Here is a 123,335-nt window from a genome sequence, read left to right as displayed (position 1 = left end):
AGTAATTAGGAACAGTATTATAATTTTAAAATCATATATACGAAAAAAAAAATACAGAGTTATGTGCAAACCAAACAAGCCATCAGCAGTTGGGTCAAGGAAAATTATAGTAGTTTAAACTAAAAGGAAAGAGGAGGATTTCCAATCTTATTTGAGAATATCAGTATTTTCATAATTAAAGGAATGCAATAACAAAATTAATGGACAGACATAAAGTGGGAAAACAACAAATGTACCAAAACATAATGATGTACTAAAATGAGAAGAAGAGAGAAGGATACACATTTGAAAGTGATGTGTTAAAAATGCAGTTATCTAGCTGAAAACCACAGAAAACAGTTTAGTTAAAGGAGTCTGAATCCATCATGGGATAAATGAACTGTTAATGAGATGTTGTGGAAATGTATCAGGAAAAGGGATGCTAATAGATTAGAGCAGTATCAGTTACCAGGAAGAACTGGGAGAAACCACATTCTAAGTCATGTGTCCGTATCAGATAATGAATGTTCAAGAAAGATGAACTCCAGCTACATAAGTGAAAATAAAGGCTGCGAGGGGGACAGGAGGATAGAGAGCTTTTCTGCAAGAGGTCAGTGTCTACGTCTTCTAGGCTTATCTTAAGGTATCAAAAAAAGCATGTTTTGCACTTTCATCAAAGGATGCTAACACTTTCTAATGCTTATTAATAAGGCTGAATTAATTGCTCTCGAATGACCCTCTCAGAAAGCCCAGAGTTCTTCACACTGCCTGAAACAAGACAGAATTTCTCAGAGGCATTTACACAGGATTGCTCAGGATATTATTTACACAGATTGAACCCAGGACACGGGAGGACAGTCCAAATGTCACGTTCCTTCCTTTCAGAGTTTCCTTGGGAGACTTAATCTTATCCTGTGCTTCTCATAGGGCACTAGTAGACCCTGACAGACACTGCAAGTCACGCTCTCCCTGCTTTGCTCTTTACCACTGAATGTCTTCCCCTCAAGATGCATCAACTTTTCTCATTTGCCTTTCAGTATTGACTATCTTTCTGGCGGACAGAAGTAGTAATTTAGAAGAATGACATTAAAACTGAAGTTATTTGCTAAGCTATTCACAATCTTGCAGTTAATTGTGTAATTTGAAAGACTTTTTGCAAAGAAAAGGAATGATCTTTGCTGCATATGGATTTTGATTTGCAGGAATAAGTGAATAAAAATATAACACTGACTAAATTACTAAATGGCTAAATTACTGTCATCTGTTCAGCTTATTAAAAATAAACAATGAATATATTAAATAAAAAACTGAATAAAGCTGAATCAATGAATCAAAAATAATTTTCAACTGATTTTCGAAATTACCAAGTCACCAAATTAGTAGAGAATAAATCATGAGACTCACCAGCCGATTAGCAACACCAGAGGGCCCGGGTTCGAATCCCCCTTGTGGCGCAAGGGGTAAAACTGCCGCTCTGCTACACTAGAGGGCTCGAATCCCGGGAGTTGGACTCGATGATCTCTAAGGTCCCTTCCAACTCGCACGATACTATGATACTCACATTAAAAAGATAAAAAAAAAAAAAAAAAAAAAAAGGCTAATTTCTTCTTTTTTTATATACTTGTGCATATAGAGACAGACGAAAGATGTATTATATCCATTGCCTCCAACTGTACACACAGAAAAACCTATCTATCCATCACCTTCTTACCAATCTGCAGTCTGTCACTGTGGCCTTGATTTAACAGCTCAAAAACCAGAACGTCTGTTATTAATTTAGGTCTTCAACTCAGGAAGTTCACCTAAAAGAACAGTGCAATAAATGTTGCTAATTGCTGAGAAATAATATGTTTAAAGTACTTTCCCTTAATTCAAATCCTAAAATCTCATGATGAGAAAAAAAAAGCTAAAATGAGCTTTTCCTTGTGCTTCTCTTGCAGAAATTACAAAATGACTTAAGAATAGAGATAACTACCAAAAAATTAGTAACAGCTCCACCAACCACTGTCATAACTCATTTTTATTAAAAAAAACAACCCTACATTTGAAAATAGAAGAGAGAGGAGGAAGTCCAAGAGAAGTACGTTTCAGAGACCAGAAACCCTGCCTGATCAGTGTTGTTCTTGATGGGGGTCAGCAGGTCTATTTGTTAGACACAAACGACGGCTCTGAGACCATGAGAGAAGTAGATGCAGAAGAGGCAGTGAACACAGGAGCTGCACAGACAAGAACAAGGGAAGGCCAAGAAAATGAGAAAAGAAGGAAACAGACTCAAGAACAAGAGAACAGAGTATTCAGAGGCTGGGATGAAGACACAAACTTTCTACATGTGACCAGGAGACTGAAAAATAGACATGAGTGCTGGAATAGGACACACTGTGTAAAATTGTATCAGCAAGGCTTATAGCTATACTATGGGAAGTAAATTTATTGCAATTATTGCTCAGGGATGAGTACTGCAAAACTGCATTCAGACTGTCTTCCATCTGCCTATCAGAAGCATTGTTTCCATAAATCAGATTCAAGAAATACATTACTGGTTCATAGGGATCAATGTGCATGTGGTTCCACTGCAGTTGCAATTCAAGAGTAATTCAGTTTTTAATTTTACATGTTCTGTAAGAAGAAGCACAGTAGTGCATACGAACATGTGTATGCTGAACAACAATTCTGATATGCCTCTGAGTTGTTGCCTATATGTGCATTCATACTGTGTATGGCTCAAAACAGATCTCGGACTTATGCTGTACAAACCAGAAAGTGCAGGCTGAAACTTGCCAGCACTTATCGGCTACACATTGCACTGAGTTACTATATTGTTTGATAAACTGCAGTTGTGTGAAGGTAGCTGTCTGGTATCAGTAATGACAATGTAGCTGACTCCTCTTGTATCACTACTACCAACAGCTACCTACTCATAAAGGCAGAGCTTTTGCTGAAATCTAGTGAGTGTTTGGCACAGTCTCCAACCCTGTAGTCTCATTGGACCACAATACAACTCATTTATCCAGTTTAAGAATCTCTAGCAGGAGATAATAATACCTTCGGGTTTCCTAGTTGCCAGCAGAAACAACCTTGGAGACTGCTTCCCGTGGAGAAAAGCAAAGCCCTTTTGAAATTGCTAAAGAAGGATTCCAGCATCTTGATACAAAGTTTTCAATGGAACACAGGTAGACTAGCTCTCTGAATGAGATATATCTCATAAACTGCAGGGATCACATAAATATACACTCTCTGCAAAGACAGAGTACCTGCCATAGAACTCATTTTATTTTATTTTATTTTATTTTATTTTATTTTATTTTATTTTATTTTATTTTATTTTATTTTATTCTATTCTATTCTATTCTATTCTATTCTATTCTATTCTATTCTATTCTATTCTATTTTTTTTTGCTTTCCTGTTGATACCATCAAAACCAGAAAGATGTTTGAACAGCTTAAAGAGATGCAATGTTGACATTGCCAGGAGCTTGAGAAATGAGCTCTCAGAGATTCAGTTATCTCATGAAGAAGATTCCCAGAAAGGGAAAGATGATAAAGGCAAAGCAAACGTAATACAATTTGTTGCCATGAGTTCATAAACTGCTGGGAGCATGTAGAGAAGACTTTGCTAATAGGTTACACAGAGAAACTGAGGGAGGTAGGATCTCCCATGCAAGGTCACTGAGCAAATGAACTTTCAGGGGCTTTGAAGACTTGGGATCAGACAACTTTGATAGCACCTAAAGACACAATGCATTTCAGATACAGAGCTGAATAAAAGGCTTCCAGTCTCACTACTCAGGGATTAACTCTGGGACCTGCTTGTGCAGTAAGTTTTGGCAACGTTTAGCCACTGGATAGATAGTCATTAATGGTTGATGACAGAATAAATAAATAAACAAACAAATAAAAAGCTTGTATACTGACTATATATAAAATATCCCACTTATCTCAGGTGGCGGATGAGAAAAGGAAGAGAGAACTATCATACATTTTTGCATGATGCTTCACAGAGCGTCAAAAGCAGGAATGTTTGGGAAATAACCTACACATATTGCAAATGCAAACAAGCCTTCAGTCTGGAACTGTTTGTCATATGCATATCCAGAAATATAAAGCGTGTGGGAGTTTTACTCCGTAGAACTTAAAATCCCACCTTCTATGCTTTTAATACCAGAAAAATCCAAGATTTTTTTTTTTATTATTATTTTTTTTGAGTGGATTAATGGATTAATGGATTAATGTATCATAATTGTCCTCTGGACATTATCTTTAAAATCAAAGTTTAAAAATCTGCACATATAAGCTGCGTTGATGTTCTGGCAGATGCTGTTAAAATTATTCTTCTAATTCTGGCTTACTGCTGCATTCCATTGAATTTAGATTCATAATTATTTATGGCAGAAACCTATATTTTTATTATTTTGTAAATCCCGTGTTCACCTGTAGTGCAGTCTAGTAAGAGATGTCAATACAATTGAGAAGAACGTGTGGGTGCTCTGAACAACACTGTGTGAAAGTATTACCCAAGTTATTGACTACCTATCAATTTATCTGCAGAGCTTAAAGGAGGAAATGAACTGCCATGCCTCAGATAGAAAACACTATCAGCCGAAATAGTAGGCTTCAGCAAAGTAGCCTGCAAAGAGAAGTTAAATACACTTTCAGTGTAGATATCCAGAAAACCAGTACACTGCTGTAGAGAAGACTTCTATTTCTCTCCAGGAGCACAGATCAGAAGAAACAAAAACAAAAACAAAAGCCAAGAAGATCAATGACACAAATTTTAATGCTTTTAAACAGCCTGACAAGGAAACAGAGAAACTTACTCTTCCTTCAAGTAAACATAATCTTTTCTTCCTTCCTTCGCTTTTCCCCTAAAACACGAGGACACTTTACATGAACATATGATTTGGAAATTTTCTCTTACCTAAACAGACCTTATTCTCATTCGGTTTCTATCTCTTCCCAACAGAGGTTTAAACAGAATGTGCATCTCAACCTAATTTGTGGGTTTTTATTATTATTTTTATTTTATTATTATTATTTTGAATTTCAACTGAAAGCTCAAGTTTCTGACATAGAATGAAGTTTTCCATCAACTCTTTCTCAGCAGCAGTTCACAGAATCTCAGAATGGTTAAGGCTGGAAAGACCACTCGGGATCATCTAGTCCAAACCTGCTTCAAGCAGGGTCACATAGAGCACATTGCCCAGGATCACATCCAGGCAGGTTTCTAATATCCCCAGAGAAGGAGACTCCACAGTGTCTTTAGGCAGCTTGTTCCGATGCTCAGTCATCTTCACAGCATAGAATTTCTTAACCAAGTGCAAATGGAACTTCCCGTGTTTCAGTTTGAGCCTGTTGCCTCTTGCTGTGTTGCTAGGCACCACAGAAAACAGCTTGGCTCCAACCTGTTGATATTCTCCTGATGCACCTAGTTGTTTATTTGCAAAGCCCATCCACTCTTCCTTACATTACTCCCCCTCACAGGCAAGATTAATGAGAAAATGATCTGGACTCCCAGAGCCTTGAAATCCCATTTAATCTTTTTCAGTTTGCCCTCGGTATCATTAGTGCTCCCATGGAAGAAGAGCAGAGGGTAAAAGTCCGACACGTAGACAAGCCCTGGGAAATTTTCAGTGATTCAAGTCATTCAGTTTCTCTTCGAAGGTTTTCAGAACTTCATGGTACAACTCACAAAACAACCTGGTTCAATCTTCCAACTGACCCTGCGTTGAGCAGAAAGTTGAACTAGACATTCTGAAGCCTGAATTTTCCAGCCATCCTCAAAAACATACAGATGCCTTTTGGAGATTGACTAAACGTCTGAATGAACAGGACAATGTCAGAAAATGCTACTGAATACATAAGTTCAGTGTATGATACTTTTTTACTTAATTATAACTTGGTATCTTTAATTACTTATCCATGAATTTCCATTTAAAACTGTCAGTCAACAATTTGGACTTCAATAGATTTGCTGAGCTATAATTCCAGGAAAGAATACAAAACCAAAAGCTGAGCATACAAAAAGCTTCACTTACAAAGAACTCCTTGGACATCTTTTTTTGTCCCTTAATCTGCCCTTTATTGCTTGCAAGTTGCATTTTTCTTTACGTTTAACAAGCTCTACTTGCAAGGGTAAACAAGTTTCCTCCTAATGATGTTCTGATGGAAGAAACATAATTGCACACCATAAAACCTTAGTAGCTATTTTAATTGCTCCACAAATTATTTGTAAGTGCTGTGCTTGATTTATGGTAGCAAACTGCTCTCCTTTCCTCCTGCAACAGCACAACAAAGCTGACTAGGAACATTCTAGGAAGTACACATATATATTTTGGAGGGAAAAATATCCACCTGCTAAAGGAAAGCCTTTTTACAGGAAAGAAATAATTAAGGAAATAAATTTTACTTGGAAAGGTTTCTCAGGTTGAAGTAGAAATTTTGATAAGATTTAAAATACCAGTTTAATCAGATCTTAATCACAGTAAGAATATTAGTAACATGAGAGACTGAATGGTAAACTAAGGCACACAGCTTGATAGAAAGATGTTCAAGCTCATGCCTTATTCAGATTGCAGCAGAGCAAGGAGCCTGTACTTGGATCCAGGCAAGAGATCTATCCTGGTTCAAGCTTTCTTTTCTACTGCACTGAAAGGAAGTCAACGTAAAGGTCTTAAATAAATAATAATAATCACTAAGTAAAAATTTTGTTTCCCCAATTTTTCTTCCTGAGTTTTGTTTTCAGTCTTATTTTTAAATAATATGTAGACAGCTGAGAAACAAGTAAACACATATGCGTGCATAATCATGATTTTCACACCTCTCATCACCTCAGCACTTTGCAACCATAAATGAAATGGAAACTTCAATGAAGAACAGCATCACTTGTAGACAGACTATTGTTGAAAGTCCAAATATGGAACGATTGACATTTAAACAGTGAAAGCTGTTTCTCTGCAATGAAGCTCTACACTAATTGGAACATAATTTATTGAGTAGGAAATAGAAATCAGTGAGGCATTAGGAAAAGCTTTTAGAATGAGACAAACTTCAGAGCCGTTCCATCAGAGGATTACATTCCAATATAATTACAGTTTACTTATTCAACAAGTTGTATATTAATGGGCTCAAACTCATTAATGAGTAACATTTGTTTCCACAGAAATCATCATTGACATTTGTCTAAACAACTTTGAGGTGTTCCTAATAGAATCTGATCTGCTGAATGAAATCCTGAAATACGACTACTCTGTTGAGTCACTTGTTGTCTAAAGCTTTGTTTGAATACAAAACACTGAAACAATTTTGCTCTCTGTTTAAATTCCATATAATTTTATATGGGCATGTAGTGACATGACAAGAGGAAATGGTTTTGAACTGAAAGAGGGTAAGTTTAGACTAGATATTAGGAAGAAATTCCTTACTGTGAGGGTGGTGAGTCACTGGAACAGGTTGCCCAATGAGGTTGTGGATGCCCCCTCCTTGGAGGCATTCAAGACCAGGCTGGATGGGACTTTGAGCAACCTGGTCTAGAGGGAGGTGCCCCTGCCTATAGCAGGGGGTTGGAACTACATGACCTTAAAGGTCTCTTCCAACCCAAACCATTCTGTGATGCTATGATTCTATGACAATTATTAAGCCTTCAATGCATAACTGTTGGTACAGGGTATAACTGACCTCGTTTTTAGAAATTAAACTACAGGTTTCAAGATCTGCATATTTCTCATGTGGTTTCTGACAAAATAAATAAATAAATAAATTAGGAAAACAACACATGAAAATCAGAGAAGCAGTGACTGATTTTGACGTTCTAATGATAGTAGCAAATAAAATAGCTCAATGACAAGAGACTACTAACTCCAATTCATCAGCCTCAACTGTAAAATAAAAACAAAATTATTTCTCCTGACTTCATCTAGCAACACTGTAAAAAATGCTTAAAGTGCTATGAGCAGAAATCTCCAGTAACAAAATTCACTTTTAACACAGTCCCTAATCAGCTTATTAACGCTGAAGAAGTCAGTATCGTTTGCCACTGTTTACTCTAATTGTATTGTTTGTTTAGTTATCGAATTTCTTGCACACTACTCAGTGAATTTACTTTCACTGTTTTCCTTATGCAGTACTCCAGCTACAGCCATTTTAGGAGAAAGTCTTTCCTCAGAAGTTGATATTTGTTACTGCACTTTTTAGAATTATCACAGATTTTTGTACAAGTATTCCAGAGTAGAGTTGAAGGCTGTGTTTCTACTAAAGCTGTCCTTCTGAAGGTCAAAACAAGATCTTGTTCTCTTTTTTTCTGAGTGATTTCCCTTCCCCTGTGTCTTAATTCTTTCACTGCCAGCTGCTCCCACCTACTGTTACTATTTCCTTTAGGTTGATAAACACCAGAGTTGATGTAAGGATAAGACCGGTGTGGCTATCAAAGACTTAAGCAGGTGCTGAAGATGGAATCTGAATAAATAACAGGATCTCCAGCTTTGATCATCCCCTGTCCAAGTCTGGTTCATTCTCCTCTGCCTCAGAGGCCTTCTGCTGACTGTCACTCCAGTTTCCCCTTGGAAACTTCCCCTGGGCTACTATCTGTAACAACCTGAGTGAATTAAAAACTGGCCAAAGAAGCAATTAAAAAAAGTAATGATCACCAATGGTGAGCTGACTGCAGACAATTATCCTGCGGTGTGTTGAAGAAAATGGTGTTACAACTGACTGTGTCTGATGCTGTCATAAGTAATCTGCAAGAAGGAGTAAAGATTGTATTAGCGACCCTCTGAAACACTAGCATAGTACATGGAGAGAACTTACAAATCACAAACAAGACAAAGAAAGCAAAGGGGAAGATTAAATAAAGACATAAGTAAAACATAGAATATTTCAATTAACAGAAAAATTAAATGCCTCCAGGAGGAAAACAGTCTCAAATATAGCTGAGATTTTAGTCCAGGATAATCTCCCATATCAGACTGTTGAATTGTGATCCAGCTCTTCCTCTTTACAGGCACAGACATTAATTCTATCTTTCAGGAATCCCTTTTTCCTGAGTTTCTTTTCTTCTTCTTCCTGGGAGTTGAAACTTTGTGGCCTAAAGCTCTGTTTCCCTGCTTCTTATAGGGCCTCCTCTGGCAAGCCCTCCAGGCCTCCTGAGAACCTCTGCTGACATTTCCTTCTGGATAGGATGACATTTAAAGCAAAGGGCAGAAACCTTGCACTGGAATTTCTAAATACACACGTGACTAGACTCTAGGCAAAGCATATACACAAATTTCTGACAACAGGTACACTGGCAAAAAACAAACAAACAAAAACAACAACAACAAAAATCTGTATGACCCTGTATGACCTCAGAAACCCAAGGACTTTAATTCACATATACAGAGTGTTAGGGTAAATCATCCATCACAGTGCAATGCCAGAGCAGTCCCTGTTGTGCATTTGGTGCTCCTCATTAGCAAATCTCCAAGCAATTCCTTACAATTCAGCCCAGAGACTGCTCCTCCTGATTTGTACATGGCAGCTATGCTTAGAAGACCAAGAACACTCAACTGGCTGGTTGAGTTAGTTAACTAAGCTGGTTAGCAGGCAGGCTGGAGGAAGCCCCCAGCCACGTGTGATATGAACGTGGCTGTTGAATCTTGTAGGCCTCAAACAGTCTGCAGCACAGAGTGCAGTAAGCAAACAGCCACTTAATGACAACACACTTACCCAGGTCATGTTCTGGTCATAAGAGATTAATGAGAATGCATCTACAACGTAACCATTTACATTTTTATACTGACTTGGGAGCAACCGCTTTCATTTCCTGAAAATAGTTGTCTGCAACAAAGGTTGAGCAGGGAATCATTGATTTTCCACACAGCCATGAGTGACCTACCTGGATGCTCCATAAAAAGAAAGCACAAACATCTTTACTACTGCACTCAGGGAACAACCTTTAAAACAAGGTAGCCACAAACGCATTTTGTGGGAAGTCCTATAGATCATATTGTCTTACTCTGATCTATGCAGTGGGTAAAGCAAGCAATACAGGTATCTGTCACAAGAAGATGAAGAAAGGAAAGAGGCAGAGAGAGAGACGAATTAACAATACAAAGAGGAAAGGAGATGATGGTGGCTTAACGTCCAGCTGAACTGCTCTCCTTCTTACAGCCAGAACTCATCTCAGTTGAAAAGAGCTACACATACAAATGTAGGGTATGGTTCAGTCATACTAAAAAGAATCACGTTTCACTCACATTTAGTATTACTCTCCAAGCATCATAATATTATCAGAAAGATATTATCAAATCAGTCTTCAGAAAAGACTGAATAATAGGGAATAGGCAAGAGAGTAAATGAAAGCAAATGAAGAACCTGAGTCCTAACCAGAGGTACAGAATATTAAATGGATGTATTCTTGTTTATTAACACTTGGTAGCACATTGCAAAGACAAGTTAAACAACCCGCTGTTCATCAGCTTGGAAATTAGTCAGATGTTTTTTCGCTTATATATTCTAATTTTCAATTTATACTGTTGATGAAAAGAATTCTGCCATTGAGCCTAGAAGTGGATTTGATAGTTTGGTTACCATAAACAGTTTCCTTCAAAAAGTTTCTGAAAATTATCTAGAAGAAATGCATTAAAAATAAACAATAAAAAATAAAAAAAAAAATAAAAAAAAAAAGATGAAAAAGAAAAAATACACAGGCTTCAATATTAACATAATGCTTTTTTCTGCTCTTTAGGGCAGGAATTTTATGGGAGCACAGGGTTCGTGACAGTGCTCTTTCACTAATTCTTGCATCATGTATGCATTCTTAAGTTAAAATAGACTGTTTTAAAAATTAATGAGAAACTGAAGCAAAAAAACCCACAACAAAACAGAACAAACCCCACCAGCACTGAATTACCCCGAGTAAGGAATGTAAAGTCTAACAGCTTTGTTTTTGTGCTCGCAGCAACCAAAATAAAGGTGTAACATACTGCAAAAATAAAATAGGTAAGAAAACCTCCTGAATATTACATTTTATAACACACAATTATGATCACACAATTTCAATACTTTATCTTTCTCCTTAGCTGCCCAACAGGTGCCGATCAACTCTCACAGTACGGTCTGTTTAACCAAAGCTGAAGAAATGAGGGAAGGGTGTTAACAACAATGATAGATGTAATATTTGCATGAAGTCTAGTAACAGAATGCAACAAAGCACATCAATTGTCAATGTTTTCCCCTGTTGGACATGAAAAAAACACATTCATTTACATTAAAAAGATTTAAAAACAACTACAAAAAACATATAAAAGTACTTTGTCTGGCACAGGATCATTAACTTCACAGTGAAACGAACTAAAAGTAAGCTGCCTCCAGTACTCTTTCTAACTTTAAAATAAACTAGTAACTGAAAAAACAACAGGTGTCAAAAATAATTCCAATGATATACATGACTGACACATATTTCTTCAACTCACTTGTTTCAATTATTGCCTTCAGTTATTTTCATATGGTAACATAAACTATTTTAAGCAGATTTTCTTTCCCATTTGGAATAAAAAACTAGAAGTGCCAAACAGAATGCTGAAGTTCACAGTCTGTTTACTTCTTATGGTTTGGAATGTCAATTTTGTTTTATATAATCATTTGGACCAAAAAAAAAAAAAAAAAAGTAGAGCATGCTGCTCAAGAAACTTACATTAATATTACTCAGAAGTGCTTGTTACAATACCTTAGTGCCACAAGGAACGGGGATTCAAGTGGTATCCATGTGGAACAGGCTTCCTTTTGCTTCTATTAACTTCTAATATATGAATGTACTTTCTAAGGTACAAACAGTACAAAATGCTTTCTGAATGGCAGAGCAAATTGCTGCACCAAAAGCTTATAAAACAATCTATTCCATTATATTCTAATGTTTAAAATGTTGCATAATTTCTTAGAAATTCTCTCTGTTCAAAAGAGCCTTCAGACAAACACAAGAAAAGAAGAAGAACGTCTACTTTCAAGTTTAATTTTTTGCCTTAGAAAGTAAGTTATAATTAGCTGGAAAAATTAACTATGAATGGGATTTTTAGCAATTTAATTACCCACTTATGAGGGAATGCTGAACATTTTATTATTATTATTTTTCTTTAAAGGCAATGTATAAAAAAATTCAACCACATCTCTATTTAGAAAGGAAACGACATTTAATTTTATTAAGATGAGCTGTAGCAAACTGCTCTGCCAAAAGTGCCAGTGGCTCCCCTGGCAATACTCACCAGCCAGTGATGCACACCCCATGGTTGCACAGGACTTAGGACACAGCACTAGGTTGTGGGAATGCTAGCTCCAGCCTCATGGCAAGGACACAGTAAGGCTTCATCATATTGCTTCATCATGCAGCTTGGACACTGCTGAAAAAGATGACACTGCTGAAGGCAGTTTCACTGGAGTTTGCACTTTTTGGGAGGTCTAATAAGAGTTTGTCTCATTTCTTTGTTCCTCTCATCTGTCTCTTTTTTTTCCTTGTGTTCAGACGACAGGACAGCTGCAGGAAAGGTCAACATGGAATTAGATCAGCCTGTGGGACCTTTTGTTATGGATAGCTACTAAAACAAATTGAAAGAATATCTAACTCTCCATTATCGGTAAGGGCTGAGAAGCCTTGATCTTGATTGCAGGATGAGCAACAAACATCGGTGAGATATTCTGACACCCTATGAAAATCAGTCTTGAAAACAGTCTGCCTGTGGAAAGAGTTAATCCTCCTTCCCACCACTCTCCCCTCAAAAAAAGGTTCAAAGGAGCCAGTCACAAAGCAGAAAGATAGTGAACTACAAAATTTATCTTTCAGTCTTCCTTTTCTGACTTAAAACATATCCCTTTGTTTCTAATATCAAAACACAACTTTCCAGAGGAAGAAAGAGTGCTGGGTTGTAGAGGAGAAATCATGGTGAGAGCGCTCTTGGAGGACTCTGCTCGAGTCAAGGAGAAAGAGGTGATTGGAAATAGGCAGAGTGTAATTACTAAAGGTAAATCATACCACACCAACCTGATTACCTTTTAGGATAAAATGACTGGATTTGCATCAAACTGGGAGTCTCAGTACCCAGCTGAGAAGCAGACCTGGGGGGCCTAGTTGGCAGCAAGCTGAATGTCAGTAGGAACACAGCTCAAGGAAAGGGAATACTCACCTCTACTCAGCATTTCTTACCTCTCATCCAGGCAATTGTTGCCTACTGGGGGCTCCTCCAGTAAAAAGAGGATAAACTGATACAAGCTGTGTGCCTCCGGTGGCGCAGTGGTATAAGTTGCTGCTTGCAACACCAGAGGCCCAGCGTTCGAATTCCCCCTGTGGCGTAAGTGGCAGAAATGCTGCTCTGCTACACAGAGGGCTCGAATCCCAGGAGTTGGACTCGATGATCTCTAAGGTCCCTTCCAACTCGCACGATACTGTGATACTGTGATGCTCAGTGGAGGACCTCCTGGATGGTCAGGGTTGGAACACCTGCCCAGTGAGGTGGTTTAAGGAAGCTGGGCTTGTTTGGATTGGGGAAGAGATAGTTTCAGGTTGACCTAAAAGCAGCTTCCAGATCCTATGAGGAAGATACAAAGGGGACAAAGCCTATGTGGTGGGAAGACTAAAGACAAAGAAAATAAAACAGAGGTTTAGGCTGTTTCTAAGCAAAATCTTTTTCACCATGGAGACAGTCAAGCAGAAGAGGAGGTTATCCAGAGGGGCTGTACAGTCTCTGTCTTTGGAGTTTTCAGTATCAAACTGGATACTGAACTAGCAACAAACAACTCGGTCTAAATTAAAAACTAAATTGCTTGTTTGAGCAGGAGGTTTGACTGGACTTTTGAGGTCCCTTTCAACATAAATTCTCGTATGATCATATGAATGTAAGCTGAATGTTGTGTCACAGTAAACTATAAGTCAGGGACAGAGAGAAAACTGGAACAACGACACTACAAAGTTATTACAGGATTAAAATAGGTAAAATTTTATTTCTTCTACTACCAAAAAATATAAGCAATAACTATCTAAAATCAGAAAATCACACACATTTTTAAAAGGTTCCAAATTAAGCTTATAATAACATCTTCAAATCCTACCCACTACTGTCATTATTAGCAGACGTAAAATTTTTAAGTGAATGAAACAGTCAATGGGGAAGCAATAATAATAAACATTTATTTTCCTTGCATCGTAATTTTTCTACTCATAAAAGGCGACACATGAACATAAGGTTCTATTTAAAATAGATGCAGATGGTTAAAAAGCACAGTCACCTGGATAGCCACGAATGTGGCAAAGTAACAAACTACAAAATATTAACCAACTACTTGGCTACTAATGAATAAGCAATGCTAATTTGACCATATAAATATATAATAAATACGTAAAATATATACAAAAATATATATTAAATACATAATTTGACCAGATCGATATATATCTATATACATCTATATAAAAGCCTGAATACTTTGCATTTTCAGAACACTGGCATTTTGCTTATTTTTAAAGTACATACATTCATATAAAGAAAATCAGTATGATGAAATAAATGGCGAATTATTAATACTAAAACTGTACAGCTAACTCAGGTAGAACACTCCCAAGAAACAACAGGTCGGACCACTCTCTTCTTTCAGAGTTCCCTGTTCTTTGAGCCTAGGATAAGTTATGCTCAGCCCATGGGACTCCTAGACTGTTCTTTAGGGACATCCAATTCCGCAAAGACCATATGTACTTTTTCAGGATTTGGGATTCTCTGGAAGCCAAATGCTTAAAAGCTGGATGTTGACATACCTACATGGTAAGTACTTAAGACACTGAGTAAGTTCAAATCACAGAAGGGTTGCAACTGGGATGCAAAGCCTTGCCTCAGAATATGTATCTGTAAAATCTAAACACAGAACTGGCCCTGTCATCATGTTTTGTTTCAAATCTAAATACAGTGATGTTGCTGTAAGTCACACCTAACAATTGCTGGGCAAAAGCAGAAACTACCCAAAGAGCATGGACTTAAGCCTAGGCTTTTCTACTTACAAAACCAGGTATCTCAAGGGTCAGATTTAATTCCCATAGTAAGACATTGAAATGCATGTTGTTGTCATAGCTAGCTACATATCCATTACTGCTCAACATATTTTCCTAAACATGTTTAGTGAAAGTGCTACTAAAGATGCTCCAGGGTATTAAAGGCAACTACATGAAAACAGCATATGTGACACAGGACTTCTTTAAGAGCTGCATTCATTTGCTGTAGCAGCTGGAGACTCAGCACAAAATATTGCTCCATGTTGTAGATTTTTCACAGCTTAGACACCCCAAAGAAACGGAGACTTCTATATGTCTACATCTGTGCCATCTTCCTATTGAAGCAAGTCCCACATTAGTGAACTACTTCACTACTTCTTTGGGAAACTTAAGACAGTGATATAAACAACTATTCCAGTTGTAGAGGTTATTGCTCCCACCAAAGCTGAGATATGCCCACTAACATGAATTAACGAACTATTTAATTTTGCAATGAAAGACTAGCAGAGCTCAGGGGTAAACAGTACTTGCTAATAACTGTCTGAGCTGCTACAGACAATCAGCAGTTGTCTCACCCTGCCTGAATATATTCAGAACTCCAAAACAAACTGCTTCCCAACCTTATAAAATTTCATAAACAATGTCTCAAGCCAGAAGTTGATTCAAAACTTAGGAATGATGCATGTACTTCCCAAAATATCCACTGCTCCTCCACTGGCCTTGGAAGTTTGCTGATGAGAAAATGCGATGCTCTGCAAGGAAGGATGCCTTTCCGGATAGCAGTTGTGAAGCAATACACATTCTACTGTTTTTCAGATTCCATTACTCTCCTGTCTTTTTAATCATTTCTATGCAAGACATTTTTGAAGCTGTTTTGTTTTGTTTGTTTGTTTTTTTTGGTTATTTTTCAAATACAGAAATGACAAATGTTGCACAAATCACCATATCAAATAGATACCAGTTCCCTTTCATTTATTCTTTTCCTTGCTTTGTTTTCATAATCATGCCTTTATTACTATTACAGGAATGGTGTAAGGAGGTGGGAGAACCTTGTCCAAACAAAAATTAATGAGACAACTAAAAAGGCACGATAATTCCTGAGTTGCTGCCAATTTTATATCCTTATTTATTTTTATTTTCCTTAATTTGGTAAAACTCTGATTTTCTATTGTGGATATTCTTTTTTGCAAATACAACACATTTCTCTTGAAAGTTTGCTAATAGGAATAACTAAATGTTACAACAGAACACACTAAATACTAAGTTTAAGAAACATACCGATGCTGGACAGTATATGAACAATTTTAAGAACCTCTTTCAGATATCAATTCAACATCAAAGTAACTTGTTTCGCAAATGTTATTATCTTCTAACTATGAAGAAAAAAAAAGGTTTGTTATCTAAAATGAGCGCATTCAAACTAACAAGATAAATATAATTAAGATCAATTATTTACAGTAATAAAGCCACATTTCAGAGTACTTTTTTTTTTTTTTTTGGACATTAAAAATGGATTTGAAAAAGCATACTAAAGAAAGAATAAGGTAAATGTTAGAAATGTTTTATATTTCTGATGAATATGCCCTACTACAAGACACAACAAAACTAAAATGGTGTTTATTTTCTAGAAATACTGCTATCATTGTAGAACTCATACCCTCCTTCCCCAAATTTACCAAAGTTGTTCTGTATTGGTTAAGCTATTGTTGAATTAATTTTTACATGCCCAATGTATTTCCATTAATATGTGCATTTAATAATTCCTTTCAATACAACTCTGTTGTACAGAAATAATAAATAATAATAATAATAAAAAAATCAGTACATAAGTATACAGAGGAGATTTTATCACTATTCATTTATTTTGAACAAAAAGTTCAACAACTACAGAAGGAGTTAAATTTGATTTGAAATCAATAGTCAACTCAGAGTGAATTAGGCCTGATGCTCATGCATGCACAAGTAAAACCAAGCATAACAAAGCTGTAGAAACCAAGCATCAGATGTTATTTTGGTCAGATAACGACCATGATTAAACCAAAAACTAAGACTATCCTAGAAGAAAGGTGATGTTACCAAGTTTAAATATATTCTTTTTTGTTATTTCTCATTTCATCATCAGACAGTAATCTCTGCTGCATTACAGTGAGCATATCAACACACCTGCTTTCTGATGGTCAGTCCTTTATTTCATATTATCAATGTACCTAACCATCTAATGTCTCTAAAGTACAGAGAAGGCACAAAACTTAAAGTTTCCTAATACAAAAGCCTAGCTCTACGCTCTCATTATTTATAGTTCATAGTGCTTATAGTAAGCATCATCTGAAACTATTTTCTTTGTTACCATTTTCACCGTGTACACAAATACCAATAAACTGTTCTCTGTTACGAGAAATAGCATTTACTGAAAGCAATGAAACAACAACAACAAAACACAGAACAAAACAGGGCCTGTATTATTAAATTTAATTATCTCTGAAACAAAAGCATAGCATAGAAGTATAAAATAAATATTTTCCAATAACTACAGTTTTCCTGTCTGACTCAAACATTTTCCAATCTAGTCTTACAACAATGCACTGCTTAAAAGTAGGCTGCTTGTTTTAATCAATTTGTATTTGAGCTGAGTTCAAAAGAACACTCACTCTCCATAAATATAAAGAAAACAAAGGGAATTCATCTGAAAGATGAAGAATAATTTGATCAATATTCTTCAGAAATTTGATTTTCTCTTCTCCATCATAGCCTGAGTCTGAAGCCTTACTTTCTTCTCTCTCATTGTGAAGAAGTTGTTCCAGAATCATGAACAAAGAAAAAATATTCTCATACTGGGTAACATCATACATCGCCTGGATCTGGGAATAAAGAAAAATTGATGCATAAACATGGTGTGATAATACTTCTGAAGCTCATTATCTCAGACGAGTAATATTTCTATAATTACAATGGCTATATGTTCAAGACATGATTTCTAAGGAAAGATCTCTTTTTTGGGAAGCCAAGCAGCGAACACTCCATCAAACTATCAAATGAGAAGTCAACCTCTTGTCCAAGGCGCACAGAATACTTTCTCTAATTATCCACAGACTGTGACATATAATTATGATCTAAAGACTTACAACAACAACAAAAACCTTTCTTGTTTTAGACACATAATTAAATTTGTTTGTTTTTTGCTTCCAGAGAATTTAGGAAAAGTATAAAAATCTCTCTAATATGATGAACTGTTATTCAAATAATGCTTCTAGAGAACAAAAGAACCCAACACATTAGGATTCTCAATATCAATTGAAAATATCCAACTCAGTACTATACCTTTGAGTCAATTACAAAGGGAAGGAGTCAGTTTGTTAAGCTTAGAATTCATTCTTATGCACTTGTCCTGCATTTGGAAAGTGCAGTTTCAAACTGAAGTTTTTATAGCTGTACGCAAAGAACAACTGATAAGACAGAACCTTGTGTTCTAGGCACCCTGAAAATCAAGTTAATTACTGAAAATATTATCCCTAGCCTTGCACATTTCACTTCTGTCTCTCTGGATCTTGGTAAGAATAACCTGCAGCTCAAAACCCCATGACAATTCAATATTGACGTTGTTACCACAACAGATAGCAAAAAGATGAAAACATAGCATTAAATACTTAGAAACCTTTAAAGTCCAATTAAATACAATTGTATAATTAGAGAAAACATCTTTCTATAACTTCAAACTACGATTTGCATGATGGAAATGATTCTTTGCTGTCATATGCTAGAAGACATATGACATCACTGTACGACTAACATTCTGAAAATACACGTTCTTTCCTTCTGTAACAGAACATTCATGGCTTATTAAGCTATATTAATCTCTCATTAAATATTATTGGGAAAAAGGAAACAACTTACAGTGGAAAAGTATGATTCTGCACAGCAAAACAGAAATGAAGAAACAGATTGAAATTCTATGCTTTTAGTTCCTACAATTTGAATGTTGGAAGTACAATCTTACAAGCAAAAATCCATGTTTAAGTTTTATGTGCTGGCCTTGGAAATTCACTCCCTTTCATATGAGCGATCAACAGGAAATATGTTAAAAAAGAGAATTATGTCACTTCACTTATCCCCATGACCTTAGGCTTTTTGAAGCAGTTAAGCAATTGTGTTACTTTCAGTGGATCTCAAAAAGTGCAACTAATTGCAACTTAGTAAACTGTCTAATTGATTATATATAATAGAAACCACAAGGTAACTAATTACCTTTCATCTACAAATACTACTGCCCTAAAAGAAAATGATTTTAGCCACACAAAGGGTAATTCTGAGAGCAAGGAGAAAGCCTCCTTTTGAGGTAATTGCTTTGCAGGGAATGAATGCACTTCAAAATACTTTCATAATACCAGGGGGAAAAAAAATAATAAAGTCAATTTACAACAATTTCTGGTTCAAAGCTTACAAACCTCTCCAACCCATTTAATATAACCTGAACTTTCTTTTATTATTACTATTATTATTATTATTTTCTTTTTCTAAAAACTAATTGATGTAATTACTGCTAACTGGAACTTACGCCATAGAATTAGTAGACAGGAACATTTACAGCTACTGATGGTTAATAACAACCTTTTCTCCTTGCTCACCATTTATTTAAGTGAGTAGCAGCATACATACACGTACACAGACATAGACTTCATATATTGGTGCACGTGTATCTAGAAAGTTCAGAAGCTGGGTTCATAATGCAAACCTTTTATATGAATGATTATTTCAAAATATATTCATTCCAATGATATATTAGTCTTACAATGACCCTGCTTTTCAGAAAGAAAGAATACTTTTCACAGATCAAATTACAACATTTGGGCTTCTACCATGTAAAGATTTCCTCTTTTCTCGCTTACCTGTAGTCACTATCCTAGCCACAAGCATTTATTCCTCTTTCCAACATGGCTGTATATGTGTGTATATATATATATATACATATACATATATATTTATACATGCTTTTTTCCCCCAAGACTGTGCTAATTAAAATGATTAACATAGATAGTACTACGTTCTTCCCATACATTGCTTTCTACAGAATTGCAGGGTATTACTGAAGCAGCTGACGACAGTATTCCAATCAGCCCAGGAGTGCTTGAGCTCCATAGGCCAGTGAGCATGGCCCCAAGCTGCCTGAGTTCAAGATGTGTTTGGACAGTCTCTATGAGTTTCTACAAGCAGCAATTCAATTGAGTAGAACCAAGACATGCACTCTGAATAAAACATCTAGCTGAAATCTAACATTTATTCTATATCAGTGTAGCTTTCAACTAGGTCAGTTCCGTGTAGGAAACAAGATTTGGAAGGGGAAGGTAAGGACTGCAACTTTTTTATTCTGTATGCAACAGATGTTTGCATTCAGGAAATCAGTAGCTGAAGACACTGCTCCAGAAATTAGAGAAAAATGTCCTTGCAGAGGACAAGTGCCAGCATGCTGAGGCTGTTACTTGTAGTTCTCCAGGAGAATGACCACTCAGCCCTTTGCCTCAAGGCTACAGTAACAAAAACTGCCTTGAAAACTACGGGATATCATGTAAAAAATTGTGGGATATGACAGGTAACAATGGAAGAAACTGACACAAGTCATGGATGGTTGGTTTTAGGTAAAGATGTGAGATAAGAGCAGCCAACATCACAGCCGGCTGAAGGGGAACAGTGGGGACCTTGGGGAGAGAGGAATCCTGTAATAAGGACGAACAAAAAACTGTCTCAGCAATACAAGTGTTAACTACTTGGACAGTAGTATCAGCAACACCAAATTTGGGTGCAGATACAGCAAAACAGGCACCAGTGAGGAAAATATAATTAGGGGTGGGTTATTTGAGAGGAGATGGAAATGTAAAAAGACTGATACAAGACCAGCAAAAAGGAGGGTCAAAGCATGGGAGTGTTACATGGATCAGTGCTTAGCTGTCCTACAAGACAGACAGTATTCTCATGAAGTTCCAGCTAAATGAATGCTAGCAGCTAACCAAAGTAAGCATTCCACCGGTGACATTCTGGGGCTCTGGGGATTTTAAACCTTTATACCAGCATCACCAGACTGACACCACCCTCTGAGTGCAGGCAAGTAAATTCTACTCTCCTTTTATGCTTCAAAGGACCTACACAGGAAAGACAATACATACTTTACAAATATAAACATATTTTAAGGTGAAAAGACATGGAGACTAGTTTCATGGAAACTAGTATGGAAAGTGGGGTTTCTAGTCCTACAAAGACACCAAGTTCAAATGTATATTGCAATAAATAATTACATATTAATATAAAGTATATAAAATATGAACAGAAATTTCAAAAACTCTCATATAGATTTGAATCAAACTGGAAAGATGAGTGTTTATACAACAGTTTTGAAGTTTAAAAAGTGACATTTATATTAGATGGCTATTTTAACAGAAAATTATCCTGCCCAAACATTCTCAATCCTTCTCAATTGTAAGAGTTTTATTCTCTTATAACCATGACATTATCTTTTTCCCATATCTTGGAAAACTTTTACTATCCAGCAGTTGTAACAAACATGGCCTGCTAAAGCTATGCTAATGCTGCCTTACAGGTAAAGCAGAGGCAGTGCTTAACCGTAGCTGCAAATAATCACATCCATATTTAAGTAGTACCAAGGACAGAACAACCAAGTCTGCCCATCCATTCCCAGCAGTGACTTCTCCATGAACTTATCCACGAGCCTCAGCAAGACAAATGGAACCAATGCTCCTATAAATTCTTCAGAGCACTTTAGAACAGGCAAATAACACATATCTATCTAAAAACAGTCTATCACCAACCAACGCATCATCTCAGTGAATAGTTTCAATATCCCCCAGTTCCTTGCAAAAGGCTGCTGGCACGGGCAGGTACACGTGCAGCCTGAATTCTTGGCAGGAAAATAAAGATTTGTGGGCTAAGAGGCCACAGAACTTGTGTAAATTGACATCCCACATGGCACGGATAAAAATACCTCCTCTCTGAAGTGCAGCATGACTGTTAGAAAATGCTTGAGTATGATTTACATGTTTCCAGAGACAGAAAATCCTGGGACTGTTTGTTTTAGTAGTGAACTACTCCAGTGCTTTTGTTAGTGCTTTAATCTAGAAGATTTGTTTTGTTTGTAACAGAGATGAGAGAAAGTGCTAAGACTTTTTCCCTAAAGAAATCATAAAAATATGGTTAAAGGAAAAGCACAGTAACCTCCCAGCAGGATAATGAAGTACTCCTGTGATTCTGGTAAATGAACAGTAGAGTTTGACAGTTTTCTATCAAAATTCTTCGTAATTTCAGGGTTTTAAATTTCAGACCCACTGAGCTACAGCGAGAACAAAGTGAGAAGTGTGGAGATGAAAATAACATCCTTACCAAATACAGTCCAGCATCAAAAGAAATTTGCTGAAGTTCTTTGTGCTTTACTTCTGATGAAAATGTAATGGAAAACTTGGAAATATTTCAGTACAAGAAGACTTGGAAAAGAACATCTGCCTTAAGTGGTAATCAAAACAAAGCCATGCAATAACAGATTCAACTCACAAAACCTGGCATTTTATGGTTAGGTGACAGAATTGACCAACCGATGACAGAGGCAAGACCGTAAATAGCACCACATTCATACTTCCAGTATTTGCCATTTTCTATCCTAAAAAATATCTCAAAGTGCGCGACTTTTAAAATGTTCCCTGTTGCTTCACTGTCTCTTTACTCGCTGCATTTCAATGTGATCTACGATTTGTTGTCTTGAATTCTGGAAATGGAAGGGGCTGGTCCATGTAGAGCTAAGAGACTAAAGTATAAGGCAGCAGCAAACTCAATACAGACATACAAGTTCAAATAAACAAATAAATAAATAAATCATTATTTTTTGTGCTCACTTTGGCTAGATATAGAAGAAACATTACCCTGAAATTGTTTACAATATTTTAACAATATAGCAGTCCTAACAACTGTATTATCAAAATCAAATCATTAAAGTAAAAGCAATACTTCCCAGTAAAAGAATTTCTAAATTGACTCATTGGAAACTCTACCTTTCAAATAATCAGCATATAGTAAATTCTGTATGGTTGCTATGATGATGTTAACAAACCTTATTTTTCAGTGAATGAATTCACCATCATATCTGAAAATATTCTCTTCTTATACATCATCAGGAGTAAAACCAACATTTACCCAGCCTCTGAGCCAGAGCCTATAGCAAATATCTTTCAAGAATGACTGAACTGCTTCCACAGACAGCGATACTAGTTTTTTCTCACAATATGACGATCAGCTCTAACAGTGAGTTCTGTTCTTGATGTGCTGCTTTTCCTTCGAGAAATCCCTATTCAGTCTATTCATTGCTTCGTTCTTGTCCTAAGCACAACACAAAGTTTTTTTCAGAATGCTTCAGGTATATTTGGATATTAGGGCTTTTTACTTCGAAACAACAAAGACTTTTAACATGTTTGTTCTACAATGTGAATAACAATGTTCTACATGTGAATAACTACTATGTAGAACACCTAAGAATAAAAACAACAACAGTATCATATAAGAAGCACACTGTAGAATAACAGAGGGTATCTCTAATTGCTGTTTAGTGTTTCAGTAATGTGCTGACAAGCATCTCTAAAATATTTAAGGCAGGCACGCATGAAAGACTTTACAGGAAATATTTTTGTTCTGATTTTAATTCCACTGTCTTTTGTTAAAAGGTAATTATCTTACAAATTGCTGTGCCTCAGGATTCAGTCTTCAGATGATTAGCATTTCTCTTTAATTGCTTTTTGTTTTGTTTTTGAAATGCATATTTCCCTAACAGCATTCCCAGTAATCATAATCCCCATTAACCACATCAACCTGCCAAGAAAGTTCAAACTGATTTACATGCTCTTTGAGTGCAAAATTCACACCACCTACAATTCCTTATTTAAACTTGCAGTAAACAAAGCAACCTTTCAAGCATTTTTGAGCCTTCATTCAATGGGATTACAAATTCTGTTTTTCTCATTTCTTTACAGATGCTCTCTCTTTCACCTCATGTAGCTCTGTACGATTCAGACATCCACATAAAACACCAGCTTTCCACTGGAATTATATCACCAAAATACAAAACCTTCTCTAAACTTTCACAGTATACTGTTAAAGGAAAAATTTAACTAGAAGCCACAAAAGTCATGGTAGGGTTCTATAATCTCATGAACATTAGTGACAATAGACATGCAGTGCTACTTATTCAACATATACAAATTTTGTTGAACTTGCCCGTAGAATAAATATTTAAGAGACTACTAAAATTCAATCATATGAAAATTCTGTTACTTACTCAGCTTAAATTTTTGAGGAATCATAGAAACAAAATATTTACTTGACAGTCATGCACAACAAGAAATATCATGAAAGAGCACACCATATTACATCTAGAAGATTGTATACATGCTGCAAAGCTTCATTTTAAAAGCAACTACTCCCTTGCCTAGAGCATGGCAAAACAGAAAATTGAACAGATTATTTCCTACAATCTTTTTAGACTTTACAGTGACTAAATGGTATGACTGTGTGCAAATATGGTTTCTACTGTAAATTTACTCTCCTATTAATTTCATGTCATGTTCTCTTGGAAAATCCCAGACCAGTAATTTTCTAGAAACTTGCATGCATTTTATTTATTATTTTTTAAAATGCTATGGCAGTACAGAACTATAAAAAGAAGGATTTTAAAAGCTTCAGAGTAGCAGTTTTCAACCTGTGTCATAGCAGAACCTCTGCTGGAAAGGAACGACATGCAGTTCAAGACTGGCTCTATAAATTCAGGAGGGATATTCTAAGGACAGCTGCATTTAGAAACAGTTTGTTGAAAATGACAAACTTCTGCAGTGTTGTATGAAAATTGTAGCATTCTGACAGAACACCAGAAACCAACCAAACAAAAAAAACCCACAATAAAGAAAACTTGAAAGGGATTACACAACAATTTAGCTGTTAGAAACCAATTTTTTTCCTTCATATTTTGAAGCAGAAACTTTACAGATGCGATTATGTATTAAAAGCCAACCAAACAAAACACAACTCTACATTACGATATAATCTGAAACAATCATGAAAGGATTTAGAGGAAAGGTCTGTGGTTTAAACATTATTATTATTGAAATGTATTATACCAAGCTGAACTTAGTCTAAAGACTTCCTATACCCAACTCCAGGACAGTTAAGATCTCCATTTAATGTAGCCTAGGGAAAGATCTCTGCTGTGCAAGTAACAGGGCATGCATGGACAAATGTCTGATCTGAACAGTTCTGAAAATCTTATCTGTCAGTAGTTGGCAATGACAGAACTGGTCTTAAAAGGTTGTAGAAAATGCAGGTACATCAAAACTTGGATGTACAACAACAGCCTCAGCAAGTACACAGCCACTTACAGCAGAACCTATTCACTGTGCAAGCAGGATGTCATGAAATGATGAATCTGGGAATCTGAAATGACCTAGAAGAAAGTTGAAAATTTAGAAGATTTACATAAGGCAAGAGAAGCATGTGGCTTTTCATTCTTTGGCATCTTTTGTTTTTATGCCAAATCATCAGCACAGATCACTTACGCTACCTCAAACAGACAGAGAAGTACAGGCCACTGTGTCCTTTACAAGGACAAGGATTCTGTGAGGAACAACTCAGTGCTATTGAGCAGGGTGCCTAAGGGCTGAGTACCTTAACACAGAAGTACTACCAATTACATTGAGCACCCACAGTAAGCCAAAGATCTCAGAAAAATAACACTAAAAATGATGAACAGTGTACTACATTTCACGGAGTCCCTCAGAAATCAGATTCTTGCACCTAAACAGCAGAGATATAAGAGAAGCTTACAGTAATTAGATTTGAAGTAGAATCACCAATTCTGGTGTTCATTAGAAACAGTTATAGAATCACAGAATGTCTTGAGTTGGAACAGACCTTTACAATCATTCATCTCCAGCCCCTGCTATAGGCAGAGACTGCTCTCTCCAGGTTTCTCAAAGTCCCACCCAGCCTGGCCTTGTATGCTTCCAGGGAGGGGGCATCCGCAGCCTCTACGAGCAGCTTCTTCCAGCATCTCACCACCCTCACAGTAAATAATTTCTTCTAATATCTACTCTAAATCTCCCCTCTTCCAGTTCAAAACCATTTCCCCTCACTCATTTCCCCCCCCCTTACTACTCGCCTTTCTGAAAAATCCCTCCCCAGCTTTCCTGTAGGCCCCCTTCAGGTGCTGGTAGACTGCTATAAGGTCTCCTTGGAGCCTTTTCTTCTCCAGTGTGAAAAGCTCCATCTCTCTCAGCTTGTTCTCATAAATTGCCCAAACATAACTTAAGGAGTAACCAAATCAAAAAGATTTAAATGAAGACCGAATAACAAGTAGCATCACAGTAGAAGAACTAAGGTAACCTACAAGTTCCTTCTGACAGTGTCACAGTACTTGCCAAATACTAAATGAACACAAAGCAAACTAGATGCAACACGAGTGTCAGATTTATTGTGCATTAAGAATGTAATGTTAGATACGCCACAACATTTATTATGAATTTGCCATGTAAAGATTTGAAGATTTCCAGCACTTCAAAGGATAACTAACTTTCCAAAACAAAAGCTAAACTCCGGTTTGAGACAAGACACGTGTGCGTGTGTGTGTATGACATTAAATTATTCTGGAAGAAAAAATAAAGCATTGCTTCTTTCTAACTGTGGGCCAGATGTGCCAATTTAGAATACCTGATACTTTATTTTGCAAAAAAACAACAACAACAAAACCCTTTAATGGCTGATTCTGTTTAAAGTCTACCAGTAGGCAAATGCATACAGGAATGGAGCAATACTTCTCCAAGTGCTGTTAGCAGCCCAGTAACATTCCTCTTTCTTCAGCTATCAAATTTTGCTACTTTAAACAGATACAATGCTGCACACTTAATGCAGTTTAACATGAAAATTTATTAGCAAGCATTAAAGCTATTGTGCAAAATATTAAAATATAGCATTAACAAATTATACTAAATACATGGGATACAAATCTCTTCAAAACGATTTCAGATGACTGAAGGAATTACATTAAGAAAAATATGACAGGAAATCATTACAGACTGACTCATTAAAAGATGAGAAAAGAAACAAAATCAAATGCAATCAAAATTAAGGTGCACCGATCATCTTTGTTATGCTGAACCTAGCAAACTTAGTTGTTAGAAGATGTAGCCTACACAACCTAGTTATCAATCAATGAGAGACAACAGCTGAAGTATTAATAAAACTCTTGTTTTAATGGCTACAGTTTCTTCATTAGAATAAAATCACTACCTAAATCCAATTTTCTTTTAATTTTTTGTATTCAGTTTTTATTGCACTTATTCCCTGAAAGAGCACTAATCTAGCACAGAGAAAAATTCAGGGACAGAACAGCAATTTTCAGACCATGAACAAGAAAGAGAGTATTGCCACATTTTTGATGGCTTTAGAGTAGACATTAAATATATTCCTTGTGGATTCCCTGATGACACCACATTACCCAACAAGGAACTCAGGCTGTGGCTGTTTCTGCTATTGGACTGGATTCATTTAAATATAATTCAAGCCCTTCTATGCTACACTGGCATATAGCCATTAATTCTGAAATGTTTTTAAGCATTCTGGTATATAAATTCTCTAAAAAATTATATTTTGCCCCCCTTCCCACACACAGGTCTATCTCTTTACCTTACTACCATGTATTTTAGATTCCCTCCCATATATGGAGGGCTTAACATCAGGTGGTTCATCTAATACTCTTTTGGGTCCTCAGTCCTCTGGCCAATCAGATCTGAAAGACTATTAATTCCTTAATCCTAATGGGTTAATTAGTCCTTTCCCATCTATTGTTCCCTCAGTGGGATCTCTGTTCTCTGAGAGATCCCTTGTATCAGGGCAGCCTGAGGCCAATACCACTCTGTGGCTTTACCTTCCCATAAAGGGAACCATGAAGGTTCTTGATAGTTATCTCTAAGAATAAAATATGCCTCAAGACCTGTTCCCATCTCCCTAGTCCCTAGGTAAGACATTAGTTTATCAACAAACAAGAAAGCACTTCACGTGCATATTTTACCCTGACCGACCTTGAAAGTATCAACTCACATACAGACAAAGGAACTTAGTGACTGTGTTCTAGACCAATTTTCATCCTGTATCTTTTCAAGATAAGAGTCTATAAACTGCAAAGTTTTATTTCATTTTACAGGAAACTGCTTCCTGTCCTGGAAAGGAGGAAAAAACTCCAACCTGTCATAAAAGATTTTCACGAACAGTATCCTTGAAAAGTAGCAGGGTTAGTATGATTCAGAATGAACATATGGAAAACTAGCAGCTTCTAGCTGTGCTAATACAGTTTAAGCACATTTAAGCACAAAGATTTAAGCACAAGATACTGCATATAATAGTAAAAACTGCAAGAAGTAGAGAATTAGAAAAGGAATGCATCAGGCCCCTTGAGCATGTCTCCAATGTGAGGGTAGGTACCTTGTGAAACTCAAAGAGGTGTTCAACTGGGTGACTCTAACATCATTTCAGTGGAAAATACTGGTGGAACAACCAAGAAGTGTCACTAATGGCTCTTAATTTGCTTCTAAACTCTTTAACAAAAGACCTCATCCATTATGTCATCAGAAAGGACGAATAGGTAGTCATGACAAACTAAAACTAGGAGACGTGGCCTTTGTTTTAGAGGAGTATCAAGCACATCCATTGCTGTCTATAGCAATATCATGGTCAACAGAAATGGTCTTGGAAAGAAAACTGCTTGAATACAGTATAAGACAAAACAAAACAAAACAAAAATTAGGGGCAAGGAACAGTTTATGCAGAACCCTGAACTTTTATAGACAGCCCGATATCTAGCCAGGAGAAAATGATGATGTAAACAACTTCCCAATTCCATTGTTGTGCTTCTGGGTCTAACCTCTAGACTATCACTGTTTTATAATTACAATCTACCCATATAAACTCAGAAGTAACAACTCCCACCACCATGCAGCTAAACAAAATGAAAAGTGAAGCAATATATGTTGGGTCTTTTCTTTTTTAAATCTATCTGTTCATCAGATAGTTTGACACTAGAGACTTTTATGATGTCCTGCTATCCATCTAACGTAACAGCATGGAGAGACAGATAGTCAACCGTACCTTCTTCCTGAATCAATGCTATTTTCCACCTTGGAATCATATGTACCAGAAAAACAGCTCAACATACAAGCTGTACAGCACTTAAAAATATTTCTATGGACATAATCCACACACATTATTCCTGGAAGCATCTATTGCTTGAAGGTAGGAGACTCCTCTGAAAAGGAAGTAGTTCCACTTTGCATATGACCTTCCCGTGCTGGCCATCTGCCTAGGTGTCCCATTTTCCTTCTGAGAAGCTTATAAAAGCTTTAGAACCATCTTAAAACATCAGGGGCAGCTTTCTAAGAACATGATAAATGTTAGAAACATGTCTGATTTTCTTTCTCACCCTTTGAATCCATCAGACCTGGATCCTCAGAAAACCATAAAACACCGGACAAAAATTACTGCCTTAGAAAGAAACAAACCCAAAGTGATATCAATAGTCCAAAGATAAAATGTAAAGCAGAGAGGGGAAAAAGATTTCAGAGAATTAGCTCATATAGTGAGAATTTTAATGGAATTCCCATTTAGAGAAAGTAGCTAGAAATTTCTGGCATTGGATCTTTAGGCAGAGAAAGAAAATATAGTAAATATTAGCTTTGAACAAAGGTATCTTCTCTGCCTTCCACAGTTCATTCTTCTTTCCTCCTTAAAAAACAATTTCTTTCCAGTTTCAAGAGATGACCTTGCATGTTTCCTGATCTGCTGCTCTTATCTGAAGTCTTTCTATTACTTATGTATTTTCTAAGATGACAAGTTAACCAAGCTTGATGCAACTCAAAATCTACATCTCTATTAGTTCATCTCATAGTCCTAGTAGGTAGTTTATTAAGTAGTTAGTAAGGAAGTAATTAGTTTAAAACAGTTGCTCCACCTGGAAATAGCAGCTATATTTGTTTTCTGCAAATAATGTGAAATTCACAATTAACAGTGAAAGAAAATAATCATTCATTACAGTTAAAAATGAAAAATTACACTTACAGAAATCTTCCAAATTTAAATCTAAAATAGTAAGCACCATCTTGCTACACTAAACTATGAAAAAATGATAGAGTACCTGGAGTGTTTCTTAATTTGCTGTTCTTTATTGCAGTATGATTTATCTTACAATTTAAAACTGTGTTTAAGTGCATATTAAGAGACGGCTCTATGTGCAACAAGATTTTATTAATCCAGCTGCCTATCATATTTCATATTGAAAACAACCTACACTGGCTTACCTATGAAATGAGCTCATAATAAAGACCTACTACATGTAAAGTAGCACATTAATATTCTACACAGACTGTAACAGCCATTCTATTGGTTTTATAATATTCATATTTGTAAGCAGTTTTGAATAGCCTTCAATTACTTTTCTTTTAAAATGTCCCCTTTGCATTTATATTAAAAACCTTTGAGAAGGCAGTTACTAACTGGTGGGAATAACTTTACAGTAACACAAGTATATATCTTTTAGTTTATTTTGACTTTGTGCAAATCTTAGAGTATTTCTTAATTCTTTTTTTAATACTTGAATAATTCAAGTACAGTGATTATTCCAGAAGCTTCAGTGCTCACTAAAGAGACAGACAACTGAGTTCTAAACTGCTTTAGATAACTACAGCACAGAACTATTAGAACATAATGATACTAATACTTAAAAGACTGATGCACATACGACAATTACATGGGTCACTATGAAAGTAATGCCACTTACTTATGTCCATGGAAAATACAACAGATACAAAGAGCACAATAACACCATCTGATTGAGCAAATATTCAGCTGCAGAAATTCTCAGCTATTTTTCAATATAGTCACCCCCATTAGCTACGCATTTTCACCAGCGATGAACAAGCATGCACCCTTAAAAATCTGTGCCAGCAAGGGTGACCTGCTGTTACTGTTACCACTGCTGAAATACACCACTCACTACCTCACTGAGCTCATTTCCATTATTTAGTCTCCATAAACGTTCAGTGTCACTGAATGTCAATGGCTACCATTTTTACCACATGGAGGAATTCAATAACACACCTTGTTTTGTCAGACTGCACGTGTGCTGCCATCTGTTGCACAGTGACAAAATGTATTAGAATATTAGTGGGAATGTTCAGCTCCTACTGCCATATCAACATTACCTGCCTCCAACACTGCGGGCCATCACAAAATAGGAGGCATTACTTTTGGAGCATCCCTTGCATTTAAAGAAGGAACTCTGGATGTTAACAGGGCTTGTAACAAAACAAAAGGAAAGGAAAAAAACAAAAGAAAAAATGCAATACAAATATAGATTACCTATAAGATTAATAAGGTACTAACAGATATTTTTTGTCATGAAACTGAGTTAGCAAGATTGTAAAAATGTAACGTTTCTGGCAGGTGTATTCCTGATTCTACTAACTCTTCTGTGGTGTACAACTATTATGAAGAGTGACACAAAAAACGAGTATTTTGTATGAATTGCATTCCTTATTTAATACTGGGCTGGTTTTGCTTTGCTTCCTTATTTAATCTTGTGTGAGTATCAAGTAAGTGATATTTCATATCACCTGGTAGAAACTTAGTAAACTGAAAAGTAAACAGTGCAATCAGTCTAAATCAGAGATTAAACTGTACAAAGCTATCATTTCTGAAGAAAGTAACACTCTAGGAAAAAAGGACATTAGAAGCACTATTACCGAATGACCTCATTTTAAACAGTATATGGAAATTTTGTCCTTTCCATTTCTAACTTGAAAGAAAAGATTTTGGTTCAACTAAGAAAATCAATTTCAGTCTGTAAACCACAATTCTCAGGTGAGTTGCACAAAATAAACGCCCACAAAATTTAAGAAACTTCCATTTCTTTAACTTTCCTTGCTTCATAGAACAGCTTTTTCCCACTCATTGTACCTACTGCTGTCAAGCCTGTCCTTAAATACACTCTTCCCAAGCCTGTATCAGGAGCTTACTGAAAGATCTCACTGTGGGAACTAGGCACACACAGGCGGAAGCACTATTACCTCTTCAGTTACATTCCATTGTGATGGAACTTTTGCAGTCTTACAAGACAGCATTTTTGTGTTGTTTTTGTTTTCTTTAACCAAGAAATACAGAAGTTGCAAAAAGCTGTGAAAAAAGATGCAAAAACTGACAGCAAAAAGCCAAACAGTCGATAGTGATATGCTAGCCCAGTCTGAGAAGTGTACTCTAACAAGAAAATCACATATACTGCTTAAATGTTAGCCTCAAGCACTCACACAGATGAAGAACCAGAAGCAGTCAACTGCAATATGAAATCAGCATTTCAGAATTTACAATTAGTCTGCCCTTAGTTAGCTTTTCCTTAAGCTTGGGACGTTCTATTTTGTGTGTGTACATGGGAGTGTAGAAACCTGGAATTCTACACAGTCCATAGAACAAAACAAAAACACTCCTTTGCTGCTACTTTGTTTACTTCTAAGCTAATTCTCAGAATGTTTTTCTTTCTGTTGCTGTGTTATGACAGTTACTTTTCCCTTCCTAATCCTACACTCAGATGAATTCACTGGCATTTGTACAGCCTGGCTAGCCTGGAAGAGTGTGTAAAAACAAACTAAATAAACAAATCCAGATTCTTCTGAACAAATTCTCTCATTTAAAGTATTTACAGAAGGGAAACAGACAGAAACAGAAAAGTAATTCTACTCCTAAAAGATAATTTCATGTTCTTGGTGTTCACACATCTGAAAGAATACTAAATAATCATAGGAAAGAATCATAGAATTGTTTTAGTTCGAAGGGAGCATTAAAGGTCATATAGTCCAACTCTCCTGCAATGAACAGGAACATCTACAGCTAGACAAGGTTGCTCTGAGCCATGGCCAGCTTGACCTTGAATGTCCCCAAGCTTGAGATTTTTTGGGCAAGCTGTTCCAGTGACATCCATATCATAAAAAATAATAATTAAAAAAATCCTTATACGGACAACCTAAATCTCCCCTCTTTTAGTTTGAAACCATTTCTTCTTGTCTTATCACCACAGATCCTACTAAAGAGTCTGTCCCTCTTTATAGACTCCCTTAAGATACTGAAAGGCTGCTAAAAGATCTCCCTGTAGCCTTCTTTTTCACAGTCCTCTCACCACATCATCACAGGAGAGGCATCCAACTCCTTGGATCAATATTGCAGCCCTTCTCTGGATGCGCTCCAACAGGTCCACGTCTCTCCTGTACTGAGGACTCCACATCTGGACACAGTACTCCAGGAGGGGCCTCACCAGCACAGAGTGGAGGGGCAGGATCACCTCTCTTGACCTGCTGACCACACTAATTCTGATGCAGTCCAGGATATGGTTGGCTTTCTGAGCTGTGAGGGCACATTGCTAGCTCATGTCCAGCTTCCCATCCATCAGTACCCCCAAGTCCTTTTCAGCATGGGTTTGCTCATCCTTACACCCCCTAGTTTGTACTGATATAGCAGGGGCTTCAACAACCTATACAAGACCTTGCACTTGGCTTTGTTGAACCTCATGAGGTTCACCTGGACCCACTGCTCAAGCCTGTCTAGGTCTCTCTGAATGGCATGCTGTGTCTTGGGCATGCTGATTGCACCACATAGACTGGTGTAATCTACCAGCTTGCTGAGGGTGCACTGGTCACAAAGAATCATGGAATTGAAGTTGGAAGGTACCTCAAGAGGTCATCAAATCCAACTGCCCTGCTAAAGCAGGTACCCTACAATAGGTCATAGAATCATAGAATCACCAAGGTTGGAGAAGACCTAAAAGATCATCCAGTCCAACTGTTCACCTATTACCAATAACTCCCACTAAACCATGTCCCTCAACACAACATCCAGTCTTTCCTTGAACACTCCCAGGGTTGGTGACTCCACCACCTCCCTGGGCAGTCCATTCTTCATTTATGAAGATGTCAAAGAGAACAATAACGTAGTATGATATTACGTATCCTTCAATTTTAAATCTTGAAGGAACCACAAAGCTTGACACTGGAGGATGGTTGGACTAGATGATCTTGTAGTGCATGTAGACATGTTGGTCCTTTCCTACCTTGTGAGTCTATGATTCTATGATATTATTAAGGTTCTCCAGGATCAAACTATATATATATATTTTTTTTAAACTAGGAATTGCATTTTAATCATCTCTCAGAAAAATGCTTAGCTCTCTATTATAGATGATATGCTATGAGAGTCACCATTTTTCCTTATCATCTGTCAGTGGAATATGTATCTGTCAACATTACAGATGGAAAAAGTATACTAATGTAAAAACAAACCTATTAAAAGAAAACATGAAAGCACTGATAACACATTAAGTAATCCACACATAGAAGATGAAGCAATTAACAATACTGAAGATAAAGCAAAAATTCAGAATACAAGGGATTGATAAGAAAGCCTAAAGGGATTACATGAAATAAAAAGAACGTTAAAGCATATTAGAAATGATCTGTAAGATCTATATGATCTTATAGGTCCTTTCCAACCATGTGATTCTATGATTCTATGAAATAAAAAGCAATACCACAGAAAAACAAGGGTACTGAGCAGGCATGAAAACTACATAGTTAAGTGGAGAAGGCAACAATAGTCAAATTACTGCTACATTTTCAGAGTAGAACGAATGGCTATTTCCTGTGATATTCTGTGCAGAACTGAAAAGAAAAAGGACATATAAAACAGCATCTTCAACAGCTTGACACTTTAATAAGGGATGCTCTCAATGTTCTTTTCAAAGTGCCTTTCTAGTGTTTCTTTCACAACATCAAGACCCACGTTACAATATCAGATGTGTGTATATTAAGCCATAGACTACTGTATAGAGGATCTATTTCAATAGGATAAAGCATTTGCTAAGAAGACAGTGGGGCTTTTGCCTGCTAAGTAGATTTCCTTTATACTATATATATACTATGCATATATATATATATGCATACAAATAAACAGGTACAAGGTTGTGCTGCCTATGTTCACTGTAAATATTAAAAAACCACAAAACTTCCTGGGCAAGAAAGTGCAATGTACAATACAAACAGAACAGTCCACAGTTTGGACTGCAAATGAGGAGTATCAAAAGGCATAGATCTTTCTACTGCCTCAGAAAGACCCTCGTACAAGCAGATACTTGATTAAATCACAAAATCGTAATTTACTTTTATATCTTTAATTAATTTTAAAATAGCATGAAGAATTGGAAAAGTAAGATTTATTATTATGGCAAATCATTTCAGGGACTATAGTTAGTTTTCAAGTAGTATTTGTATGATGCCAATTTATCACAGTCCACCGCTTGTGTTTCTGGATACAACAGCAGACATACTAAAACCAGTCTATGTTTTATTTATTAACTAAGCAGAAGCACACTTATTAGATTTCACATTAATTGTTAGTATTCCACTGTAGCAACAAAGTCTTGAATGCTTTGTTAGAAATATGTCAGCTGAAACTGGATCACAGTTTGTTTTTCAGATCTAGTGCTTTTACATTAGGCATGCCAGGCTTTTCTCAATGATATAAACAGTTACAGATAACAGTGCCAGATAATGGCTCATCGCTTGTTGTGAAGACCCTTAATATACCACAAGGACAATTAAATCAATCTCCCTTAATTTATAAATAAATAAATAAAATCCTACAGGCTGTACCAATTTTACAACTACACTCAGTGAAGTTGCTCAAAATATTCCAGTCAAATATATTATGCAAAATAGTAACTCCTGGCTCTCTTTAAACTTACACTTAATGAAACAAGTTCCTTAGAAACAAGTTGGTCCTTAGCACAGGCTGATGCTTTACAGATAAGATACTGCAGACCAAACAATTACAAACATCTCACCTTTGTGAGTGAAATTCTGAAAATCTCCCTCCTGAGAAACCAAACACACACACACAAAAAAGTGTCCTACATATAAAATGACAATAAAACTTGCCATATATATATTAAACCAGTTCTGGTTTATGCAGAAATTCATTGGGAGCCGCTACTTCTGCACACATAAGTCACCCGCAGTCAATCACAGTCAAACCACATCTGAATGTTGATACCAATTAGGAGAGGAAAAAGAAGACATTTCCTTTCCTCTCCTAATATTATGTTGCTATAAGAACAATTAGGTGTGCATACCTGCAACAGTAACAGTTTCTTAGACTTTTTCTAAAGTCTCCTTACCAGTGCCAACAAGGATATGGAAAAGGCCCAGCTTTGGTTCCTCTGTCCTTACTTTCAGGTAGAAGATTTAACCAATTACCTGAAATTAATAGATGTGCTGTGGTGCTGAGGCAGCAATTGGCCCCACAGCTTTAAAGGGAGAACCCACTGCTCACCAGGCTGTCAGTGCTGGTTGCGCTGTGCCACAGTACCTGAGGCCAGTGGGGTGCCAAGGTCATTCAGTAAAGAAAGAGCCCTCTTAGATTCTTCGACTGTTACAAGAAAGAACAAATGCTGTGCCATGGCAACTATACTATGTATTTTTCATAGCCAAAATAATACAGCAAATATATATTTGAGGAAGGGGGATTGGGGGGAAGGAGGCTGAACTAAAATCTTAACATGTCCTCCTCATTTCTCACTGTTAAGAACAAATAAGACTGAACTGCTACAGCAATCTCAAATATCTTACTTTTTACGCCCCTACAGCCACTCAAAATCTCCAATTTCTTCCTTAATTATCTTGTACTGTACTTTAAAACTGTTCAAACAGAATATATGGATAGCATGGAAATGATCACAATCATGATGAGATTTACACTACTGTTTTCTCCCTAAACCTGATATTTGCATGTGCTACTGAATATAAATTGCTGTTACTCCTTCCACCTTACATGAATTGTAACAGCAGTGACTGATAAGAAGTTTCTGAACGTGAACAGAACACTTCAAGTTTGCTAAAACTGATACTCTCTGCAAAGAAGGGAGATAGAGAAACTTATGTCAGAGCACCTGGTAGGGCAGACAACCAAGGCAAACATCACTGATAAGTGCAGGCAGCATTAAAAGTGCTTTCATAAAGAACAAGAAATGATCAAATTATGCTTTACATGGGGCCAAAATAAGAATTACCAATGTGAATTATCTTCTAGCTGAAGAAAACTATGAACTCCTAGCTAAAAGGAAACCCATTCATGCTTCTGTAAAAATTGATTTTTTCTTTAATAAGCAACAAATACATAACAAAATGAGTCAATATCTAGTTAATACTATTGACTCAAGTTGATATAATGCTAATTGTGTAGATAACTGATTATGCTTTGCTCATAATTTATCTAGTTTTTTTTTACATAAATGATCACATATCCAGTAGTGTTTTCCCTCCCTCCCTTTGAATCTGCAACCAATTCAAATTTTGATCACACTTAGATATATTAATGGAATAAATAAATGTGAGCACAGTTCAGATTTACAGCTGAAAGAGTCCTCAGGTGATTAATTTCTAGCCCAAACTCTCAAGGTTCAAGTATACTGAAGTCTCCTCCAAAAGATGGATGTACTGGAAGACCATCATAAAAGAGAAGTCCTCTGTGTTCCCTGTTCCTGTGTACTCAATCCATCCACCCTATGATGCAGCCAATAACCTACTCTTCAAGTGTTAAAGCATTTTAACAACAAAAAACATGCTTATAACAATCACCAAGTTCACTTTAGGAACCAAAAAGGCAACATCTCACATCCTGAGTGATTACTACAGCTGCTCTTACTGTCCATCCTCTCTCCGACGGACTAGATGATTCCAGTTCCTGTAGTACAGACCTTAAGTACCTAATTTCAAGTGAAACCTGAGCAATCACCATGTAGAAATGAGCTAGCTGCATATATTCCAAGGGCTGGTTAAACAACTCATAAGCAGAATCACAAAACATTGAGAAAATTAATGGTTACAATTCAGAGTATATTGTACTCAATACCATAAATTCATCATCTTATTTGCTATATATGGTTTCTCAGCGTACTGCTAGCTACCTGCTTTCAATTAAGAATCACAATTTTAAACCAACACAATTATATTGGAAGCCTAATATGACTCCCTCGTCTTTATAGTTTTAATAACATGATCAACTACTGTCTTGTTTTTGTTTTTACAAAGATAATTGCTACTGTTACTAATCACGTCAAAATAGGAGTATTATTATTCAGTCCTTTTTCTATCCTTGTTATATGCATGAACATAAAATGCACAGCATTCACTTTGTGCTCTGAATACAGATTCAATTTTTTAATGACAATAATCACTACAATTTCACATATACTACATGAATTACTTATAATTCAGTAGCACTTTTAGAGAGAGGTAATATTTTTATTTTATAGAATATAAATATATATAGAGAATATAAATATATAATCTTTGAAATAATCACACTATCTGCTAGTGGCAAACTTAAGTGAACTCGGATGTGATTTTACTGCGTCTGGCACTACACAGAGTTGCATGAATTCAAAGCACAGCTCCTACTGGCTTTTATCAAAGCTGTGGGCTCTAACACACTGAACTTCAAACTTGTATTCATGCACTGACAGAGGCAAAAATAAAATAAAAAATACATATAAGAAAGGCCTTAGGTAGATACCTCTAAGAAAAATCAGCCTGAAAAGTTAGCATTAGCCAAAACAAACAAGCAAAAACAAGATTTTATGACCTTGCTGACCCCTGAATCTACTGTCCTGTCAGTCTCACCTCTATGGCAGGAAACATCACAGAGCAGATCCTCCTGGAAAATATGCTAAAGTATATGGAAGATAGGGAGGTGACAATGGAGAGCCAGCATGGCTTCACTAAAGGCAAATCCTGTTTGAGTAACCTAGCAGCCTTTTTTGATGTTGTCACTGCATCCACAGACAAGGGAAGAGCCACTGATGTAATCTATCTGGACTTCAGTAAGACCTCTTGCCCACAGCATCTTTCTCTCCAAGTTGGAAAGATGTGGATTTGATGGGTGGACTGTTCAATAGATGAAAAACTGGCTGCAGAATCGTGACCAGAGAGTGGTGGTGAATGACTCAATGTCTGGATGGAGATCAGTGATGAGTGGTGTCCCACAGGGATCAGTGCTGAGACCGATATTCTTTAATACCTTCACATCAGTGAAACTGACAGTGGGGTTTAGTGCAGCCTCAGCAAGTTTGCTGATGACACCAAGCTGTGGGGTGCAGATGACACACCTGAAGGATGGAATGCCTCATGAGGTTCAAAAAAGCCGAATGTAAGATCTTGCACTTGGGTCAAGGCAACCCTCACTACCAATAAAAGTTGAGGGTTGTAAGGATAGAGCACACCCCTGCCAAAAAGGACTCCGGGGTACTGATGGATGGGAAGCTGGACATGAGCTAGCAATGTGCCCTCACGGCTCAGAAAGCCAACCATAGCCTGGACTGCATCAAAAGAACAATAGTCAGCAGGTTGAGGTGATCCTGCAATAGTCAGGAGGTGATCCGGCCCCTCCACTCTGTGCTGGTGAGGCCCCTCCTGGAGTACTGTGTCCAGATGCGGAGTCCTCAGTACAGGAGAGATGTGGACCTGTTGGAGCACATCCAGAAGAGGGCCACAAAAATGATCCAAGGAGTTGAACACTTCTCCTACAAGGACAGGCTGAGAGCTGGAGCTGTTCAGACTGGAGAACAGAAGGTTCTGAGGCCTTTCAGTATCTAAAGGGGAGCTACAGGAAAGAAGGCAACAGACTCTTTAGCAGGGTCTGTGGTGACAATGCAAGGGGAAATGGCTTCAATCTTAAAAAGGGTAGATTTATGGTGGATATAAGAAAGAAGTAATTTACATTGAGGGTGCTGAGGAACTGGAACCGCTTGCCTTACAAATGTGGTTGATGTCCTTTTCCTGGAGACTATCAAAGTGAGGCTGGATCAAGCCCTGGGGAACCCAATCTAGCTGTGCATATTCTTGTTCACTGCAGGGCAGCAGAACTAGATTAACTTTAAAAATCCTTTCCAACTCTAAGGATTCTATAATTCTATAACAGAAAACACAAACATTTAACATTTACAGACACTTATGAGAAAGCTGGAGAAGGGCACATCACAAGTGTAGTGATAGAACAAGAGGTTATGGCTCTAAACTAAAGGAGAGGGAATTTAGATTAGATATTATATAATAAATTATATAATAAATAAAAATAATTAGATATTGTATAGATAAAATCTTCTCAGTGGGGGAGGAGAGGCACTGGAACCCCCCTGGAAGTCTTCCAGGCAAGGCTGGATGGGGTCTTAGGTAGCCTGATACAGTGTTGAGTGTTCCTGCCCATTGCTAGGTGAGATCTTTAAGGTCCCTTCCAACTAAAACTATCCTGATTCTAAACTTCCCAGAAGTATAGAAAGCAGAAAGTAAATTTGCCAATATAAGCAGACAAAAGAAGGCTTTATCAAGATTGTAATTTCAGCTACAAGTTTATAAACTGATATACAGTATGATGAAAGCCAAAACAATTCCTAAGAGATCCAAGCACCATTTGGTCTTAAGACTGCTAGATAAATAATAATGTTTTCTTGCTTGAAGTTATTCAGGACCCTTCTTAAAAATCAAGAGAAATTTTAAATTAAAATAGCCTTTACTTATTTATTAGGAAAGTAACATGTTATTTCCTCTATTTTCTTGATTGAGTAAAACTATATATATATATATAAATAACATCAAAGACTGGAGATATACTTGAACACACTGTTCTATCTGTTAAGTTTCCTCTGAAATATCTTTTGGCCATGGAAGACTAGGCACTTATCTAGTATGTAGAGTCCTCCATAACAGATTCCATACTCAGTCTTACTTATATACTAAAGGGATCCACACATGCCTCAATATTAACCTTATATTCCCACAAATTGAAAATTATTAGTCTGCTTTCAATAAAAATGATCTTCCTATAAATCAGACTGCTAACTTTGAGAGTGTTACTGAAGCATCTATAAAACTTCCTAAAAAAAGACTGCACCTTGATAGTTGGAAAAGTGACTTATCTCTGTATGACTTAATACTTCCCTCAAGAACTCAACTAATTTGCAACTATAATCTCACCTACTGCTGAAAAATTAATCAAAAGCAAAAAGCAGGGTCACCACCTCGGGTGTCAGAAGAACATATTTCAGCCTCTTCAGCAACGTATTTGGGAAAAAACTGCAATATGGCATGACTCTGCAGAGAATAGGCATGTGTGAGAGTTAATTTTCAAAGCTCAAGCTCGAGAATGCTCTGCGTGATATATAGGTAAGAAAAAGTTGCATGGCTCCTGCACGAGCGAACAAGTTGCTTCTGGCATAACTCAAATATAAAAAAGGAAGCATTAAGGTGTGAAAGCAAGGACAGGTAACTCTGAAAAGATACAAAAACACTGTCCAAATTTGAAGATACAAGGTTAAGAAAGTAAATGTCTATCTGAATCTGAATAGGAATATGAAGTGCATCAAGAAAGATATCTAGAGGTACACAAGCAGCATAAGGTAAATAACTAAAAATGTGGCAAAGGAACAGGTGATGAGGGGCACAGTGCCTTCTTCAGATAGAACTTTACTGGTGAGATTAGTTTTCTGAAGCACCACATGTCTGAGACCAGTGGGAAAGTTTGGAGAAGGCAAAATTTACCCTGAGATGAACAAGGTTGAAGAACATTTCAGAAACTGGACATATAGGTCCACTGGACTTGATGGTTTGCACCTATGATTGTTGAGAGAGATGAGCACTGTCATGGCAAGGCCATTATCTATGGATGGTCCTGGCAAATGGAAGAATTCTTGAGGAATGGAAGACAGAGAATGACAGACCAATCTTCAAAAAGAAACATCCAGAGAACTACAGGTCAGCTCATCTGAGCTTGACCCTGAAGCAGGTGACATAGCAAATAACCCTGGAAACTATTTCCAGACATATGATGGTGAACGTGTAGTCTGCATTGGTTTACAAAAAGGCAAATAATGTTTAACCAACCTGACAGCCTTCTACTTTAAGCTGCTAGAGGTTACCAAACACTGGAACAGCCTGCACAAAAAGACTGTTGCAGTCTACATAGTTAAAAAAACTAAAAATTTGATTAGACACAGTGTGAGCAACCTGCTCAAGCTGAGCCTGGTTTGAACAGAGGGGCTGCACTAGATCACCTCCAGAAAGCTTTTCCAATCTTATTAATTCTATGGTCATTTGATGAACTCACTTTATTTAAGTAAGTTAACAGAACTGAATTGTATCTCACAATTTTAGGAAGGATTCAAACTGAATAACTGAATACACTAACCTAAACTAAACTCTGCCAATAATTTATTCCTATAGGCAGAAGTACTACTCAGATTTTAATCTCTCTGTAACCTCTCTCACTCATATACAGTTCCCTACAGTATTCTACATAAATGTAATAGCTAGGCTTAGTAAAAGAGTTTTCATTAAATAATAAGGCTACATGAAAAAGAGTTCTTTAAAATAGCAACTTCAGCTAGAAGTTGGATACTCTGAAAACTCAGAGACTGGGAGTAACTTTTAATGAAAGAACTAATTTTAAGGATGAAATGAAGCCAAAAGTTTCAAGACCTAACACCTAGAGATTTAGTTGTGCTTTGCCAGCTAAATTCAGGGATTGACAGACGCAAGAAAATACAAAACACAAGCTAAATCCTCAAAGGTTGAGCTGTAATCGTGTAACTTGGCAATCCTACACTTAAAAAGAATATAAATACAAACACCAAAAAGTTAATTTTTTCTCCTATTTTTCTTGTACTTTTTTTCTCTATTTTCTTTCCCTGTGTGTTTGACTCAATTTATTTCTGCCTTTTCAAGCTGTTACTGGAAACAAAAGAAAATGTACCATCTTAATAAGGAAGTCATCTTGAGTAGATTCAATAATATTATTTCCTAAAACTAATTTTAATTCTCTTAGTGCTACATTAATTTCAAATTTCTTCAGCAGGAAAGAAATAATTCTGTACGACAAGCAACACAAATTGTGCTACGGTAAGTTATTCTATGAATCTGTACATTTACTAATGTGGTTTAAATGAGCAAAAGTATCAGGTTGCGGGTATTTCATCCAAGTTCATGAATGCAATCAACAACATCTTAATCCTAAATTTAATCAAACCATACAAATTATTTTTTGCTCTATCCAGGATATTTCCAACATTTTCTAAGACATTCTCTGCTGCTCAAATCCCAAGCATCCAAATCTTCCTCTCTAGCTTAACACCAGACCACATCACTGATACTCAGATCTAAACGAAGTTGGCTACTGCTGCCTTTCTCCCTCAACATAAACCTAGCACAGCACCCCCTTCCTGCATCTCCAAATCTCCTAGGAGTTGCAAATACATTAACAAACTCACTTCTCATTCTTGCACTCACCCAAACCCAAGAATAAATTACATTCATAGACTTTGCCATGGATTGAGAAGGCTGCATCAAGAAGGCATAATTAAAACTGATACTACACATTCATAAGCCCTTGGAATGACAATTCTAGCTCCATAAACATGTTCAACTTTAGCTCACCACATCCTATCTTTCTCAATTAAACCCGTGTCAGAAATCTTGCAAATCCCGCTGTCCTGAAACCTACCTCCCACTCTGGGCACAGCACTAATATCACTGCTGCCCTGTCAGACCAAGCCTTAACCAGTCAGGTAAGTCCTGACACCAAAGATCTAGTCTTACTACTGAATTAGATTCAACCTACTACTCACCTCAGCCACACAAACCAGAACTCAAACCTTAGCTACAAAACAAACCTCAAACAGCCAATCATTTCAGCCCAGACACAAAATCTCTTGATCACTTATACGTCACTCAAAATCCAGCAATGAGGTCTGCTCTTTTTGGAGCCAAATCTGAGACTGCAGTTCCTTCTAGATGTGGTGCTCACTGCAGCTCATCAGCAAAAGCAGATCCAAAAACAAACCACCACCACAACTGTTGTCTAAGATAGTTTCAGCTCAGGGCATAACCAGGGAGTTTGTTCTAATGCAGCTATAGCCTGACTAAAACCCAGGCAGCAATATAAGCACAGCTAGTTAAGTTGTGGCAAATATTACCTTTCAATCTTTTTCCTCTTTGCTGACAACCTTATTTTGCAATCCTAAACCTAAATCAGGTTTAAGTCCACTGCAGCCATCCCTACCAAAAAACAACCTAAGCCAAGCCATATGGTCCCTTGAAAATGCAGAGCTCAGCCCAAGCACACAGAAAAACGGATTGCAAAGCAAAAATACTGCTTATCAAAGAACACATAAGGTTCAGAAACAGTATTTCTATGTTTGATGAAACAGCGCAGAAGATGTACCATTGTGCATGTGATTTGTGGTTATATCTCACAGCACTTTAACATTTTAGAAAGAACAAACGTCAGCTAATCCTCCAGATATTGTGATTTCAGCAGTGATGACTATGCATAAACTCAACAGGTTGACAGCCACAGCTTCAAAGATAGTTTTTAACAAAAAAATTTAGCTACAAACAAGTTCCCAATGGGGCAGGCCAATGCTCTAACTCTTTATGGACACAACCATCCTACATATTTAGAGAGAGAGAAATAAGTGTGAAGCAATCAAACTATATTAATGTGTTCTGTAAAATGAAAATCTCATTGTGGAAAAAAAAGATGAAGTCACAATTTCACTGGTAAGTCACTATAATTCCTTAGCTTCCACTTACATTTTACTATTTTTAACTAGGTCATTATCTAAAGACAGTTTAACCATCAACTTAGTTATTCTTCTAAACAGTTATCCATTTATTAGTAACTTCTAGCTAGAAAATCTAGGGCTACAATGCTTTTCATTTCTATTAAATGCAGATATAAATTATTAACAGAAAATAAATCGCAAGCCACCGACAGAGGGGTTATTCATTCATGCTGTTTCCTGAAAAGCATTAGGTGAGGCCGTGTTTGAAGCACAACATAATGAAGACTGCTTAAACAAGTCTAAAGTAAAATCAAAAGGTAAATCTGTAATTAAAAATTACCCTGCCTATAAAATAAACTTTTAGGAGCACATATGGTGGATATGCTAATTCACAGAGGTAACACTAATATCCAAAAGCACTAAGGAAGCTGTGGTTTATTTTCTGTAACATCATGCTGTTTTACTCACTGCTAGGCAGGCCCTGTGAAGAGACCGAGTTAAAAGGAGCACTTCTATTTGACTAAGCAATAATGACCATGTATGTATGTTGCCGCGTATGTTGCTTTTTCTATCCAGAGTGCATTTTCAAGTTTACTAAAGGATTAACTGGGTTGTAAAGAAAGCAACAGGAAAAGGACAGAAGCCACAATGAGAATAAGGCAGTAAAAGCCAACTGCAGCATCAACCTAGGTGTTAATCTCTTTACTATAAGCTGAATCAAGAATTCAAGTACTTAACTTTTTAGTTATTATCATGTTAATTTCTGCTTATTTTTCTTTCTTTACAGTCTTTTTAGATAGCTTAGATTTCCCAGATGATTTAATACACAACGGTTTCTAAGAGTGCAACCTTTTTATTTGTTAAGGCATGGTATATCCTGATTTTTGAAATTAGGCATTTTTCCTCTTCTGGTACTTATGTTTTCATGAATGAGATGATTCACCAAAATCAAGACTAATAATTCTCTGAACAACAGATATATCTCCTCATGTAATCAGTATCTGGTTTGATTCCCCAACACACATGAGCTGTTTTGATTTTATGTCATCCTCAATTTTGCCAACCGCTGTCCTACCACCCCTTAGCTTTGTAAGAACACTTCTCAGCTCCTTTCTCCTCATCGCTATCATTTCATGATAGTATGAGAGGGAGTAGAGAAACTGTATGAAATGACATATGCCACAAAGGTAGGCATATGCTTCAAAGATACATGACCCTCTTCTGACATACAGTGAATCCTGAATCATTCTTTTGCTGCTGCCTTTTAGGGGAAAGATTTATGACTTCACAGATATGCATCTCCAAACCAGGTATGCATCTTTAAGGAAAAAAAAAAGATCTACTGATTATTATATAAAACTATTCCTTTGTTACCAGTAGCATCAGTAGTCACATGGAATAAAAAATAAGTCTGTACTTAGCTATAACACTCACTTTCAGCATGCACAGTTTAAAGTACGTTACAATCTGTGCTTACCAGCTTAATAAGGAAAGAAATGATATCTTAAAAAGAATAAACAGATGTCCAGATGCCAGTTTAATTATTATCATGAGGTCTGCATAGCATAACTTTCTCTTCTTTTACATGGATCAAGTATTATTAATTTGATGTGTAAGTAAAAGTCAACAGCAGAAACTGCAAAAATCCAAACAGGCTGAACGGTCAGTCATTTTAGTATCTTTTACAGTCACATAACATGCTCAGCTACTTTCTTCTAGTCAACAACTTAAGCCACTTTACACCATATCTGGGAAAAGTAGCAGGGAATTTTTCTATTCCACGTAAATGCTCTGCTACAACAAATACAGACATACATCTATAAAGATTATTAGACATACAGGACAACACAGGGAACTACTGACCTGTCAGTCTCATCTATGTGCCAGGGAAGATCACAGAACAGATCCTCCTGGAAGATATGCTAAGGAATGTCGAAGAGAGGGAGGTGACACAGGACAACCATCTTGGCTCCACCTCGTGACTTTCTGTGATGGCATCAGACGAACAAGGGAAGAGCCACTGACTAAGGTCTTTGATACAGTCCCTCACAACATTTTTCTCTCCAAAGTAGAAAGAGATTAATTTGATGGGTGGACAGATCACTGGATGAGAAACTAGTTGCAAGATTGTACCCAGAGAGCAGCAGTCAATGGCTCAGTATCCAGATGGAGATCAGTGATGAGTGGTGCCTCTCAAGGGTCAGAACTGGAACTTTAATATCATCATCAATGACACTGACAGTGAGATCACAGAATCATAGAATCATAAGGGTAGGAAGGGACCTCCAGAGATCATGGAGTCCAACCCCCCTGTCAAAGCAGGTTCCCTACACCAGGTCACTCCAGGACCTTCACCATCCTTGTGGCCCTCTGCTGGACTCTTTCCAAGAGGTGCCTGTCTTTTTTATACTGGGGAGCCCAGAACTGGACACAATACTCCAGATGAGGCCTTACCAGGGCAGAGTAGAGGGGGAGGATCACATCCCTCAACCTGCTGGCCACGCTCTTTTTAATGCACCCCAGAATGCCATTGGCCTTTTTGGCCATGAAGGCACACTGCTGGCTCATGGACAGCCTGTCGTCCACCAGGACACGCAGGTCCCACTCTGCAGAGCTCCTCCTCTCCAGCAGGTCATCCCCCAACCTGTACTGGTGCATACAATTATTCCTCCCTAGGTGCAAGACTCTACACTTACTTTTGTTAAACCTCATCCAGTAGATAGAGTGCACCTTCAAAAGTTTTACAGATGACACCACTCTGTGTATGGCTGCCACACCTAAGGAATGAGATATAATCATGAGAGTCCTAGACAGGCTCGAGCAATGGACTCAGGAGAATCTCATGAAGTTCAACAAAACCAAGTGCAAGGTCTTGCACCTGGGTCAAAGCAACAGAAAGTTACACCTGGAATACAAGCATTTTATAAATTGATCAAAATTAAACTAAAAACCTTGAAATATCTATAGGATTCATTTAGAAAATTTAGAAGAAATGTTGTTTTCAATCCAAGTCAATGTTAAGAAACAGCAACTTTAAGAACAGTACTGTAACTGTACAAAATCAAAGGAATTCACTTGGGTGCAAAAGCCATTATTTTTAATTTCTGTCATTCACTAAACATTTAGTAATTAATTGAAGGTTAACAAAGAGACATCCAACATTCCTGTTCATCTCACCATAATTAAACCTAAGAGTCCCTAATTCCATTTTCTGAAATGGAAGACATGAAACAGCTTTGCAATTAATAGAAGTTTTGCTTAAGTAATAGAACAGGATTGTGATAATGGTCAGTTAATGGAAGTTGATTCTATAAAGTTTTAACCATTTGCAAATTTACATATTTAAGATGATTTATTTTTTAAACTGTCATTCTGAATATTTCTAATTATTAAGTGTATTGTTACACTGATTGTAAAACAAGAAAAACATTTAAAACTTACTTCAGGATCATGCTTACCAAAGGTATTGCTCCATGAAGTTAGAAACACTCAGAAACAGGTCTGTAAGTCAGGCTGTCAGAGATACTAGAGTTTATTTATCTACTGTAGTAAGAAGAGAGGCCTACATTAAGAAATATTTCCATAAAAATGATCACTTATAGATGTACATGGGTTTGTAAGTGAACATTAAACATAAATGTGCATAAATGAACATAAAACTAAATATACAAATGCATGAAACTGCAAACATTCATTTCTCAGCAAGCCAGAACTTGTTATGTACATTGAGCCACATGAACTGCAGGTTGTCAAGATCTAAAAAGTTCACCTACAGAGACACCTGCACACAGCTAGTGTGTAGTAGTTACATATTCCATCACCTGGAACATTCTGTATTTCCCAGACACAGTCTGACCTCCATGCTTGCAATGAACATTTCCAGACTGCTTTGCTACTGTAAAACACTGGAAATTTCCTAAGTATATGAAACTTATTCTTCTGATGGATACTTGAAAGCAGCATGTTTTAAAGAGATGAAAGAAAGCACCTTAAGCCTTGGTAGGACTATATGAAACTCCTCATCCAGCCCTGAGTTTGTGATTGGTTGATCAAGGTCAATTAACCTCCCAGGAAACACTATGAACACAGAATGGGAAAAATATGAATACACAGATTCCTTAATCAGAAGGCAATATGCCCTCATCACCCCAGTGCAACACTGCTGGGAAGAAAAAAAATACAGAAATGAATACATAAAAAAGGGTATATCAGAAGGCATGTTTTTAACAGTGGAAGGACATAGAAGCAGAGCAGTAAACTTTCTTTATGGGAACATGTTTCTAAATTCCTGAATGTGAGAGAACTAGCTAATTCAAAAAGATCTTCAGAAGGGTGCACAGCACATGCTGTTTAAAGAAGGGATAAAAGGGAACCCCATTAATTTATTAACCTTTTTAACACTCATTAAGTCAGAAAATCTTTCTATGCTTCCCTTTGCACAACAGTGAAAATACATCTCCTCATATTAAAGGTGGGAGGCATTTTGTAAAGGCTTTTGATGGTATAAAATCTGGAAATCTGCTTTATGTATCGATAACAGAAAAGATCTGCAGTAAACACAAATATAAGGTAAGTAAAATGTGACAGGAGACACATAGGTAGCAAAGAGTTTACCTGAAAAAAGACTTGGTCTTGAAACTGAAGAAGTCAAGTAACATATGTGTTTTGCTGCCCTGATTTTTTATTTTTTTATTTTTACATATAGTGAATATGAAGAAACAGACCAAAAGAATGGTTAGTTTTTTCTTTTGAGTGCAACTTCCTGTCCCCCAGAAATTCTCCTGAGCTCTGAAACCAGGCCAGCTCTTTACAAAGACGTTTCATACAAAAATCCTCCTGAAGAAGGGTAGGAAGACAGGAAAGGAAGGTAGGTGTTCCTATGTAAGGATTACATAGGAAAACAACATAATATATGGAGAGGAAAAACTCTGTGGTATCTTTTACACTTCCCACTGTACCTACTCTACAGAATAAACTCCTATTTCTGGTATAAGTTTTAATCACTTATAGCATTCTTTCTGCTTACGTTGGTTAAAAAACAAACAAAACTGCAAACCTGTTGTACGCAACAACTAAGGGCATCAAGCCACCCTTGAGAAACAGACATTTAATCCATTTACTATGCCAGCTGATGTATAGGAATCGTTTAAAGATTAAAACACCAATTTTTTAATATTTATGTTCAAATCCAATCTTCTATTTTCTTCCCATAAACATATAAATTACACTGCAAGTAATAAAATTAAATTATCATTAGAAAAATCCAAGTCATTTCTGTGATACCTTTGCGTTAAAATCACAGGATACTAATTTAATTTCCTCAACTACAAATAATACTGTTTTGTAATCTTTCCTTTTTGTGACTTAGACATCATGCATTACAGAACAATATAAAGACTGCTCAAGCAACACCTAGTGTATTTTTTAAGCTGGCCCACAGTGTTGGTGATATACCTATGATGAATATTTATTAGACAAACAAATGACTTCACTTTCCACTTACTAAAGCTGCATGCTTTCTTTTCATTGACCCTTGTAGGACACTACACAATCAAGTCATATTCCCAAGTGAGACTGTACCATTTTTAATTAGATATACACCACTGCACAAAAATATATGAAAAATATAAGAAAACCCAAATGATTTCCTATCTTCTCCAAATTTTAAAAGGAACATCTACTCTTTCTCTCTTTCCAACTCTATAGTTTAGTTGAAAAAAATTATGCTGGTTCCATCTATTCAAACTCCACATCATTTCAATATACAAATCTATATAAGAAATCAATTTTACCAAATATATTATCTCCACTCCATTTCCCTTTTCATCTCCTACTCATTACAATCAACAAAATACAACTCTAAGCTCTGGATAACATATGTATCATGTAAATTAATATAATGTGAAGCAACATATTTAATTTGGAAGAAAAATAACACAACTTACAATCTCAGGTACAAATGGAAAAAGACAGATGTAATTCTTTGTGGGTCCAGCAAGATACCAAAGTTGTATGCCTGCATAGCTCACAATTTACATCTTTAATGAATTAAGTTCAACTAACTCTTAAGATTAACTCGAGTATTTTTCAAATTACACAGCATGATCTTAGAACCTCTATAGCCTATTATACACTCTGATCACTTTACTTTTGTCCATCAGCAATTTTTATTTTTCCCTGTATCTCTTTTGAATCTGCTGGTAAAATTAGGATTCTTAAATCTGCACATCTGATAGAATGATAAACTGGCTAAAATGCTATGTCGGCACTGCTCAAAAACACTGTTTTTAACAGTTAAAACAGTGCAAAAACACTGTTGTAAATCAATGACATTCAAGCTATAAGTGTAGAGCAAAGCACTGTATGGCTGCTGTGTGGAAAGCTAACTCCATCTCAGTCAGACCCTGTACAACATTCTACAGAATGATGAACTGACTACATTCCATGAAACAAACATGTAGAAAAAACACTCCCCAACACCAATCCTTGGATGTTGTCCAGAAGAAAAAATGGAGGTACCTGGTAAGCTTGCCACATCTGCTCAGCAAACTGCTGTAGTTCTGACAGTAGAAAAGACACTAAAGAATTTCGAAGTATGTTGTTCCTTCCTAGCAAAACAAGAGTGTGTGACACAGCATCCAATGCCTGAAACTAAAAAGAAACGTAATCTTTCAAAATCTGCATTCTCGTACCCCAAATGAATCTCTTAAACAGAAACAAGACTTACGCGTCAACTATTTTAAGAATGAAATCAAATTCATTTTTCTTACAGTCTATGTATGTAATTAAGGTAAATACAGCATACAGGAGATATATATTTTCATATACCTTTATGAAAAACCCACTCTTTACCCAGAAATCATGTGCCCTCTTAAGTTTAGCACTACATCTTATAAAGAAATGTCTCCAAGGGTGCAAATTCAGCAGAGGGCAGCTCTTGGGATTTAGCAGTCATTGTGCCCTTCCTGCTGTCATAACAAATGAGTGACAGAGACTAATTTTGTCACAGGTAGGCAAATGAACAAACAAGTTATTTGAAATAAGCAAGCTAAGAGCTATACTGGATGTTTCAGTCTAAGGAGTTACCAAGAATAAACTTGATTAAATGCAAAGTGATAGAATAAGCACTGGACTTTCAAGTTTAAACAAATCAGTTGCAATTTGTTGTTTAACTGGCTGTTACCTAGGCATGTCTCTTCAACCACAAAAGGAGTTATGTGAACTTAAATGGGATTTATGGTTGCTACTCCTTTCTATTTAAAATAAATAGAAATTATTTTCTTAGTTTCCTGAAATGCAATGTATGGTCATTATATAATGCTGCAATTTATGTAACATACTGCTCCAGACAGCAAGGAACTCTATTAGAATACTTTTTCTAATGTATAAATTCAAAGAAAAAAAATACATTAAATATAATGACTATAAAACTTTATACCTTTAAAGCATTAAATTCAGTAGCTCTTGCACAGTGTCCGTTGAAACAGCTAACACACTGCAGATGGATATTTTTGACTGACAAAACAGTACTCTGACCTTGTCTTAACCAATCAAAAGCACTCCTGCAAGTAGTTTACTCCTCTGGCCAGCTTATGCACACCTGTACTTAGACCAACTGCTGGTTTTTGTCTATTTTGTTTGGCTATGAATTTGTGGGGAGGTTCAGGATGGACATTTGGAATAACTTCTTCTCTGAAAGAGTGGTCAGGCACTGAAATGGGCTGTCCAGGGAGGTGGTAGAGTCACTGTCCCTGGAGTTGTTCAGGAAACATCAGATGTTGAACAAAAGGTTCGTGTGATTTAGAGGGGAAATACTGGTAGTAGGTGCACAGATGGACTAGATGATCTCTGAGGTATTTTCCAAACTTGGTGATTCTATGATTCTAAATATATTCACATGCTCAAGTGAAACAGCACTTAACTAGTCTGAGTGAGATGCATCTTCCTGAAAAGCTTTTCCAAACAGGACAGTCAGGAGGGTAATGAGGAGTCACCAGGAGTCACTTACAAAGGAGAACGCTTAGCCATCTTAATAGCCTTCTAGGATTAGATGACAGGCTGAATGGGTGAAGGGAGAACAGCAGCCACTTTCTACCTTGATATACTAAGACTTTCAACACTGTTTCCCATAAAACCCATTTCAACAAAATTTTGAAGTATGATGTATAAAATATTGAATTCGTAAGTGAACACTGTAGGGGTTAATAACTGTCCAATCTGCCACACTTTGGGGACTGCCATATGAGGTACAAAATCCTGCTGAAGCTCGCTCACTAATATATCTAGTGTACATCTCAGGGCTTGCTGTTGGCACCAGAGCTGTAATCACAAGTAATCTCTGTTATGATGGGACAGACTACACCCACAGCAAGTTTGAATATAATGCAAAAGCAGAAAGAGTGGTGGGCTTCCTGGTGTCTAACGAGTTGAAAAAGCTAGGAACATGTCCTTATGACATAAGCCAAGACCTCCTTAGTCTGCAAGAGCAGAAGCACTGCCAGCAGATTGAGGGAGGTGATCTTTACCCTCTGTTCACCACTGGTGAAAAGCATTTGGAGCATTGAGGTTCAGTCCTGGGTTCTCCAGCAGAGAAGAAGGAAACATGCTGGAGTGAAACCAACAAAGATGATGAAGGACTGTAATGTCGGAAACACAAGAAGCTGTGGAGAGAGCTCTAATTATTCAGTTTTAGAAGAAAAGGCTCAGAGGGGTCTTATTAATGTACATATCTGATGGGGAAAAGAAGAGGTAGCCTGACTCTTTTCAGTGGTACTTGGTGAAATGACAAGAAGCAACAGACAAAACACAGGAATTTCCACTTAAATACAATTAAAAAGCAAATAAAAACAAACAAACAAACAACAAAAAAACACTGTTTATTGTCAGAGTAATCAGTGATAGAGGCTGCCCAGAGAGACTGTGGAGTCTCTATCTTTGGGGACATTCAATACATGACTGAATGCAGTCCCTGACAACCTGCTCTGACTGAGCCTGCTTGAGTAGGGAACTGGATACCTTTAACATCAATGAATCCATATTTACATTTTTGCCTTGTTTCAAGACATTGACTGCCAAGTCAACCGGTTCCAGTTTCTATTAACATACCACTACTACCAAGAAAACACAGCTAATGGTATCTTTGATTTTACTTAAAAAGCAGTGCTTACACAAGCATGAAATCAATCAGTCTTTAACTTGATGTGGTGGCATTCAGGATGCATCAAAGTGCTCAGGTTTCCATAGTTCAAGATGAATACAATTTATAGATTTATTTACTTATTTTCACATTTTAAATGGATTAACTATTACTTATTAGCTAAGGTTTCTAGGAGTTACGACTTTAATAACACCTTACTTGACACTTACATAGCTATTAGTCCTAGACAATACACTTTTGACTTTTGTAAGCTTATAGAAGTGAAGAAATACCCACAACACTGGCTCAATATCTTCAGGCATATTTATACCACAGATATTTCGACTGTATCCCAGCAACTTATGGTGCTGAGAGTATACTAGTACCACCATGAAACTAGTACTGGTTCCCAGTTCTCTACTGTTCAAGATCCCCTCTCCACAGAACTATAATCTCCAGGACATCACAGTTTACATTTCAAGTTTTCAAGTGCATTTACTACCTGAATATAAAGAAATTTCATATATAAGTTATTTAGTAGGTTATTTAGCCTTCAATTCTACCAAGAGTATACATCCCTGAGGAAAGTAACATACAATCACCCTGCTTTAATTTCTCTGTGACTATGGGTCAGTACGGTCACACGCTGTGTCACAGTTTTGTAATTTTGCTATCAGTATTCCACATCATAACATCATGTAAAGTATGGATAATAAGAATGTTCAGCTCACAGAAGAAGACTACATATCCCAGAGGACATCACGGTCAGGGATAAGTCACGGGACAAGGACACTATATAATCTCACTCCTGGGCTGGAATTGCTCTCTTGGATTCTTGGAGCATGTGGGAGCATTCCAGCCATTTCGCCTAGAGTTACAGTAGGCCTCTCAGTTTTGGGACTCTCTCTCCTATTTTGCTTGATTCATTAGCCTTAATTTCAATTATATTGTATTATATTGTGTTATCCTGTATTTCAATATAGTATTTAGTAAATAAGTGTGCCTCCTTAGATCGTTGCCGCTGTTTTCTTTTCCCTTTCCCTTTTTCCCTTCCCTTTTTGGGCCAGCGGCCCTGCGGGCCAGCTGCCCCCCTGTCACAGGCACAGGTAAATTGTCGGTTAACCCGCAACACTCTGCTAAAGCAATCTGGCATCTTTCTCTTCTCACCCATTTCCTAATTCTACTGTAGAAATAGCTAATCAGTAATTACTTCCACAATGCTCAATAGTTGATGTAATGCCTATTTACCAGCCTAATACAACCAATCAGTTTGGCTATCATTTGCCTATTATGAGATAATCTCCTATTCACAATCATAACAATCAAACTTTAGTGAATCTTTGCTATTAATCACTGCTTTTAGCATGTAAACTCCAATTAAATACAAGAAAAATATAAAAGACAGTCAAGCTTTTATGATCAACATAAAATCTTCATGCTGACACAGATAAATAATAAATTCCTGATGTTAAAGAAAATTCAGAATACGTGTATGTATAGCTTTGAAAATCTGTAAAATTAAGATGTTAAAATTAAATGTTCCATAAAAAAATACCTGCAGCTATTCTCTAGAAGAAAAAAAGCAAAATGAGTCCAAGTAAAGGAATGAAGAGATAAAATGTGCTCAGAAGACACCTTCACAAACTAATGAGCTTTCATTAGACATTATTCAGTTCTCCATGCCCCTTAGACAGGCAAAACTCATTGATTCAACCATAATTCAGAGACAGAAATCAAATAATACAGTCTGCTTTAGGTTTAATAAAGTAGTTTTTCAATGCTACTCTTCCCAAAGAACACTCTCAAAAGAGAATCTTTCAAAAAAAGTCTATATTCCTCTTACTTTGGCAAGAGTTACCGTTTTCTAGTAGGAATTCTGTAGGAATAGGTGATAGGGAATCTTCAAATTTAAAGCCTAGGCCTCTACTAAATGAAGTACATAGGGATTTTATAATGATGGTATTTATGGAACTTGAGATATGAGTATTGATGTCTCTGAAAAATCCCACCTGCTAGTGATTTATTAAAGAGCACAGATTCAATATTGCATTTTGGTGCAAGTAGTACATTAAAAAAAAGGAGAAAGCAAAGAACTAAAAAACAAAACAAAAAAAAAAAAAAAAACCACAAAAAAACCCAACCCCTCAGAGGCTGTATATATTAAAAGCACACCAAATTTATATTGGATAAGGAAGAGATTCATAAATAAAGAAGAAAAGCAAGACTTCATCCTTCAGAGTGATGTTCAGACATTGCTAGTTAAACTCTAGAAACATTCAGAGTAGTAATAGTTCAAAAAATATGTAGTTTCATTAAAAATAAAGCACTTCCTCAGTTCTCAAATCTATCAAATATTAAAAAACTAACAGAAATCTTTTAATGCCTTGAGTTGGTATAGTTGAAATAAAACCTGCACTGTTCAGGATTTCTCAGAAATCCTAGTCATAAAACTAGTTTGCAAATAAACAAACAAACAAACATACCAGAAACAAGAAAATAATGGAGTTTGGTAGACTCTTTGCCCCTAACCCTCATTCCACACTCCAGCTCCCTCCCTCTCCCCATGTTCCTGATGATGCTCAGCAACCTTTCCCAGGCTGGGAAGGATGTGTGTTGTCAAAATGAATATACAGTATCAATGCTTCTGCTTGCCTCAAGCATATTCATTTGGTCTCTCCTGCAGCCTGTCCATATTAAAACCTACTGGAAGGTGTTTTTGACTTTTCACTCCTCTTTCAGTGCAATTTGAAACTGGCCAGCATTTTCAAAGGTTGCTAGTAAGTAAAAGAGTGATCAAGGTGAATAGCACTCAGACTTGCTTCCCCAGAAAACTGGGATAAAAATCTTTACATATGAACTACATGTTTAGAATAGCATAGACTTTCGTATGCTTTGAAATTAAAAGAATTAGTTTCAAAATTGTTAGTTCTTATGCAAGCAAAATAACTGCTTCCTGAGTTGCATGATTCAGTACATATTGTGACTACAAAAATTGAACCTTAGTTTCTTTTTTAGTTTTCTTCCAAACATAGGAATTTGTGATGTTATTACAATTCTTGGCTTTGTAAGCTTCATTGTGAGCCCTTGCACTGCACTTATCCCTTTATAATCTTCTTCATACTTCTAAGACTCTTCTAAAACTTATTTTCTCTGCTAGGACTAACAACTAACTTCCTAGTTTTGTTTTGTTTTGTTTGTTTTGTTTTTTTATTATTGCAATACTTCAGTACTGTTTCGGTGAGCTTTGGCTAAAAGGCTTTTTGATAGTGTGACACAGAGTTCTTTATGCTACTGAGATAAAATGCTACCCAGATAACTTCCTCTTAACTTTCACACTCAGTTAGAGATTAGAAATTCTACAGTCACAATAACACCATCTTCAAGTATTTTATTCTAACCTTACAATTTTACTTTTTTCCCTTCAGTTTAATGGGATACAAATTTATCTTTCTGATTTTGAATGTATGATCTAACTCAAGAGAACATAATACATATAAAACAAACACATCTTGTTGGTCAGATAAAATAAATAAAACAAACTCTCCTCTGGGTTTGTGTTTGGTTTCTTCTTGGTTGTAGTGTGGTGTTCTGTTGAGTTGTTTTAAAGAAAACAAAACAAAACATCCAAAAAAATCAAATCATGAACTTGATAACCTTAAAAGAATTCAGGACTGTAAATCACAGTCAAATTTAATTCTTATTCTACCAGAACTTGGTAGTACCCACTTCCATCTTGCTTATAGCACTTCAGCCCAATCACTTTTAGAGAAAAGACATTTTACATTAGGGCGCACAAAAACACAACTTATGAGTACCTCTGAGGACTACATACATTGATCTACAAAGAAATCCAGCTAAATACTTAATACACTCTCAGTCCTTCAAGATCCTGTGTTTTCATCACTACTTTAAGCAATACTGCATTGGCAGGGGTCAATATTTGAACATCTGCACCTTTTCTGCGATTCATGAAGCAGGCATCTATGCATCTAAATCAACCAAGAGTCTGGGACCAGTAAACACCATCAACAAGAAAACAGTATTAGATCCACTTAAACAAACAACATTCTCAGAGCAGAGCTCATGTGAATGTTTGCTGCTGATGCTGCTGCCCATTTTTAAAATAACTAGTGTAAGTAATCTATTGATTATTTATAAGCAGCTCTAAATGCAAAGTCTTCCCTGCTTGCAAAATGCAAATTAATTCTCCTCTTGAAGCTCCCTTCTTAGCTAGCACTGGTCAGAAGATTGTTAGTGTACAGATCTGCCATCTGCCTGCTGATGCTGGGTGCCTTCACCACACTAAAAGATGTGGAAGACACTAAGCAACAAGAGCGAGCTCAGACAGAAGAGAAGAGCTATGGATTCGTTTTCTTAGTCTGCATTCTGCTTAGAAATAGATACTGAATAAAATCACATAAAAAATCTGTATTTTTATTTTTTTCATTAAAAAAAAAAAACAAAAAAACAACAAAACTATATTGTGAGCTGGTCACCCTTAAGGAATTTTAAGAATGCAAATCAAAGTCTCATTTAGCTGTTTAGGATTCGCAGACAATCTCTGGAAACAAAAATGGATTTTATATGTTTCCCTCTCAATCTCTCACTCTCCTCGGCTCTGAATGTACCAGCAACTTTGAACACCACTAAAACCACTAGAAGCAAAAACTGTCTAGCACACACTGCATGAACAGGTAACTTGTTCAAGGTTGCAGATTTCACAGCAGACTTGAGCACTGAACGTTACACAAAGAATATCTTTTGGAACAAGCTTTAGAGAGAACAGGCTCTATAGAGGATACTTCATTTCTATCCTATCACAGAAAGAAAAACACACATCCTACACATATACACACATGCGTATTTCCCTCAGAAGCGTGACAAATTTAAGCAGCAAAAAAAAAGGTTCATTAGCTAACAGGCAAAAGAACAGAGAAATTCCACGGTTCTTATTACAGTAAATAGCAAACATTTAAAAAAACTAACCAAAACCTCAATGCAGATTTACTGCAATGCAGGCATTTTGGATACCACAAAAAAACACACCACAACACCTTTATCCTAACGGTAGAAAAAAATACTCAGCTAACTTCATCCCATAACTCTTAACAGTAGCTTTTGTTCATGCTGTGTATCAGCTGAGGATGTCTGAGAAGGTGGACAAAAGTCTCAGAGGCAGACAAAATTTTATTTCATTCACTCCTGTTTAGTTACTCCTATGATCCACTTTGCTGAAGTAAATGAGTCAGTCAATCTGGTGATTGCTTTAGACTGTAGCGATTTACAAGACAATGGACTCTGATTACCATTTGACTTAAATAGCTCTCCACACAGGACAACAGATTGCTGAGAAAAATTAATTCAACAATCAAGAGATTCAAACATTGACTCTTAGTAGACCATAAAATTCCAGCAACGCATTATAATATCCATGCAAATGAACTGCTGTTCCACTATGTATGTGAAATTCTCTGGCCAACCAAAACGAACTGTGTCTCAAGAGCCACGATACTCCCCTTTGAACTCAATTAATTTCAGAAAACTGAAGCTCACTGGTTTCATACTCGAAAGCTACTGGTGATATGAGTAACTATTTTGAATTACTATTTGCCCCTGAGCAGGCAAGGTAAACTGAGGAGTCAAGTCCTGTCCTAGCAGTTGCTGACAGAAGTTGCTGCAAACCGTGCTCGTCTGCGGGAACTCACAGCCAGCTGCTGCTCCATCAAAAGTATCATAAGATTACTCTCTTCTGGGCAATTTCAGACATTAATTCAAGTTTTATCCTAGGTAAGAAAAGATCTGAAACTTTGGTTCTAGTTCACTTGTACTTTTTCAAATGCATAAACAAACTTCAATATCTTTCATAACACAATTGCTAATAAGATTCAATTATTTCCCCTTTTCTGCTTTTTGCTGTACTACACTTTCAACCTGGCATTTTCACGATTGTGACTCCTTTCTCACAAAAGCACGAAGCAACTACCAGGAATTCTTCCATTTGCCTTTCTACTCAACGTACTATTAGTAATATTTGAACTTTTTGCAAAATTGCTCATTAAGACTTTTATAAGGAACATAAACAAGGAACATGAAAATGGGCAGCAAAGTTCCAAACAGGATAGACATTTTCAACAAACCGCTCATGTCTCAGCATCCATTCAAGATATTCTTTAACATGAAAAAAAAACAACCTTCAAACAACTACCCAGAGGTAGAGTAGCCATTTCTCAGCGTACAAAGGAAATGGAAGGAAAGAGCAAATAACATTTTTTTCATTTTGTTAAATGGTGCGGGCAATTCGTGACTCTTGACAGCATCTTTTGAAGTCAGTATTGATGTGCTAAATAGAGCAAAGAAGAAGCAAACAATCACGGTTCACTGAAATGGGGCTCTTTTCTTTCTGGGCCTAGTTTGAAAGAGATTAGAAGGGTGGGGAAGAGGGTGGAGGGGGAGGGGGCAGATGGGTGAGGTTTCTGTTGAACAGAAACCAAGCACCACAAAATAGTATAGCCTGAGAATCCCACACAGCACTAACGTAGTCTGGAATCCTTCAAGCCGTGCAGAATTTGTCTTCTATTTCAATGATTTCATTCAATCCTTAAAACAAGAGGTCCAATAAACGGGCACGGGTCTCCCATGGTGAAGGCCAGGGTCTTCTGGCATGCAACTGAAGCAAATGAAGCAACACTTCTAATTACACTATCAGCAACATCTAAAAGACAACCAGTGAAGTGAACTTCAGTGAAGATGCTGATAAAGTAGTGTGACATCACCAGGGATCACATCATATCAATCCTGTGTATCACAAAACCCTGTGGCACTATATGGCCTCTACTATATGGCCTTAAACACAGTTCAACTGAAAGAAGCAACATGTAAAAGTATTTTTCTTCTCTCTCCAAAGTACTGAGTGACACTCTAAATCGCTTACCAATAATTGTTTTGATGATCTGCACAGCTGTATATACTAAGGATGTAAATAAGACATGTACAAAGTAACTTCATTTACCTTACAATGATTTGACTTTTAAAGCTAATTCCATATGCTATGAAATTATAGCCAGCTCAAATTCCCTACAGCAGATTTGCAGGCAGGCTCCAGCATGCTTTCCATGTAAAAGGAATTTAGCATCCTCTCAGAAGTGCCCTGCTCCAAGATGCTATGCAAAACCTTCCCCAGAAACATGAAACAAACAGTATTCTGAACACTGCAGGAGTTCAGAATTCCCAGCATCCCTGACTGTTGTACTTTCCTGCAAGGAAAGGAGCCCTAGTTCCAGTGCACCATGGAAAATACAGTAAGTAATGCATCTTGGAGTTGGACAGATCAAAAAGCAGGAAAGGTGTACATTCATTCAATATGACTCTGAGAAAGGGGACTGAAGTAGCTGTTGTCAATTCTCAAACATTAAACAAAAGAAACATCCCGTTGCTTTCCATCTGATCAGAAGAGGCAAAGTTTCCACTCCACTGCGGCTAAGAGTATACAGCACAACTATCATTGTAGGTAACAATGGCTGTTTTATCATATACTGAGAACAGCACATTTGAAAAGCACAGCTGATGGCTCCAGAAATGCAACCCAGTCTGACAGGTTTCTTCTAAGTGGACTGCATTACTCTCTTTGCAACAAAGTAGGACTTGCAAAGAATGTGCCTAAATAGGAAAGTCGTTCTGTTGACAGAGGAGTGACTCTGAATGAACAATTCACACACTGAGAGGTAACAAACACACCAACAGCAACACATCCTCGTGAACTTCCAAGAGTCTCTGTGTCGCAGATTCACAATCTGGTGATAACTAAGAGCTTGATCCAAAGATAGCAGTGACTGCCACAAATTTCACAGTGTGAGAGTTGATGTGTACCAGAATTAGATACAAGATGCTCGCAAGCTTTACTGTGTCAGCAATACAGGGCTCCATGATCACACTGGAAGAAAGAGCAAAGATAGGTCTTCTAACAGATGATTTATCCTCAGTGCATTCATGCCTTATCCTTAGCAACAGTGACTTAAGAACCCTTCTAGATACTTCCAGATGGCACCTTGCAAAAAGACAGTTTGCCAGTTGTACATAGAGGGAGGAGGAAAAGGAAAATACAAAAGGGAAATTCAAAAGGTTAATTCTCTTTGTAGTTCTTTGATTTTAAATTGCTTTATATTTTACGTAATATGTCTTTTTATTCTACCTCTCTATCTAAAATGAAAGATGCATTTTCTTTGCTCTATGTCCATCTGTAGTTTCAGGTCAAACATTCTAACCTAAGTGCACATATTTATGCAACTGCATCCAGGCAGAGAAGCTCAAGGTAAATGTCTTTCTGGCTCTTAAGGCACTGCCAGTGCTTTATAATTAGAAACCTCTCAAACAATAGGACTCAGTACTTAAAGCAAGTAATTTTACTGCTGTTTTTCTTTCTTTACATCTAATGTAGAAATAATTATCCTTTCTACAATTCTCAAAGGTTTTTAAAGGTTGTTTAATTCACTCTGCAAAATGCTGAGATTGCTTTTGAAGATGAGGCATTCAGCATAACCCACAGCCGTTTGTTCTTTGTTCACTTTCTGAAGGTGTTTCTTACAGCTCTTTGTCCTCCATGACAGATCCTGACAGTTTTATAGGTAAAGGTAGCAAAGGGAAAGTTGCATCAGATCCAACAGCTGCACCGATAGTTGGCTGTACATATGCTTTCTGACAGCTAGTAGGGTTAGATTCAACACAGTTCCAAATGTTTTTATATTGCTGGCATTTTAGCATCCTCCTGGAACCAAAATTCATAGTTTGCCACTCTTTTCAGATGACAGCCTTGTAATTAATGGCTACTTTATTTTAAACCTATAATCTTGATGTTTCAGTCACCACTTGAGTATAAACAGTGATGATTAACAGTGAAGCATGAAGTGTCTCTGGGAGGTACCTGCTACACAGCACGTGAAGAACTATTTGCACAACTACCAGAACTAATTTGGAATTTACATGTTTATCTCCATTTTTAGCTCATTTTAAACAAATCAAAACTGTGGAAATATACATACAGATTTTTTCAGAAAATCTTTATAAACATTGCAATTAGCACACACATTTCCCCCTTCCCCAAGATATCAAGGGATAATCCTGATAATTTCTAATTGTCCCAGACAATTTTTCAAGTCTTTGAAAGCTGTTTGATTGAAGTATTAACTGCTGACATGAATGACTGTTCAGTCAATATTGCGGTAGAAGCAAGATATAAAACATCTCATAAAAAGCCATCTGTTTAGTGAAGTTATTCAGAGGAAAGATGCCATTTGCAAATTATGTGGGCATAATCCACCCCACCTGAATGATTTCTAAAAGCACTTTGCAGACTTGAAACATTCTGTATCAGGATATTTTCTCTCATTTAATCTGTAATATCTCTCCCTTGCCTTCTCTTTGCACTCTGTTCTCCCCCTAGATTCCTCCATTTAACAAACAACCCCTGTTTGGAGAGCCTCTCAATTGTGTGCCTAAAATTAACTTTATTTTCTATTATTTATAAAATTCCAACTTGAGTGGAGGAAAGATAAAAAGTAGGGACATACCTACAGAAAAAATAAGTATCACACTACAGTGATACTGAAACGTAAAGCACCCTTGTGTTAGAGACATACGATTCCAGTCCTGGAAAAGCTTCAATATAACACACTTATCTCCAAATGCTGTACTTTTTCTACCTCCAACCAAAATCCAGGTAAATCTTTGTCCCCTTCCCACTCCATTTGGTAATATTGATAGTTCTTATTTCTTGGTTGTTGGTTTTGTTTTTTTTTATATTTACATTCTGAGGTACACACATAGTGACGTGGAGATTCATTCTAAATTACAACAAATGCACATCTGTATCTACAGGCATAGCAGGTGTCTAACCTCTCATTTTGCTCAAGGCAACATGAGAGCTCATCCTACAACAGACACCTAAGACCCAGCCAGCATTCCTCAAGTTCCATGAATACAAACAACATTTATTATCACGTGAGTGTAGGTATGTGTATGTGGACACCACACTGAGATGTCTAATGCTCAAACAATTCCACCACCATGTCTGTTTAAAGTTACTCTAAAAGTCAAAACAAAACCTGAAAATCTTAAGACAGACAATGAAACTCAGGCAGGAGAAGTTCTGTGGAGGAAATCTATGGATATTTTGACCAGAAGAAGAAACTAACAAGAAGATGCATGGAACAATACTTCCATATAAGTGGAAGTGATGAATACAGACAAAATGCAGCTTAGTCCTACTTGCTTTATGTGCCAGGGATGTGCCATTCCTGTATTCTTTACTCATTTGCTGATTTACTTTTAAACCCAAGTCCGCAAATGTCTAGAGAGTTAGAGATGTGATCAGAAGCAAAATAACATTTTATCTAGGTGCATTAAAAAGAATAATAATAAAAATTATATGGTTGTTACCTTCTGAGTATACATTATATCCTCAAGTAGCAGGACAACCTTTCTTTTATCTCTTCTACCAATTTCTTTTAATTTGCCTTTTTAACACTTTAAAAGTCATATAATTAGGAGTAGACCAGAAGAATCTGCATGCATAAGCAGAAATTTTCCTACTCCTTTTCAGCATTTACCCACCATATCACACACACACACACACACACACAAACTAAATAAATCAGAAGAATATCACGTAATACTTAAGTGGTATAGAAAAGATGGAAGATGTTTAAAACTTACCCTATTGACATCACTGTTTCTTAAAATAATCTGAATTAGATTTTTCATAAATTCTTCCAGCTTCCTGAAACACTTCTTCAGAACATGATTAGATAATTTAGTGTCAGTTACTAATCTGATCAAAACACAAACTGCCTCAGTAAGAAAACTTGAAACTGGTAACTTAGGACTGTTGTAAAAAACAGTTAGACCATCAAGCAGCTGAGATATTGAACTGCATATAGTGAAAGAATCATTCTCGAGCTCTGTGAAGTCTGCTTGCAGCATTCCTCCTTCTGACAGCCTTCTTATTTCAAGCAGATGTTGAAAAAACTGCACTGGAACAGTCAAAGATTCCTCCTTGCTAGCACAGCAAAGATTCAATGGAGGAACTATTCCCAACAAACGTTTAGATGTGTCGACACTGTGCTCAAGTTCTTGGGTATCAGAAACTATTCCTAAAGATTCGAATGCATAGTCATTAGACACATCACATCCAGAGTCCTGTAACTGGCTTGAGTAACTCACAGGATTTATACGTTCCTCATCCAGAAGAGTTTCAGCAGAGGCACCAGGTTTTCCTGAAATACAAATGTGAAACTTACATTTACATGTAGTTGAAATATTAAAAACAAACAACCAAAAACAAACAAATAAACAAAACAAAGCTAAATTCTGTCTTCCTTTTGCTTCCATGCAAAAATCACATCATATGTGCTTGCTGCCCAAGAACTTCCCATGACTGACATTTAGCTGCTGCAGAAGGTGATGTTTCTCAAGTCAAAACCTTTAGGAACTAATATTTACTTGTGAACCAGACGTTTCATGCAGATAGTAGTATAAATTACAGTTCTGAGTTTGAGATTTCTGATGCATCTCAGGGTAACTGAAGTGGAAATGACATAGAAAATTTAAGCAGACAGATATCCATAACATATCTGATTCCCAGGAAAGAAAATACATTTAAATTTCTGCCTTCCAAAACATTTTTCACTACTTTTATTATCATGAATTCAGGGTGCTTTAAAAAATAGCAAGAACTTATGCTTGTAACTGCATTTAATAAGATTTTCTCCTTTACCCACAGTTTTTTGCACTAAGCCAGGTAAGGAATTCTAAGAGAGTCAAAGTTGAACAGAATACTACCCTTGAATGTCTTACTATTTATCAAAGAAAAATACTCCAAAACCTTAACTCTATTTTACACTATCTTCTTCAAAACACACAAACTCCATTTCAGATTGAAAGTAGGTAGCAGGTAAATAGGGGCCTTTCATGAAGATTAAGTATCCTAGGCTTTGGGGAATGTCAGAAGGACCAGTGGGACATGTTGACACTGCTATAGTTACAATACAGATGGGTATACATAAGGGAAAGGTAGCCAAAGAAACTGGTTTTGACTGACTGAGTGGAGGAGCTGGGTCAAAGCAACCTGAGGAAGACTTCTGACTTCATCCGAACAACCACAAGAGCGAGACCCCCACTATGGACTATGCACATGTCAGTAGAAGGGACAGCATGTAAATGAGTTCCCGGAAAAACAATGAATACGTTAATGATTTCTCAGAAATTTGATGAATATGTATATGCTTGCTCTATAACTTTCTAACACTCCTGTCTATCGGTGCACATGATAGGAGGAGTGATCCCCCATGTGCCCAGTGCTGAATAAACGTGTACCTGCTTTATAACCTAATTCTGGTTATAGAGTCTGATTCCACATGTCAAGATGGCATTTATTACATTTACACTCTAAGAAATCATTTTCCATACAGCAATGTACAATCTCTACCATTTTATTTCATCTTAGTAGTATGCAATTTGGTGCCTCAGGGCACAGGGACAGATGACACTCAGAGGCTCTCACTGTGCTACATCCTGCCTATGGCAAAAGATTACTGTTAAAACACGCAAGAGACATTAGAGCAGTGAAGTGGAAGAACAATGCACGTGATCATCTCAGTGATACAAGATAAAACTACAGCCCTATCTGCTCGACCTCTTGCTGTGCTCCATTTACTAAAGCACAGTCACACGCAGTCCACTCAATTTTACACTGTTTACATTTTCCACAAGTGATGCTGCACATTTCTGAGTCTGCATTCCCAAATGAATTTAAAAAAATATAGATGGTTTGGCAAGCACATAAGAAACACCATATTAACATGACACGTTTCAAAGCATCCATGACAAATTAACAAGCATTTTTAACAGTAAAAGCATCACACAACAGCAGTCTACAGTATTCTGTACGCTACTGAAAAACTATTGTTTCAAAGTTTCTAAAGACTTAATTAAATACACAATTTCAAATTGAATCCTGACCACTACTTCAGTCAATAAAAACATACTCTGGTACTGAGTTTCAATCTTAATAGCACTACTTTCGATTGGTAGAAAACTTGTGGGGTTTTTTCAGGGAATGAAGATCATTGAGTCCAACTGCCTGACCACTTCAGGCCTAATAAGAAAAGTTACAGCACATTATTGAGGGCATTGCCCAAATGTCTCATAAACACTGACAGGTCTGGGACAGCAACCGCCTCGCTCTTCCATATTCAACCACCTTCAGAGTTCAGAAGGTCTTCCCTATAACTAAGATGAACCTTTTTTTATATAAATGTATTTTAGTTTTATGTCCCTTTAACATTCAGACAAAGTCAAAACAGAACAGGAGTGGGTACCAACTGACTCACAATGAAAGGTCTAACTGCAGGGAAATCAACTGGCATTTCCAGAAGGTAGAAGTGGGGCCCAGCATTTCAGATATTATTAACAGTTTCCAGATGCCCTGCAAATCAAACTAACAAACAAGAAGAGCAAACTTGGCACGGTTTGAGTAACAAAAACAGGTATCAGACCTTCTTGTCTTCTCTCCCTATTGCTTTGAGCAAAAGATACTCCACAAAAAAACAACTCGAAAATTCTTTTTCCTGCCGCTAAAGAAGCTCTTCTAGGGAACCTATCTACTCCTAATGAGAATCACTAATGAATATTTTGTTCAGTTCTTAATCCTATGGGATAACAAGGAAATTGTTCATAGGGATGTAACTCCAGGAGTCCAAAGAAGCAAAGCACATAAGCATGTGAAAAAATATGTTCATTTTTTGACTATCATAAAGGAAAAAAAAAATAAAAAAAAATAAGGTGGAAGAAAGAGGAAGAAAGAAGGAAAAACTACAAAGAAAACAGTGATGCATAAATATCTGTAAGAACCAAACTAAAATCATCCCAAAAACAAAGATGTAGCACATACAACGAAATATTCCTACCAGCAGGAGACAATATTGCATTTATGCCTCAGTTCCTATTTACTGAAACAGGAAACTTCTCTGCTGTGATCAGCTTTCAGAAATCAGTGCTACAGTAAGCCCCCAGTTCAACTGAGAACAGAAAACACTTTAAAAATGTTCAGTGATTTATTTTTTCCAGTCACGTGGAAAGGAACGAGAAGCTATATTTAAAATATATAAATAAATTCCCCAACAGGAAATATGATTCATGATTTCCCTCAAAATGTCTAAACATCACTTATTTCTTGAAAGGAGGAAAACTAATCACCTTATGCTTACCTATCATTTAAATGTGAAAACAGTCTTGATGTTCACATCATGTAGTTAGCAAGTATAAAAAAAAGGAATGGTATTAAGCCTGTCTCACAGTACTAACAGTCTTTCAATGGTAATTTCAAGAAAATGTGTCTATAAAAATACTAAAGAAATAAAAAATACCCAGCATTATACACTAATCACAAAATTTTATGATGCCTTTATATATAGGTGATGAAATATTTGTTCATGAATAATTTTATAGTCTCCTTATAAATGTCACATCATACTAGTGAAATATTTACATTTTCAATTGCTGTTTAGGACTTCAGCTCCTCTGCACATTATAATCCTGATCTGGCAACCACAATTGTGTACTCACCAGATAAACCAAGGTGCAAACACAATAAAAGCCCTGGGGTGCAAAGGTTGAAGAACTGGCACCCTTCTACATATATCTACCACTGTGGAAACCATCTGATGTGAAAATCAGCAGTTGTTCAAGGAACAAGGGTTTGCCTTCTATACTGTGAACAGTATGTAAGTAAGGTTGAAGGAACCCTGTGAAATATATTATAACTCAAATGCAGATATTGCTCCTAGGCCACAGGGACATAGTGGCTTTATCACGGAAGTTTGATGTCAACGAGTCTCATGGTCAGAGAAAGTGGAGTTTTCAGCTACTCTTGAGGAATAAGAATCCACCCTACACCTGAAACAAATTCTGACACGTCAGAATAGTTACCTGGACGCAGATATCATGACTCAGTTAATGGACATAAAAGAGAGATCAGTTGCAGGAAAACCATTTGTTGGCAGAGTGCTTGCAGCCAGCAATGCTGTCATAAAGATTCTTAGAGCTCAGAAGAGACAAAGGAATGTTCATAGTCCTTCCTACCCAATGGTAATTACGAAAGGCAGAATTTGTAATTGTCATGGTTTTGTAATGTTGCTGTCAATATTCCACATCATAACATCATGTGCAGCATGGATTATTAAAAAGTTCATACTCCAGTTCCATAGAATAACAACGTCCCAGATACTCAGCTCTCAGCAGAAAACTACGTATCCCAGAGGACCTCGTGATCAGGGATAAGTCATGGGAGGAGGACACATATAATCTCGCTCCCAGGCTAGAGCTCTCTCTCTCAGACTCTCAGAGAGTGGGAAGCATTCCAGCCGTGTCGCCTAGAGTTCACAGTATGCCTCTTGGTTTTTGGGAACTCACTCTCTCTGTTTTGTTCAATTTATTAGCCTCGATCATATTGTATTATATTGTGTTATCTTGTATTCTGATATCATATTTAGTAAAATAGGTTTTCCTCCTTAGATTGTCACCACTGTTCTCTTTAACCATTCCCCTTTTCCCTTCCTTTTCGGGCCGGAGGCCCTTTGGGGCAGCTGCCCCCTGTCACGGGCACAGGTAGATCTAGGTAACCTGTGACAGTAATATAAGAATGATGATGGAAGACATTCTCTCACAGGGCAGGCTTGAAGGTGGCAGATGTAAGAAAAATGAAAATAAACACTGGAAATCTGCAAATTAAAAAAATAGTATCTTAACACAAAGCTCACTTGAAACTCAATGTGCACAGTTATACTTAAGCAAAAAATAAAATTAGACTAATCTCTAATATCTTTTTTTTGTATTGTCCTATTCCCTTCCTTCAAAAAATAAAATATTTTTGTGGTTGCAATGCTGCCTGCTTGCGTTAGTACTGCTGGTGTCAGTACACTGATGTCAACTGACTGTTCATTACTGCAGTACTGTTTACATTAGAGGAAGTGCTGACATAGTGCTTCGGTAGACTGGGCTTCCCTCATGGATCTGTATGGACAGAAGGCCACCTTTTTTGCAGGGGAGGAAAGAAAAAAATCTCCTTATGTAGAAATACCACATCCCCAAACATGAGACAAAAGGCAATATATATTTTTTTCCATAGCAACATCAAATTAAGCACTGACTTCTGCCCAACAGGGAATCTTCTCACATTAGAAGAAGTAATTTAGGGAAAGAAGCCAATGATGCTCCACTGAAGAGAAACATTTCTTTCCAAGATTGCAGATATATTCACTGATAAACCTGCAAATGATTTGGTCTGACCTTTCCGAATTATCCTAATTGTCTTCTCTCTAGAAAAGAGATGGGGGGAAAAAAAAGCAAAAAACATTATGTTCTCCCACTGCTCCTGTTAACGTAACCAGGAAGGGAAACACCACAAGCTGCTATTTAAGTCATAGTGAATTTTCACCTTTCCAGAGGTTTCTGTCAAATTATTCAGAAAATATTTCCACTGGCTAGCAGTCTTCCTATTTGAAGCAGAGCAGGACTTCTCCGACTCTCTCCTCTGCTTCCAGAGGAAAAGCTGGGGCTTTAAGTTGAGCACCCAGAGGCTCTGCCACCGTCTGCTAGGCAAGAAATACCCAATCCATGACTTACAGGGAAGCAGAAAGGGAAGATACAGCAGAACTCTGTCTCAAAACAAGCATACTTACATGGAGTTTGGTAAAGTTTATCAGTTTTTACTTCAGATCTAGTTCGTTCTAATTCTATATGCTTCTGCTTTTGCAGAAATTCTTAACTTACAGCAAGAAGAAAGGAGACTGAAGCATCTTCATTCATACTAACCTACAAAGAAAACTGCTTCCTTTTTCCACAGGTACAGCTAAATACCTCAAGAAACACCATAAGTTAAAAAGTTAAAGCAAGGGATACAAAAAGTTTTTTGTCTCTATTTCTTATTCCCAGAAAAGGTAAAAGCTACTGCAAAAGTCTTGGCACAATAAGCAGAATTCAGGGGACAAAATCCTGAAAAGTCAAATACAGCCTCAGGATGCAGCTGAAAAAAACAGTCATGTTACTCACATACAGTGAATCAGAGTTCAGTTTCTACCTTCATACACAGGCACACCATGGAAAAATGTGCTGGTAACCACATACTACTGTTGAAGTTAGAAACACAGGATGGGAGATGAAGACCTGCTATAGGTGACACAAGAAAGAATTAGCAAAGTAATACTAAAAAAAATAGAGGCCAAAAAACCCTGATTATTAATTTTTATTAGAGAAGCAACCAGTTCAGAAAATTCCTGTCCCCTGCACAAGAAGGGAATAATATAAACCAAGATTGATGGCGAAGATAAGGAAAACAGAAGATGTGCAAAAGTTTTGCTAATATACCTCGGATAACTAACTTAGAATCTGTCAAGCCTATCAGCCTAAAACAATCAAAACAACATATCTATCTCATCTAAATTGTCATTCCCCAAATATTTACTGAGCAAAAAAGGGCTGAGTATTCCATTAATGCCTTCTGGACTTGCAGTAACAGCTGATGCTTTTCTAGATCTCTTCAGCAGAGCTGCCAAGAAACAATGCGATTGTTGATTTGATGAATTGATCATGGTTAAGGAATTTTGCTTCAGATGACAGGTGCTTCAAACTGAATAAATCAATCAATACTTTGTAAGACCTTTTGTCTTTTCATGCAGCTCCAAAGCAAAGAGACAACAGTATGCTCAAATGTTTTGTTCCTATTCTTCAGTAGTGCCTCCTTCTCGATATCAAATTTCAATCTAAATCAAATGAAAGGCAATAACCTTTTTTTTCTTTCAAACCAACAGGCACAGCTGTAAGGACAATACCAGCAAGGTGAAAAATAATGAACAATTACAAAGAATCACAGAATAGTTCAGGTTGGAAGAAAATTCAGGAGGTCATTTAATCCAATGCTCTTGAGCTTCTTGCCCCAGGCCCCCGTCCACGTGACTTTTGGACATCTCCAAGCAGGAGACCCCACAAATACTCAGGGCAACCTGTGCCTGTGCTCCATCACCAGCACAACACAGAAGTGCTTCCTGGTCTTGTGGTCTAACTCAGCAGGTGGCTGAGTGCCACACAGTTGTTTACTCACTTCCCCTGGCTTCCTTGTGGAAGATAATTGAGAAGAAAAAAAAAAAGAAAGAAAGATAAAAAAGAAAAATAAAGTAAAACTCATGAGTTGAGATCAAACTATTTATTTACAAACCCAGAGAAAAGGAAAATGATAATATTTATAACTATATGTGTGTGTTATCAACATTGTTTTTCTTCTGGAACTGAAACATAGCATATTACCAGATACTCTGACAATAAATAAATAAATAAATAAATAAATTAAAAAAAAATAAAAAAAAAAAAAAAATCCATCCTAGTTGAAACTAAGACACATTTAGAAGGAACCTCCTTTATTCCAGTTTATATCTATTACCGCTTGACCCGGCACTGTGCACCACTGAAAATAGCCTGTCCTTGTTCTTTTTACACCCTCCTTTCAGATGCCTCTGTACATTGATGATACTCTCCCTCCAGGCTGAGCAGCTCTCTCAGCCTCTGCCTATAGGTGAGATGCTCTGGTTCCTTCATCATCCTGGTAGCCTTCTGTTGGACTCACTCCTGTCTATGACCCTCTTGTACTGCAGAGCCCAGATCTGGACTCAGCACTTGAGATACGGTGTCAGCAGTACTAAACGGAGAGGAAGGATCACTTCCCTGTCAATACTTGGTCTAATGTAGCCCAGAACACTATTAACTTTCTTCGCAGCAAGGGCTTATTGCTGGCTGACATTCAATCTGGAGTTCACCAGGAAACCCAGGTCCTTTTTGCCAGGCTGCTTTCCAGCTGAGTGGCTCCCAGAATGTCCAGGTACCTGGAATTGTTTCTCCCAAAGTGCAGGACTTAGCACTTCTTGTTGGACTGCATAAGGTTCCATTAGTCCAGCCTATCATAGTCTCTCCACAAAAAGATTTGCTTCTTGGATGGCTGACATACAGACAAGGTACCACCATATGAAAGGGATACCAAAGTCCTTGCATTCAGAACGACAACTGCACATGAAGCAAACAAAGTTTCCACACAGCGTCAGTGAACGTATACTACAGCAGCTCCATAAACAGCACATTAAAATATAACAACTCATACTGCAAAACAAATTAGTTACCTAAGTCACATTTCTCACCTTCAGCAAAGATACTCACACTTGTTAGGGTCTCCAGCAAGGTTGGATAAAAACAATTCAGATAATATGGCTTCAAAAATAGGTATTTTTTGCTACAACACCACAGTTTCAAAGAGCTCACAAGTTTCCCCACAAGAAGGATATGAAATTCCATAGGCCATCTCTAATAATTCCTGAAGCCTTTGAAAAATCTATTATTGTTATTATTACTCAGAACAGAGAGCAGGGAAGATTCAGCTGCAAGGTGAACCTTGGCTGAAAGACAAACTCTTTAGCTCACAATTGGCAGCAGAAGACAAACAGTATCTGGTGCTTACTGTGCAAGTTTTTCTGGTGACAGATTTTGTGAAACTCTGTTATTTTTGTATTAATAGAATTGTTAAACAGAACACAAGAGAGCCAAGGAAAAGCTGAGTGTTTGAATTCTTCTAAAAGGTTGCACTGTCTTAGGCAGAAAGCCAACCACAAATACATGGCTGTAGAAACAAATGGAGGCAGAAGAAAATCCATGGTATCCAGACACCTGGCCCTAGGAACAATCCCATCTACTCACAGCCCCAAGGAGAACTTCTCTGGTACATCAGGTAGAAAAATTAATGTCTATACAGTAACCTTCAGGCAAATAGGATGGAGCCCCATTTATACTGCTTTCTTTCCAAAATGCAGTCAAGCTCCTTGTGTCTTTCTATCTCAGCACTAAGCACCTTCTGGTTTTAACCCAAAGAACTTAAACACCTCAAGACAAGCACAACAGAGAAGAATTTTAATTTTCCAGAGCAGAAAATTTCAGTAGTACAGCGTCCCTTATTTCAGGCAGGTTTTGCCTCTACAACCATCTTCCTTTAAACTGCAGTCTTAGGTGTTCTGCTCTTAATACAAATCAACTAGAGCAACAGCAGAGTGAACAGAACTTACCAACTGGTACCCCATCAGATATCAGTAATGATCTTTCTTTACTCAGAAGTAACAGACTGAGCACGTCTCCAGTTTAACGGTAACTGTGAATGCTCACTCAGCAGTTACATATCCGATGAAGAATATCTTCCAAGAGAACAGATGGCTCAAATTTCATTATCAGAAAAATTTACATGCCCTACTAATGTTGGGGAGAGGAGGGAGAGAGGGGGAAGAGTCAATCAGTCAAAAGAAACACCATAAAAGACAAACATCAAAGTTAGACTCCAAGAGCTGGGTACTTTTAACATTAAGGAAAGCCCTTCTGAAGAAACGTGAATGTCCTACTCATCTTGGACAGAAAGTGAGGTAGGAGGGGCTGATGTGAACAACAATAAATATTTAAAATGTCAAAATGTTTTCTAGCTAAAAGGTTTATCAGCAGTGCAAACTGATTTAATCTGTAGTCTACTGACACGTTCTGCTGATCTCACATCTTGTAACCACAACTAATCTTCAGGTTTGGAATAAGTTACAGAAAAGAGGCATACAAAGAATAACTATATATGAATAGTTAGTAAATCACTTTTCTAGAGAGAAAGGTCTAGTGATAAAAAAAGAAGTAGTAAAATTTCTAAATCTTATACATTACTCCTCCCAATTAAATTTATAATCTAGAACTCTTTTCAATCTTTTCACAAGGCAATAAAGAGGGCACAGTTTCAGTATAAAAGCATTCCAGTACCACAGAATTACAGAATAGTTTGGGCTGGGAGGGACCTCGAAGATTATCTTGTTCAAAACCCCTTCTGTCAGCAGGGTTGCCAACAACTGGATCAGGCTGCCTGAGACTCCATCCAACCTGGCCTTGAACACCTCCAGGGATGGGGCATCCACAGCTTTTCTGGGCAACCAGTGTCAATGCCTCACTATCCACTAAATAAAAATGTTCTAACACCTAATCTAAATCTCTTCTCCTTTAGCAGAAAACCATTCTTCCTTACTCTACCGCTATTAGCCCATGTAAGAAATAAATAAACAAACAATAGAAACAGAAGGAAGACTGATTTAAGTTCCCTTTAAGTACTGGAAGGTACACTTCAAACTCCAGTATTCACATACAAGAAACAGAGCAGGCAATATGAAAGCTATTTTATTTCTTGCTACTGCAGCATGGTGGATTGTCACAAACAATTTCAGAAACTTACCATTTTCCAAGCAGACTCTCTGACAGACCTTGTTCAAAAGAAGCTCCTGACGTAATCTAAAAACTTCAGCTTCTAGTGCTGTAACTTTTGATTTGTAGTCAAAATCTTGCTCAGATACAATTTTGGCAAGGTGCTCGGTGTATTCTTTGCAGCTCTTCCCTGGTGGTTTGGAGCGGATAATGGCAAAAGCCAGCGCCAGTTTCGATATTTTCAAATACCAGATTTGATTTTCTCTTCTGCCTTTGACTTCTATAACAAACAAACAAAACAAAACCTTCACCATAATTTTATTAAAGCAAATTGTGCACGCTTTCCTTACCTTTGAAAACCTTTTAACAGTGAGACCAATTATCTTATTTCTTCCACAATCCAAAAAATCAAGGACAACAGAAAAAATATAAGTAGCTATCCACAATGTGAGAGTAAAACATACATGAGCTGTGCTTCAGTACTAACAACAAGCATAGGGCTTGATAACAGTTACAGAAAACAGTTTGAACTAGCTTATACTACAACATTAAATAGCAGTGTTATCTCAACTAAAACAGAAGTGAAAATGCTAAAATTCCTAAGAGAAAAAATAAAAGAAGAAAAATCACTGAAACCCAATGGCTGAAGAATGGGGTTATATTAGTTTAAACCCAACACATGATTTCTTGATCAAAAAGTCTCAATTCAAAAAATACAAACACCTGAGAATACTGCTAGCCTCCAGTTTTGGATACCTGGTACTGCTGTACTTTGGTTTTAAGTCCTCATCATAACACACCTGCAGAAAGGTCTTTCCAGAGATACTGCTAACAAAATGCAGACTCAGCCTCAAGTAAAGGTGTCTTTTCTTCAATTATTGTCATCAACAACATTAAAGTTAATCCTTTCAAGTCAAAATAAGAATTCACATGTTCACACACAACTTAGACAAATTCGCTGATTGCCTCCTTGAAAAAAGTATCACTTTCAGCATTAAAAAATAATGATGTTTTTCTCCTAGCCTAACACTAAAAAATTCTCCGTCATCCTAGTTTTTAAAATCTTTTTATCCAAGAAACTACAAATTCAGCACTACAAAAGTTGTGTTGAACATCTGTGAAACAGTAACAGCACAGAATTCAGTGAGGCATTTTGTGCCATCCTTCCACCAGCTCACCTGATATCACTAAGCTGATGCCTCCTCAACTTTAGACAGTAAGTCATCTAACGTGATGTATTTATGCATCCAGCAGAGGCATTTAGAAAAAGAGATGCCTTTTAAACATTTTTTCCACCTTCCTACTGCCACTGAAACACATGAAGAATTCCTGTATATTCTTTGCATGCCATCCATTCAGATACACACCAGTCACATCCTGAAGCATGAGCACAAAGGGCAGAAGGACAGGAATTCCTTGGGATCCATCTAGAGCCATGCTCTAATTAGTGTCCTCCACCTGAACTATTAGATTCCTGCTCTACCCATGCAAAAACAATTAGTCAAATCATAAATTGTTGATGACAGAGCAAGACCTTCGAAACTAACTTATACTATATATACCATTAGATATCTATATCATTAAATATATAAACAGAATTTTTGCATACCTTCTGCCTTGTAAAATACATTTCAATATCACTTCTTCGTACACAGTTAAGAATTCCACAGAAAAAGCATAAGTTACTCCCTCCCCAAAAAGAATCCACACTGCTGTAGGACAATAAACTCCTGTAAGACTCTTTTGCCTACTACATCAAAGGAAATATTTTGCAAACACAGAACCATGCCAGTAATTGAGCTACCATCAAAGCTGTGCATAAAATGAAATACACAGAATCACACAGAAAGAAGAGTTATGTAGTAACTTTTAAGGATCAAAGATCTTTGGCTTTGAACTTGAAATACGCTCCCCAGATTCTTATCTTCTTAAACGTAAGTTTCACCCAGGTATCACTCAAGCCACACATCAAGCTCCATTCTTACAAAGTTTATCTGCAGAGCTACAGATTAAGGCAGACAGAAATTCTTACAAGTGGATTTTATTGCTGCTTTCTCATTTTGAGTTCTCTGGGGAACTCTTTGCAAAATCTTTCTGATTCACCTGCTTTTATAAAAGGGAAAGGTAATAGCAGCTTTCTGGTTTGTAATATGTTCTGTCAGTACAAGCATTTTCTCACAAATTACATTCAAGAAAGCTGCAAGAAGGTATGGGGCAGGAAACAGTGCTTTGTGACTGTCCACATGCTATTTATCATTACAGAAGCAACATCAATACCTTTCCCCTATCATGCTCTTTATTTCCAGTCAAACAACAAAGAATCAGTCGGCTGTTTGACCACTGATGCTTTATGATCCTGCATTTCATACGCCTTGGTCCATACCTCTTCATTAGCAAAGTAAATAATTAAATCAATAAATCCGTACATCCTCTGAAAATCCACTACTGATAGAACATGTCTACATTACCGAAAGTCCAAGAAATTAGGAAGTTCTTTCTGAATATTCCAAGCTCTCAGCCCTTGTAATTGAGCAGTAAATAAATAAATAAATCACATTCTAGCTCTGCTTTAAAACCCAGCTACCAAAACATTTAACGTCAATCCACGTCAATCCTCGCAACACAGAATTAAGCAATGAAATTTGGATTTGAACAGGCTTCTTCCTCTTTAAATTTCTCTACAGACTTCTACGGTAGCAGTTCTTACTCTGGGTAAAGGAAATTACTTTTGTGCAAAAAACCCTCATAGAGCTGCTGCTCAAAAAAACAACAACAAAAAAGAACAACCAAACAACAACAAAAACCCCACAAAACAGGCCTGTTTTTGAAGTTGGTTTTCTTTAGAAACATGACAAAAAAAGCAACATTTGGAGAAATAATTCTACTGGAATCTTGAAACCAAATAATTCATGGCTAATGTTGATGAGTATTTTTGGAAACAATGAATTTTATAAAGATCTCACAGAGAATAAACAGCTCGTTTATCTCCTTTCTTTTGTTCTTCCTATCACCATCTCACTCTCCTTTTACGAAGAGATGTTTTGCAGGACAAAAAGCAGGAAGTGCAGGAATCGATTCAAGTTTCCCACACCTCCCTAAATGGAAGGCTGTTCTCTCACAAACCACTGTATAAAAAAACCCCAGAAAATTACACACTGGATGCTGCTGCTAGAGATTTGCCAACTGTGCATTAGCAAAACTTGCAAGGCAAGCTGTTGCTTTCAGGAAGTATCATACCAAAGACAAGCAACTGTGAATGCATTCCACTAAAAGCATACTGGCAGCTACAGCGATATCAACAATATTTTTGCTCACATCAGCATAGAAATGACACTACAGACTAAGGTAGAAAAAGGTTAAGAACTAAACCAGAAATTTTGTTAGACTGGAAAATACAAGACAAGACCATGACAAGAGCAGAAAGAAGTCATCAAGCTAATCATGGCTCCTAATGTCAAAATATATCAATGGGAACAGAAAGAATAATCTTTCAGGAAAACACATCTGGTACCAAAGTTATAGTAAGAATAACAACCTATAAATCTCTGTTTTCATTCAGTGCTAAGGAGGGAATCTCTGGCCCTCTTGGCAGCCCAGCTAGAAGTAGTGCCCTTATTGGGACATGGACTGATGACAAGTTTTGTATGCAAAGCCTCAAACCACAAACCGAGTGCAGAGGACAGGATCAGCTAAAACAGACGTCAAACAGAACTGGTGTCTCCAGATTCCTGACGCAAAGAAGGAAACCTAACTCCAGCCCTCTTGCTCTCAAACCCTACTAAAGTAGGTCTTAGCTGTGGAAGACCACTGAGTAACCATTCAGATGCTGAAAGAAGTACAAAAGAAATTACAGAAATCATTAATTCATAGTGTGGCTTGGGTTGGAAGGTACCCCAAGGAACATCAAGTTTCAGCTCCCCAGCCAAAGGCAGGGTTGCCAGCCACTAAATCAAGTACTAGAGCGGACTGCCCAGGACCCCATCCAACCTGTCCTTAAACACCTTCATGGACAGACTGCCCACAGCCTCTCTGGGCAATCAGTTTCAGCACCTCTCTCAGTAAAAACTACCCCTTGACATCTAATCTATATCTCCTCTCCTTTAGTTTAAAACCATTCCCCCTTGTTCTATCCCTATCTGCTCATACAAAAAATCGCTTCCCCTCATGTTTATAAACTCCCTTCAGATATCAGAAGACCACAATGAGGTGTCCTTGCAGCCTTCCCTTCTCCAGACTGAACAAGACTAGTTCCTTCAGCCTGCCTTCACAGGAGAGATGTTCCAGCCCTTGCATCACCTCTGTGGCCCATCTCTGCACCCCCTACAAAAACTTCTCATCTTTTCTTTGTTGGAGCCCTAGACCTGGACACTGTATTCCAGCACTGGACTCCTTGAACTCCTGCAGCTTGGGCATATGCCCTGGGGAGTCTGTTCCAGTGCCCAAGCACTCTCTGGTGAAGAATTTTTTCCTAATTCCCTACCTGACCCTCCCCTGAAGTAGTTCCATGCCATTCTCTCAGGTAAAAAAGGTAAGTAGGAAAGCAGAAATAATCAGGCTAAATCGGAGTCATGAACACCACCTTTCTACACTGATTTGCTGGTTCTGCAGCTGCATTTGATGCAGCAGTTCATATTGCATCCCTGGGTACAGAAAGATACTTTTCCAGCAAATCTCACCTCAGTTTTGAGGCTGCCCCACAACATGTAAACAGGAAGAAATATCCAAAACTAAGAAAAAACAAAACAAAACTATTCTCAGATAATCATCTTTAAAGTTTGCTTTATTCTCAGTTGGAAATTTCATATACATAGCACTACTCAAAATATCAAAGACTTCACATTATTGTTAAAAAAATATGAAAACAAGCATTGGAGTTATGGAGGTCTCTTGGTGAAGAACCTTTACCTAAAATCCATCCTGAACCTCAATTAGCTCAGAAAGGGTTAAACTTAAAGTCAGCCATCAGATCAAAATGGACTGCTCGATAAGGAGAAAAACAGAAGTAAAAGAAACCAAAAAACTCTCGCCTTAACATTGACCTTGGGATGGGCCAAGCATTCCCTAGGCAGTTTTGGGTACCCCTATCAGGCTCTTATCACAGAAAGCGCCTGCATAGCCCAGACACTGAGGGATTAAGCTAATCAGTTCACCCAGGCAAAGCCTCTGCTCAAGAACTTTTAAGAAGTCCTTCAGGAAGTGTTTGTGGGTAAGGGAGGTGAATTTTAAATAATTCATCTTTCTGTACCCTACTCATAAATTTTCAACTGACCTTGAAGACGTGGAAACCACAATGATAGGAGGGAAGATGGTGAGATCAGTGGTCTTTGTAAAAAAGGGAAATACCGAGACTTTGAAAATAAAACCAAAACCTGAACTTATTTGAAATAATCAAGTCTTTGAAGAACTGCTTGCTGTTACAGGACAGCATACCTTGGGTATCAACCCTAAGTTCACACACGTAACTCACATCTAACAATAGAAGAAACTTCAAATGTCATTGACAAAAACCTTACTGTTTAGAGGACATCAAATTCTTGTTCAGATCGTTATTACCTAAGATTGAAAACTTCAAGAATTTATGCAGTACCACACAAAATAGACTATAATGCAGTTAACTTTCAGAGAATCAAAGGGCTCTGTTCTCCTTATACTTGACATAGACGGTTACAAACTACAGGACTTACAAGGGCAGCATTAAATTGCTGTCATCACTGCTACGCAGCTGAAAGTTATCTAACAGTCCTACACAACATCACGCTATAAACATTAAAAAAGTTTATGCTCCAAATTAAGTGTATGGTCTGGCACTAATGGTACAAACATAATAGGAAAAACAGTTTTGTCTGCACAGTTTTCACTTTAACAGGTTTGTCAATTACACGCTGCGGATAAAGGTGAAAAATCACCCATATCTGCATGATCTCATGCATTACATGATGGCAACCAAGTTACTGACCTGTTATAAAGGAATACAAAATAGGTCACGAAACGATGCATGTGCTTTAGCAGAACTGAGCTAAGCTGCAGACACATATGGCTATAACATTAAGCAACAATAAAATAAACTTGATTTAATTAGTATGCCTAACATAATGCTGTCTTTTATGTACATAATAAATAATGATAATGGGACAGCTGTATAATCAAGATGAACTAAAGTATGCCTTGTGTTCCAATTAAGCAGCTTTTATTGTAAAATTTGTAAAATGTTTATTAAACCAAAGCTGCTTGGCAGTGCGTCATCTTTAAACAAAGATACATAATGTGTACATACTTAGTGAAACATTCAGTTTCACCACCACTAGTCTAAACAATACCTCCAGCATTCCCTTTTTCAAAACCTCCTTGCTCAAAAAAGAACTCAAGATGTTAAAAAGACACTGAAACTAAAAAAAAAAATCCCAACATTTTAAATATGTCAAAAGCAGAAAGAAACTGGGTTTAAATGAATCATGAAATTTATTTCTTACGAACCATTTAACTGTTAAATCAGTTGGGCCTCTGAAATGAAGTCAGACAAATTCTATAAACAATAATTAAAGAGATTCTTAGCATTCACCAACTATAAAAACTATAGACTATATAAACTACTGCCTAGCACTAAGTACGTAAGCAAATATAATCCTCTCTGGGTTTCAGTGAGACTAAGAGGCAGGATTTATCTCTCCTCCCTGTGGAAATCTACAGAGTAGAAGGCTTTAGCTGAGCTAACTGTCTAGACTTCCTTTAAGATCGATGGGCAGAAACGGATTTCTAAAGTCAACAATAAATGAAGTGATTCGTACATCTACCATGTGATTAAGTAAGTCACTGTTCCCCTCCCTGGACTACAGAAGGAGTTCAGATGACTAGATGTGATGCACAAACACATCTAGGGAACAGCAAACTTCAAAGAGATGAGCGCACTACAAGCAGTTAAAGCTCAGATCTTCAAAAAAACTGCCTAACCAAACGGGGAAAAACGAGCTAAAATTAGCACTTATAATAAGAAGTTTGCAATCCTAGGTCTTCTGAATATCTCTGAAGAAATTAACACCACACAAAAATGATAGGGAAAAAACTGACAACAGCCTTGTGAACACTTAATAGCATTCGTGCACAGAAAACTTTGCATACATGTGCTAAGTAAGACAAGTGAAGCATCAAGCACATCCAGAATTAAATGCACATAAACCAACCCGTTTAGCCCTTCACAATGTTACTGTATGTTAGAGTTCAGTAAGATCACATGAAGAAATGGTACTTTATTTCCTCCCATTTGAAAAATGTGCAAACTCCCATCTTTAGCTACCAAAGAAAACCACTTTCTCAGCAACAAGAATAGCAATACTGCCATATCTATATTACATGTTTAGCTCTCTGCAAGTTTGGGCTGTTCTGACATTTGGCTTTCTGAATAGAATCAGCAGACAGGGTCGGTTCTCTTAAAACCTTTCCTCCCCCAACATGCTGCTGTAGTGACACTTCTATAAGAGAAAAACCATATCAGATTTTACAAAGAAGTATTCTAAATCACTCAGAAGTTCAATCCTGTCACTCTTATTAAAGAAACATTACAAAGGATTGATAGCAAGGACAGCATACGAAATACAGAAGGCTTAAAGAGATAAAAGGATTCTGCTTTTGTTCTATTCCCATCAGAATAGGCCAAGTAAGAAAACGTGACATAAGCAAGAGATTTCTGATTGCTTTAAATTATGTATACATTCTAAATACGAGCAGAAAATTGTTCTTGCACTGGTTTTACTTTTCAGATTTGTATGTTTGTTTTTGCTGTGTCACTTACAACGTTATCTAGTCATTGTGCCACATTGTACCGCATTTTTCAGGGGTGGACACAAAAGGGAATTTATTCTATGAAGCCTGCTGCTCAGAAACTAAAGTGTAATTCAACGTTGCACATTTTTCTGTACTTACATTGGCACAGATGTTTCCTTTCTAAAACACAGCTGTAATCAAATCAATTGGATGTAACCCCACTTGCCTTGAAAATTAAGGATATGCTTTTCATTACAGATTTACAAGTGGAAGTCAGATCTTCAGTCAATTACAAACATTCACATGTGCCAACAACATTCAGTTACACTAAGTATAAATCCACAATTGGCATCCTGGACTCTGAATCATAATCTCAGGCTGACAAAAAGAGGCAACAATAGTCTATAAGATTATACAGAGATTATATTGCACCTTTCCTCTTCCCATTGAATATATGGGAAGATTTTCATCATACTTCTCAATTTTTATCCAAGGAGTCCCATTCTCATACAAGTTCTTAAACCTTTCACATCAGTACTTCTCAGAGCAGAAGTTTCCTTCAGATAAATTACAAGAAAGCTTGGCTTTCCTACACAAATTTATACTGGAAGAATGAAAGGTGAGATGGCCCAGAGGTAACGTTCTTGAGATGAGGCACAGAAATAGATTCCTAGAAGCCTACTGAAAAGCATACAGTAAAAGACCAAAGTTTTACTACACTGTCAATACTAACCTAACTAAAACCACAATGAAGCATTTTGAGTAATAATTTATGAAGCACTGAAAGACAGTGAACTAAGAAAGTGACGTGCCAAGCATTCACAACCGAGACCACCGAAAAAAATAATGTTTTGTCCTTTAACTCAAGAACTACTTCGTTCAAATTAAGAAAAGGAAATAATTTCTTCTGTTAGTCACTGATAAAAGCACTGAATGAAAAAGCCAATTAAGCTTACTTGAAAAAGCAGAAGAGCGTATTTATTTTTTCTTTAAATCACACCTCTAAAAGGCAACTTAGCAACAATACAACGTGCTTCAATGTTCTTTGCATTAAAAGAGAAAGAAACAAACAAACAAGTCACAGTCTCGCCTTCAGCCATGCCCAGCTACTGCAGTTTTTCGATGCCCACGCAACAGCCGAAGCCACACGGACAGCCCACCCACGGCCCCGAAATGGCGGCGGATCGGGGACACCCCCTCAGGCCGCGGGCTCGCCTAGCCTCCCTCAGGGCCTCCCTTAGCACCGCCCCAGTCTACAGAGCTCGAAGCTCCCGGGAAGCCCCAACCTACCTGCAGCGAGTTCCCCACCCTGGGGGACACACCTCGGCTCCATGGCGAGGGACAGTGGCGTGGAGTTGCGCTCACAGCCCCCGCCCTCGGCTTCACGCTGCCCCCTCGTGGGTGGCGGCTCAGCTCTGCGCTGAGGGGCCGCGCCGAGGCAAGGAGGCTCCTGGATCCGAGGCTGAACGGACCTGCTCGGCCTCGGTTTGGACTGAGGGAAAGTTGAAGGACAGGGAAAGTGGGGAAGCCTTGCAGAAGATGGCTGAATTAACAGCTACTTCTCTGCCTTCAGTGCGCCCTCCATCAGGGAACCGGATGAGTTGGACCGTGAGGAGGATTGTGGAGGCAGTGGCTGTGCAACTGTACTTAATAGTTTTGAGGTAGTGCTTTTATTTGGAGCTCACCATCACCTGAGTCACCTAAAATGGCCTCACACACGTTTTTGCACTGATGTGTGCTTGGTGTCAAGCCCCGTGAGTAGCAGTACTGAGAATGAAGCTCAATCATGGTGATAAATTTTAGTCTCTTTAAAGATTTCTTATGTTTGGATGTCCATGAGATCATGAAACTTGGAATTATTATCTCGTTCACAGTACACTGGAAATAATTTCTTCGTTTTGGCTGAAACTGTGTGACCAAAGTTGTCAGTCAATTTGAGAATGACAGAATGAATGGCTTGATGTTGGAAGGAACCTCAGAGATCATCTAGTTCCAACACCCCTGCCACGAGCAGGATTGCCAACCACTAAATTAGGCAACAGACCAGGCTGCTGCACAGGGCATCCAACCTGGCCTTGAAGACCTTCAGGGATTAACACATTGGAACTTTCATTTCAGACTTCAAATGATAACAATAAGATTGACTGAATAAGTTAGAGAGTATTTTCATTTTGGCTTTATACTTAATTTTCAATGAAGCTCAGGGGAAAAAATAAGAAAATAAAATAATCTTCAGCCTCTTTTTTTTTATTTTTTTATTTTTTATTTTTTTTTACTGTCACAATGTGTCTATTCTGTGCATCTTCTGTGCTTGCAGATACTTTTCAAAGTGGGCACTCATTATGTAGAACAAAGCATCCATGTTTTCACCTAATGTTTTTAGGTATGGCTGAAAGACTGAGAGACATTAGTACTTTTACCTCCAAACCTGGGGGAGGAATTAGGCAATAGCATGTTTATTACTGTTTTAAAAAAAGGAAAGAGGCTCTGACTGCTTTAGTGTACCAGTCATACCTGCAAGTGAAGGCTAACTGAGAGGCACCAAATCTGAGACCTTCTGCTGTTAAACAGCTGTCTTGGGATAGGATGATTTAGGCTTGCTTATTTTGTATTTGAGCATTCAAGATGTACTTAAATTTCCTTTATCTGCGTGGCCCCTTTATTTTGGATTTGGAACCAGTAGTAGTAAAAAGCAGTGTTGTCACAAACTTCTATAATCACTGTATGCAGAATACCAGCCATCCTGCACTTTTTTTACAGCTCTTAGGTTTTTATTATAAATGGAAGAATTCCAATATTTCCAAGGTGGAAAAAGCTGATTCCCTCCCCCCCACCACCACCCTCACCTTCCCCATGGTTGAACAGTGTATCACTTTGTCATTCATCAGAAAGCAGCAAATAAAGGTTCAATCAAACTGAAGATTCACTTTGAGATATATGATTCTGGTCTATCGAAGAACTCTTTTCAAAAATAACTTCTATGTTTTTTTTTTAACTCATATTATCTTTGTCCTCAATATTCTCAGTGATTATATAATCTAACAGATAAGCATTGTAATCAAGTTACAGTGAGGATGCATGTGTGGATTTGTGCATGTGTGCAAACTAGGGATAACCAATGAATAAAAAATAAGATACAGTTTCCATTTTAATATCCAAACACTGAGTGATTAGCAGTTCATGTAATCTCAGGTGAAGCAAAAGTAAAACCAAGCTTTGACTTCAAATAAGCAGTTTGTAGATCATGAAGGGAGACGATTCTACTAGCTGAAGATAAATTCCTTTGATCTCTATTTCTGAAGGTGCCTTTTGATGTGAAAAACAGTAAAAAGATATATTCATGGCAAAAGGTCATGCAAAATAATTAGCTGCTTTTATTAATAATTAAATATAACAGCAGTGCAGGTGTTTAATCACATTAGAGGTCATGCAATTTCTGTATTTAATCAATCTATATGCTGAATATTTACAAACAGGTCAGTGGTCAACTAAAAACACAAAAGCACAACCTTCAATCAAATGTTAAGTATAAATAAATTATATCTCTTTAGTACATGCAGGCCCTGCTGTTACTAAATGCCTACAATATCAACAACAATTTTGAGCAAACATGAAAGTAAAAGTTTTCATTTGAAGAACTACAGATTGTCAGAATCCATTAGACATCTTTATGATTTAGCGCAGCTCAATTTACCCATGGGCCAAAAGTGCCTGAAAACACTTACAAAATATGTTCTCTCAAATGATGTGGTAGTTTGCGGTTTTGTATTGCTGATGTGGAGCAAGTGCTTACTAACTTGAGAAGAATGAGAGAAAATCACTAACAGTGCCAGTGTCTTCTCATTTCTGCTTTCATTCTTCTGTGTTACAGTGCTGTATTTAATTAAGAATAAAAATTTTGGCATCGTGCATCTTGATTACTTGGCATCACGCTCTTCAAAATGGATTGTAAAGTGTTTTCAATGGCTCTATTTTGTATGTATTTATGATGACAGAAATATGGTTCGGGTATATTATTAGCCCCTTTGATCATAATCTGCAATTCTAAACAAATCATCTGATTTAGGATGTTCAGGGAGTTATGCAATGACTTCTTTGTTACTGCTCAGAAATAAAGCATTACCATCAGGAAGGAGATTACACTTCAGCAGTTGAAGCAGTAAAAATTACCCTTTTCCAAAAGCAATATAAAAAGTTAGGCACTATTTGAGAACAGGGAAACAACTTGTTACCAGTAAGAGGCAATATCATAGAATCATAGAATCACCAAGGTTGGAAAAGACCTAAAAGATCATCCAGTCCAACCGTTCACCTATTACTAATAGCTCCCACTAAACCATGTCCCTCAACACAACATCCAGGTCTTTCCTTGAACACCCCCAGGGTCGGTGACTCCACCACCTCCCTGGACAGTCCATTCCAGTGCTTCACCACCCTTTCTGAGAAGTGATACCTCCAAATATGCCATTGGTTACCATGTTATACTTCTGTCATGAAGAGATATTTCACAGTGATTTATTTAATTTTTATCATAAAATCACCAACATTGGAAAAAGCCTCTGAGATTATTCAGTCTAACTGTCCACCTATCACTAATATTTCCCATTAAACCACTCTGACCCTCTGCTCTGCTTTTGCTCCTCTTCTCTGCTCTCATGATACCCTATCTGAAGTACTGCATCCAGTTCTGGAGCCCCTCAACACAAAAAGGACATGGAGTTTTGGAGCAGGTCCAGAGAAGGCCCATGAAGATGAACAGGGGGTTAGAATACCTCCCTTGTGAGGACCAGCTGAGAGACCTGGGGCTCTTCAGCCTAGAGAAGAGAAAGCTCTGAGGAGACCTTATAAGCAGTCTACCAGTACCTGGGGGCCTATGGGAAGGCTGGGGAGGAACTTCTTATAAGGGCAGGTAGTAATAGAACAAGGGTAAATGGTTTAAAACTGGAACAGGTTGCCCAGTGAGGTTGTGGATGCCCCCTCCCTGGAGGCATTCAAGGCCAGGCTGGGTGGGACTTTGAGCAACCTGGTCTAGAGGGAGGTGTCCCTGCCTATAGCAGAGGTTTGGAACTAGATGATCTTAAAGGTCCCTTCCAACCCAAATCATTCTATGATTCTCTGTCCCTCAGTACAACATCTAAATGTTTCTTGAATGCCTCCACCACCTCCTTGGGCAGCTAATTCCAGTTCCTTACTACTGTATTGGAGAACTAGTTCCTAACGTCCAATCTGAAACTCCCCTGGAGCAACTTGAAGCCTTTTGCTCTACTGCTATTGCCAGTTACATGGGAAGAGGCCAACCCCCACCTGTCTGCAACTTCCCTTCAGGTAGCTGTAGGAGTAATAAAGTCTACTTTGAGCCTCCTCCAGAATAAATAATCCCAGCTGCTCCTCATAAGACTTGTTTACCAGTTCTTTACCCTTCTCTGAACACGCTCCAGAGTCTCACGTTGCACTTTAAAATTAAATGCAGACATAAGATAACAACAACAGAATCAGTTTTCTTCTATATGGTATACATTAAGCAAAAAGAAAAACTTTCCCATCAAGGATATCACTATTCAGAAACCAATTAAAAAAATACCCTCAAATCCAGGTCAAGAAAAAGGCAAAGCATACAGCAGATAATCAGAATGATGGTTATGCTTCACTGTTTAAAGACATGGCTATTCAACACCTAGAGACTGTGAACTGGATATGGCCCAAAGTACTTTTTCTCCTTCAGTCCACAGAAAAGAATGCAAACATTCTCTCATTTTGTGGACACTTATGCACGCTCGCATACAGAGTCGTGCACATAACTAGCAGTTAATGACCTACTCCTATGGGCCAAGCAGTCCTGTTTGATCTTCAAAACTGGGGCAACTCCTTCCCTCAAAAGACACACATTGCTCTCCTAGATGGGGAGGGGGAGGGCAATTTAATCAGCAAAGTAAATTACCATGGATTCATTCAATTGAAAGGAGTTTTGTCAGTTTGCTCTAATTGTAAATGTATCCCACTGTGTTTAACAGGCTTAAACAGTTAACACATTCATTTTTCCTGGTGTCAAATATAGGCTTCAGATTAAATTTTAAAAATGAAGATTCTTGAAGCCCTGAATTCCTTGTATCTAGCAAATAGGGAAAGGAGAGAGGAGGAAAAAAGAAATACAGCTCAGAAAATCTTAATTTGTTTAGAATTATAACTTTAATTTCTAATGCAATATATGCTATAAATAGGATAGGTCATGTACAGAAATATGTACTTATACTGATGTATGTACGCACACATTTAGATTAATAGATACGTAGGCAGACAGGCAGAAAGATAGTTACAAGTGAAAAAGTGAAACAAATTATCATAAAGAAGCAAAGAAAGTAATGTTTGTTATCTGACTAATATGTTCCAACTGGCTTCTAAAGATAAAGCAAATGCCTTCTACCCTGTACAGGCAGTCTTCCTTTCCTCAGAATAATCACATCCTAGTTCAGTGGCTAATGTCCTTTACAGCTATAGGTTTGAACATAACTTTACAGATCAAGGAAGCTTCGGTCAATACTGAATCTGCTTTGAAACTCATGTGCTATGCTTCCTGGAGTTTCTGAGGCCCATCTGGGGAGGAAGACCTGGCAAAAATCCTTTTTTCCAGCTGATGAGCTGCTGCTGTGTAGAAGAGCTTCTGCTGAGAGCATGAGAGAGACAGATAACTGTGATTCCCATGCCTGAAATAAAATGGTGGTGATACAGAAATTTGAGCACCATGACATTGTGTCCAACTGCATGGCATGGCTCAAGTGACAGGATTTTAGATTAAATGAAATTGTATAACAAATCCTGGAAATATGCAGGTGTGTAACTGGTCTGCAGGTTGCGGAAGAGAGCCATGAAAGCTGGGCTGTGTATATTTTAAGGGGAGAAAACTGCACATGCCTGTAAGACTCCTCTAGCATCCATTCTGTAGGAGTATTTAAGAGGCAGTCATCCATCTAACACAATACACATGTTGTCTTTAATCATGGTTCTGATAAATGGAAAAAAACCATCACAAGGAACTTTAAAAGAAAAGTTAACAAGGTTTCTCAATTAGTCATTAAGGAATTAGACCAAAACAAATGATTATGAGGAAAGAATATGGAAACAAGGTGACCATAAGTCTATGATATGTGTACTTCTGGACCTAGACCAAGTGGTCGTGATTTACAACATCACCGAGTCTCCCGTGAGTGACTATTTCATTCAAATCTGTAAAAGCTTCTGCATAAATTATGCTCATAAAATTAACTAAATTAGTTCAGGTCTGAGTTCAATTTTAGTCTTTTTGTTGAAATAATTCATTATTTTCGTAACATTCACTGTTTCTATAATATCAGTGCACATTAACATTTGGTTTAGTGCCCCTTACTATAAACTTGATTTGTTGTATAACTTGAATTCCCAAAGATTTGGAGGAAAATGAAAAATAAAATAGCAAATCAGCAGACTGAAATTCTTATGTAGGTTACTTGGATAATCCATATCTAAGAATGAAGTAACCTGAGTTCAGTAGAATATATGCAACACTTGACATATGTAGCTTATATGTCATTTCCTGAAGATTTGTAAGATTTAATCAGTTTTCCTCTGCACTTATCTGTGAGAATCTGTGGTGACATTGGACCAAGCAATGTATTTATGGAGATAATCCTCTTCTATTCCCATGCACCTTGCATTTGGATGAGAGCTATTTTCCAATACTTTCTACAGTTTTCATTCCTTCTTCAACTTTACTATTTTATCTATGCTTTATCACCAAATTCTGTGCACAGATGTGTGTATGACTCTCAGTGAAGTCATTTTCTCTTGAGGGAAAATGTGGCCTTCAATAAATATGCAATGAGGCACAGTTGTGATTGAGGTACGTTTTTTTAAGATGCATAACTTGGTGATTTAAAAACCAAATTTCTTTAAACATGCCAAAGGCAGGTATAAGTCAAGCTAAATGTTACTTGAATTGGAGTATAAAAGGGCACTCTAAACATTTTTCAAATGATTCAGAATCTATTTGCTCATATTCCACAGCTCAAGACCAGCCAAAGTGGATTTTTAGCACACTTCCATAATAATTCATGTTTGGGTACTGAACAAATATGAAAAAATGTCAGCACCATAGGTTAGGATTTTAAACCTCTGATTGTTGTTCATTCTCAAACATAATTAAGGCCATTGCAAGGAAGATGGTATAAAAAGTAAAAAAAAAAAAAAAAAAAAAAAAAAAAAGCTTTCCTTTTTGTTTCTTCATTTGAAATATTTGTTTAGGTAACCCTCATGACACTATTTAATATCTTCAAGGAATAATACTTCAAATGCTCCAGACTGCTCCAGAATTTTTAAGGCACTGCCAGAGTTCAAAGAAGCCTGTGTTGTCACTGGTGTTTCCTCACATGCCATGAACACCTCTCTTCCTCTGAAATAATTAATCTATATATTTGTTTTCCTAAGTAGAATTTGTTATGCCAGTTTTTGTGAATACCAGTTTGTCCTCACCATTTTTAATTTCTTTGTGGAAAACAGAAATGGATAAACTAATTGAGTGCTCTGGGACTTCATGGCATTTTGAAATTCATACACCAGCAAAGAGATTATCCCAATGTAACATGGATCACTCCTTAGAAATTCAGACAGTGTGGTTTCACCTGGTTCTCCATATCGGGTAAGTCCAGTAGAAGTGACACCAAACATGGAAGTGCATAGAAAGCATAAGAAGAAGCCCAGTGGATGAGATCCAGAGTATGTCTAACTTATTTTTCTCTCTTATAACAGCAGTGGGAAGACTGTTAGAAAGATATTTGAAGACTTCTGGCTGGCATCTGTTTTCTCCATTGTGCTTTGCTTCAGCTTTTAAACAATTCTGAGCCCTTCATTACTATCGTAGCTGAGCATCTTCCTTTTTTCCTAGGCTATTTTCATGGTGGAAAAGTGCCGTTATTCAAACTTCATTAAACAGAGTGACACAAGGAATCAACCACAGAGTGAGAAATTAAACTTCTGTCTTCGGCTTCTTTACTAGCACCCTACCTAATAGACTTGGTTATCCTATTTGACCGATGTGATTAACAAAGTTATTAATTAACAATAATTAACTTAGACAAGTTATCAGTAATTAATTAACTTAGATGGTAGAGGTTACGTTTTGTTGTTGTTGTTGTTGTTTTCCTCCTCCTTTGGAGGAGTGGCAGCTGTAAGCCAGGATGTGGCTATGTAACGCATCACTATATATCTTCCAAATACAGTGATACAACAGAGATGTTAATGCAGTTTTCAGAATGCAGGTGCTTAGTTAACTTGACTGTAAATTCAAATGAGTAGATTTTAGTGTGTGTACAAACTATCATTCCAAACACAATCCTAAAATCTTTGCTAATTTGCAAGGCATTGTCTTCTTGTTTTTTAATCTGTGAACTCACAAACAAAGATACTACATGATTTGTGCCTGAAAACCCTGCTATCAATTACTCTGTCAAATGTTACACAGTACTGATTTTCTGTCCTTAAGTCACAGTTGCATGAGTTGTATACAGTAAGCTTGCATCACAGAGCTAAGAAAATCTCTGTTAAATGTTTTAAGTAGCTCACAGAGTTCCTAACAAATATAGGAAACCATGAAAGAATCATTCAGATGTTCCTGAAGGAATTCAGAGATGATATAATGTCCTTGACAGTAAAACTTTATAATAGAAAAGCTGACAGGTCCTTAGCTATAAAATCATATATGCATCTCCAATCAGTCTTTTGTAAGGGCTTTGTGAGTTTTCAAAGGAGATTCTTGAAAGTGAACTTTCTGAGCTATTAATATAATAAAATCTTAAACAATTGATGGTCAGGTGATTAAAACAGTTCAAGATAAAGAGAAAAAATGATAAAAATGTGAATTGCTGTTGTCAAATCAAAAATAAATGTGTAATTCAAATCTTAAAGTTGAGTATCCACAAAATCACATGAAATGTTTCCCATGTTTTGTTTATTATTATTATTATTATTATTATTATTATTATTATTTTTCACCATATAATAAAAGCTAACACTATTCTTTTTAATATCTAGACACACTTCTTAGAAGTTATATTAGCTTGTGTGGCATTTAGATGATATTTTTCAGTGAGGGACTGAATTCTCTAATAAAGAAAGAGGAAGGAAGGGAGGGAGGAAGGAAGAGAGGGAGGTAGGGAGTATTCAGCTTCATAGCAAACATGGTTGTAAAAGCTACAAAAACAATGTTACAAAAGGTATAGAAATTATATCTTTGCTGTTGAAAGGTTTTAGAAATATTTGGCAACATTTCACTTTAAAGTATGTTTTTAAAACTTATTGAAGAGATTGCTTTATTCTGATGTCTGAAGTAGAAAACAAACAAACAAACAACAAAACCCAAACATATTGTAATGTTGACTTCTTTTAAATAGCACCTGGTAATAGTAACAATAGAAAATAACACCAAGACTCAGAAACTGGATAAAAAGAACTGTAGAAATTTTCTGCACAGAAAAAAACAAGAACCAAGAATCATTATAACTTCCTTCACTGCTTTTTCTTGATGCAAGTCTCTGTGCAATATGTTTAAGCACAAAAATATGCTACTTGGGTGTGATTGAACTGATAAAAAAGTCAAAGGAAATTTTCAGATCAAAGCAAGAATCTTTTCTTTCCATATATAAAAATGCTGCAGCAGATATAGAGTAAAATAACTAGTGAGGTGAAAAACAGCTGATCAGGCCTTTTTGGTGCCAGTTTTTATGAGGGTGATTTTCAATCACTTAGGTCAATGAATAAAAAAGAGGTAAATCATATCAGTGTAGATCAGTACCTGCTATCTTTACTTTGCCCTAGTCTGCTGCCAATCTGAGACTGAATACAATCCTGAAGCAGCAGAAGTGACACAGAAAGGTTTTGATTTAATTTTTCAATGTCATATCATTGAAATATAACATTGTACAAGGCACTTAAGATATTCCAAGGATTGCAGATTATTTTTTCTCTTATGGAAGATATTTTGGACATCAAGGAGTTACTTGAATTGTTAAGTAGGTAGGCAGGGTAGACTCTGCTTTTCAAAAAACATTGCTCACAGGTTTAATTCAGCTCCTTCCACATATCGCTTAGAGCAGTAGGTTTTCAGGTCAGGGCCAGGAAGTCATTGCATCTTCTGAGGACAACAGAAGGATCTGCTACTTTTCAGCTTTCAGCAAGAATCTACCAGACTTACATATAGTTGCAAGGGCAGGCAAGCAAGTTGCAGCACATGTAAGCCATTTGTAAGGGAGCCATTACCTCATGGCCTTAGCTGATGATTGAGTATCTGGTGAAAGGGGGTGTCTGGCCCAGGAAGCAGAGGTGCAAGTAATTCACTTGTGCTTCCCACATGACCAGAAAAAGCAGAGCCTGGGTCCACTCCTCCCTGGGGTCCTTTAAGTGCTCGCTTGGATGAAGGCTGCTCCTGGAGGTGTTTTCTATAGCTAGAGACCCTCGGTCAGGTGAGTGAGTTGACTTTTTCCTACATATAACCTTTGTCATTTTTTATGATGCTTTGCATGGTATTGCAAAGAACTTACCAGAAGCAATTTCATTGCTTGTAAGGACCAGTACAAATTCATGCAGTTCTGTCTGTGCCAAATGTCTAAAGATGTAAGCTTGTTTGTTTGGATCCATGAATAATGATAGATGGAATTCATGTCTTGGGTATCCTTGGTTACTCCACAATTAGTATCACTAGTTATTATTAGCTATCCTCTTATTTACTATTATTTAATAAATTCCTTGAAAAGTCTCCATGATAAAGATCAGCCTGGAATCTTCTGTGAAATTAATAGAGAATGATGAGAGAGAGAATAAACTTGAAAATTAGTATGAAAATTGGGATGTTTTAACAGATATTTTAGAGGTGTTCCTAACTTTTCTTTTGGGTTCCTACTTGCAAAGCTTAGTTTGTCAGTCTTCCTTTTATATCCTGGCTGATACAAGACAGACAGGATAAAGACAAGAACGAGTATCAGATTTATGAGGGTGCTTAAGAAGATAATCCATGTAGGTCAAGTCTCCCAGGCATTAACTCTGCTTCTGAAGTACTGAAACATGTGGGTAAGGTTCTCTACCTCCAAAGAACTTGTGGGAAGCCACGGAATGCTTTGGATCCATCAGTGACTGTTCTGCAGCCTATGAGACAGCAGTAATATGCATTAAAAGCAGCTTTTGCTGGTGGGTTTTACTAATGAAGTAGTTGAACTTCAGGACACAAATAATGAAAAATAATGTTTAATTGATGGATCTAAAAGCTTCACAGCCCAGCACAGCGGGCCACATCCAAGGATTCTAGATCAGGTTGCTCAGAGTCTCATCTAACCTGCCTTTGAACACTTGTAGGGATGAGGCCTCTGCAGCTTATATGGGCAACCTTTTCCAGGGCCTAATAGTAAAGAATTGCTTTTTTATATCCAGTCTAAATCTATCCGTGTTCAATTTAAAGCTGTTACCTGTAGTGAATAGGACAAGGAGTGAAAAATCTCTACCCTATGAGCCCTCTTTAAGCATTGAAAGGCCATGATGAGGTACTGAGTATTAAAGCTGCTTACAGATCTGATTAGGGGTATAAGCTTTAAAGCGAACTGAAGAGAGACTTCAGAAGTTGATTAATCGTACTTGTTAAAATCCCCACCTTTTCCTTTTCTCCCCCTCTCCAAGAATGCTTGCTAATTCAACTTTTCTGGCAATTATCTTTCTGAGGACAAAAATGCAAACAAAAGAAGCTTAAGAAACCAGGCAGAGACTTTCAGAAAGTCATTAGGATCTTGAAAATTCACCTGAAATTTTGAAGCAATTGTTTCTTCTTTTGATATCTCCACTTGTGTTCTGCAAATGAAACACCCAGTCATGCATTGCTGGAGAGAGTTGATGGATGAAGTTGTTTTATACTGGAAATGATCTCTACACTGCTAGTCAAGCTCTTTTTGTCTCCTGTGTATTCTATGTATGGTTGGTTTTCCCCTTATGTAACAAGAGGTAAACAGAGACTGATAGATACTGGTTTTCAATCATCTGAATTGGCAGCTGCTGTACATTAAGAAGTTATCTATGCCTTTAATTGTGAGTGGGGAAGGAATTTAGAGCTTGCAGAAGTGTAATTGCTTCACATTAAATCTACAGGTAAGCCCCTCTTACTTACTGCACACAAACACGGTTCTGCTGACTTGAAAATATTAAATTGTCCCTTTCCCTTCAAGCATACTTGCCTAAGGCTACATCTGTTATCCTAAAGCCTTCTTCTTAGCCTGGGCTCTAAGGAGATGCTGATGCTGCAAACTAGTAACCCAGATGAGGATATATTAAATTGAAGCATAAGAATGCCTCTATTATTTCCACATTTCTTTACGTTAATTTTGAAACTCTTTTCTCTATTCTAATTCCAGTCTTAGCTTTAACAGTTTTGGTAGCCATGTTTCTTTTCCAGTGAATTACTGAAGACAAAGTGTAAGCTTGTGGGGGAGAGCAAGGGAGGGAAAGATGTTTCTTTTAATGTACTAGAGATTGAAAATTTATTTTCTATTTACTTGATCAGATAAATTACTCTGACGTCTGAATCTAAAAGTTTTGCTTATTCTGAGAATTGCTTATAAATTGGGCTTGAAATCAAGTTAGTAACATGAAAAGAGCTTAAGAAAATCAAGTGAATGGTTGTGTGATTTAATAAGTACCTGCAGTCTCCATGGGGTATTTGTTTATCTTGTCTTGTTCATGTAGCGAAGATATGAGAATGTGTCTATTTAGCAAAAAGTATCTGTGTAAATAAGCTAGTCAAGTCTCAGATGTTTGTATTTCCCAGCCTGCCTGAGAAGGCGAGGGATTTTTCTTATTGATAGTATTAACAAAAGAGGAATGAACACCAGAATAACATCTGTTTATCTGTCCTCTGTTCACTGATTGTAATTAACACTACAATAATTTTTTTTAGGGATGGAATCTAGAGTGAATTTCTTCTTTAGAGTGAGTCTAATTGCATGGTTTGAAACAGTGGATGATGCAAAGAAATCATGCTATAAAAGAGACAGACACTTCTTGCATCAGCCTGGGTTAGTAAAAATAGTTCCGGCCATACCTCTCCAACAAATGTGATTTCACGCAACAAGAGTGACCAGGTCAGGAGATGTAGATGTGAAATGAACAGGTGGCTGACTTCTGCAAGAAGCCTATAAGCCTGAGAATTACCAATGAAGGCTGTCTCTCTAAACCCTTTGCCACCTGAGGCTGCAATTATCCTTAGCACAAGGATATTTAGCATTTCTACAGAGAGATGCACAACTATACATAGTTCTACTTTTTATTCTTATTATCCTTTTTTTCATTAATTTCATGAAACAAACATAAAGGCATACTGAAAAAAAAATAATTGTCACATTATAGGAATAAAATATTTGGGCACTGTGCAATTTAAAAATAAAAAATAAAAATGAGAGGCTGAAGTAACAGCATTTGGCTTGGTATTTTCTCTCACAAAGAGGTAATCCATTTACTCAGCTACCTTATGGGGAGGATGATGTTAAAGGAACATTTAATAATTTGTGGAATTCCGTGTGCTTGACATCTGTTTTTCCATTTCAGTGGAGTTAGTAAAATCCTCTTTTGTGTTACATGTGTATTTCAGTATCCGCTTACTGCTAAAATTTTCAGGTGAAACTTCAAATAGCTCAGAGTAGAATTTTATATACTGTTCAATGATTAATAGAAAAATACAATTCTCATTCTTTTCCTGCTCTATTTTCCTAATATAGGGGTGTGTATTGTTACAAAATCAGTAGAAGTGACCAGGCACTAGTGTTTTTTATGAACTTTGTGGTCCTATAAATGTACAAATCTAAATAGAAATATCAGAATTTAACAATACTGCCAATTTAATAACACAACCAATACAAGACTGGCTTGACTCTATTTACTGCTCTTTGAAATTTTTTGTCATTCTTAAATGTATGCACCTTTGGTACCAAATTTTGTAGATGATATTACTCATAGTATTGTGTTGGTACTCGGCTGCAGGGAACAGAAATTTATCTCCACAGTGTGAAAACAGGCAAATGGAAGTTCAGTAAAGTATTAGGTGATTTTGCTAATGACAACTACAAAATAAGGTGGTGGAAAAAGAAAGTAACTGACCACTGGCAGTTGAACAACCCATAAGAGTATAACATTAATCATGAAACACTGATTTGTGGACTAGCCAATAAATTTGCATATATTACTTAAGTGTCTTTAAGGTTTTTAATGACTTATGTCATTTGCTATATGCAACATGTCACATCCTATTAGAATACTCAACATCTTATGTGTAACCAACTATCTAGGCTGTTGTTCAGTTTTCCTAGCTCCTTCCTGGTATTAAGAGAATAAAAATCCATCTTATATAATTTAAGGAAACAGAATGAAAAACTGCTTGGAAACCATCTGTTATTTTTATGTTGAAAATGCTCTTCCAATGAACTATCTAGAGCCAAGACTTCTCCAAGCCTTCTTGGGTTGGTTCAGCCATGATACCAGGGTTGATGGTTACAACTGGTTTTCAAGAAGCTGGTTAAGAAAAGGGCAAGTTGTTTCTAATACTTAACAAGTTTAGTTAAGCTAATATTAATTTTATTAACCGGAAAGCCATGAAGATTTTCAGTTTCGTGGAGCACTGCCATGTCAATTATTTGAGGGAGATATCTTTTAGAAGAAATCCGATCTTCAAAGAATTTGAGTATTCCAGTCATTTCAATGACTTATTTCTCAGGCATCAAACTTGTTTGTATCAATCAGTGACATTACTCTATCTTGAGTCTTGTTAGAGATCTCTAAAGCTTTATAAGAAGATTAAAGAAAATCTGAGATTCTTTGATATCCTTCTCACAAGTAAATGAAAACTGAGCTGATTAAGTTGGATGTTTAGTGAAATAGTATGTAATTATGGAATCTCACACTTCTGAAACCTAGGTGAAAAATAGATTTAAACCAAAAAGTTTTGTAAATTAATTGTCAACAGGTGACCAATGTTAGTTAAGTTGACAGCCTCAGTAAGAAATTTTAAGACAAAGGTTTATCATTATTTTCAGTTCAGTTTGGCATCTACATGTTCTGATATCAAACAGACTATTCAGTTTTCAGTGTGGATGTTGGAGGTGTGACTGTTGTATGTGTACATGTGTGTATATACACATTCATACTCACATAATTCAATTTCCAACCTCTGGGATGGATGCAGAGTAGAAAGGAATTCTGTATCAATAAACAATAACTTTCTACCAAGAAAAAAGGAAACCCAAACAAACAACCCAGCAACCAATAGAAGCAGTCAAAAAGAAAAAAACTTGAAATGAGTTCTTCAACAAATTGAAAACTGTTACTCTGATATGTTGGACTGGCAGACTGCTTAGAAGTGAACATGGTATAAGCTTGTGAGCTAGAGATAGAAAACTTGACGTTGCACAGGAACAAGCAAATTTTGACAATCTAGCAGCATGACTTGCATGACTATCTTGTTATTGTCTCAGAAGACAGTGCTGATGAACCACTTAAAAAGGCAAAAGATATAGAAGTGCTTAATGTGGAAAGCTATTTTTCCTCCTTTCAGTAATGGTGGAAAGAAGAAAAATATGGTGTCTACTGAATTTTGAGAAGAAATTGAATTACACAAGAGGTGTAGGATTTGGTGCTTCCTTGCTCCTCCAAAAGCCCAGCACCACCTCCAGTGCCTGGGATGGCAGAAGACTCTTCTCTCCCAACTAGACCTCAGTGCTGGTGTTTTAGCTGAAGCTCAATGACTCTTCAACTAACTGAGCTTCATTTATATAAATGGCCTTGGCCTTTTATATTCATCTATATATGTATTTTGGGACTGTCTGAAAGAGATGTCCTTCTCTGGTCAGTCTAGAAGAAGTATTTACAATCACTCACTCTGAGTAGCACTCACGATGGTTATACTAACCCACATTTGTCACCAATCTGTTGAAAACCTTGTTTACAAAATGTATAAGACATGTATGGTCTTATAAGAAATTTAGGGAGAAAATTCCACCCCATCTTTCTTTCTGGGCCTTGAGAAAGCCTTTATCATCTCACCCCACTTCTAATTTCTTCATTCATGAGCAGAAGGAAAGCTTGATCTAAGTGTGCTAAGAAATGTGCTTCTATGTTTATTTCGGCTTTAAGAAGAAGCAGTGCCTGATCAAGGTTTTCACTTCAGTGACTTCTAAAATGCAATCAGACAAAACAGTTCTGTTGTAAAAGCTAAGGTACAGCAAGTGTATTTGTTATCAAGCAAGTAACTTTTTACCTTCAAAAAAGCCATTTGCTATACTTCGCATTCACATAGTGGTGCCATACTTGACATTTGATCTAATGTACTTAATCAAATTTAAGTTATTTCTTATTTTCAAATGGAAGACTTTCATTTTCTGTTGACAAACATCTTTAATACAAGGATCAAACAGTGCTGACATAAGAAAAAATCTGAGGACATTTGAGTAAGAAACTTCGTATTGAACAAAAACAGGCTTAGTTCTTTTTTCTGTTTCACTGGTAACATTTATCTTCTGTACAGGTGTTGGATGATCTGAATTTACTCAGTAGGTCACTTTTTCTCTTAATTTAAAAAGCACTTCACATAACGAGAATACTGTTCTTTTTTGCTATATCGCTTTCAAGTGGATCAATACTCTAGATATTATTGGAAGTATTACTTTAAATATACTAGCCTATAAATAGTATCAGGTTCCCCCTTCCATGGATACATGTGTCCAGAAATAATCTTTGAGGAGTACAAATAATCTGCTTCTGCTTCTTTTGCTTGCACCTTTAATTTTGCAGTGATTTTATGTTTCATTAATTTTTGAAAGCCAGCCATTTTAGTGCTTTCCAGTGAACTCTGAGTAGCCTTGGGCTATTGGCAAACCAGTGTAGAAAGGTGTGGGATAGTTATTTCATTATCTTTCTAACTACAGTATTTCATTGCTATTGAGAACACTATTTGTATTGCTCTTGCATTTTAATATCTTCAATAGAAATTTGAAATATCAGGGCTGCATACTGCAAGGACCATGTGCATATCCTTCCTTACATAGAGGAAATTGCTCGCTGAGGGAAGGGAGCTCTTTTAACACTACAGTGCATTTGCTGCATGTTAAGGGCAAACTCTGGTAACTCCTGAGACCCAGTAGCACGATATGTGGGATGTACCTGAGCCACTGTGATGCAGAACAGAAGGCTAGCGAGACAAGTTAGGTATCAATGTAGATAAATGTACCTGGTGAGTAGGGAAGGAAAGGGCAGAACACTTTTTTTTCATACACACATATACTGTGAACTGCTATTATTAGCAACTAAGATAAGTTTGAGATGCTTGGCCTGATATTTTCCCAGTGCCTTTCTCTCCAAAAGTACACATTAGTTCATTTTCTTGGACTGAAAATCCCTAACACATATGAAATAAAGTACTGCTTTCTGTGATTTTAATTAAATAATAAAGATTTCAGTGTCTGATGTTATTTCAGTGTCTGATGTTATTTTTCTAGAGTTGTGCTTTCATGGAAAAGCTTTTTTCTTGTATTTAAATCTTTAAATGCTTCTTTTAGTGCTTTCATTATTTATTACAAAGAAATTACAAATTGTCTCAGTAAAAGTTTAAAGTCTTTATTCCATAGGTAAAAGAGCTCAGGAGAACAAACAATTGCAAAGATATATCTCAAGTATATGCGAAAACATCAGATTTTTTTAAAATTTTTTTAAGCAATTTTGTGAAAACATCTAAAATCCTACAGTGAGATGTCTTATAAAAGATGCAAGTGGACTTAAAGTGTGCAGAATCGGGTTTTTGATTTACACTTTTTTTGGTGAACATTTACAACACACAGTTATTAAAACAGAAAGTGCAGTATTTACCACTAACTAACTCTCTTCCAGCATTTCTGTAATGCAGGCAATTATCCGAAAAAAATAAATAAGTATTGTTTTATAAGAACTTGTACAGGGCTAAATTTAGGAATGAGATAAACAGTACATTTATGTCATTGCAATTTTGTTTGCATGGAACGAGTTCTGATCCCATGTTGAATTTAAAAGCTATAATCCTGTTTCACTTTAACAATAAGTGAGATATCCCATTCAGCAAAGCTCCTAATGGCCAAAATGACAATTGGCTTCTAATACTAAAAATGTTATGACAGAATATTAATCATGATTCAGAAAAAGAATAGAAGGTTGGAGATTCTGTATTTCCTTACCCTGGCTTCAAAGGCACCCTCTCTGGGCAGCCTGTTCTGGTGCTTGACCACTCTTTTGGAAAAGAAGTATTTACACAATGCTCCACTGCTGTCTATGCAGTCCACACTCAGGCTGCATAGAATCATAGAATTACCATGGTTGGAAAATATCTCCAAGATCATCCAGTCCTACCATCCTTCCACCTATCATCAATATTTCCCACTAAACCATGTCCCATGGTATAACACATCTAAGTGTTCTTTTAACACCTCCAGGGAAGGTTACTCAACCATCTCTTTAGACAGCCTGTTCCAGTGCCTGACCACTCTTTTGGTGTAGTATTTCCTAATGTCCAATTTGAATCTCTCCTGGTGCAGCTTGAGACCATTCCGTCTAGCCCTACTGACAGTTGCATTAAATTGGCTCACAAAAAATATTGCAGAAAATAACAATGTTAAAAGTTTACAGTCATGGGGCTGCACTACTAACTGTTCCTGGATGCATGCAGCCCACAGGCTGAGTTGCGTGTGCCTGGTTTAGAGGAAGACATGGCTGCTCTGTTCATTCAGTTGTCACAAGTAGAGGAGAAAGACCATTTCTGTACGCACTCAAGTACCTTATCAAGACCTTGTGGAGAAGTCTTGGCTGTCTCAGGACATGGTTAGAGTTCCCTTGTGTGAAAGAAAATCTTTGCAAAAAGTCAGAGTCATCCAACTCAGACAAAGTGTGAATGCCTGGTGTTTTTCAATGTTTTAGAGGGTCATAGTTTACAGGTAATAGACAAAGGACATTACCTGTTTTTATTGTTTGATAAAACTTGTTTACTATAGTCCAAGATGCAGCACAAACTGTAATGCCTTACCACTATGTTAAACTGTGAAGACTTCAGATGGATTGAGGCAAAAGAATTCTCAGGAAATTAAAATATGTATCAGAGAGAAAATGAAATAAGTAATAAGTTGTCAGTTATGTAATAGCAGAGGAGTGGCTACCAGTGGGAGGTGCTGACTCTCCCTGCAGCATCTGCCTTCAAGGAGGCCTCAGCAGCCACATCAGGCCCATGAGTAACATGCTCCCTGCAGCTCAAATATATCTCTTCAGCCATTGTAGGTTGGTAGCTGGCCCTATGACCTTGCTGAATTTACCCAAACAAAACAAAACAAAACAAAACAAAACAAAACAAAACCTTCTGGCCTTGTTTACTCAGCTCTGTTACCCAGTGCTTCCACAGCCTTGGACATTTCTGACACTGGCTGTGCCGTAAGTGTGGTCTGACACTGGCTGTGCTGTAAGTCTGGGCTGCTGCTCCATGTGCAGTTCTTGTCATTGCACCAGGTGAAAATTCAGGCAGCTCTGATACTTTGTAATGTGAACTTCATGCTAAGAATGAAGAGCATCCTCCTCCCCCCCCCCAAAATAAAATAAAAAATAAGGGAAGAGAGGTAGAATTTTCATCTCTTTGTAATGAGAAATTAGGAGAGACGTAGGTGATCTGTTGGGTGCTACCAGGAGGTGAACAAATTAATATGTAAGAGTCATGACCGTGTCAGACTTGCTGGTTTAATTCTTGCCTTGAGACAAAATGCGAACAATAATTATAGTCTCTAGTGAGCTGCTCTATGGACATGAGTAATTTTAATCCTTGACACACAGAAATGTGTATCTCATTATAATGAAGCACAGAAGTAAACAAAAACAAAAGAACAAGAACTAAATGTTCAGAATATCATTTATATGCTCTGATGTAGTTGGCCAATTGAAGTTTTATGTAATGAGGAAGTCTGCATGTAAAAATGTGGTATTGTAAGAGGAGTTTGTGTGAAGACTAGTCATTAGAGAGAGATATTTGCCTGAAAAGACAGAGATTGTTAAGTTCAAATACTTAATTATGTAGTAAACAAAAGAAGAAATCTGCAAGGATACACTGCTTTTAAAAATAAAATACAGTTCTGTACTCATATTTCTGTGCTAACTAGCTTAATATCATTAAATCAGTATTTAAGACCTGTTTCATTAAGCTCTAAAATACTTACCACAATTTAAGTAGAAAACTATGAAGTCCATGTTACTCTAAGTTGTCTCTTAGAGTCAGTACCAATCTAGAAGCAGCTCAGTTCACACTAAAGCAGATATCTTCCACATCCTGTAGATAAATATATTTAATCAACATAATCAATCCTAGGAAATAAAGAAAATTTAGACTTAAAAATCTGATCTCCATACACTCAAATTTTATTAGAATGAATCTAATACCCAACTTTTTAGTTTGGTATACCAAATGAAATATGTAAATCTTACCAGGCCAAAAGTTTTAGAGGAATGCTGTGCTGGCCACCCAGCTGTCAAGAGACATTTGTAGAAGAGTCAAATCAGTTCAGACTGACTTCTCCATTTTTGTTTTCATAGAGAAATTTCCTACATGGCATATATACTTACGCTGTCCTCAGTATTTCTGCATCTTCTTACCTGAAAGAGCATGGCACTAAAAAAGTGTTTGAAACCCTGGTTCTGCTGAAGTCAATGGAAATATTTCCTTGATTTCAGAAACATCAGAATTTCACCCTGTGATGAGAATGGTTGTGCCGTATTACCACAGATCTGTACAGGGAGTAAAGCTAAACCTGCACTCCTCTAAACAAAACCAAATGACCCGTTTTGTCTGGCAGGTTCTTCATTTTTCCTTCTATCAAGGTAACTACAGGCAATTCTGTAGTAGGGTACAGGATGTCTTATTCCCATTGCATGAACAAAGGAACGAGTGCTGGAGTTCAGCCGTGAGTCACATTCAGCAGTGCGTATTTCTGTCACTTCTGAGCGGCACTGCCCTCCCTGCTCTGCTCTGCAGAAACATTTTAAATGGTGTGGGAGATATTTTATACGGTGAGGCAAAGCACTTATATGTGACTCATGGAGATCTCATTATTATTTTATCTTTTATTCAAATTACTCTTTAGATCAAGATTGTATTAATACTCATAATTAATTTGGCCTTACATAATGCTTCTAATCCAAGTATCTCACAACACTTCTTGCGCATTATCTAATTAAACCAGTCACAATATTTCTGTGGTGTAGTCAAGGAACCTGTGTGGCTGGCTCCATCCAGTTCCAAAAGCAGTCACCTCTGGGGTCAAATGAGGCAGCTGCTCAATAATGCATAGCAGCATCGCACCATGTTTTGGGAGGAGAAGTGAGAAATAGCATCTCTAATTGGAACTAAAGGGGAACTGAGGGAGGAAAATGTAATTATCTGTAATTTCAGATTAAAAAGTCTTAACCCATCTTTTCCTCTGAAGGTTGTCAAAGGTTTTCTAACGTCCAGTTTTTTTAGCTTACGGTACAAATATAGCATACCACAGGTTCTCTGGTACCCTCTGGTCGGAGTCAGAGCAGAATAACTTACCACACCATCACTTGATGACCTATTTTATACTGAAATTCTGCTTCTACACATGTAATTGACTTGCCTGAGTAAATAGCAAGGTGCAGTGCTTTGATCAAAACCTGTAATAAACTTCCAGTATTTAGCATATCTCCCCTCAAGGCTGGTTTAAAGTAAGTTGTTCCACTGTACTGAAAGATACTGAAGCATGGGGGAAAAAAAATTATCTTTCTCTACAAACTCAGAAAGCTAGTGATGAAAAGATCATTGAAACTTATTTTCTAAGCTTGTGTTACTTTACTAAGCTCTCACTCATCCTGTATTTTTTATATCCTTGATTAAAATAAGGATTAAATGTCTCTACTAACTGGAGGGATTTTACCTACATGCACCTATTTGTATCTCTACTAATGCAAGTATCTCTACAAAAACAAGGCGAGCTAATCCAAGCGATATAGAAGCTCCCCAAGGGCTGAGTGCTGTGTTTTGCTGCTTTAGCCCAGATCCATTTCATGAGGATGTTCAGGGACCTAGGCAAGAACTGCAGGGGTATGTAGAGTTTATTGGGCCCAGGGACAAAGGGCATGGGGCTTAAAGTATCTACCAGTGAGAACAAACAAACTCCACAGACAGTTTCTTCTCAGAGGGACTCAGGAGGTGTGAAGACATGAAGAGGGAGTTGTCTCCATGTCAGTCAGAGAAAACATCTCTAAAGCTTTCATGGACTCTTGCAGCAGGATCAGGAGGTGGTGGTCTTCTGTGACCTACTGTTCAGAATGAAAAACTGTAGATGTCGCCAAAAGGTTTTTTTTTTTGTCAAACCTGTAACAGCATTAAGATAAAAACTAGATCTTGGTTTAGATTTTGAGAGTCGATGGGACTGTTGTGTCTCTGGGTAATGTACTAGCATGAAAAAGCACCCTTGCCATTGACTAGCAGAGACCTCATTGAATCTCTGGCCACTCAATCATAATTGTATGGAAATTGCAGATACTAAGATTATAATAAACATGTTTACTGAGGTTGGAGAGCAGCTTGGGGAGCCTGCATGCTTTCCCCAATGCCAAGGAAAGACACGGTGGCAGAAGAAGTCACCTTTCTCCATCTTGCTCATTGCACTGCTGTTTTTTGGACCTCAGATTTTGTGTGCATATCTGGACCTGGAACACACGGGTCTTAAAATGCACAGAAAACTTTGTCTCATATAAAAACATCCATAATTGCAGTGCTATGGTAATGATGTAGTCTGTGGTGATTTGTTATAAAATCTGTGTGAAGTGCTGTTCCTTTTTTTCACAGTGGGGCAGACATGATCTCTCCTAGGATGAAAAACTTTTGCAAGATGATCCTTTAAGCAGAGTGCACAAAATGAAGAAAATTCAATTTCTCAGATGATTCCAGTTCTCCCAAATCCAGATGCTTTCAAGCATATTTATGAAATAAAAAATCCAGAAATCCAATAGTCCAGTTTTCTTCCAGTCTTCAGAGTACAAAATACCTACAAATTTGAAATAAAGTAATTTCGGAGGGGGGGGGAGAAGTCTGCAAAACATTGTAACAAAAAGTTCTGACACAGTCTGTGTCATTCAGGTTAAAATTGACAGACAATTTTACATTTCACCATAGCAAACATCTGTCAAAGTTTTAATAGCTTTTGTTGTGTTCTTTAAGCAACTTCACTCACTTGAAAAGAAAGAAACATTTTATTTCAGGGAAATTTCTTTGGAAAGGAGGTTTAATTATCATTATCTTTCCAAATTCATCCAGAAGTATCCACATTTCTTTCTCACTGGATAATAAACTTAGGACGACTTTATTAATTGTATTCATTATGGTGGACATCATGAACAGCTGTAGCTTCATGGTCACAGTGGCGGCACTTCTATTGTCCCTGTAGAAAAATGCATACCCTTGTTTCTCAAGAGGGAGGAAGAACATCTTTAGTCATCTTTGAACAGCTGAAAAATGCCGAGTTCTTTCCATTGCAGGCCATGTGTAGAGTTAGGGGGGAATGAAATCAACTTTATGGGAGTCAAAAATTAGACAGACAAGTCAAAGTTTAACTCTTAGTGATAAAAACTGCTGGCTCCTTTGTGATTCATCTCACCACAAATAAGATAGCTAATTGCATGTAATTACATACCCTCTCTCAGTTAGGGAAAATATTCGCTGCTTGGAAATCCTCGTCATTATTATCTGCTGACCTTAAAAGGAGATAAAAATAAGTAACACACTCCTTGATAACTAACTTTCTCTAAATGTTGGTGTAACGATCGTACCCTAAGGGCCTAAAAAATACTGATAATAAAATTATCAGATAATAAAATAAAATTAAATACAGATCTTAAACTGCTTGTGGATTTTGATAACCCTTCCAAAATCCAACAAGAAGACTTCCAGCCTGAGCAACTGCTAAGGGTAACATTCCTATGGGTAATGCTAGAGCAGGAACATTAACAGTGAGAAAGGTCCAGAAACAGTCTCTGTTATAAACAGATTTTTCAATTTTAATTTTCATACAAGGTAGCATTTGAATGAATGAATGGACAGATGCATTATTTGAATAGTGCTATAACTGTACCTGATGCTGTACATGCAGCAGGTGAAATATTAATGCACCATGTATCAACTAAAGCAGAATGATGAGGTGGCTTGGCACAGCAATTGTGAACATTTTTTTTTTATTTTATTGCCAGAGCATATGAGACTTTTTATTTTATTTTCCTAAGCCTATATATATAAGTATTTTTAGAGATGGGTGCAGGCTTTGTGCTAGAGTAAAAAACAGTCTGAAACAATTAGTTGTTAGAAGTGTTAAATGGAAGTATTGCTATGTATCATTGCTGTAGTAAGATTTAGAGGTGCCAGGAGACAGACGTAGAAAACCAGCTGTACCAGTTCAAAGGGGCTGAGCTCTCCTTTTAAAGGTACTGATACACAAGGCTGGTGGAATAGCAGGAATGCTTGAATTAAAAGTTATTTTGGGTACCTCCACATTGTGCTGCTGTATCACATATTCTCTATTGCCTTCAGTGGGACTACAGAGAAGTTACGAAATTGATGGTGAGACTATTCTCATACCTTTACAACATATGTTTTGTTTTTATGCTCAGATCTGCTTGATTTTACTAGCTAAACTCAAAAAGCATAAGAAACCAGTGATTTCTCTCTAGTTATGATAATGTACTCCACGGAAAAATGAAATAAATGGTAGAATAGGAAAAAAAAAAAAAAAAAAAAAAAAGTTATAGGGGAAAGTAAACAAGAAAAAATAGTGGAGAAAATTGTTCTAGAAACTTAATTGCACAGAAAAAAATAAAGGGCATCCAGAATGGTAAGCAGTTCAGCATCCTACCTGAGGAAACACACTTAGGAGACAAGGCAAATTAAGGCCATTAAAATAAATTCAGCCCCCACTCCTTAAAGCACTAATCAAATATAGACTGAAGACAGACGGAACCCCAACTGCAAATGCAAACATCTCATTTCTCAGTTTCAGTCAACCAGGAAAACAGATGGCCCTTAATAGCATGCCCTGAAATGCCTAATTACATGAGAAAATGTGTATGGCTTTTCTGGACTTTTAATTGGTCCCCCAACTGTGTGTGAACAGAGCCAAATGTTTTAATAGATTAAATACTAAATATCAAGACAGTCTCTTTTACAGCATGTACAACACCTTGCTGGGTTACTGTTAACATCGATTTCAAATATATGGCAGTTCAGATCTGTGGACCAAGGTTGTCATGCAGATGAGCTAAATTCATTTCTTCCTAAGTCTTCTTCCTATTTCAAGCTGTGTGCATTGCCTTTCCATGAAATTGGAACAGCAAGATGGGCATGATAAGATATTTAGTGTCATCAGGAATTTAGCCTACATAAATGACATGAGGGGAGAAATGGCTGGTAACTATAGCAACCAATAGAAACCTAACAGGAGAGGGGAATGTACGTTATGCATCAGCATGCCAAACTGAAATGTAACAATACAACTAAAAATTACCAATATTGCAAAGGTCTTATGTAGTTCTTGAATAATTAATTATTTATTTTTATTATTAAAAGAATTAATGCACATCTAATGACTGAGGTGTTTAACTACATTAATTCGTTTAATAATTAAAAAAAAAAATGTAGTTAAACATCTCATTAGTAGAACATCATATGATCAAGACCACAAACCCTTCTTTACTAACAACAGATACAGAAAACAAACATTACGTGATGCAAACAAAAAATCAGTAAAAACAAATGTTGTTGTTAGCGTGCAGTGAATTCAAACGCACGTCCAGGATCCTTGCTTCTATTACCCAAAACGTTTTGTAATGTCTCCCTCTAATAATATAGGTCATAAAAAAGCATCCTGGTTCTGCTGTTTTGGTCAATCACATCATTCAGTCTTGGTTGTGAACATGCTCTCTAACAATTTTTTTTTGGCAGCAATTAGGAAAGCTGTTCAAAAATTGTACTGCTCTTATACTTAGAAGCCTACTTTTCAGGATGAATTTATTAATGGCCAGTATATGCTCATTTGTTCTTGTGCCAACAGTGGTCATTAGTTCAAATAGCTTTTCTCTGCTGTATTAGCATGCGACATTATAGACCTCTTCTTTGTTAGACTGAGAATGCCAAGTTCCTCTCAGATGGAAACCTTTTTTCACCTTAATTATCTTAATTATCTTTCTGTGCTTTTTATCATGCTTAATTCATTTGCATAATTGTACATTACATTCCAGGTAAACTCTTACTGGAATTCAATTTAGTTTTCTTCTTATCACATCAGTCTATCACACAATTATTATCAGATACATTACTTTTTTTTCAAGTCCGAGCTCCTAACTCACTGCAGAAGCTCTAGAAACTATTCCTTAATCATTTGCTTTGTGTTTTATGCTACTAAATGTTGCTTTATTTCTAATGACTCAATTGTCAACTCATCACAGTGCAAAAACACATATTCTAGTTATGACTGTTAATCCATTGTATTTGTTACTCCTGTGCAAGTGCCTATGTAGTAATAACTGAGCATTATTATTTATATGTGTCCTCCAGCATATGCCTGGAAAACTGTAATCTCAGTAATAAGAATTTAGTGGGAATGTAGACCTCTATTAACCTGTCTTCAGGATCTGTGAAAGTACTTCAAGGTCTGCCTCAGCAAAATCTCTTTTGCAATCCTTACAGAAGATAGCTGACCAAAATCTTTCTGTTTTCCTCCATCTAACTGCAGTTTCACTGCTGCCTACAATGTCATCAAGCACCCAGTGGACAGGAAAGTGACATCAATACAGGGAACTAAGTCATTGCATACTTCATTCACAAATTCCTGGGCCAGATGGCTTTGGCTGGCTGTGCCCATGCTGTCCTAGCCTCCGAGGAAGGGTAGCCGCTTCCAACCTGCCTGTTGGGAAAGGACCCCAGCAGAAGCAGCCTGTGCCGTGAAATTGCTCGTAAGGTTATTTTTCACTCAGGTCAATAAGTGCAAGTGACTAATTTAGCAATTCATCAGTACAGACATTTGATTGTGTTTGTTTAAATTACCACTGATGATAGTCACAACAATGCCCATACTCTTGCTAACTCAGTTTCAGTGTCCACATGTACATATTTTCCTTTATGTGCCTCAGGATTACCTCTTCTAAGGGGTGTTTATTAGAAGGAGCATGAAAACCCATATTTGCAGCTATCAAAAGTTAGGCCAAGAACTTCTAAATTGTATCTTCTGAAATTTGAATGTTTATAACTAGAATTAGTACTTTTGTGTCCCTAGACACCTTAACCAACCTGCTTGTGATCTATCCCTTTGAATATTTCCTTCCAGAGTCTGTAAAAATTTCCTTGTGTTTAAACATCTACAAAGAAATAAAAGTAAACTTGCCTCATTTAAGTGTAGAGATCTAAAAAGTCACTTTGCTACTCTGTAAGTATCATGATATCTACACTACTAGAGGCAGAGCTGTGTTATTGGACATCTTCCAGCATGAAGAAATAGGATAAGACAAGTAGCATTAGAGAAGCACAGCACACCATATTGCTTCAAGAATGCTTGCTCTGCAAGACATCCACAGGAAAGGATATTGCTAACGTGATGGGCAAAAAGGGGAAGTAGGAAAAAGCTGAGCTTGAAGGAAAGAAAACTAAAATCAGCAATACCAGCAGCTTCAAAATACTTTGATATACTGTCCAACTTGTCCTGTTCTCCTGCTGAAAGGAGAGTCAGACCATGGGAATTCAAATAAGTAAATTTTGAAGCAGTCAGAAAGAGCTATGAGAAAGCAAATTATAGATAAGGAAGAAAGTTATTTGGAAATACTCTTTAGCATAATAATGAGCAAGACAAATAACACTCTGGATGAAATCGCCTTACACAAATAAGGAAGGTGAAATGCAACAGCCATATAATTGAAAAGAAGCCTAACAAAGATGACTTCTTCTGATAAGAATGCAGCACAAAGAACTGCGAATTTATAAAAAATATGAAAGTACATCCCAGAGGCACCTACACAAGTGATCACTGTATAAACAATCAAGCAGATGAACAAATCAAGTGAAGATTAAGTATATTAAAATTCTTAGCACTAGATTAGAAATAGAACAGAAAATATCTTGCAGTGGAATAGATCTGTTCCTGTGAAATAAGAATGTGAAGGAGCCTCCTTCATGGGGAACTGTGGAAACAGTGCTTAACTAGAAGTACGAAGCATGGTAACTGCTGCTAGTCGTTCTGCATTTAAATCACATATATACAGCAGTTAGGAGCAGCAGTTAGGAGCTGCTGTCAAAACAGAATAAACCATGCGGGTAGTGTGATAATATGCTGTTATTTCCTTTCTAGCTGTATGTTTGCTTTATTGTTTTCTAGTTTTCCTTCTGTATCTCCTTCAGAATGAAAACAGGTAGACTGAATCAGTTATTGTTTACTGGTTGCTTATTACAGATTGTCTTTTAAACAAAGTTAGAGTTTCATAAACCAGAACACACTAAATCTAGATCAAGTCATGAGTTCACATATTCACATTGGACCTTACTTCCTGTGTTTTCCAGTGGTTACCTCTGGGCTTTCAAATCAGGCACAGAATCCAGTTATTGCGTGTGTGCCACATTGCATTCAATTATTTTAAGTGAAGTACCTGTGCACTGAAAGGTGCCTCATGCATTTGCATTGTTTCCAGGCCTTCATATTTTGAGATACAGTACTGAGATTGAAAATACATTATTTCAGCATGAAATTTCACAACAGAGGTTCCAAGAAAGTAGTTTTACGTGCAATAAGTTGTCGTCTAGCATAATTTGATATCACAAAAGAAGAAAATGGCATAATCTGAAGTCAAATTCTCAACATATTAAAAAAAAAATAGATATGGCTAAATATTTTCTAATTATTTGTCTGTTTTTCTCCCATTTCCAAGCAGCTCTATTGTAGGCAACATAATATTGAGGGCATTTTAAACAAAAATAGTAATATGATTAGATAGATATTATACAGTTCTGTATACATAACATGAAAAATATCACAAATACTATGACTATTGGATGTAACATCAATGTAAAAACGTATTCTTTAAAACTTCAGAATATTCACACGTGACCATAAGGCAGTTATTATCACCTTTGGTTAGGCTTGGAATGAATACATGTATGTTTGTGTGTGCACACATATACACATATAAAACTGCGTACTAATGAGGAAATGGGGTGTTCTCCAATGTTTTCTCACCATTTAGTGTGTCACGTAGACTAGTACAGAGACAATTAGTACTTGAAGGCAATTGTATGCACTGATAATAAAAAGGTGACACGGTTCTTATCAAATTCCCAACTCAAAAATATGTTTGGACAAGCTAAAATTTCACTGTAATTGTGGAAACAAGAAAAGCAGCACAGAAATATGACAGCATACTAAAGGTAAAGATTGGCTATTACACAGTTTCAGTACTGGATTATATTTGGAAAAAAAAAAAAGGGGGGGGGTGTAGAAAGAAAGTATGGAGAAAAAGAATGGCTCTAAGAGATTCATCATTGTATATTCAAATTTTCTTTAAAAAATAAATGAGTCAAAAAGAGTAGATACCTAAAATATTCCCTTGCACTTAGACTAGGAAGCCATTTAGCAGCTCAGGCATAACTCCCAAGTTTTTAACTCTGGTTAAAACAAGAGAAGCATGAATAATTAATGATGTGAGCTGCTTGGCAAAGACGAGTATTACCCCTAAATTACTTTGAATCAATTAAAACTAAAGATTAGGATCTTGGCCTGCAAATAAATAAGCAAGTAACAAATTCTGATGATCCAAGATTATCTGTGCCTTTCCCACAGAACCAAGAAGCTCTTTGGATGATTCTTCCCATCTCTCAGCAATAGTATTTGTGGTTAATGCAGGAGATCACACGAAGCTAGCAGGGGAGAAAGGAAATGCTGTGCAGGAGGAGATAAGGAGAGAGCACCAACAGGGAAGCAGGGAAGCAGAATCTGAAAATAGCAGCTATTCTAAGAATTGAATTAAGGCCCTAACTACAAAAAGGCACTCAAAATAATAGGAGTGGTACTGAAATATAAGGTTCACAATCCAGATACCCATACTTATAACTTAATACTTTACAAAGAAAATACAATTACAGTGAATCAGGACGGAAAAAAAAGGAAACAAATAAAAAAGAAAAAAAGAAGGGGAAAGGAAGGGAAAAAAGAAAAGGAAGGGAAAAGGAAAGAAAACATATAATTAAAAATACACATTCTTACCATGTTTGGAGCTTTTTCTGAAAGTTTATGGATGAACCGGGACTGTGTCCAAATGGGAAAAGAGGCCAGTGGGAGAAGAAATAGATCGTGCTTTATGCTGCTGACTTAAAAATAATATAGTGATTGTTAAATAACTTGAGAGTTACTGGATTCCTTAGTTCTTTGTCAGATTAAGACTGGAATTTTTATACATGAAAAGTAGACTTAATTGGGAATTTTCCAAAATCAAAAACCACAACTCCCAAACCCAAAGCAGAGGATGAAATATTTCATCATGTCACTGGGAGATGAAGTATTTAGTTTGGGACTGGTTTATGCAGCACAGAGATTAAGCTTCATGAATTCAGTTAACACAGAGTGGAGGTTTGAAGTCTGGGTCATCAGGATTTACTGCTCAAGTTGCGGAGTAAATTGAATGAAGATGAATCTAAAGAATTTGGCTGAGCTCAGAGTGGAAATGTCAAGATGTGCTGTTTAGCTTAGAATGACAAAACAAAGGAAGAGGATGCCATGAAAGTTGATTTGCATGAAAAGAAGTGTCAATATTTCTTTTGTCTGATGCATAACAAATTTGGAAGTCCTGACATTTTCACAGGATGGAAGTCTTGATTTGTCACCAATTCCGGTAAATTTAAACCCTGTGTATTATTAAACAAGAGATGTGCGCAGTATGTGAGGGCAAAGTCAGGTAAGGATCTGAGGTGGATGTCTTGACACTGACATTTACATTGTGGTAGAGATCAGAAGACCAAAACACTTTTTCATCTGAAAGGCAGATTTTGTTAAATATAAGCCAAAATATTTAGCCTTTTAATGAAACAAAACTTGTAGTCACTCATGCAGAATAGAAATTAAATTGTATATAAATGTCTCATCCACCCACTGCATCTTTACAGGCAAGTTCTTGCTTCTCTGTATGGTTACTGTGTCTTTTCATTTGCAGCCAGCTCTCTCTGATCCATAAAATATTTCTCTCTGACACTGTGGGTGCTTGGTTAGGGGTCAGTTTCTTCTCCTTTTAGCGTTATCTCTATGGGTTCTAGCCCATAAAAGCCCATGGAGCCCATGGGTGACTACCTTCTTGTCATGACTTCCACCCTCAGCACCCTTCCTCTTTCCCTTAGGTCATTCTCAGCCCTATGGAGACACCACTTGGAGCGCAAAACACATTGCCAAAAAGGACATAATTCATTCTGGGAACAAACTGTCCAGTACATGTGGGAAAATCTGTTTTTGTTTAGTTTTAGACTCTGGTACTTGGACCACAGAACTATACTGTTTGGCAAGATCACAACTTTTCTGATTTAGTGAGTACAAAGGTATCATTTATTCGACTATATGAAACGAATATTGTTTCTTTTTTTGGTGAATCCATTGCCAGTATTAATTAGCTTTTTCTCTGTATGAGATTTTTCTCTCTGAAATAAACTCTTCTGATAAAGCCTTTCATAAGTTTAAAGACTTTATTTAAGCTGTGTTCAAAGTAAGTAACAACTCTTATATCAGCATGATAAATTTTGACTTTATGGAATGTATTATTTTCATAGCAGCAAATAAGGAAAACATTAAGATCTGCAACCTCCAAAGGAGAAGCAATACCAATGTTATTCAAAATAGCACAAAGAAAATTGTTTGACCTGCCAAGAAAATAATGTAAATGTATTTTGATGATCATAGTGGTAGCATGGAGCTGATGAGAGCAAACTGTATGCCATTCTACTGGTAGTAGGAGACACGGAATGGAAAATCAGAACAAGTTGGGAAATCTCAATGAATTAAAGACTCCCCACTTACTGCATGCAGAAGTTGACATAAATCAGTGTGATCTGTGCCATTTGGGTCACCTGACTACAAATATTTAATTGCAATAAAAGTTGCATTTTTTTGATGAGAAAAAAGGTTGTGAATTTTTTTTTTTCTTTTTTCTTTTCTTTTTTCATGAGTAGACTATTTAGGCAATTATCTGTAACTCTTATTCAGTACATAGACTAGAGCCAGCATGGTTACATAGAGACATACTTAGTCAGATATTGTACATGCAATACGTTTAATTTTACCAAAAAAACCTATTACCATGCCATAAGTAAATTTAAACCTGGAACATACAGTTTCAAATTGGGAATTCTAGCATTAGAATATCACCCCAGGCTTGAAGTGAGACCCTGATGTTTCTGTGGGTGATGTCAAAAGAAAAATAAATCCACAAGCCCCCAGAACCTTTCCAAAGCTTAGGGAAGTATTTTTTATCCCAGCTGAAAACAAGGAGAATAATGTGAAGAAAATTACTTGTTGGTTAGAAGGAATAACATGCTCTGGCAGTTCAAAATAGGGGGAAAAAATGGTGATTGGACAGAAACACAGCAGAAATCTACAGGGATTAGCATACAGGGGTGACACATTTGGACCAAGTATATAAGCAATATTTACATTTACTACCTCTGCAAAAGTGATGTAGGATTCCAGAGGGAAAGTGAAAAAGTGTGATCTAACATTTTAATTTGCTACTTAACAAGTTTAACTTCTATTTAATCAGAAAATTAGTTTTTAAGACTGTCCAAATCAATGGTTTATAATTGTTAGTGGAGCTGTTTGTTTAAATAAGCGAATATGTCAAAGAACCTTAATGCCAAATCAACCCTAAAGTGTATAAAGTTCATGTTTTATAGGGTGTTTGATGTATGTCAGCATGCTTTGACACACTGTCCAATAGAGGCCCACGTAACAAGTCTGGGGTTCTGAGGAATGACTCACCTAAATCTTGCAATTACTTTTCTGCCAAACAAGGTGGCTGTAAATGAAAACATAAGTAGTATTGAGATCTCCGTATGTTCTAAAAGATCAGTGCAACACTGTCCTTCCCTTCTAATGACTGCACAAATGACTTGCAAAGAGATTATCCATTGAATGCGGAAAGTTTCCACAAAGTCTAAGCTCTCTGTGCTACTCAGAAATAAATCAAAAGCATTAGATTTTTCAGAAGCATTTGTTCTAATTCAAATACACTTTTAACATCTGATAAAAATCTTTATTTTTTTTAATTAGAAAAATTCTAATCTCTTGAATGTATACTTTGTGAAGTGATAGTAGGGATAATTATAACCATAATTATACATCCTCAAAAGCCCATAGGGTTCAGTGGGGGTGAATACACTAGAAGGAAGATCATGTTTTCTTTTCCATTCAGCATTCTCAGGAAAATATTTTACAGGACAAAGAAAATTAATCAACATGATTTATTTAGATTTCCAAACTGTCTTTGAAAAAATCCATCATGCTGAACAGAAAAGAAGTTCACTGAATTCACAATGAGAATGAGTTTTTGTTTGTTTGTTTGTTTGTTTGTTTGTTTGTTTTGTGCAACAAACTAGAAACTGAGTAAGAAACAAGGAAAAAAAAAAAAGAAAAAGAAAAAAAAAAGTGAAAGGAATGGTGACTTGTGGCACAGCAAGAGTATATGTTAGGTTTATGCAGTTATATATGTGTAGCATATCTACCCTTGGGAAGGTGATAAACAGCAAGATATGAAAATTATATAGGTCAGGATAAACCTGGCAAAACTAGAAAGAAATGAGGAAATAGGCAGTGTGGTGAGGCAACAATTTGAAATTGAATACTACTATAAATCTGGATGCTGTCCTAAATTACTAATCCAAGTTCTCTAAGGATCACAGCCTAACAGAGATGAAAATAAGAAAACAAATGGAAAGATTGTCTACAAAAGGTTGGTATGAAGAATAAAATGAGAAAGACCATAATCACATTTATAAATCAAGATACATCTGTTGCAGTAGGGATATTGTCCCCAGGATGGCCTGTCTCAAAATAGAGTCTTTCTAAGTGTGCAGATGGGAGTAATAAGAAAGATTATGAAAAGACTGAATGGTTTATACTAAAAATATATAGAAACTGAAACTCTGGGCTATGGAGGAGTAAGCTTCCTTGTCTTGTGCAAGTGAAGGATAGTGATGAGAAAGATAAAAGGAAATAAATCTTACAAATCAGCATGCTTCATCCTTCTGATACAGATTTTACAGGAGGAGAGATACATTTTTCAGAAAAGCATGACAATGAAACAGAATTTCAAGAGTGAAATTGTTGATGCATGTGTATATTCCAGGCTCTGCCTACATTGCAGTCCTTCTAATTCAAGACCCAAAATGTGATTGGCCAGAATCTATATGCATTTTAAGTAGTGCTTCTTCTTATGAAAAAGATGTGCCTAATTTCTCTCATTGATTCCAACACTGATAACATGTCCTTAGCAATTGCAGTGCCATCTCAAACAAGTGGCAAATATCTAAAAAGCAGTCAAAGATAGACAGTGGCAGTTTTAGGGTCTTGAACTCCTGAAATGGGAAATTTGATCATTCTTCCATCACAACCTGTTCAAGTGGCAAAAGGACATTGCTTGAACAGCAGTAGCTCACCACTTCTGCCATTTGTCTGGGCAGAAGAAATAAGAACTGCTTACAGAGCATCTGCCTGTTTGGGGAGTTCCCTGAAGGTGAAGATGAACTATACAGACAAAACTGAAGTCCCTACTATGGATATAATGAGGTGGAAAGGCACATTAACAATTGAAAGTCTCTGCTGGTGGTATGATATAGTATTTGGACACCTAACTCCTCAAGTTAGGAGGAAAAAATCTAGGAATTAGTCCCAGTTTTCTGTTCCAGCCATCATATAATTATTCAGTGGAAAGTGTACCTTCTACTGAAAACAAACTCACCTGAATTTGTGAAGAGCTTTGAGATCATTCTAAACGAAAGTTGCTCGCAGAAATTGTATCTGTTTTACACTCATTTCATAGCATGTTGAAAGTCAAATGAAACACGTTCTCCCAGACAAAATTTTCCAGCTTCTCCTCTCCGCATTTCTACTATTTCTACTTTAATTCTCAAATAGTTAATGTAGGCTCTACTTTGCTAAAAGAGTTCTCCTCCTCAGCCCCAGTCCTCAGATTCAGATTACAAAAATACCTTTGAAGAGGATAGTGTAAACGTCACGGAAAATATACTAAGTGCATTAATGCTAGGACTGGTGTGAAAACCAGTGACTTTCTGCTACATCCCTTCTGTGCTTTGTTTTCCACTGCTGTGTTTTGCTAACCTTTGTCCTGCACTGCTCAGAAAGCGCCCGTATTCTCTGAGCAAGACTCTCAGGCTTAATAATTTAGCTTATTGGTTTGAGCTGGTGCAAAATGTGGCAAAAGTGATAGCAGAAATAAGACCAAAATAGATTTGATGGAATTAATGGAGCACTTGTGGGCAGGACTTGGTAACATTAAAGTTTTTTTCCTAGCTTGACAGTGAAATGCAGGGCTGTATCTGCAGGGGATGGAGAGTTAACAAGGATGGATAAATCAGTGTAATGTGGTAGCTAAAACCACAGCTTCATGGGGAAGAGCCCAGAGAAATCCACAGCTGTGTGCCACTCGGGCACCATTGCTAGTGATAATGCTTAAGGGAGGGTGATAAAAAGGAGAAAGGAAAGCGTGCCCCTAAGCAGACATTAAAAAGGGCCCTGTTTCTCCTGGAGCATGAGACATAACAGGATTGAGCTACCCATCCCCTCTCTCCTAGATGAGCAACGGGAGGCTTTCATGTGAGCCACAGCAAAAATAGGCAAAAATGAGCCCTTCATCCATTAAGTGAACATTTTGAGGCTTCTGAATCTCCAAGATGGTTGCAGTGCTTTCAGTCAGTGTACTGTCCAGTACAAATATAGGAAAAGCCTCTGAATCTGCCAGATTTTGATTGCAATCAAGGCAGGAGCAACACATCTCATTTCTCTTTAAGAGATATATATACATACAGATTTAAGTTGAGAGGGAGAGGGCTGAGGGCAATACCAGGATGCCTTGTGGGAACTCTCAGATGTTAATTAGACCTGTCTAAATAGAGCTAGATATCCAGGTTCCATCTTCATCCAAATTAAAGCAGAAGTCTTCAGTTCTTACACAGTTTTATACCTGAATGTGTCCCACTTGCAGATGGCTCCGCAGAGAGATTTTCCCTATGCCTTCTTCCCTAGAATATCACAAGACAGGAATATTATTGTTGACTTTAAAATGTTGCAACACTGTTTTCAGCTGTGACTCCCTGAGCTGCTGCTCCAGGATGGTCAGTAGCTTACCTCCAACTGCAGGGCGAATCTGTGAAGCTTTGGAGCAGTGCCAAAGAAGCCCAGGGATGTTTTTCAGGGAACAGTGAAATCCTCCTGCACGTGAGTGGTGAGCAAAGGGAAGAGCATGGGCTTTGATGGAGGGAACTCTGTAGATCTCCCCTTCCATAAATGATGCTAGCAACATCTTTTATTCATCAGAACCATGCAGGTGAAATGGAAAGAAAAACATCATAATCTGGCCTTCAGACCAAGAATCTTGAACAAATTCACCTTGCTGAAATGCCTCATCCAAACTGTAGCATCAGCAGTGATGGCCAGTGTGACCAAATGGGCAGACTGACACCCAGAACAACAGTTCCCCTCCATTTTGCTGCTGTTGAGCCTCAGTCTTGTTCTCCTCACTAAGCAACAGTAGCGCAGGTCTGACTTAATGCCATGGAAACTATTTTGCTCCAGTGCTTGGAATGGTTTGTTGTACAACATACTAGTGCTAATTGCTGGCAAACAAAATTACTTTGAGTATCAAAAAAATAATAATCAAATTTGAGAGAGTAATTAAGAGTCAGAATGCTCATGAGAAAACCTTCCTTTTTATTTTCATTTTTGGTGGAGATAGAAAGTAGAGAGGAGATGTTCCTGTCTCTTTTAAATATGAAATAAAGTTAGAAATGAGACCTTAAAGAATGCTGTAAAATAAATAAATAAATAAATAAATAAAAGATAACAAGGCAAAGAAAAATGAAAAAAGTATTTAAAAAAGTATTTTTCTTGGCAGAAATGAAAAAAGCTAAATGCAAGAGTTTCATTTCAGGAAAACTAGATCGATGGACCTACAAAAGGTAAGCCCTTTGGGAAACCTGTTGCACGGTGACTTCTGTATCTATACCTGGTTTTGCTGGATAAGAGTTTTTGACAGAAATCTGCAACATACTTGGGAGAAAGAAGTAATTTTAGGAATATGGCGGTGAGAACTGTATGTGCTAACCAACAATTTCAAGAATGTTTTGACGGCAAAATTTTTCAGTGCTGTCTAAATCAAGGTATTCTGAGGTTAAAAAATTGCCTATGGCAATTGCTGTTCACTGTAAGTACTCAATGTCAGGGCAAATTAAAATACTTTTCAAGAAACTGAATACATAAGTATAGATTTAAACCCACGTGCTTAGAAAATCTCATCAGTCTAGACTTACGTAGAATTTAATTCTACCACTCTTAGTGATGAGGTGTGGTAGCTGAAGACAAGAGTGATCTTATTAAATAAATTCTGCTTTCAATGTAAGTTAGACTCAGGATCAGGTCCAAAGTTATTACAAAAGGTGTATCAACAAATATTTATTAAAGCAGAAGGGCATACAGAGGAGCATCCAAAGCGTGCTGTATATTTGAAAACTGACATGCGAGGCGAATGAAAATAAATCTAATCCAAGCCCAAAGGCAAAACTGGCTTTCTTATTGCTACAACAAAAGCAATGACTAACAACCCTCTCTTCTGTTCCTACATTTCTGGAACATATATTTCTAAGAGCTTGGCATCACTACGTCGCTCACAAAATACTAAAAAACAGAACTAGCCAGGCAACACAGTTTGCTGTTTTTTCTTCTTCTTTTTTTTTTTCTTCTCTCTGTATTAGTGACTAAATAAGCCTACATCAATGACCCTGCTAACTTGTAATCCTAGGTGTGTTACCAGGCAATCATTATGTGCAACTGCACCTAACTGTCTCCTCTCTAAAAACAATCTAAATGTCTCAAATCCTTTCACTCGGTGTTCTAATGGAAATGGAAACTTTCTGTTACTAAAAACCTACACAGACATTTTCCATAAAATTTGCAGAGTACCAAATTTCTGGTTAACCTTTCTTCAACATATTGCTCTTTGTTATGCAAAATGGTTAACACGCTCTGAATGAATGTACTTGCATTTCCATTGAAATATATGTTTCATGTAAGGCTGACTTGTTTATCATTTAAAAGATAGTAACAGTGTCAACAATTGCAAAATGAGTAAAAAATGTATGGGATTTGAATGACTATACCTAAGAATTTATTGCAGGACTTATCTATCTTCAATGCAGTGCAATTGTTAAACGGTAAATTAGTGTGCAGCTTTTCTGAGGTATCACTGAAAGATGCCTGTTTAGCATTTATATAATGGAAATAATATTTTCCATACTTTTCCTTAAGGCAGACATCATGTGCCAGTGAACTGCTGAATTTGTTGGAACAAGATCAAGAAAAAGCTGAAGAAATTACAAGAGTACAACTACTGATGCTAGAAGTAATAGTGAGTAAATGGTGGTCAGCATCTTCTTGCCAAAGCAGGGGCTTCTACATGAAAGGAGAAACCTTGCTTACAAACAAACAAATAAACAAACAAAACTGATCAAATCCCTGCAGATAATGGCATGTCATCTCAAGTTTCTACAGATAATAAAAAGCTCTAAAATTCAATGCAGAGAACACGAAAGCCATTTCAGCTAGGTTTACTGTGAGGATACTTAAGTCAGATTAGAAGATGAGGTGTAAGAAAATTCTCTGTATGCCATCCATCAAAATGGCAGCACTGACAACTTGAAACCACTGTGCAATTAGCAGCTACCAGCACAACCACCCTGATGGATTTGGATTCCTGGTTAGTGATAAATCCAGCATAAGTAAAGAAACTGCCACCTACGCTGGGCAAAAGACCTCTTAAGTGGAGAGGAGCAATTCCATTACTCAAGTCTTCTGAAATGAGCATTTTCTGTTGAAACATCTCTTGTTGTTTCTGTGCTACTAGGAATGCTTTACTATCTTAACTGAGGATTAGAGAAGTTTTAAAATTAAAAATGAATACAGTTTTTCATACTCTTTTACAAACCTATTAGAGTGATCTCAGTTGAATACCTGCTCCACTTGAGTGTTCCCCAGTGCTTGGAAGGGTCAGTGGGATTTTAGAAAGCCAGAGACATT

The 123,335-nt window shown here is 37.0% G+C and overlaps 1 protein-coding gene across 1 annotated transcript; it reads right to left on the bottom strand.

The window, feature by feature from the left end:
* Positions 1–16,816: 16,816 nt before the first annotated feature.
* Positions 16,817–84,238, bottom strand: MEI4 (meiotic double-stranded break formation protein 4). The gene is made up of 5 exons (XM_072330965.1): positions 84,196–84,238; positions 75,179–75,427; positions 64,552–65,111; positions 51,228–51,359; positions 16,817–17,835 (listed from the first exon to the last, which is right to left on the bottom strand). Exons 1-5 carry the CDS (start codon positions 84,236–84,238, stop codon positions 17,584–17,586), a joined length of 1,236 nt encoding a protein of 411 aa, XP_072187066.1. The 3' UTR covers positions 16,817–17,583.
* Positions 84,239–123,335: the final 39,097 nt, after the last annotated feature.

The sequence above is a fragment of the Excalfactoria chinensis genome, chromosome 3 (assembly GCF_039878825.1).
Source record: "Excalfactoria chinensis isolate bCotChi1 chromosome 3, bCotChi1.hap2, whole genome shotgun sequence".
Classification (NCBI taxonomy): domain Eukaryota; kingdom Metazoa; phylum Chordata; class Aves; order Galliformes; family Phasianidae; genus Excalfactoria; species Excalfactoria chinensis.
The sequence above is the reverse complement of the archived record's forward strand: the minus strand, read 5'-3'. Positions and strand labels throughout refer to the sequence as shown.

What these genes read in the sequence shown, in the direction of transcription:
- MEI4 (XM_072330965.1), bottom strand. Translation starts at nt 84,238, where the DNA reads ATGGAGCCGAGGTGTGTCCCCCAGGGTGGGGAACTCGCTGCAG. An exon ending in GGGTGGGGAACTCGCTGCAG is followed by an intron (nt 75,428 to 84,195) that starts GTAGGTTGGGGC and finishes TGTTTGTTATAG; the next exon opens with AAGTCAAAGGCAGAAGAGAA. An exon ending in AGATGTGGCAAGCTTACCAG is followed by an intron (nt 17,836 to 51,227) that starts GTACCTCCATTT and finishes CTTTATTCCCAG; the next exon opens with ATCCAGGCGATGTATGATGT.